The sequence below is a fragment of the Chelmon rostratus genome, chromosome 23, assembly GCF_017976325.1.
Source record: "Chelmon rostratus isolate fCheRos1 chromosome 23, fCheRos1.pri, whole genome shotgun sequence".
NCBI lineage: Eukaryota > Metazoa > Chordata > Actinopteri > Chaetodontiformes > Chaetodontidae > Chelmon > Chelmon rostratus.
Window position 1 is genome coordinate 17,392,206 of NC_055680.1, and position 139,556 is coordinate 17,531,761.

A 139,556-nucleotide genomic window follows, 5' to 3' on the forward strand; every position below is an offset into this window, starting at 1 on the left:
ACGTGTTAGGAATCACTGCTCTTTGGCAGGTATAGAGGCAGATTAGAGCTCCAAGGTTCTTCACTGAGAATGAATCCTCTTTTTGAGCACAAGTATCTTGTGTTTAAATTAACTAGATATCTCAACCCTTCTTATATGAAAATGTGTTCCACAACACAATTGCATTGGTTGTGTCATTATTTGGGTCATGTATTTGTGTAAAAGTAGATCTTGCGGGTGTGTCAGGTTAGTCACTCTTTGGTTCTGATAATAAAACAGTTAGTTTTCTGCACAGGCCGCATCGCATGGACATGTTGGACAAACCAGCCCGACAGCATTTGATGGGAGTGTCTCGTGTGTTGTGACCTGCCACTGCACATCCACGGCTGAACCATTCATTTACATAGAGGGGGGAGGAGTGGGTGGGGTAAGAGGAGTGGGTGGGGTGGGAGGAGCAGGGGTCATTGAAGGGCAGACACACTGGTGCATTGTGGAGACATAGCAGCAAACTGAAGGCTGGGTGGCGGCTCATTTCAGCTTACTGACAAACATGGAAATCTGGGTTTACACTGCAGGGAGTGACTGAAGGGAACTGACTGCAGGTAAGAGAAAAACATTTCAGGTGTGAATTATCATTTTCCATCTGACAGCAACGGGACAGCGAAGTGTAAGAAAGCAGGGCAAACAGGAGGAAGCTGCTGTCGGGGGGGGGCAGGTCAGTGCTGCCGGCTGTGTAAACAAATGACTCAGAAACGTTGGCTAATCGCAAGGAAGAAAGAGAAAGAGTGCAGAGGGAGAGAGGAACTAGATGACAGGCAGTGAATGTGCAGGTCCAGGAACTGACCTGACCGCCTGTTAGCTGCTGTTCATGGGATATTTTCTTTAACAGGAAGAAGATGATCTGCAGGATCCTGCTGCTCATCATCCTCGCCAGCTGCGTCTCTGGTTAGTTCGCACCTTCACGTTATTTTGCACACAGAGAATTGTTCACATTAGCCCCTCCAGCCCCGCAGCTCGGGCAGAACACATTGATGTCTTGTTTTCTGGTATTTGGGGGGTTTAGCAACGTTGGAAAATTTACATCCCACCATGAAACTAAGACATGGTGGGTGTGACACAGGCTGCTCTCAGGATTTGAACCATGCTAGCTGCATGTCTTCATGGAAGGGTTGGAGTTAGGGTCAGTTGGTCCACCACTTTGGTCCAGACTGAAACGTCTTAGCAATTATAGGATGGATCAACATGACATCTTGCACAGACATTCGTGGTCCCCAGTGGATGCATCCTCTGAATCTGACATTTCTATTTTTCAATAAAATGTCTCAACAACTATACAACAACTACATTTTTGACCCCCTCAGGATAAACTGTGATGACTTTGGTGATCCCAGCTGCTTGCTGACTAAATACCTGCAGAACTCATGACATTCCCATCACCATCAGTTGTACTTTATGACTCACTTACGTCTTAAAAAACATTCCTCTGAGCACAAATAACTGTTAAGTCTTTTGTCTGGCTTATTCGTAATCCAGTTTATCTCTACACTTGCTGCTGGCTGAAGGGTGTGGCATGTGCAGCCTCCTGTTCATGCAGAATTTGAACAGAAAAGCATTGTATGGTTACGCCCCAGTAAGAAAAAAAAACACTAAAATGCAATGATAGTCTTGTAAAGTAACACTTTGGCGTAATGCATCAGTGTATTTGTGCAGCCTGTGACACAGCGTTCTCTCCATGTCTCCCTCTCAGGGATGTTTGAGCCTCAGGACTCGGCTCTGAACTACCAGGCAGAGGAGAACAGCAGCATCACAGCTGAATGGCGCTTCTCCTCCAAAGCCAACGTTTCCATCCCCTCGCTGAAGATCCACTGCGTGTTTGTGACACCTGAGCTGAGGGTGTTTTACCATCTGGACCACAGCATCGAGGAGCCTCAGCACGAGCAGTTCGCAGGACGGGTGCGGTGCGACAAACACGCTCTGAGAACGGGACGCGTCAGACTTCGTCTGTCCGGAGTCCGGACCGAGGACTCGGGCCGGTACCTCTGCAGGATGGTCACCCAATCTGGGAAGAAGGTCAAAGAGTTCTCGCTCCACGTCGCTGCTAAGCCGACTCAAGGTAGTCACACGCGTCTGCTCGTATGTGGAGCAGTTTGGCTGCTGTTTGCTGCCACCAGAAACCTTTCAGCACATCTGCTCACATCTGTAGGAAAAACAGCCAAATTATACAACTTGTGTTCATTTCTGGAGTTGTGTAGGTTTTCAAAATACTAAAATAGTCATTTATGGTTTGATCATCAGAACTGGATTTGTAGTCTGAGAAGAAACAGGTACTTCCTGTCTGTGTTGGACTGATGTTTTTATCTTCTCTGCCCTCCACAGCTGTCAGTCAGTCTTTGTTGTGGACAGTTTGTTTCCTCACATTAATCACTCTTCATGTTCTTCACAGTTGCCGTTGAGATGTCCAAACCTGCCAAACCAGAAGCAAAGCCAGCGAGCCGAGGAAGACCCGGCCTCTATGCTGGACTGGGACTGGCGGTGGCAGCAGCTGGACTGGCGGCCTGTCGCTGGACTTCACACTGCCTGAAGGGAAAGAGGAGAACCCAGGAGCGGTGTGCAGTGCCTCCTATATGAGATGTGGCGTCTGCTGCCCCCTGCTGCTGTGGAGAGAAATCCACCACATGTACACCTGAAGACAGAACTGCTTCTTCTGTTGGAGAACGCCGCCGGGCTGTGACGATGCAATGATGGACAGAAATCAGCCGAGACTGGTGCTGGTTTTCTGCCTCACGGTGACCTGATTCAGTGCTGTTAGATCCTGTCTGAACAGAAGTCAGCAGCTGTGATCACTGTTGAGTTTTGGGGTTGGGTCAGAGCATCTTCTCAGTGACGGCTTGGACCAAACCTTCTCCTCACTCATGTTAAACTGGAGGTCTTGGACCAGGACCTGCTGCTCGGGCTTGAGCTCACCTCTTGTTTTCTGTCCGCTGTGGTGCTGCCTCAGACATCAGATGTACTGTAATACCAGAAAGAGGACTGTAGTGACGGTTACTGTTGGTGTTCAGAGCACAAACTGCTCGTCTATCATGAGTCCCGCTTCAGTGAAGATGCTGTTAAAGTATCGGCCATCTTCATTTTACAGAGAACTTCATGTACATTCAGAGGTAACTGTACTCAATGCTGGAAGAAGTACTCACATCTTTATTAAAAGCAGCAGCGTGTAGAAATACTCTGTTACAGGTGAAAGTCAAGCGTTCACAGCGTGTCAGATGTTTTTAAAGCTACACAATAAGTTGACTGTAACATGCAGCTCAGTACATTTCTATACTTTTTCACGGCGCGGTGCTTCTGTGGCATCGGTTTTACTCATCAGCGGATCTCTGGTCGACACTGTCCGAGCTGCTGAACTCAGCGCTGAACGAGCTGAAGCTGAAGCTGCTCTAATGGCCACGAGATTCTTTGTTTCATTTAGCCTCCTTTATTTATCTCATCCTATGAAACTTATTTGCGTTGACGAGATTAATTTAATTACTATCAATAAATTATCAATAAAGTTTTATCTGTTCTGCTTTGAAGTTAAAGAAGTGGCTGAGTTGATGCTTTAAAACGTGTTTGTGGGATTAAAGTAAAAATGCTGTTGTTTCCACTTTTGTCAGAAGTTTCCTTTGATTATTATTTTTTTGCTGTTCTGTATTTCGCTTCAGAAAGTGATGGAAGAAAAACATAAGCCAGTTTGTAACTGTTGTGAGTGTTAATAAAGTTTATTAAAGCATAGCATTATCTCTTCTGAGCATCTGATATTAAAGGACTTCACGCTGAAGAGTCGTCGCTGCTCCTCTCATATAAACACGGACGTGTTCACAGCAGAAACGTGACAAACAGTCCATCAGAAGGCTGAAGACGAGGCTGTGATGATTAATGCTGCAGTTTTCTCTCAGTGCTGCTGTGCTGTTGACTCCACCCACAGTGTGGATGGAGGTTTAAAACTACGTTCGGGAACAAAGACCGCGCCCGAACACATCCCATTCCCACACAAAGTATTAAAGCTCACAGGTTTCGATCGTCTCTCCTTCGACTCGATCTTCACACCCGTCCACCCTGAAACACTTCCTCTTGTCCTCTCTCCTCGTCTCTCGTTAGAACACAGGAACCGAAGAGGCGGTTCCATCCCGTCTCCGCGCCGGCAGCTCACACTGGTCCGTCGTCGCACTGCTTCCCTTCATCCCTTCACCCCTCGACCCTCCTCCTGACGTATTATCCTCCATCGTCTGTGCTCTCCTGCATCTTACCGGCGTGGTCTGATGATACTGATATTCTGATACTGATTGTGGGTAACAGCAGTCTGATGTGAAGGTCGCTCTGGGGTGGTGATGATGATGATGATGATGATGATGATGGCAGCGCTGTAAACGGGGTTATTTCTGCTGCAGTAACTTGGATTCACACTAACAGGAACACGAACACCGTGGACGCACTGATGCCATCGGTGTGTCAAAGATTAAAAGCTTGTAATGAGCAGATGGCAAAGCCGCATATGAATGTGTGATTAAAGTCCCGCTGGTCCCCCTGGTCCCGCTGGTCCCGCTGGTCCCGCCGGGTCGTTTCTCAGACAAACTCAACCTCTACAGAAAAAAGGACGAAGGAAGATTTCGGCACAGACGGCCAGCAGAGCTGTTGCTGTCAGTCCCAGTCCGGCATAGAGGCCGGGCCTCCGCCGACTCTCTGGTTCCGGTCTCTCTGTTGGTCTCTGAGGTTTGGGCTCATCAGCGGCCGCTGGAAAGGACATGAAAGAAAATGTGAGTGAACAGCCTGTCCTGCACTTCCTGTCCACCAGACCTGCACTCCACTGAGCGCGCTCTGCTACGGGGGTTCTGGACTGTCGGTGGGTAATTGCGATGGACAGTTTTAGCCACGCTAGCAGGACGAATCCTGCTGACGTCTCCTCTGACGCCACCATGAGGTCAACATTTGTGGTTGTCACTGAAGCGTCTCAACAACTATGAGATGGACTTCCATCATATTTAGGACAAACATTCACGTCCCCCTCAGGATGAATTTGAACTTTGGTGATTCTTTTTGTGCCACCATCAGTTACAGGTGTTAACGTGTCCAACGACTAAAGTAACTCAGTTATCGTTTGCTTGGTGCTAGTTATTAAACTTTAGCACGCTAAACTAAGATCCTTTGACTCTTTGTCTCCTTTCACCAAACGAGTCACCTGGATCAACTCACCTGTGATGTTGAGGTGACACGTGCCAGTGTTCATCCCCTGATCTGTCCTGACTTTACACAGGTACGTGCCGGAGTCATCAGTCCTGAGTGTGGACACATGAAGTCTGATCCGTCCTTCTCTGAGGACGTCTCTGTCACACTGGACTCGTCCTGCAAACTGTTCATCCTGAGACTCTGGGACCTCGACGCCTTCATGTAGGTGATACAGATCTGAGGGCTCGTGCTCAGTTAACAGTGCACAGGAGACATAAAGGGAGTCGAGGGAACTGCCAGGTTTGGGGGTGAACCTCCATTCCAGTGTGATGTTCTGGTTCTCCTCGGCCTGATAGGAGCTCTGTGCCACATCCACTACAAGTGTTGCTCCTGAGGAGACAGAGAGGAGAAGTGAGGAGCAGACCAGCTGACAGCTTTGCTCTTATTTCAGGCCAGTCGACACATAAAATGTTGGCATGCTGCAATTCTGCAAACGTAACGTAACCACGGCGCTGTCACAACAGGGAAAAAAGGTCATTATGAATAGATACAATCCAAACAGGAACTGAAGATCGAGGATCTTCCTGCTTTTAGGAAAGAACGTCTCCTGGCAGATGTTTCTTCCAGGTTTAAAGATGGATGTCTGAAGGCTGAAAGTGGATTTTAACATTTGTCTTCAGGTGAAATGAACTGAAGGTGTAGACTCACCGCAGCAGGTGGCGCTGATGAGCAGCAGGACGCCGCAGATCATCTTCCCCCTGTGTGAGGAGACAGAGGGGAGGAGGCAGAGGGGACGAGGCAGGGGTGAGGAGACAGGGTGAGGAGACAGAGGGGAGGAGGCAGGGGGGACGAGGCAGGGGTGAGGAGACAGAGGTGAGGAGGCAGGGGGGACGAGGCAGGGGTGAGGAGACAGAGGTGAGGAGGCAGGGTGAGGAGACATGAGGTCACAGTTGAGTCCTCACATGGACCAGAACAAACGGCGTCATGCATGCAAACAGACGGCGAAGGCAACGCAAGGACGCGGCCTGCCTTCACCATCCTACGAAAAAAAAATAACAGGTTGGCGCACACAGCTGCGCATCAGAGGCTTTAAAACTCCGTGAAACTGACGCACGTGTCCGAGCAGGTTGACAACTTTAATACGACGCTGAACAGCCAAAGTGTTGACTATAAAGCAGGACTCATGGACTGATACATCCAGCTCCAATCATTACGCATGACCCTGAACGTCCTTGGCACCACGCGGAACAGGAGCGAGGACATGACCCAGGACCGCTACACTGTCCCACCGCCTTGTCCTCAAGAACGAGCCAATCAAACCTGAGCTGGACGAGGATGGAGGTCCTCGCGGCGTCTCGTCGTCCCGCAGCGGGTTTTGCTTGGTTGTAGAATAAAAGCCGGGACTAGACGTTAACAGCGAGTTTTAAAACACCAACAGTAAACAGAGCACAGCTGGTCGACCTCATCGTGTCATTTTCAAAATAAAACAACCGGCGCAGACTCCCGAGCTGGTGTCTGCAATAACCACAATTAAACCGGACCAAAATAAGAAAGAGGTTAACCACGAGGTATACGCACACATGGCAGAAGCACAAACATCAAGGACAAAAGACCAAATCAGCAGAAGTGGAGCAAAGCCAGCTAAACCAGACCTCTGAAACGCTGCCAGCAGCTGTCAGACGCTGACTTTCAGTTGACTTGCTCATATTTAGTTCATTTGCTTGATGTTGTGTTGTGCTCCAGTCAAAGGGAAGTGTGCTGCTTGGTTAAATGTTAACCAAAATGCTTTAATGTCACATACGATCACGAGTTTATTCAGCGTGTTTTATTTAGAAAATAAACCGGATCCTGTATCTGACTTGTGATGGCAGCTTCACAGATTTCCTGTTGAAATGCTGCAGAGCGACCTCTGAGTCACTCCTCCCTCCATTGGGGCAGAGCATGATTGGGAAGGCATCTGAATGAAGTTTATAGAAACTTTTCTTATATTTAATTATAAATACGTAATGTATGGGACTTCCTAAAGCTTCCATCCCGGGGGCGGGGCCCCATGTGGTTCATGTGGTGTTGCTGCAGGCTCATCTAGCATTACCCTGATCCTGATGGAGCTGCAATCAGCAGACTACAAGTTTTGCACTCAGTCCAGAATGAGTCTGCCTCGTAGAGCCTGCACCCGGGCATAGTTATTTACTCGACCTGCCTCGAGATGAAATTGTCCAATCTTCGTCGCGTCACGTCGTGACCGTAATTCGACAGATTTTCAACATGATAAAGTAATATCTGAGCAAATATGACATAGCAGTTAACTGATTCCCAGTAAACATTTTGACGTCTATTTCACGTCGAATCAACGTCGGTCAGGCGTCGATATGAGGTGCTGAAATGAAAGTTTTTCTGACACCGACGTCTTTTCGACAGATATTAGACGGCATCATTTTACATTGTTTCAATTTAGACGACGTATCAACTTTTGTCGTTTCCAAGTGCAAGAGACATTTCAACTTTTTTGTCTATATACACATGTAATGTATTGCATTTCAAAAGGTGTCTAGTCTATAACTAGCATTACCCCATCTATAACTGAACTGGGAAATTAGTCTCTGCATTTCACCCATCGCTGATTCACTGAAACACACACATGCACATGCAACATGCAGTGAGACACACAGGAGCAGTGGGCTGCCGCATCAGGCGCCCGGGGAGCATATTGGGGGGTTAAGTGCCTTGCTCAAGGGCACATCAGCTGGCTAATGGAGGGGGGGAGTGAATACTCCACCACACCCAATGTTGGAGCTATTTATTTATTGATATTTAGTGTTGTTTAGTTTAGTATTTAGTTTTGTTAGTATTTAGACTTGATTATTCTGAATCAATTTATTTGATTTCATTATGATTAGATTTTTGTTAGTATTCTGTTTATTTGTTTAGTATAGGTGTTTTCTTGTTTGTCATTTGTGGTTTTCTTTCATTTGGGCACGTTAGGGGTGCACCCGATGACATAAATAGGGCTACGGTAAGGGACCAGCATGCACCTGGGTGGGCAAATGGTTTTTTACCGGAGCGGGAGAAGCACTGTGGAATGTCTTTGTTCTTTGTTTGCTCGCTGTTTGGTTAAATAAACCACGTTTTTTGTTGAAATTGAACATTTGTTTGGACATTACGTTTTTCCCACCCGCGTACACCACAAACCCATGGTGCAGCAGTGGCCCTTTGATTTTTTATGATTTTTGAAGTTTAGTTTGAAATTTTTTGTTGCTTGGACAAACGGCTACTACATCAAGTAAAAAACCTGCCCTTGGACCCTGAGGAAATACACTTCATTGCTGGACTTGTTGCATCGTTTGGATTATTGGACAAATGGACAAAGAGGTTGTTTGATCACCCTTTGGATTCGTCGTCGGCGCGCAAGCGGCTTCTGGCCCAGATCGACAAGACGTTCAACCTTCTCAAAAGAAACTGGTATGTGATATCACTGTAAAGAGCTGTAATGGAAAACGGCCAACCGAGTGGAGTTTGAAAGACAGTATTTCACAATGCAAGTTTCATGAAGTTTGATGAGTGGATGGTTTGAATCGCTGCACGTCTACTTTTACGCACCACTTCTACTTTTACGCACCACTACTGCGGCTTCATTCATTCATAAAAGGCCTACCGCAGTGTGTGTTTGTTTGATGAAGAGGATCTGTTCGGTCAATAATCATCGTGTGTTTGCTACCTGCTCTTTTCTGTGATTGTGGACCGTGACTGGGATGCAAAAACCAATTTAAAAGAAACGAAAAATGTCTGATGTTGCTTCAAGGGACGCTGAAAAGCTGCCGTCAAAAAGAGCTGTTAAAATGTCTTTTAAAGCTTTGGAGTACAATGTGATAAGGTACCAGGAAAAAAGGAGTGCAAAATGCAAACAAGCCAAAAGGTGCATGGAGCACATGAATGCGTTGATGGCATCAAAAGAAAATGTTGATTCAATAAAGAGTGAGCTCACTGTGTTCATCACGTGTTACCGAGACGCAAATGACATCCATAAATCTTTTATGAGCCTACCTTTGCCTAAAGATGAAGTTGTGAGGCAAAGTACGTACTTCACGGACAAAATGACAATGTACTGTGATTTCACTGAGAAGGTAAAAAGCTGGCTCTCTGACGCGGGTCATCCATATGTTGAGCCAAATAAAGATGATTGCGGTGATGAATGTGTTGCTGATGAAATAAATCCTGAGGATAGTGCTTCCAACGTTTCAAGTGTAAAAGCAAGCTCTGTAAGATCACGCTCACAGCTGTCGCGGATTTCCTCGACATCATCTGCACGCCTTAAAGCTGAGGCTGAGAAGGCAGCGCTTTTGGAGCGCATCGCTGCGCAAAAAAGGAAACATGAAATAGAAGCGCAACAGGAAAAACTGAGGAGAGAAAAGGAGCAACTTGAGCTTGAAACGGAACTGGCAGCAACAAAGGCAAAGCTTCAAGTTTTGGAAAGCAGCGCATCACAGTGTGGCTCAAAACATTCAGACGGCATGAACTCTTATTTTGAAAGGAACGAGTCTCATGGTGCGAGTGAATTAAATCCCCATGCCAACATCTTTGTTCCAAACAAAATGGATAAAAAAGATCATGCTCTTGGTTTGTCTGATTCTGTACCCCAACCACCAGTTGTTAGACCTAAACAAAGACAGATGGGACAAATGGATGAAGTTACATTAAAGGTTGATGCTCCAGTTCATGTGATGCAAACTGTAAATGGAACTCAAATGGGACATGTTCATCATCAGACCCAAGCTCTGACTGACAATTATCAAAATGACATTGTAAACATTATGCAAAGACAAAATGACATCGCTGCTTTGCTTGTACAACAAAATCTGTGCTCTGTCCTCCCATCTAGGAATATCCCTGTGTTTGATGGAGACCCTCTTCAATACAGGTCGTTCATCAGAGCTTTTGAAAATGGGGTGGAGGCGAAAACAAACAATTGGAGTGATTGTTTACATTTTCTCGAACAGTACACCAGGGGGCAGCCAAAAGACCTGGTGCACAGTTGTCAACATTTACCTTCAGAGCAGGGATACCATCGGGCCAAAACCCTTCTTGCAGAGCACTTTGGAAATGAACACAAAATTGCTGCTGCATACATGGAAAAGATACTTAACTGGACACCTGTTAAAAGTGAGGACATTAAAGGTTTGCAATCATTCTCCTTGTTTCTTCGTGGATGTTCAAATTTAACAGAGCAACTGATGCACATGAAAGAACTGGACTTACCATCGAACATGAGGAGCATCATTTTGAAACTTCCTTATAAATTAAGGGAAAAATGGAGAAATGTTGCTTGTGATCTGCAAGAACGAAGGGGTGAGAGAGCAATGTTCACTGATCTTGTTGGTTTTATTGAAAGACAAGTCAAAATTGCTTCAGATCCAGTTTTTGGCAACATTCAAGACCCACTGTTCACTAACCTCAAAGCTTCCACTGCTAGTCACTTCAAACAAAGGAAAAGGGGGAGCAGCTTTGCCACCAATGTCACTGCAGTAAAGGAAGGAGTCATACCTCAACATACAGGAAACAAGACCACGTCCTCCACTCTCAACTGCCTGTTCTGTTCACAAGGTAATCATTCACTGGATCAATGCTCACAGTTCAAAATGAATGTACACAGGGACAAAATTAATTTCATTAAAGAAAAAGGAATCTGTTTTGGTTGCCTGAAAGTAGGCCACACAAGCAAAGACTGCAGGAGTCGTTTGAATTGCAACGTGTGTCACCAAAAGCACCCAAGTGTCCTTCATATAGAGCGGCAGGATAAAGGAACACCCTCTGATCAACAGTCTGTGGGCTCTTCAACTGTTTCACCTGCAATGTCTCAGACCTGTGGCCATATTGGGGCCGGTCATGAAGATGCCTCCATTTTTTCTATTGTTGCAGTCAAAGTCAAGAGTCAGAGGAGTAACAAAACTGTGCAGACATATGCCTTTTTGGATCCTGGGAGTTCAGGAACATTTTGTACAGAGAACTTGGCAAGAAAATTGAACTTGAGGGGTAAAAGGACAAGCATTCTGTTGAGAACAATGGGTCAAAAGAAGATTGTAAATGCTCACGTGCTGTCAGGTCTTGAGGTGTCTGGTATAGATATGAATGACTTTATTGAGTTACCTGATGTTTTGACTCAGAAGGACATGCCTGTCTCCACACTCAATATACCACGACAAGACGACGTTGATCAGTGGTCTTATCTCAAGGATGTTCAACTTCATGACATTGACAAAGGTGTTGATCTGCTCATTGGAACTGATGCACCAAAGGTGATGGAGCCTTGGGAACTGATAAACAGCCAGGATGAGGGACCTTATGCTGTTCGAACCAGGGTTGGCTGGGTCATTAACGGTCCACTTCGTGGTGAGAGCAAGAATAAGAGTGACTGCTCTGCTGTAACATCCAACCGGATCTCTGTTGAATATCTTCAGGAAATGCTGGTTAAACAGTTCAACCATGACTTTAATGAGAGGTCATCAGATGAAGAGTTAGAAATGTCCAGAGAGGATGTCAAGTTTATGGAAGTTATGAACAACACCACACAGTTAATTGAAGGTCATTACTGCATTGACTTACCTTTCAGACAGGAAAACCCTCTCTTGCCAAATAATCGCCATGTTGCAGAACAGCGCCTCCAGAGCCTGAGAAGAAAATTTGTCAAGAATGGTCAATTTAAGGAAGAATACATCGCATTTTTAAACAACATGGTGGCTCAAGGATATGCTGAACTGGTGCCTTCTGATCAACTAAAGCAGAGTGATGGAAAAGTGTGGTATATCCCTCATCATGGGGTTTATCATCCCAGAAAAGGCAAGCTGCGAGTTGTTTTTGACTGTGGAGCAGCATATAAAGGGACATCACTGAACTGTCAGCTTTTGCAGGGCCCTGATTTGACCAGCACTCTAATTGGAGTCCTTGTTCGTTTTAGACAAGAGCCTGTTGCAGTAATGGCTGACATCCAAGCAATGTATCACCAAGTTCATGTTTCTGAAAGGCACATCAACTTTCTTCGCTTTCTCTGGTGGCCTGGTGGAGACACTTCACAGTCTCCCCTGGACCATCGCATGAAAGTGCATTTGTTTGGAGCTGTGTCATCACCAAGCTGCGCAAATTATGCATTGAGGAGAACTGCAGATGACAATGCCCAACATTTCCCTCATGAAGTGGTTAATACAGTCAAGTGTAATTTTTATGTTGATGACTGCTTGAAATCAGTGGCCACAGAGGAGGAGGCAGTGCAAATGGTCAAGGATGTGACTGCACTTTGTCACAAAGGAGGATTTAATCTGTCCAAGTGGATCAGCAACAGTCGATCAGTACTGCTGTCAATTGCTGAAGACTGCAGAGCAAAAGAAGTGATGGATCTGGATCTGGATGTGGACCAACTTCCAATGGAGCGGGCACTGGGGTTACAGTGGTGCATTGAAACTGACAAATTCAAGTTTAGGACCTCAGCACAGGAACAGCCACAGACTAGAAGGGGCATTTTGTCAGTGGTCAGCTCACTTTATGACCCTTTAGGATTTTTGGCCCCATTCACCATGCCAGCCAAGTTGTTGCTGCAGGAACTTTGTAGGAGAAGCTTGGGGTGGGATCAAGCTATCCCTCTTTCCCTCTCTGAGAAGTGGTTTGAGTGGTTGGAAGATCTCCAGAAGGTGGCTGATTTCAAGGTGGATCGCTGTATTAAACCCAGAGACTTTGGAGACCCTGCCACAGCACAGCTTCACCACTTCTCTGATGCCAGCCAAGTTGGCTATGGAACAGTGTCTTATTTGAGGCTGGAAAAGGATGACAGAGTTCAGGTTGCATTTCTGTTGGGAAAGGCCAGAGTTGCTCCACTTAAGCAGACAACAATTCCTCGACTGGAACTTACAGCAGCGGTTCTTGCAGTTCGAGTTGATAAAATGCTTCAAAAGGAGTTGCAACTTAAGCTGGAGAAGTCAGTTTTCTGGACTGACAGCACAACTGTTCTTAAATACATCTATAATGAAACCAGACGATTCCACACCTTTGTGGCAAACAGAGTTTCCATCATCAGAGAAGCAGCAGATGCTGACCAGTGGAGATACGTCGGGTCTAAGGAGAATCCAGCAGATGATGCATCAAGAGGAATGAGGGCAGAGAATTTCCTGAAAGGCAGGAGATGGATAAATGGGCCAATATTTCTCTGTGAGCCAAAAGAGGTTTGGCCTAAAGTGGATGCTGATCTTGATGTGATTCCTGCAGATGACCCAGAGGTTAAAAGGGATTTGATGGTGAATTCTGTTGTTGTGGATTTTGAAAGTGCCACAGATCGCCTGCTCAGTTACTTTTCATCTTGGATGAGACTAAAAACATCTGTTGCTTGGTTTCTGAAGATTAAGAGAACTCTTGTGTTATTGGGACAGAAGAGAAAGGAGTTGTGTGCTTCTGCAGACCTCAATAAGGAAAAGCTGGAGACTCAAGAACATACAGTGGAAAGGAAAATTGAGAGCTTCAAAACCACACTCAAAGGACAGAGCTTAACTCTTGAAGATCTTGAGAAAGCAGAACAGTCAATCATTCAGTATGTACAAGAACACAAGTTTAAAGCTGAAATTGCCTCACTGAAGAATGGCTGTACAAATGTTTCTAAGGGGAGTCTGCTGTACAGACTAGATCCAGTGATGGATAATGGAATCCTCAGAGTAGGTGGTCGGCTGAATAAAGCGGCACTGCCAGCAGAGTCCAAACATCCAGTCATTTTGTCGAAAGATCTGCATGTATCCGTACTGATTCTGCGCTATATTCATCATCAACTGGGACATGCAGGAAGAAATCACATGCTGTCCAGGCTGCGGCAGAGGTACTGGATCATCAATGCAAACTCTGCTGCAAGGAAAGTCATATCCGACTGTGTTGTTTGCAGACGCAACAGAGGAAAACTTATTGAACAGAAGATGGCAGACTTGCCTGAGGAAAGAGTGTTGCCCGATAGAGCCCCTTTTACAGATGTTGGAGTAGACTATTTTGGGCCCATCGATGTCAAAAGAGGGAGAAGTCTTCTTAAAAGGTATGGCGTGCTTTTCACCTGTCTGACCAGTCGTGCTGTGCATTTGGAGGTGGCATATACACTGGATACAGATTCCTGTATAAACGCTGTCCGGAGGTTCATTTGTAGACGAGGCCCAGTTTCTACCATCAGGTCTGATAATGGCACAAACTTTGTTGGAGCCAACCGGGAGCTGAAAGAAAGTCTGGCTGGTTTAAATCATGGCAAAATTCAGAGATCTTTTTTCCAGGATGGCATAAAGTGGAGCTTTAACACACCAGCAGCTTCCCATCATGGTGGTGTTTGGGAGCGCCTGATTCGTTCAGTGAAAAGTGTTCTCACTTCAGTTGTCAAACAGCAAGTTCTGGACGATGAAGGGCTCCAAACAGTTTTCTGTGAGGCTGAGGCCATACTGAATGGCAGACCTCTCACAAAAGTCTCTGATGACCCTGATGACCTAGAGGCGCTCACACCTAATCACATTCTGATGTTAAAGGGCAAGCCAATCATGCCACCAGGATTGTTTGATCACAGTGATCTCTACATCAGGAAAAGGTGGAAGCAAATACAATACATGGCAGAACTCTTTTGGAAGAGATGGATTTCTGAATATTTACCCATGATGCAAGAGAGACAGAAATGGACAAGGCCAAGAATGAATCTCATTCCTGGAGACATCGTCCTCGTAGCAGATGCTACAGCTCCAAGAGGATCTTGGCTGATGGGGAAAATCTTGGATGTGAGAGCAGATGCAAAGGGCCTGGTGCGCTCTGTGCGCCTTCGAACTAAGACCAGCATTCTGGAGAGGCCTGTGACGAAGCTCTGTCTGCTGTTGGAAGCGGGAGTGTGACACCATGGACTCTCTGGTCTCTCTCTCGCTCTCTCTGGTCTCTCTCTTGCTCTCTCTCCCCCCCCCTTCTTTTGTTGTTGCAGGTTCACCACAAAGAAGAAAGTGAACTGAAGCTAACGCATGACATACTATGTTCAGTCATAGGTTTGGTTGAGGGTATAGCTCCTTTGAGAAATTAAAGTAATTGTGATTAAATGCACAATTAGGGGCCGGAGTGTTGGAGCTATTTATTTATTGATATTTAGTGTTGTTTAGTTTAGTATTTAGTTTTGTTAGTATTTAGACTTGATTATTCTGAATCAATTTATTTGATTTCATTATGATTAGATTTTTGTTAGTATTCTGTTTATTTGTTTAGTATAGGTGTTTTCTTGTTTGTCATTTGTGGTTTTCTTTCATTTGGGCACGTTAGGGGTGCACCCGATGACATAAATAGGGCTACGGTAAGGGACCAGCATGCACCTGGGTGGGCAAATGGTTTTTTACCGGAGCGGGAGAAGCACTGTGGAATGTCTTTGTTCTTTGTTTGCTCGCTGTTTGGTTAAATAAACCACGTTTTTTGTTGAAATTGAACATTTGTTTGGACATTACGTTTTTCCCACCCGCGTACACCACAAACCCATGGTGCAGCAGTGGCCCTTTGATTTTTTATGATTTTTGAAGTTTAGTTTGAAATTTTTTGTTGCTTGGACAAACGGCTACTACACCCAAGTTTCTCACCCAAGTTTCTCTGCCAGTCCGGTGGGGGGAATCGAACTGGCGACCCTCCGGTCACAAGGCGACCCCCCTAGGCCACGGCTGCCCCCCTGCACAGCATTGAGAATTACACTTGAACAAAATTCTCAATTTCACCTAGGACTAAGAACCTAGGTGAACATCAGGAGGATATTTTAAACCTGCAGGTTTATTTGCTATCAAAGTTTCCGTCAGGTTCACTATCAACCAGAGAAAAAAATAAACTGCTGATGTGATTTGATGTCTTTGACTTTTTGAAGTCAATGCAGTTTGAGGATTTTTTTTTTTTTCTGAAATTGAGAAGTTTGTTCAAGTGTAATTCTCAATTCTCACTGAGAGATGAGAGTTGAGATGAGAACAGTTGAACTCTTGCTTACAGTGCTGTCACACCTCTGTGCACCTGACCAGTCGCTGCAGGAGGAGGACGTGATTGTCGGACTCAACGATGGAGTCTGACAGCTTCCCTGAAAACTGCAAGGACTCAAAATTATACCTTGGCCACAGAGGATTCTCATTGGTTGGCAGGTGTTAAAACTGTGCAACACCTAAACATGGTAGAGAGTAACCATAGCAACAGTGAAAGTTGTGTTGTTATTGTTTAGCTGCAAGTAGTTTTGGTGCATCCACTTTTCTAACTCCAGTCAAACAGTTGTGGAGAGGAAAAAGACTTTTAGAGTCATTGGTGATGATGATATAAGAGGGTGTCATCTGCATAACAGTTACCAGGAGTTACCAAGCAGTTCAGAGACTGTTCTGTTGGACAGACAAGACTTAAAGCAGGACCTGAGATTCCAACCCAGTCCTTTAAAGTGCTTAAAAGACTTTCATTTTCTGTTCCATTGTGGGCTGCGCCGATGTCAAGAAGAACTAAAATGGAGACGAGCCCTGCATCGTCACAGGTGTTCGTTTCCTGTCAATCAACACCTTCCAGCCAATCAGAATCCAGAATTCTCAGAGGCCCGGGAATCAAACTTAATAAACAAGCTGAGTTAAACTACTAAAAATCAGCAGGTGGTCTTTTTAGTGGGATTCTGCTGTAATCTCCTCTAATGTAGAGATCCTGCTTGGTTAGACCAGCACAGGTCTGGTTACACTTCACTGTTGATCTACTACCTCAGGAGCATTTCTGTGCAACGATCAGAACTAAATACTAATGTACTTCCTAATAATGTGTTTTTCTCTGGATAATTTAAGTCATTTAAGTGTGTTTGTGTTCGTGAATTCTTGAAATGCTGCAAAAACAAAACATTAGTCAGTGAATCTTGGCTGTGTTACACTGGGCTTTAAAATGTTTTGGTCATACTTGAAGGTTTGTTTTCATGAGCAACATATTGTACAATATATATGAAGTATAATTTTAAAATTAGATGATGCAAGAAACAGAAAAATAAAGGTCTACAGTGTCATTGTTCTTGACTTTCTTGACTCAACTTCGTTAGATTTCATTGTTTGGCAGTTTGTCCAAGATGTTTTTCAGTCACCTGGACGCGTCTCTACTTGATGATTTGATGCTTGAGACTAAAAAAAGTAATCATAACTTTGTCTTCTGTCATTATTTGAAGATTTTATTCCAATCAGAAACTCCTGTTTGCTGTGAGAAGAAGCGAGTTTGTCTGTGTGATCCTCACATGAAGGATCTCTGAACAGCTGCTGCCTGATTGGCCGCAGACCCACTACTGGATTCTGCTAATTCAGCAAGTCAGTTATGACAAATGAACATTTAGATGTTAATTGTTGCAAATAAGTTGAAAAGAGTCCCTAAAAACTTCTGCACACACAGAAAATAACTTTCATGAAGTCTTAAAAACAGGGATTTTATTAACACGCTGATTTTTACAGAGTACAATAAAACATTTTATTTCCACAAACTAGAAACCAAAGTTAGAAAGTGCTTCAGAGTCCAAAGTGCTTTGCAGAAAGATAAAAGTTTTTGTGTACATTTTTTTATCGTAGAAAAAATAAATACGTCAGTTCTGGGGTTGAGTTCTACATATTAGTGCATAATTCAGTGTTGAACTCTTCACGTTGAATGTGTGTGTGAGGCTTCGGTTTGTGATGAATGATCCTGTTATTGCTGAGTCATCATACGCTTCAGAACAACCTGCACTTTGACCTGCGTCACCACACGACTCTGACTCTGAGACACGACGTCTCATCACGAGAGACGCAGAGCAGAGCTCTTACTGTGGAGATGAAGCCAGCCAGACCTGGACAGGTGACTGACAGGAGCGTCACATTCACCAAACTGCTTCCTTTAAACAGTTTGGATCTGCCGTCTCTCACCGCAACAAACAAATACTGCTGGACATCTAACTGCTGCAGCCACTAGCAATATTAGACCAACAGCTACTAAAAATCCTACATTTACAGCTCCGAAGACGGTTTTAACGATGTTCCAGTAACCTGATGTGTCTTCCTCCTTCCTCGGACCTCCTGGTGTGTGTTTTCCACCTGCATGAAGACAGAAAAACAGTGTTTCTATGAGACATCCTGTGAAATTTTGTCAAAATTAGTGCATGAACTCTAAAGTGATGGTGGAAACTCAAGTATGTGTGAGGTCACAGTGACCTTTGACCACCAAAATCCAATCAGTTCATCCTTGAGTCAAAGTGAACGTTTGAGCCAATCTGAAGACATTCAAAGTGTTCCTGAGATGATGTGTTCATGAGACTGAGACAAACGAGCTGAAAACATGACGCCTCTGTCCTCAGCTGTGGGAACAATGATGCCACTCGGCCAGAAGGGGGCGCTGTAGCAAACTTATTTACATCTGTGCCAACAGCTGCTGTTTCCACCATGTTGTACTGGATGAAACCTGAAATCTGTTTGTTTCCTCAGTTTGTCACAAACTGTGAAACTCTATTTTCCTGTAAATAAACCAGTGAACTGATCAGCCTGATAAATGTGATGGTTTCATTCACAGTTTGAGCTTCAGCTCATGTTGATGCACCTTTAAACTTAGTTTGCAGAGATGTGAAAATGTCTTGAACAGTGAGCTCATGGTGCTGCAGTGGTTCATGTGGTGCACTTTAACGCTCGAGCAGCGACTCAAAGTGCAGCCTTCGTCACAGCCGATGCATTATTTCTCTATGAGTAACCGTGGTAACAGCTCAGCACGTCGACCCACCTTCAGCGAGCTTCGGCGTGTCGGGGAAGTCGTCGGCGCTCTCTCCGCCAGAGGTCACATTCAAGACAAAATGTTCTGTGGGTGTAAATCAGGAGGCGGTTAGATTCTCTGCACCTGTGTGGCAGCAACGTGTCCCGCCTGCAGGACAGCAGGACACACACTCTGAGAGCTCTGCTGCTTACCAGTGGCCCGGAGCGTCCATCCCATGGTCGGGTCATAATTAGCAGCCAGTTCACACCGGTAACTTCCCGAGTCATCAGCGGTGACTGTGGACACGTGAAGTCTGATTCGTCCTTCTCTGAGGGCGTCCTGGTCACACTGCACCCGTCCTGCAAACTGCTGATGCTGAGACTCTGGGACCTCAACGCCGTAAGACATCTCATACAAAACCTTCAGAGGCTTTGATAAGAAGAAACAAAGCAGTCTGACGAGAGACAATTCAGTTTTGGTGGTGATGTCCCATCTGATGGTGATGTTATCGTTCTCCTTCGCCTGATACACGGTCGGAGTCGTGTTCACAACAGACCCTGTAGACGAGAGAGAGGGCAAAGAGAGGCCCACAGAGACATTATGTGGAGTTAGAGTTAGCTCATTTCAGCCTGAAACACTTCTGTGGAGGAACCGGCTTTTTATAGCCAATGATCTGCTGATCAGACGAGGCTCTGTTGTTCTATCTAGAAGCCATGCAGTGCTTCCTGTTTACATTTCACTGTGCGTCTTCATCCAGTTCACCAGGAGTCAAACGGACTGAAACATGAGGCTAACCGCCAGAGCCGCAACGATGAAACCGCTAATCGATTAGTCGATCGGAAGATCAATAACTGTCAGCTATTCTGATGATCAGTTTAATGCAACGATGTTAAATATTTGCTCTCGTCTTTGTAACATTAGAATAAAGATGAATCGATAATGAAAATCACTGGAAGCTGCAGCTCTACTGACCACAGACAGCGAAGGCGAGGCCGACGAGCACGAGGATGAAGATCATCTCCTCCACGTCAGACAGGAAGCAGACTGAGCTTCAGGAGCAGGACGGATCCTCCAGGTGTTTCAGTGAGTCCTCAGCATGGAGGACATCTTCCATCAAGCTTTATTCACAAATCAAAGAGTCATTTCAGAAAACGAGCGGCCACAGAGGAGAAGCTTGTTCAAAATAAAAGCACTTAAAGTTCATGTGGTCGAATATTTTCTCAGCAGGTAAGCAGACAGGAAGTTATTTTTTCTTTAAATTTACAATTAACAATCCAGCACAGCACTGTTTCCACCAGGAGATTTGAAAACAGCTCAGAATCAAAACACAGTTTAAAGAGAAGAGAAAGTAGAAGATACCCAGGGTACTCGATAATGATAATAATCATCAGTCTTTGTAGTTCTTGTCCAAAACAGAGTCAGTTTTCAGAGATTTCTTGCTCTTATGGCCGTTGATAGTTGTGCGATAATGCTTCAGCTCCTGTAGAAAATGATCAAAGCTGCGTTTTGAGTTTACCTAGAAGGAGAAGTGTTTGTACAAGTGAGCCAAGTGAGGGTTCATGGTATTCATCCCTGAGTGACGGTGGCTTGTCATTGGTTACAACTAAAACTTCACACACCTCCTTGTGAGTGAAGGTTCACCTGAGAGCAACTGTTCAATTTAGGAGACATTTCCAGGAAAAAATGATAAAGAAAGGCAAAAACTTTTCTTGACAGAATTTGATAACTAGTTCAACAATTTTGTATGTCATGACTCAAGCAATAAAATGAAGACTATTAGTTTTATTGTGAATGACTGTTCAGCATCCATGAGTATAGTTCATTTTGACTGATGTCACGTCAGGAAATGATCATGTTTCAAACAGCAGAGAATTGTATGAAATCAACTGAAACATGTCCAAAAACATTTGTAACTGCTTCAGAGGAAGGAGAAATTGCTTCTATGATGAGCACAAATGACTAAATGTTGTGGAGGTTGAACTAAGAGTTATGAGACTTTTCATTCTGATCTGAGAAAAGCACTAAAGCGACTGACAAAAACTGTCAACTATCAAAGAAGGAAGTCGGGGCGCTGTGCTCACAACGCCAAAGCACATAAATGTGCATGGGGTCACACTGAGTGTGTGTTGTGGGTTTCCTGTGCTGTCTGTGTCTGACAGCATGAAGCCAAATAAATTCAGGCGTCGCTTCAAGACATCACACAGCATTAGAAAATGATCAAAGCTGCGTTTTGAGTCAGTCCATTTGTACAAAAAAGATAAAGTCTTTTTCCTTCTCATTTTCTTAAAAAAAAAAAGATTTAAAAATGTATTTTTATGCGTATTACTTGTTCAGTATTCCTGCTGAACAGTGACACGAAGTCCCAACAGAACAGAAAATATAAAACAGAGAAAAGCAGAAAATCCTCACATTTCTCAGCCTGAACCACAGAGTCGCTGCCACTTGTGCTAAAAACACTGATTTTCATGTTCAGTCTTTTTGTTTTACTGGAGGAGTGAGACAATAAACCATCGAGAAGCAGTCAGACTGCACATCAGATGGAGGCTGATTAACGCGATTTGGCTCCAGAAATAATCCAGGAACTATTTCAGCAGTTTGCCACAGGTTTCAGGATCCATCGCTTTATGAACTTTTATTTTCATCTATTGATCCAAAGTCTGGATACAAAGACAAAAAGTGATTCCTGAACACGAGACATTCAATTCTACATGAGATGATTCTGACTCTCACATTTAAAGTGGCCGTGACAAACAGCCTGAACACAAGTCAGCCTGCAAACAGCAGCTAAATAAAGAGTTTGTTACTTACTGAACCGCTGGACTGGAGGACTTGTTGGTGGAATCAGCGCTTCCAGTACGGAGTACCAGCACCTCTCAAGTTAAACCTTTAGAATTCCTGGAGTTCACATGGGGCGTATGTTTTGGCAGAAACCTCACCCTCGCTCGCGATCTGATTGCCAGTAAGTACGCCCCCGCACCAGTTACAGCGAATCAGCTGAAGCGAATCAGCTGAAGCGAATCAGCTGAAGCAGCACCGCTCAGCTGCGAACCAGACTCCTCCCCCTTATGGGCCAGCTGGTACAAAAGAGGAAGAAGAACACGAAGTAAAAACGCAAACATTAGCGCGTGTTGAAACTAGTTTAACTACAAATGAAAAGCGTACGCTGACTGCTGGTGGACCCGCCCCGGTGATGATGACACAGGACGACAGACAGACGTTAAAGTTAATGTTTCACGTGACGAGCAGCAGGTTAGCAGTGACGTTAGCGCTTTAGCTAACACAGTCGTGGCTTCTGATTCGTCTGTTGTCAACAATAACTCGATAGAACAAGAACAGACAGACTGCTGGTCAAACGACCAAATAAGATATTTATGCTCACAGAGTGAGTGGCTTATAAGTCTGGACAAAAGGCGGGGGGGCAAGGTTTGTAGTCAAGTTAACTCCTTGCTACCCAAACACATCAGGGACTGAAGTTGTCAGCTAAGTTACACTGCAATCAAATATTTAGGTCTGAAATATTAACAGTCATTGTGTGCTGTTTTGTTCTGATAGAAACAAACACAGGAGTATGTCCTTTAGACAAACTGATTTACTCGTCAACTGCACAGCTTACTTCTCCAGTTTTCTCCATTCTGTCTGTCTCCTCCTTCTCTCTGTATTCTCTCGTGTGTGTCTACAGGACATTGTAGGAACCAGTTCACTTGTGCATCAGCCTGGATGCTGCTTGAGGGTCGCCCCCCCTGAAGACCTTGAGCCACTATCCAACTGAACAAACAATTTATCTGCAAAGTTGAATACTCAATAAAAAGACATTTCTTTTTAAAAATCAGTATCATATCCTAGTATTTAAATACATCACTTCACGATCAGCTGTTACTCACCCTAATTTACCCGGCAACAGTCGAATAAGGGGAGTGCTGGCACTTATTTTTTTCCACTTGAATCACTGCTGGTCTTGCTCAGTGATGATGATCAGTTTTAAACTACCAGTTTAGGGCGGAAATGCTTCGTTCATGTGGAGAATTTATGTCTGAAACTGTTTGCACAGACAGCAGGAGGTCAAATAAATTCAGTGTCTTACAGTCAGACGTCACACTGTCATCATTTATTGATTTATGAGCAGCGCAGTGACTTTCACTGTCTGGAGTTGAACTATATGAAATGTGAATCGAATCAGCTGAATTACCTGTAAATGATTCATGTGGGAGTTTAGTGATGCCATGTTTGAGGGGTTATTGTTCAATCATCACATGTCTTAGTTTGCTTTGCATCACACTGTGGCTCACATTGATGTTCCTCACAGTCTTTCTTCTTGTTTGTAGAGCACAAACACAGCTGAAGACGACCTGTGTGACCTGAAGGTGCTGCAGCTCAGAATAAAGCAGCTGTCAGCCAAACATCTGTCCTCTGCAGCCTCAACCTGCCTCACTGTGGACGTCCTTGCTCTCCGATTTAATTTGCATTTCCTGCATGAAAGCTGCTCTACAAATAAAGTTTATTATTATTCTGTCCAGTCTGTTTCTATCTGGAATATTCGTGATGACAAAAGTTGTCATCAACCACAGGACGTTTATTCACACGAGGTTGATGAGGAGGAGCTGTGGCACTTTCGTTATAATGCCCATATTTAGTGTTTGGGTTAAAGGCCTGAAGGAGGCCTAATGGAAGTGCTGAAGTGAATCTGCTGCAAGATGAACAACGAGAAGGTGAACTGTACTTGACTCCTGCTTTTACTGATATGTTTAGTAGCAATTAGTCAAAAGTACTGCTGTCAACACACACACAAAGAAATGAAAGAAAAAAGTATACAACATATGGGATGATAGTTAAATAATCACAGCAATGAGCTGATAGAAGAAGCAGGCTGTGGGGCGTGGCTGTACAGGTGGGCGGGGGACAGGAGCAGCAGGAATAGAGGCAGCAGGCAGGTTGACTCCTCGCAGCAGAATACTACATTTCTGCCTCGTCAGTCGCTTGTTGATTCACATCAAACAACTGCAGAGTAGTGTTGTCATGACCGACCATTACCCAGGACCAGCTGCCTGATCTGGCTGCAGTCTCTGAGAACCTGAGTCCATCTTGTCAGAGGTGAACTGCTGGTTTTCAGGGCTCTTATTAATCAGGAATCAGGAATCATTTATTGTCATTACACAAGTTTCCAAGTGCAACGAAATTATGTTCGGTTACAACCGTCCCAGAGGACACAATGGCACAAAAGACAGTACAAATAATTGACATGGGAAGACAGGGACAGGAGAACCATGATGCAGCCAGCAGGGCAGCACTTTGCTTACTTAGATGAAAAACAAATGAAAACAGGAGGGGAGGGAGAGGGGAGGAAAAAAAAGCTAATCTCAGACTGTGCCCATTGGGGGGGGGGGCACAGTGTGGGCTTGGTAAAAAAAAAACCTCAGCACAAGCAACATTTAAGACATCATAACAAGACTGTAACACCTGCACATGTGGGTGGGGGAAGGAAGTTCGGGGGGGCGGGGGGGTCACAGCACAGTCGCCCGGGGGAGGGCTGCAGCTCCTACAGGATGCCGTCCTCAACCCTTGGCCTACTATGCCACGCGGGGGAAGAAGGGGGGTGAGGAGCCAAAGAAGGCGTTGAGTTAAGGGTAAGGGTGAATGTCCCAGAAGGAGGTGGGGGTCGGAGCATCTCGTCTGCAGAAACATCCAGGAGAGTGGAGAGATAAGCGTCCTTGAGAAGGCCGTTTAAGTCTGGGAGCCAATGGAGATCTGACAAAGATGGACTCTACGAGACGACTGGCCACTTGGCAGAGGATCCCGTTGATGCTCAGACACAACACGTCATGCTCTCCACACCTGGTTTGAATCAGGTTTCTTTTTTACAACACCTGAAGCGTCCTGTTGTCAGCCGCACATGGTGCCATGCAGCGTATGCCGCCTGCTACTTCAGATGCACTGAACATGTTGAAAAGGGTTGTGGAAGCATCTTTCTGAGTCCACCTGCTAAAAGGCAGACTTTTTTTTTTTTTCTAAAACCCTGCTATGATATTATTTCACCAATAAAAAAGAACTGCTGGATTCAGGCCACAGCATGGGTTTGAGTGGAATCCCTGTCTGCATTTTATAAATACTGCGCTCAGTCCGACCTCTTCACGTTCACGAGCACTCAATGAAGAGTGGACTGAAAACTACAGTTCATGAGATGAGATGAGATGAGATGAGGAGAAGATTTGGTCCAAGCCGTCAATGAGAAGATGCTCTGATCCAACCCAAAACTCCACAGTGATCACAGCTGCTGACTTCTGTTCAGACAGGATCTAACAGCACTGAATCAGGTCACCGTGAGGCAGAAAACCAGCACCAGTCTCGGCTGATTTCTGTCCATCATTGCAAGTGAAGAAGCAGTTCTGTCTTCAGGTGTACATCTGGTGGATTTCTCTCCACAGCAGCAGGGGGCAGCAGACGCTGAAGAACATCTCATATAGGAGGCACTGCACACCGCTCCTGGGTCCTCCTCTTTCCCTTCAGGCGGTGTGAAGTCCAGCGACAGGCCGCCAGTCCAGCTGCTGCCGCCAGTCCCAGTCCAGCATAGAGGCCGGGTCTTCCTCGGCTGGTTCCTGTGAAGAACATGAAGAGTGATTAATGTGAGGAATGTCTTGAACAGTGAGCTCATGGTGCTGCAGTGGTTCATGTGGTGCAGTTTAACGCTCGAGCAGCGACTCAAAGTGCAGCCTTCGTCACAGCCGATGCATTATTTCTCTATGAGTAACCGTGGTAACAGCTCAGCACGTCGACCCACCTTCAGCGGGCTTCGGCGTGTCGGGGAAGTCGTCGGCGCTCTCTCCGCCAGAGGTCACATTCAAGACGGTTAGATTCTCTGCGCCTGTGTGGCAGCAACGTGTCCCGCCTGCAGGACAGCAGGACACACACTCTGAGAGCTCTGCTGCTTGCCAGTGGCCTGGAGCGTCCATCCCATGGTCGGGTCATAATTAGCAGCCAGTTCACACCAGTAACTTCCCGAGTCATCAGCGGTGACTGTGGACACGTGAAGTCTGATTCGTCCTTCTCTGAGGGCGTCCTGGTCACACTGCACCCGTCCTGCAAACTGCTGATGCTGAGACTCCAGGACCTCAACGCCGTTAGACATTTCATACAAAACCTTCAGAGGCTTTGATAAGAAGAAACAAAGCAGGTTGATGAGAGACATTTCAGTTTTGGTGGTGATGTCCCATCTGATGGTGATGTTATCGTTCTCCTTCGCCTGATAGACGTTCACAACAGATCCTGTAGACGAGAGAGAGGGCAAAGAGAGGCCCACAGAGACATTATGTGGAGTTAGAGTTAGCTCATTTCAGCCTGAAACACTTCTGTGGAGGAACCTTTTTATAGCCAATGATCTGCTGATCAGACGAGGCTCTGTTGTTCTATCTAGGAGCCGTGCTTCCTGTTTACATTTCACTGTGTGTCTTCATCCAGTTCACCAGGAGTCAAAGGGACTGAAACATGAGGCTAACCGCCAGAGCCGCAACGATGAAACCGCTAATCGATTAGTCGATCGGAAGATCAATAACTGTCGGCTATTCTGATGATCAGTTTAATGCAACGATGTTAAATATTTGCTCTCGTCTTTGTAACATTAGAATAAAGATGAATCGATAATGAAAATCACTGGAAGCTGCAGCTCTACTGACCACAGACAGCGAAGGCGAGGCCGACGAGCACGACGATGAAGATCATCTCCTCCACGTCAGACAGGAAGCAGACTGAGCTTCAGGAGCAGGACGGATCCTCCAGGTGTTTCAGTGAGTCCTCAGCATGGAGGACATCTTCCATCAAGCTTTATTCACAAATCAAAGAGTCATTTCAGAAAACGAGCGGCCACAGAGGAGAAGCTTGTTCAAAATAAAAGCACTTAAAGTTCATGTGGTTGAATATTTTCTCAGCAGGTAAGCAGACAGGAAGTTTCAAAGTAAAGTCCGACCTGTTGATGAGTTTGTGCTGGTTTGTCGTCTGTCAGGTGCTCCCTGGAAACATGACCGAGGCCGGACGACAGAGGGCGCAGTTTACCTGCTGAACAGTGACAGAAGGTCCCGACAGAACAGAAGCGTCACATTCATTTCATTTTTCACTTCGGGAGAACTTCCCTGTTTTATGCTGCTTGTAAAAATGCTCCAACCTGTTGATCTTTATTTTAAACATTATTGTCAACTTTCCAGATAGATACATATGATGCTGCTGCTGATTGTTTTCACAGTTATTCGGGTTTTTTAGGCTCATTCAAATGTCAGGAAGCACAAATGTATTCAATTTACAAAGATATAAAACAGAGAAAAGCAGAAAATCCTCACATTTCTCAGCCTGAACCACAGAGTCGCTGCCACTTGTGCTAAAAACACTGATTTTCATGTTCAGTCTTTTTGTTTTACTGGAGGAGTGAGACAATAAACCATCGAGAAGCAGTCAGACTGCACATCAGATGGAGGCTGATTAACGCGATTTGGCTCCAGAAATAATCCAGGAACTATTTCAGCAGTTTGCCACAGGTTTCAGGATCCATCGCTTTATGAACTTTTATTTTCATCTATTGATCTAAAGTCTGAATACAAAGACAAAAAGTGATTCCCGAACACGAGACATTCAATTCTACATGAGATGATTCTGACTCTCACATTTAAAGTGGACGTGACAAACAGCCTGAACACGAGTCAGCCTGCAAACAGCAGCTAAATAAAGAGTTTCAGTTACTTACTGAACCGCTGGACTGGAGGACTTGTTGGTGGAATCAGTGTTTCCAGTAGGGAGAACCAGCACCTCTCAGGTTCAGCCTTTAATATGCCGGGAGTCTTCTGCATGCTCACCCTGGTTCGCCGCTCTCTCGGAGGAGGACTCCCGTATCAGACTCCTCCTTCTCCTTCCGGGCCGACACAAACACAGGAGTATGTCCTTTAGACAAACTGATTTACTCGTCAACTGCACAGCTTACTTCTCCAGTTTTCTCCATTCTGTCTGTCTCCTCCTTCTATCTGTATTCTCTCGTGTGTGTCGACAGGAAATTGTAGGAACCAGTTCACTTGTGCATCAGCCTGGATGCTGCTTGAGGGTCGCCCCCCCCCGAAGACCTTGAGCCACTATCCAACTGAACAAACAATTTATCTGCAAGGTTTAATACTCAATAAAAACACATTTCTTTTTAAAAATCAGTATCATATCCTAGTATTTAAATACATCACTTCACGATCAGCTGTTACTCACCCTAATTTACCCGGCAACAGTCGAATAAGGGGAGTGCTGGCACTTATTTTTTTCCACTTGAGTCACTGCTGGTCTTGCTCAGTGATGATGATCAGTTTTAAACTACCAGTTTAGGGCGGAAATGCTTCGTTCATGTGGAGAATTTATGTCTGAAAATGTTTGCACAGACAGCAGGAAGTCAAATAAATTCAGTGTCTTACAGTCAGACATCACACTGTAACCACGCTGTCATCAACCACAGGACGTTGTCATCAACCACAGGACGTTTATTCACACGAGGTTGATGAGGAGGAGCTGTGGCACCTCCTTCTTCCCCTGAAGCGCAGCAGCTGCGGATCTCCTGCAGGAGGAGCGGCGAGAAGGAGACATGCCGAACATCTGGAAAATGTCTGGAGCTGCCGTCTGTCCTGGAGGTCCACGGCTGAACGAAGACCAACAGTCCGTCAGGTGTGTGATCGACCGATTGTTCATCAGTACATGAATCCTGATGTAAAGATCGTGAAGTTGAGGATCGACAGAGAAGTGATCGTCCGCCAAAAAACGGATCTTCCGCTTGTTTTCTTTATATTTAAACGGGTACAAATGATTGGATTGGTTACAGTCTAGCAGCAGAAGAGGTCATTTCTGTATTTTATATAAAGCGAATAAAGACCGAAACAAGGACATTAAACACAGAAACATCAAGTTTAGTTTAAACTTTTATTCGAGTGAAACTGAAAGTGCAAACACTTCCGGTCAGATTGTGCTGATTCTGTTACAATTAACGTTAAAGTTTCACAAAAACAGAGCTCTGCTGTTATCACGGACAGTAAGTTCTGTATAATCACACGTTTGCAAAAAAAAAAAACACCTTTATTATTTAGACGTCAGTTACTTTCGGGATCAGTCCGAGGCCACAGTCATCACACCCAAAGTTTTCCAGCTTCTGGCGCCACCTTGTGACTGAAATACATTGCTGCAGCTTAGAGAGTGTTCGCTGCCTGTCGCTGCTAAACGTCTTCAGGAGAGAAAACCTTCACTTTGTTTCTGTCATCAGCATCGAGGCTTGGTGTCCGGCCACGAACCTTCACAGGAAGAAGAGGATCTGCAGCATCCTGCTGCTCATCAGCGCCTCCTGCTGTGTCTCTGGTTTGTCTACACTCGTTTGTTTGTTAGACGTAAGAGCAAACTGAAGCAGCTGATCTTACTGAGACCACCACTGAAGGGTCCACAGAAGCAGCTCCAGGTGCAGTTTAGAGGCTCAGGTGTTCAAGCTGTCAGCTGGTCTGCTCCTCACTTCTCCTCTCTGTCTCCTCAGGAGCAACACTTGTAGTGGATGTGGCACAGAGCTCCTATCAGGCCGAGGAGAACCAGAACATCACACTGGAATGGAGGTTCACCCCCAAACCTGGCAGTTCCCTCGACTCCCTCTCCGTCTTATGTGTAATGTTAACTGAGCGTAAAGCCTCAGGTCTGTTTCACCTGCATGAAGGCGTCGAGGCCCCAGAGTCTCGGGATGAAGGATTTGCAGGACGAGTCCAGTGTGACAGAGACGTCCTCAGAGAAGGACGAATCAGACTTCATGTGTCCACACTCAGGACTGATGACTCCGGCATGTACCTGTGCAGAGTCAGCACAGATTATGGGATGAACACTGGCACGTGTCGTCTCAACGTCACAGGTGAGTTGATTCGGGTGAACTCAGCAGGTAAAAAACAGCGTCAGATTCTTCATGTCCGAGTAATAATTTAAACCTTTAATTCAGTCCCTCAGTAGAAGCGTCAGAGTCCTGAATGTCTGCACTCGGTTTGCAGTCAGACGTCTCATGTTTAATCTGCACATCGTAGCTCCAGTGAAGCACATAGTGATGCTGACCTGTTACCATGGCTACCACTGATGCATTAGAGGGTTGTATTCAGCCTTTCTTCTCTCCGGTTTTCTTCTAAAATGTTTCCACTTCAGTCTCTCACATTTTATTTCTTGTCCTGTCCAGCAGCTGCTGTTGAGCCTGAACCTCAGAGACAAAGAATGAGACATGAACCAGGGAGTCAGAGTCAACCCCTCCTCTGTGGTGGACTGACGCTGGCAGCAGTAACTCTGCTGGCCATCAGTGTCAAAAGCTGCTCTCGACGTTTTCAGACAAACAACCCATCAGGACTAACGGGAGTCTGGACGACCTCTCGGAATAACTGGACCTGAAGGCTGAGCGACGAGGCCAGAGTGTTATGGAGGTTTATTGGGTCTAAAGTTTTCATTGTCCTGATGGTCAGTCTCTTTTCACCTGGTTCCTTATGCTGCATGCCAAACCTGCTCCAGAGGAGGTTCTGTTCAGAGGTTTGCATTTCAGATTCTCAGCTCAGTCAGTGACACAAACTGCAGCTTCACTGCTATTTCAAATATATCAGAGGGGGAAAGCTCAGGAAAAACCACGTTCTCATCACATCCCACTGAATCTGACTGAAAAGACGAGGAGGAGTCCCTCAGGTGTAAATGCAAAGACACGCTGCTTCTGCACTCACCTAAATGTTTTACTGTCGTTTCAGTATCGTCCAGTTTCTGACATTCCTGGAGGAAGCTGTAGACCAATCATACGTTACGACTGTCACATTACGCTTCCATCCTCTTTGAGTCCTCAAAAACAGCCATACCTCCAGCAGGAGGCTGCAAAGAAAAGAAAACAACGCACTTTCAAACATTAGGTCGCAGTGAGAGTTTGGTCCACCAAGCCCTGCGAGGCCCAAAACTACAACATCAGTTTTAGCTAAAAATAAATAATAAAATCTGCATTTTTTGTTTTAAAGACCATTTAACATAGTCAGCGGGTCCTATTGTTTGACCCTGCAATGCTATTTGATGGTAAATGTGTTTAAAGGTCCAGCCATCAGCCCATTATCTCACACAACCTGCAAACTTTGTGGCTATGTTGGTGTCACAGGACTGGACTGGCCAATCAGATCTGAGGGGAAGCCTGTGCCTCCAGTGTCATGTTGTTGCTGCTCTGACATACAGCACGTCAGCTGTCCGATGGAGCATTAAGCCTTTTCCAGTTGTGCTCACTGATTGTTATACTGTTTATAATGTGTTTAAACACTGTAAATTTCTCCACCCACTGCTAAAAATAATACAACACAGACGGAAACGCCACAGAAACTGTTTCACTGTGTTTAACGGACAGAAAAAGTTCTCTGAAGGCTGTGATGTGGAAGTACGCAGGACCAAAAGGCCACTTAGTGAGCCTGTTCAGAGGTGGTGGCCTTTAAAGACCCCCCCTCACGCTGCCACTGAATTAAAACAGCTGCAGTTGTTTCCAGCTGCAGTTTTTGTACGATGGTTTTAAGATGGGCTGCAGAAAGATACACACAACTGAGTAACTGAGTACAGAAACAATTTAAAAAACTGTAGTAAAGATTGTTTATTATACTGCAACAGGGACTGGTGCCTCGGAAAAATACAATATTTATCTTTACATCGTTTTATGTGGTTAGAAGAAACAGGTTTTCCCAATGAAATACTTTTCAAAATCAAAACTTTCTCCACCTGGAACATGAAATAATCTTTACATCTTTATCTTTAAATGTAAACAATTTAGTGCGAATAATGTCTGTATGCAGAAAGGACACTAGGTGGCGCCATTCACTCAGAGACATGAGGGTGTTGAGACATTCAGCTGAAATAAATGCACATGAACCCTAAATGACAACATTGATCAATTTAAAACAAAATTGAAGGATTTAACATTTGGAAAATCTAAATACCAAATAAGTTACCACAGCAGAAGCCGCCCGTCATACTGCTGAGAGGGAAAAACACCACCCAATCCAAAAATGAGCAAAGAGACGTAGCAGCCCATAATGATGCAGAAGCTTAGCATGATTTAAATGAGTGATTTATAAAAATCCACACCACGCTCAGTTGTCAAGAACGGGGAAATTAACCGTCGAGGCCAAAACTCTTCTGTTACTCGTTTCAGTCAGACCACATATAACAAATAATCGCTTGTTCCAGATCCTCAAGTGATGATGTGATTTTATGGCAATAATTCTTACAGTTCTTTGCAGCAATATATTTTTTATATTTTTTATATATATTTTTTACATGCTTTTTTCTGACATAAGCCGTTTGTATAATTGTACATTTATATTGTCTGCTTTTATTTTGTATTTTGTATTTCTCTATTTCTATTGCTATAAATGATTCCTGATTCCTGATTCCTATTTTTTTCCAACTGCCATTAGCTGCTGCTGTAACAACTGAATTTATCTTATCTTGTCTTATCTTATTTGTGATAATTAAATAAAAATTGTCTGGAAGAGTTTGCAGTGACTCTCCAGGCTGCACAGTAAAGTCTGTATATTCATACGGTATATTTCAGTAGTGGTGTTTGCAGTAATTGTAGCACCAGCTGTAAGTGGTAGCTGTGACTTTAACCAGCAGGTGGCGATGTTGCACTGAAAGTACACATTTCTGTTTCTACTGGACTCCAGTTGCATTCGGCTGCATTTTACTAAAACCAGCAGGCAGCCTAACCAGGACAAAGAGCTTCCATCTGAAGGAGGTTTTTCCTCTCTGCTGGTGAACCAAAGTGTGTGTGTGTGTGTGTGTGTGTGTGTGTGTGTGTGTGTGTGTGTTCCAGGTCGTCCTGAAGGTGCTGGACGTGGCTCAGGTGTTGAGATGTTGTCTAAAATATCTCGTGCCGTCGCTCAGCTTTTTCCAGAGCATTTGTCAGTGAGAGTAAAGCTTCAGTGTTGTTCTCTCAGATTTACAAGCAGACTCAGGCTGTGTGCGGAGCCATGTGGACCGGCAGGGTTTAAAATGTGTCCACATCAGTTGTATCTGACAGTCATGCATTGCAACAATCCAAAAGAAGTCTACCAGGCCAAGTGTGCTCACGACCCCAAACAAGCAATCACACATCAGAACCTTTTCAAATAAAACATGAGAAATGAAAAAATGAAACGGTCCATCAAACATGTGGGTGGTGTGTCGATACAAGCTGCTTTCTCTGGGATCTAATCAGTCGCTGATATCACTTCTACTTAACAGCAGATCAGATTGTTTTCATTTTCTCTCTCAGCCTCAAATCATGTGTGACCGTCCTGAAATGACCTTCCGTGTTTTTACGTTCCACCGGTCTTCTTTGCATGTGAGTGCTTGCCAGCAAGAGTACTTCAGCACACACACACACACCTTAAGAGACCCGAACCAACAGTGAATATTTCTACTAACAAGTACTGTGTGTGTGTATCACAGGTTAATATATTCGTTCCTCTGTGTCATTGAGCTCCATTGCTGCCCGAAAACAATTAGAGACACATCAGTGAGCCTCGCTGTTGCTCTGGTTGACACGTTCCTTCATCACCATGAACACACACTCACACACACACACACACACTAATACTCACTGCAGCACCAAATGTGGATCAAACCGTCACTGAAAATAGTCCCAGACAAATCCATCATTTCCTCCTGTTTGACTAATGTTTGATTCAAACTTACTTGTAAACTTTGAAAAATCTATTAAACTGCATATATGTGAGCTTTTTAAAGATTTTGTCTTCTTTTTGCTTGATTTTTTACTAAAAATATGAAGGCAATTTGCTGTTAAACATAAATCCTTTATTTAGGAGGTTCTGAGAAGAAAAATGACGAGTATGAGGAAGTACTTGGTTGAAAACACGCATTTATTAAATCTTTGTAAAATCCGCCACCAAACAAATGTGTACATATTCTCAGGTTGAATATTTCTGCAGTTTACAGTTTTTAAAAGGTAAATATGAACTGGTGATCTCACATCATGTATTTCTTAGCAGCCTTGTATGGCCGCATTTTGGTTTTGTAAGTTAGAACAAAAATTAATGTGACCCAAAACTGCTAAAAATATAAAGAAACAGTCTGTTAGGAAGTAGTACTCGTAGTTTTCAAATGTGTAATCAAAAGCAAAAATCATCAGAATCATTACATTCAAAAGGAAAAGTAAAGCCAAACAAAAAATAAACCTTTAGAAGTTTCATATAGATAAAAAGTTAAAGGTGTAACTTGTCCCGGTTTGTTTGTAACCCCTGCTGCCGTGAAACTGTCAGAAAACAGTAAAAATATTCATCGCAATATTCCCAGAAGCCCAAAGTGACGTCCGGCCACCAACTGAACTTACAAACACAGAAATTCTATTGGACAACAGAATATTTGACATATTTGATTGATTTATGATATAAACGATCCATTGATTGATTTATGATATAAACGATCCATTCATTGAGGTGAGACCAATCGGTCGTTCACCTGGAACACCACAGCGTGAAGTCGTGTAAGTCATATAATGAACATCCTGTTTATTTTAGCCTTAATCAGACACACAAGGCGAACAGGAAGCGCGAGGACATCTTCAGGGTTTGACGTCGACTGTGCAGCTGCACTTTATGTCCCTGAAGGCGCTGCAGTCGAAGTCGGCCACCACGGTCTTCAGTCCGGCCCTGTAGGGGATGGTGCTGATCTGAAGCTTCAGTGTGGTATTTGGCTGCAACTCCTTAACATTGCTGATGACACACACAGACACATGAGAACATTTTCAGAACTGCACTCCTGTCATCCATCAGTTTGGGGTGATTGTTTGATGCCTTTGAGAATGAACAGATCAGTCATGTATGGCAGATTTCAGCCTGGTGACCATATACGAACCTTTCTACGTAGTCTGATTTGAAGAGGCCACATCCGATGACGGTCAGAGAGCAGTTTCTCAGCGTCTCATTGAGTGGGTTTGTAAATTCCACCACCATAGTCATTGCACGGAGCCGACGGGCCTCACCCAAAACCTGAAACGCACACATACGTGGCGTGTCATTGATTTACTGCACAAGGCGCACACAGGTGCATACGCATACCTTTGCACAGCCACAGCCTGTTAACAGAAGTCACCTTCTCACCTCATGACTCTGCACTTTGTTTGCAGCAGCAGAGAACGAAAGGAACGACAGAACCTGTGTGACCTCTGTCGCAGTAAAGATGTCGTTTTTGATTATTATCAGTCGATCAGCTATTATCATTGTCCGCTTATCAGCTCGAGTAATGAACTGGATTCACTTGCTTTCAGCGCATTTCTTCGCTGTAGTTTTGCGTATTAAACACCAGAGGATTCTACCGATATCGAGATGGGAGGGTCCTCCAGAGCGATGTCAGTCTCAGTCTCATAGATGTCATCCTCCTGCTGTTTGTCAAAGGCCACAGCTGAAACCTTGATACTGTCGCTGCCCACCATGTGTTGGCTGTAGGCTGAGAACGGGATCTTAATAGGCAGAATCGTTTCTGTGGGACACAAAGAGGCAGGGAAGTAAAACGTACTGCACATCACCAGGCACTCGGTGTGGCAAAGAAACAGGAAGAATTTTATTTTTGGTTACTTTTTGAGACTTGAGGTGGAACTTAACAAGTTTTTTTGGAACACAACATTGAGTCAAAGTATAAGAGAATAACCGCAGACCTTGTCCAGGCAGTAGCATCTTCTCTTGGACGATGCTCTGGATGTTGTGTGTCGGTATGCCGTTGTACTTCATGGCCTGGGCATTGACACGGATGGACATCATCCTGCTGGCACCATCTTTGCTTCTGAGCGTCAGCTTCAGATTAATGTCCTGACCGCTCAGCATCTTGGTCTCCTGGTGTACAAAATAGGTCAGTGTCGGATGGACTGTCGTGATATTTCGATCGGACGTTAATGAGTCCCAGATGATCTGTGTTAATCATTCTGGTGATCCCCTGAATTTTCATGTCATTTCATCATTGGATCATTTGTGTTCAGTGCTAATTCTCAAATGTTAGCATGCTAACACCCTTAACTAAAGTGGTGAACACAGTGAACGAACCTGTTGAACATCAGTATCATTATGAACATGTGAGCATGCTAATATTAGCATTCAGTGCTGCAGACACATTTTGGTCCAGACCAAAAAAACCTTGGAGTGTGATGTCAGGCCCTACTTCTTGCTGACGTGAAATGGCTGTATCTTAAGGAATACCTTCAAGTTACTGAAGGTCATCATACGCAGAATTAGCGTGTTCCCACCTTGCATTAAAAAGTTGCTCATTACCCCAAAGCTTCTTGGTTTTTACCTCTTCCATTTTCATTTCCACCCTCGGCGGCTCCTCTTTGCTATCGGCCTCTTTATCGTCCTCTGAGCTCGCTCTGTTGAGCGCACGCCTGAAGACCGCCCTCTCCCTCGCACTGCCTGTTGGGAAAATACCCATCATTCACTTGAACCAGCGCGAATCACAGGATGTTAAACAAAACAAAAAGACAGCAAAAAATACATTTTAAAACACTCTTAAAGGCACAATGAACACCATGAAAAATACTAATACAACATAGAGTTTAATCTAACCGAACCGCTTTGAGATGAATTAATTTGTGCCGCTCTGGAAACCTGTCGTGTGCTGGGTAGCTGCCATGCTTATCAAGGTATTCTGTGCACCTGAAGGGTGAAACTGTCTTTGTCTGAGAAACTATCTTACTGAACTATTTATGTGTTGTCCTCGTTTGGGTGATCCATCGTAGCTGCGGTGAATCTAAGAAGACGTTAGCTGCCGTTCTTCAAGAGGGCGCTAGCAACAAGCGAGACTATTTGACATCCAAAAGATGGATATTGAGTGAAGTGTTCCGTTAAGGACTCGGTCTTTACCTTCTCTGTGTTTGTAGCTGTTTGTGATATCGTTTCTCATGTTGTAGCCAACAGTCTTGGTCGAGATGTTCTGACCTACTGTTGTGGTGTCAGAGTGCATTTTCTTCTTTGGGCCGTAAGCGCTGGTCTGAGAACAAGAACAAAATCAGAAAAGAAATGTGGCATTGAGGACAGTAAATAAAAGTGTTCGTTAGTGTTTGCATACGCAATAATTATTCGTTCTTACCCCGGCTACAGGAATAACTGTTGGACTCCAGAATATTGTCGCTAAGTGGGAGCTTGTGGAAATGTAATCTGTGTTTGCACTGAAGATGCTGAATGAGTTTTGATTGGTAACAGAGTCGCTCTCCATTTTACTGTGTCCCATAATACACGACTACAGGAAGACGGATGTAGAAGGAAGCGTGCCTTCAGTTGGGACTTTGGCTCTTTGAAAGTCTCCACTTCACTTATGTTGATACAAAGGTCAGTGGAAGGAAACCGTGAAAGAGGGTTTATTTCAAGTCCTGTAGATTGTGTGATACATCTGAACGAGATGGTAGCTGGGAAAGACCGGTGTGTTATGCAGCTAGTTATACAATCCTCATCACTGTAGCACCGCGTACATATTAACTGACCTTCCACTTGACGATGTCAGCGTTGACCTCAGCAAAGACAAATGCCACGTCGTACTTCAGGTTAGCCTCGCCCTGGAGGATGGCGTTGACTGGGGCTGGACCACAGCAGAACACCCCTGGGCCAAGAAAAACCGAGTTTAACATTTTTAGAAACACTAAACCAACCCGATCGATCCGGTCGATCCAATCCAGTGAAACACTCTTTGTGATTGAGAAGGTGTTAGCCTGATTGTGTGTGGTCGGTCCTGTACTCATTCATTTGTGAGTCAGTCACAGCGTTCACCTTCGCTCTTTTCCTGTGGGGTGGGATCCAAGACTTGCCAGCCGTCATAGCGGTCCCCTTTCTCGAGATCTGGTCGTTTCATCCATCCCTCCACCCACACATGGAAGTTCCTGCATGACACAGAAAAGTTTCCCATTCTCCCAGTCCTCTGCGTTCTCAAAGGTGGGAGAACCTGTTTGGTTGCAAGGACCATCTGATTGCATCGGTGCTACTAGGTGGTTTTTATGAATAATTTCCAAGGCGTTTTCTCAGGTAGTGTAGCCAAGGAGTTGCAGAAACGAGGAATGCAAAAGTAAGCTGTGTGTACTGTTTGGCTGTTATTGCTAAACTTAGCTGGAAACATACCAGTGTAGAACTGCTGGGAGTGGTCCTCTACGAGAGAATGAATGGTTAAACTTCGTGTTAGGAACCATTATTTACATCATTTGTTCAATCTGGTTTTTGTTAGTTTGCTTTTGTTTTTGGGTTTCTTCTTCGCCTCAAGTTCATTCAAAAATGAATTTTGGTGGATGGTTAGGAGACAGTTGACAGTGTTTCCAGTTCCAGACAAATGACAGCTCAGCAAGCGGTGACTCACACAAACTGATATCGAAAGTGATCATGTTGGTGCTGTTTGATTGAGGAACAAAACACAGTAACAAATCTGCCTGAATGCTGGTCTTACCAGACACTGTCTGGGCTCTCCGTGGCTCGCAGTCCGTAGTCGTCGTAATACTCATCAATAGTGAGGCTGTTGTTTGTGTCATGAGCTGACTGGAAGTTTGACACAACGCGACATGGGATACCCAGAAACCGCATCACTGGAACCATGAACACATACAAGGTGACGATGAAGTCAAATAGGATTTGATACCAACAGAATGATGCACATGGACGACACAATACAGTACCTGAACACATCACGCCAGCAAACACCCAGCACTGTCCGTACTTGACTGGGTGGCAGTTTTTTTGATACCAGTGCTGCAGGATGCTAACGCTGCCGGCCCAGTGGGTGGGCTTCACTCCATCACCATAGTCATCATGCCAGCGTCCCACTAACACACCTCGATCACCGTTAGAGTTGATCTGGACATTAGATAAGCTCTAATTGTAACTCTGTCATTTGAACTACCATCAGTGCCGATATATTGGTTCAATGTGAATGATTCTTTGTGGTGGATATTAGTTTAGTTTAGTCAAATTTTTCACTTTCTGTAAGTAAAAATATCAAATGCCACAACTGAAAAGTACTCCGTTAGCAGGAAGTGGGCAAATAAGCACTGCATTGAAAACACACATTTTTTTCTGTGTCAAAAGAGCTCTGGTCCTACCATGGCGCTGACCACGCGGCTAACATAGATGGGGTTACAGCGGGCGGAGACGTCCTGAGCCGGGTCTCTCATGTGTTTTGGGTTGACGTCCAACAATTTCAGACAAATGTCCACCATTTCCTCCTCGAACTGGGTAGGGAGACACAAGTTAGAACTACCAATTAACCAACATGCCAACCTCCCCCTGGCTGCCCCTGCAGCGAGCCTGTAAGGGTCACAATGCAGATGATTTTTACTGATGCGTAAACTTGCAACATCAGTATTTCATTTATTTAGAGGATTAATAGGTCTGATAAGTGTTTTCTGCCACTGATGCTGATGATAAGGTCGTTTGTTCAGGCACAAAACTACTTGATTAGGAAATGATCACGCTCATGGTCTAAATAAGACAAAGTTGACTGTTGGTAGGTAAACAGAAGACGAACAGAAGTCTCAGGTGTCCGATTGTTCCTCACGGACAAGAGTCATCATTTACGCATCAGCTGAAGATCATCATCAGGTAAATATTTTTTTTAATTTCTGAGAACAAGCTCAACCAGTGCTCTGAAGCGATGCAGCACACACAGCTCAGCCATAACGTGAAGTCCGAAGCAGCCTATCAGCACTCTGACGCTCACCTGCCCAAACACCCAGTCCATTGGGCGGGGGTAGCTTGACGTTCCCCAGTAGATGACTCCCTCCTCGTTCATCACATATTCTTGTCTTTCCGTCTCATCAGGAAGATACACCCAGTCCTCTACAAACACACACACATGAGTTTTCAAGATAAAACTTTGGACCCAGTCCAACTTGGGTCTGGTCTCAGTGACTCATCATGGCTGCAGTAACACTACCTGAACACCAGGGGTTAAAGAGCACCACCAGAGTTCCCAGAGTGGCGCTTTCACTCATGGTCCTTGCAGACAGCGAGTACTTCCCCACAGGAGCGTCAGCTGGCGGGGTCACGGACAGGGTCACGGCGCCCTGCCGCAGGTTGGCGCTCCGGTCAGTACTGTACTTCCATATCGCCTTGGTGTCACTGGTGTACATGGGGGATGGGTTACCAAACTCAGATCGGGTCCCATGCTTTTCTGACGGAGCAGAACCTGGTAAGGGAGGTGGGGGGGGGGTTAGAATGGAGGTGGGAAAATGTTGTTCTTTACAGTCTTACCCTTTAAACATGTTGCTGCATCAGAACAAGCAGATATTTCCAAAAATCAATGAAGCTGATGAGCTCAAACACTCAATATGTTTTCAGTTCAGTATACGTCAGTAAGGATTCGCAAGTTATCACATTCTGGTTCTCTGATGTTTAACACAGCGTCCCACCTTGTTTTGAGACAAAGTTCAGAGTAAAACAACAAATATATGTACCCGTCTCCACGGTGAGGACCAGCGGCTCATTGGCCTGGAAAGGTTGCATCATTTCCAGGGTCAGGAGAAAGGACTGGCCCCGCCTCACAATCAGCTGCTTTGCTGTGATTTCGATGGTGCGATGGGCGGTGTTGTTAGCCTCGCAGTGGAAATCCACGTTCTTAATCACTGCAAGAGAGACACGAAGGTCGTAGTCGCACCGTTTGCAGCCCTGATTTCTCTTTAGCGCCATAAAGAGGCGAAACCTGATGCAAAAAAAAGTCTGCAGAACACTTCACACAGGAAGTAGAGCTGCAACAAATGAATCCGTCAATCTATCAAAAGAAAACTAATAACAGCTATTTTGATCATTGATTGTCTTTTTTTATGTGAAATTATTTACCAAACATTGTTCCAGCTTCTCAAATGTGAGAGTGTTTTTTTTTAATATGCACAAAGATATTAAGTTCACAGTGATATATGGCAAAGAAAAGCAGCTCATCTTCTTGTTTTGCTTTAAAAAATGATAAAACGATCAATAGATAAATAGTTTTTTACTGACAGTTCAGCTGGTTGAGTTCCTTGGAATCCATTTTCACGATGCTAATCACCGACTTCCCTAAATTCCTGTCTGTCTCCACACTGTAACTATCAGGAATAATCTCTGATAAGATGGATGAGTAATTTCATCTGATCCTTGCCCGATCATATTTGTAGAACTTTTAAGTGACAGTAACATCACTGTGAAGTGTTGTAGTGAGTTAAAGTTATGCAGCGGATTGAAAATCATAATTTCTTAATTTCTGGAGTATTTTCAGTGCAAACTGACTTTATGACTCCAAAGTTTGGGCATCGTTTAATTAAAGTGTGGACGCTGCAGCTGGTTCAGCAGGAGAGAAAATGAACTGTGAGACGGCTTTTATGAGGAAGACACATCAGAAAATTAAATAATGTAAAATTTAAAAGCAATATTAAGAATAATTCTTGGAATTATTTAAAGAAAGTTGTGATTTTATAGACAGAATAATGCCTTTTATCTCTTCACTTCGAGATCTTGAATTTAATCATTTAAATGTAAACTTTTTTTAATGTTTTTTAATGTAAATACATACGTTTTTAATTGCAATGTCATTATTCTGCTGGCACACTTAAGCTTCCATACTTTCACCTCCAAAACATGAGTAAGTAAGTAAATAACACTGTCGTATTTAAATTCAATTCAATTGTGATAAATACAAATAAACCTCACAAACGAATGATGTCAAATGCATTTCATCCTCTTTAGATAAAACCTCAGTGTCTAAATGATGACATCATGGACTCACATCTCATTTTTACTCCACACGGAGTTGATACTCACTCTTTGGCGTCCTGTCGGTGTTCGCCGTGAGTCGTTCTTTCTGCAGCAGGTTCGGTTCAGCGCTGTGACAGCTGGGCAGCCTCCTGCCCTTTAAAGACTCAGTGACAGGGCATCTTTACTTCCTTCATGTGATAAGATCCCTGGTAAGATCCCCTGGTAAGATAAGATAACGAAGGATCGTTTCAGACTGTAACAGCCGATGGCGTATCAGGCCAGAACAGACGGGCTGTTTGATTTGACAGGAGGACAAACTCGGGAGGAGCTCACCATTAAAGGAGATTTTTTAGAAAGTGATAGTTTCACAACAAGATCCAACACGTCCTCATGCCTGAATGACTGAATGTGTCGGTTGCCAATGACTCTCAAGTACCTGTAACAGGTGCACCTGGCCTTCGTCATCACACGGTTCATCGTGTGAAATGAACACAGTTTGTTAAGGTTTGAGATAAAACTGTTGCTGTTACGTACGATATGAAACTTCAGTGGGTTACTGAAGTTAAAACAAGTCAACACTGACTCTCAGTTCCACACGGGACACAATCGCCCAGCGGTGTTCTGGGTAAAAATCCAGTGTTTGACCCCATCCACCCCTCCTTCCTCCCGTTAGGATGCCGTGTAGAACATAACAAAACAGACTGTGATAACGTGTTGATCTTTTTAGACACACAATCAACTGAAAACAGCACAAAGTCAATATTTTTAACATGATTTTTGTTTTGTTCCTTTGCTCTCGTCCTAATAACTGCAGCCAACACAGCTAAACAGTAAATGTAAATATGTGTCATCATTACCTGCTTGCAGAGACAGCCTGTAAAGCCATTTTTGTGGTGAGGACGGCTGATTTTATCAATGACCTGTTTATGCTGCAGACGCCATCAGACTCATGGATCACTAACAAGCATGAACAGTATTCACCGATGTTACGGCCAAGTTGTCGTGAAGTCAGTCGTGGAGAGTTAAAGGATAATGAGGATAGTTGACCTCACATTCAACTGTCTGCCAAAGCCTACATGCAACCTGCAGTTACAGGACACAAATGCCTCACAGGATAAAATGATGAAGTTTCTGTCCAAAAGGCCAAAGGTCAGCTTCACTGTGACGTCTTAATGTTGTGCAGAAACTCTTGTCGGTCCATTTTTCAGCAGCATCACTCGGGAACAGGAGGCAGATTGTGACCATATTTCACGTTTGGTCAGATGCTGAGTTGATGACTCTGAGGTTGAAGCTGTGCTGATTGTAAAGATCCCCTGAGCTGCAGCTTCAACACGAGTGAAGCATCAACGTTTTACAGTTTGCAGCTTCTTTGCAGCAGCGTCCATATTTGAAGCATCGCAGTCGACCGCAAGCTGATGCCCCCCCCCCCCTGAAGGCGGTATGAAGAGGTGGCATCAGACGAGATCAGGAAGAAAGTCACGAAAACGTTAATGTGATGATTTGTTTGACGCGTTTAACGCTTCATGCATGAAAGTGGCAGCAAGTTTGTCAGAGAAACTGCTGCGATGTGCTTCATCGCTAAATGAAAGCGTAGAAAACATGGTGTGAAATGATGAAACTGGTCAAACTCAGTGTCGGTCACTGAGTGAACTGAGTGACTCTTTCCAGCACTTGTCTTAGTGAAAGTGTTTTTTATCAGAGAAACCTGCAGACTGGTGGGTATGTTTTGTCTAAAAATAATAATTTGTGTCTGATTTGGTTTCTGATTCTGAATATATTTCAGTACAATTCTTAAACAAGCCCTTATATGCTCTTAGGTGAGTGTGTAGTTTCCAACCACGTGGTCGCTGCTGCCACCTGGTGGTCTGACTACAGAACAACAATGTCTAAAAATGAGACTGTGGCACCTTTGACTCACACAGAGCTGCACATTTTAATACTAAAAATAGAGGAACACATTTCAGACACAGCTGTCCATGTGAGGACACAACTGATATCATGATCAGACAGGCGGAGCTTTAATTAATTAATTAATGCTTGGAGTCGTGTTTATGATGACATGTTTGATATTGAAAAATTCCGGGAAGCCAACAGCTGGAATTAGTTTTTTTTAATTATTTGTTAAAACATTACGTAGTTAAGCTGTGAAGACCAGATCAGGGCTGGAGCGATTCTTTGTTGACAGGAACTCATATGTACTCATACAGTGCTTTTCATATCAATGTGCAGGCTGTGATGAAAACGACATGAAAACAGATTTGCACTGCAGCGACATCTGTCAGACGACGGACTGAAACAAACAGAAACAGACGTCGTGACCTGCTGAGAGTCCTTGAACGTTACAGGAACAGTTCACACAGTGTCTGCAGGTCCACTGGAAGAAAACTCAAGCTTCATACTGTGTGTTGATGATTGTGTGTTGTTCTTGAACACTGAAGGATTTCATGGCTCACCGAGGCAAACCCACAGACAGGTCAGCAGGTCAGCTGGTGTCCGATTCCTACGACAAAAACAGCATGAGCAGCAGTTTGTGCTGTGAACGCACAACTCAGCACCCCCAGTCCTCTGGACCCTAAAGTTGATGGTGACCATCACAACCTTAACCTAAACCTAATGCTAGCTTAGCCTTAGCACCAAGTCTAAACCCTTAAACCAACATTGTCCTCACTTTCAAGTTTTACATGATGTCAAAGGAATCTGAGGATAGAGAGTCATGAGAATCCAACACGTTCTCAGTCGCAGCTCGTCACAGACAGACATTCGGTCAGTGGTCCAACATCCATCATAAATAAGAAACTTCCAGCTGGAAACGTCCCCGTAGACTTTCAAAATAAAGCCTCAGTTTAGGCACCTTTCTAGGAGGTTTACACAGTAAAACCTGGTCGGCTTTATGAGAAGAAGATCATGTTTTGGGTTCAAAGAAGTGCATTAGTTATGTACATTAGGTTACTTCATTTACAGTATGTACATCAGTTACAAAGAAGTCAACGTTCACTTTTGGGACACGAGCCCCAGCCTCCTGGGTAAAAGTCCTGTGCTTGACCCATCCAACCAGTCCAAACCTCCTTCATAGCAGGACTGTTCTGGCTATTTATATGTTATTTGACGTGGTGGGAGTGAGACCAGACGACCCTGCAGACTGAAGTATGACACCAAAGAGGTTCCTGCCTGGACGACTTCAGCGGCGGTCACTTCATAGAGGGCCGTGGCGGAGGGGCAGACAACTGCCATGGCAACTCCTACAGCTTGTGGCAGAACACTGAGAAGTCCTGGTGCAGATACAGGTGCCAGCGGGGTGGTTTGTTGATTAGAGAAGTTACTGTGTGATTCAACAGGTCAGTTTCCTGTAACTGCAAGATGCTGTTTGGGAACGAGCTCAAGCTGATTAGTCATGATGATGTGATGTTAGTCAGAGGAGAAAGACAGATGACAGGGGACTGACAGGAAGTGACACTCGGACAGAGAAGGTTTACATGAAATAATATCTTTCATTTCATTCTACAAAGAAACTGAACCTGGTGAATGTGGGAAATGTATCCCCTGTACAGGAGACCCAAACCAAAACTCCACAGTGATCACAGCTGCTGACTCCTGTTCAGACAGGATCTAACAGCACTGAATCAGGTCACCATGAGGCAGAAAACCAGCACCAGTCTCAGCTGATTTCTGTCCATCATTGCATCGTCACAGCGGCGTTCTCCAACAGAAGAAGCAGTTCTGTCTTCAGGTGTACATGTGGTGGATTTCTCTCCACAGCAGCAGGGGGCAGCAGACGCCACATCTCATATAGGAGGCACTGCACACCGCTCCTGGGTTCTCCTCTTTCCCTTCAGGCGGTGTGAAGTCCAGCGACAGGCGGCCAGTCCAGCTGCTGCCGCCGCCAGTCCCAGTCCAGCATAGAGGCCGGGTCTTCCTCGGCTCGCTGGCTTTGCTTCTGGTTTGGCAGGTTTGGACATCTCAACGGCAACTGTGAAGAAAATGAAGAGTGATTAATGTGAGGAAACAAACTGTCCACAACAAAGACTGACTGACAGCTGTGGAGGGCAGAGAAGATAAAAACATCAGTCCAACACAGACAGGAAGTACCTGTTTCTTCTCAGACTACAAATCCAGTTCTGATGATCAAACCATAAATGACTTGGTATTTTGAAAACCTACACAACTCCAGAAATGAACACAAGTTGTATAATTTGGCTGTTTTTCCTACAGATGTGAGCAGATGTGCTGAAAGGTTTCTGGTGGCAGCAAACAGCAGCCAAACTGCTCCACATACGAGCAGACGCGTGTGACTACCTTGAGTCGGCTTAGCAGCGACGCGGAGCGAGAACTCTTTGACCTTCTTCCCAGATTGGGTGACCATCCTGCAGAGGTACCGGCCCGAGTCCTCGGTCCGGACTCCGGACAGACGAAGTCTGACGCGTCCCGTTCTCAGAGCGTGTTTGTCGCACCGCACCCGTCCTGCGAACTGCTCGTGCTGAGGCTCCTCGACGCTGTGGTCCAGATGGTAAAACACCCTCAGGTCAGGTGTCACAAACACGCAGTGGATCTTCAGCGAGGGGATGGAAACGTTGGCTTTGGAGGAGAAGCGCCATTCAGCTGTGATGCTGCTGTTCTCCTCTGCCTGGTAGTTCAGAGCCAAGTCCTGAGGCTCAAACATCCCTGAGAGGAGAAAAAAGGTGAGAAACAGAACAAAAGGCAACTTTAAAACGGACACCAGTCAGTTTATTCGACCTCTGCCCTGCTGGAGTGATGGCGAGATGGTTTAAACGCAGTGTAGTTGAACAGAGTTTGGCCTCCTCCGTGCACACTGCTGCTGATCAATGTACTTTGTTCCTGTGAAAAGTATAAATATTGGTGCAGTATTCACTCATCGCTGTGTCAGACATGGTTTATTCCAGAAGAAGACCTCTGATAGCAACGTGTGGCTTCTCACCTGATGCACAACATGGGTGTGTCACAGTTACCACCAGCAGGAGGAGCGAAGCCGTCCAGCCTTCCATCCTTCAGCGGACGTCCTGAAGAGTGTGAGAGATTTAAAACGAGGCAGTTAAAACCAGCCAAACACGTCATGTGTTCAAACGACTCAGTGTTCATCCTGGTGAGAGGCTCCACCGCTAAAACCCATCAGGGCCCGGTGCTTTGCCACCTGGTAGGGATTGAACTGTGTCAGAGACCTCCTCCGGCCTACCCGGACACTATCAGCGCATTGTGGAGAAGCCAGATTTTGCTCCCTGGTGGCTTCAGCCATTTGACAGTTGAGTGGATTTGAGCGGGGTTGTTCCACTTCCGGTCCCACACAGGAATTGAGGTAATATTACAAGTCTGCTAGCAATCTGGAATAGAAAGATGCCTCATATGTGTTGGGGGCGTAAATACATCCAAGAGTGAGCCTTTCCCCCTATAAGAAGCTGACTGAACAGCATCAAGAACCGGAACCCAACCCAAAAGAAAAGACAAGAACGTCTCATGTCTCAGAAAACAACAGAGAAACACCCAGTGGGTGTTCCAGTGGAGGGGGGCCGTCACTGTGGAGAGGGCTCAAGAGGACAAAAGTGTGATTCCACCTAGACTGAGTCTGACATCTGTCAAAATGACACAAACAGGACAAAACGTGGTAACCCAAGCTGTCTGTCACACAGTGAGCCTGAAACTGTATTAACTCAACACGCTTTGGTAAACTGTGAGCTGAGCATCAGTGCTGCAGGAGAGCGCAGCTCAGATTATTAACAGGTTAGAAAAGATCCACAATAACATACGAGTGAGCTTTCTGCTGGGAAAAAACACACTTTTGATATATATATATATATATATATATATATATATATATATATATATATATATATATATATATGTATATTTCTTAAACTTACTGTACATAGGATACCTTATTTTCTTTCTTTCTTTCTTTCTTTCTTTCTTTCTTTTTTACATCTTTGAAATTCTTTTGTGGTTTGCACAGTTGTATATATATATATATTTTTTTCTCCGTTTGTTCTTATTTTGCACCCTTTTCTTCCTGTTGTGCTTATTTGCTGTTCTCCATTGTGAGATTAATACAGTCTTATCTAATCTTAAAACTCCCAGGACCAAAAGTCTGTGTGGGACAAAACTGGCAGGTCCATTTGTTGCTGAAGTGGCTCACCGGTTATTATGGGCTGTTCAGCCTGTTCAGGAAGTGCTGAGCTTCTGCTGCGCTCGCTGGAAACCGCGTCAGGAGCGGCGCGTCCCCGTGCGCCATGTTTTTCGCCTCTCTCGCGGCCGATAACATCCTGGAGCTTGTGATCGCCGGGCGGGGGGCGGTCCGATGAGCCCGGTCCAACTTTATGCGCCATTTGGCAGCGAGCGTCGCTCGAACCCAGGACCCAAAGAGAACTGGAGAGGATGCTCGCGATCCGGATCCTTCCTCGGCTTCAGTTTGGTTTTGATGGAGCTGCAGGAAGATCTGAGTCATCCACGAGCTGATGGCTGTCTGAGACACATGCAGTGTGACTGCTGATAGAGGTCTGTGTTATTAGAGGAGTGATCATCCATGGTCACTCAGAACTGTGGACCAGAACCATCTAAGACCTGAGTCAGAGATCGACACAGTGCTCAGTCCGTCCAGCAGAATATTCTGATCTACAGCACTGAGCTCATTCTGAACTCACTCACAACTTTGTTTGTGGACTTTGCTGGACCCTAAAACCAGACTGGAGCCATTCAATCACTGTGCGGTTCACTGTCCGTCCTTCTGATCACCATCAACAAGGCTTCAGATGAGTTACTGTCATTGAAAGTAAAACATAAAACAGCTGATTAACATCCAAAAACAAAAACAAAACCTACCTTTCAGATCCAGGTCTTCTGTCCTGATAAAGAACCTCTGCAGCAGTGAAACGACTCTGACGAGTTGCCTGCGGAAACGCCTTATAAGGGTCGCTGACGTTGTCGTGACGTATTTGCTCATATATGGCGCCTCAATAGGAGGACATGGAGATATTCAGGGAATCCCTGTCAGTGCCTCCACCTCCTTCCTTGTTGTTGAATCACAGGGAGTTTCTCATCCACCGCTGCTGAAACGAACAGCTGCAAGAGAGAACAGAGACGAGATCAAACTTTATTAATGCCACGACAGGGAAATTAAACTGTTGCGCAGCAAAGAATAAAAGACAGACATATGAAGATGAGAAGAGCGCACAGCGGAAAAAAAACGACAACACAGTAAAATATGGAGCATTAAACAAGATGGACAGCTTTCACTTTCACTTTGAGCACACAAATATATGTAACACAAGACAAAACATCAGCAGATTTCCTGTGAAAATGTCTTTATTCCAAGACATTTTCTCTGCAAACTGAGTTTAAAGGTGCATCAACATGAGCTGAAGCTCAAACAGTGAATGAAACCATCACATTTATCAGGCTGATCAGTTCACTGGTTTATTTACAGGAAAATAGAGTTTCACAGTTTGTGACAAACTGAGGAAGCAGAAACAGATTTAAAGTTTCATCCAGTACAACAAGGTGGAAAATTCAACACGAACACACACGAAAACATTTCATTTGATCCAAGTAAACTGTGGAAGAAGAAAGTTTGTTTCTTGTTTTTGTTGCTTGTTCATCCTGGATAGCTTCGTTCTTTATTTTTATTTCACTATTTTTTCTTATTTTGTATTTTGTATTGTATTTTTACCTCTTACTTGAAAATGGTTCTTTACAAGAAAGTTGATCTCTACTTGAAAGTAGTTCCTTGTGTGTCCACCTTTTGAGCTGCTGGAACTGCAAATTCCTCTTTGGAGATGAATAAAGTATCTATCTTTCTATCTCTTGCTCAGACTGTTCTGCAGCTGTTGGTACAGATGTTAATGAGTTTGCTACAGCGCCCTCGTCTGGCCGAAGGGTGTCATTGTTCCCACAGCTGAGGGCAGAGGCGTCATGTTTTCAGCTCGTTTGTCTCAGTCTCATGAACACATCATCTCAGGAACACTTTGAATTTCTTCAGAATGGCTCAAACGTTCACTTTGACTCGAGGATGAACTGATTGGATTTTGGTGGTCAAAGGTCAAAGGTCACTGTGACCTCACACATACTTGAGTTTCCACCATAACTTTAGAATTCATGCACTAATTTGCTCTTCTGTCCCTATAAAGGAACTGATTTGTGTGTTGCAACAGTGTGAGATGTTCACGGTCTGATAATTGTCTCAGAAAATATTGTTATTTCACTGTATTTTTAATTAGTGAATGATTGAATTTTAAACTGATACGATTCACATTTCATATAGTTCAACTCCAGACAGTGAAAGTCACTGCGCTGCTCATAAATCAGAGGAGTTAAGCTGTGAGGAAATCATTCAAAGGAAAAGGCTCCATCATCTAAACTATCTGAACTCTGACTTTAAGCTGTAACATGACAAAACATTATAACAAAGAACAACTTCATTAACATTGTTTTTACTGAAGCAGCATTCACAAAGCGGGATGATTGCTGCTGATATTCACTGAAAAAACCCATCAGCGTGGTTACAGTGTGACGTCTGGAAGAGACTGAATTTATTTGACCTCCTGCTGTCTGTGCAGACATTTTCAGACATAAATTCTCCACATGAACGAAGCATTTCCGCCCTAAACTGGTAGTTTAAAACTGATCATCGTCACTGAGCAAGACCAGCAGTGATTCAAGTGGAAAAAAATAAGTGCCAGCACTCCCCTTATTCGACTGTTGCCGGGTAAATTAGGGTGAGTAACAGCTGATCGTGAAGTGATGTATTTAAATACTAGGATATGATACTGATTTTTAAAAAGAAATGTCTTTTTATTGAGTATTCAACTTTGCAGATAAATTGTTTGTTCAGTTGGATAGTGGCTCAAGGTCTTCGGGGGGGGGGCGGCCCTCAAGCAGCATCCAGGCTGATGCACAAGTGAACTGGTTCCTACAATTTCCTGTCGACACACATGAGAGAATACAGATAGAAGAAGGAGACAGACAGAATGGAGAAAACTGGAGAAGTAAGCTGTGCAGGGAGAACATACAAACTCCACACAGAAAGATCCCAGGCAGGATCGAACCGGGGGATTCTAGCTGTGAGGCAACACTGCTAACCACCGTGCAGCCCTACTTCTGTTCTTCTTCCTTTTTGCGAGGTACAACGAGTGAGGGGAGGAGTCTGGTAGCTGAGAGCGGCGCTGCTTCAGCTGATTCGCTGTAACTGGCGCGGGGCGCACTTACTAGCGAATCAGATCGCGAGGGTGAAGTGTCCCGCCCCATGTGAACTCCCTGAACATATAAAGGCTGCTGGTACTCCGTACTGGAAACGCTGACCAACTCCACCAACAAGTCCTCCAGTCCAGCGGTTCAGTAAGTAACTGAAACTCTTTATTTAGCTGCTGTTTGCAGGCTGACTTGTGTTCAAACTCTTTATTTAGCTGCTGTTTGCAGGCTGACTCGTGTTCAGGCTGTTTGTCACGTCCACTTTAAATGTGAGAGTCAGAATCATCTCATGTAGAATTGAATGTCTCGTGTTCAGGAATCACTTTGTCTTCATAAAGTTCATAAAGCGATGGATCCTGAAACCTGTGGCAAACTGCTGAAATAGTTCCTGGATTATTTCTGGAGCCAAAACGCGTTAATCAGCCTCCATCTGATGTGCAGTCTGACTGCTTCTCGATGGTTTATTGTCTCACTCCTCCAGTAAAACAAAAAGACTGAACATGAAAATCAGTGTTTTTAGCACAAGTGGCAGCGACTCTGTGGTTCAGGCTGAGAAATGTGAGGATTTTCTGCTTTTCTCTGTTTTCTATCTGCTGCTGACTTCCTCTCGGAAGTCCCGACAGAACAAATGGACTGACTCAAAACGCAGCTTTGGTCGTTAGAGACACGCTCCGCAGAGCTGCAGGAGCCAGTGCCGCGGAGCATATGTCATCCTCCTCCAAGTTTTCGTCCCTTCACTCGCCCCGCAGCTTTGAGAAAACCCTCGCAAATTATATATCAAAACGTGCGGTTTGATCGCGAAAAACTGCGATAAATTTCCCATAAGAATGAATGGGACGGGCGAAAAAAGATTTTTTTTAAATCCCATGTTAAAATTCAGAGCTGTTTTGTGAGAAAAGCAGAAATGCCTCCTGTCTTTACATCGCCATAAAAAGAAAAGTTGTTGTCTCAGGAATAAAACGAGATGATATCCGGACTCAGGAAGGTCTCGGGAGTCCGGTGATCTATAGACACTCTGATAGGAGGTACGGTTCTCTCCCGAGGGGGGGTTGTTTAGGAGGTGCGCAGAACCCAAATCTCACTGCATACTGCCTGCTTCTAACCGCCACCAAGTTGTCATTGCAACCTCTGAGCTGAACCCACAGGCACAGCTGAGAGCAATTCATTAATCAGGGACTGACTGCCTGTGATATCTGCTGTTTTCTCACATTGCAGCCTTTTTCAATTGTCCGCTGCTTCGCCATAGTTTCTCCTAGAGACTTCATTCAAACTTTAAAACGTAGATAATTTTGTCGGCTCGAACACACCCCGTGTCCCTTTCAAAATTTCCCAGAGGGAATTTTCTAGTTTCCTAATGCTGTGTGATGTCTTGAAGCGATGCCTGAATTTATTTGGCTTCCTGCTGTCAGACACAGAGAGCACAGAAAACACACAACACACACTCAGTGTGACTACATGCAGTTACAGAGCCCCCACTCGACTTCTTTCTTTGATAGTTGACAGTTTTGTCAGTCGCTTTAGTGCTTTTCTCAGATCAGAATGAAAAGTCTCATAACTCTTAGTTCAACCTCCACAACATTTAGTCATTTGTGCTCATCATAGAAGCAATTTCTCCTTCCTCTGAAGCAGTTACAAATGTTTTTGGACATGTTTCAGTTGATTTCATACAATTCTCTGCTGTTTGAAACATGATCATTTCCTGACGTGACATCAGTCAAAATGAACTATACTCATGGATGCTGAACAGTCATTCACAATAAAACTAATAGTCTTCATTTTATTGCTTGAGTCATGACATACAAAATTGTTGAACTAGTTATCAAATTCTGTCAAGAAAAGTTTTTGCCTTTCTTTATCATTTTTTCCTGGAAATGTCTCCTAAATTGAACAGTTGCTCTCAGGTGAACCTTCACTCACAAGGAGGTGTGTGAAGTTTTAGTTGTAACTAATGACAAGCCACCGTCACTCAGGGATGAATACCATGAACCCTCACTTGGCTCACTTGTACAAACACTTCTCCTTCTAGGTAAACTCAAAACGCAGCTTTGATCATTTTCTACAGGAGCTGAAGCATTATTGCACAACGATCAACGGCCTTAAGAGCAAGAAATCTCTGAAAACTGACTGTTTTGGACAAGAACTACAAAGACTGAAGATTATTATCATTATCGAGTACCCTGGGTATCTTCTACTTTCTCTTCTCTTTAAACTGTGTTTTGATTCTGAGCTGTTTTCAAATCTCCTGGTGGAAACAGTGCTGTGCTGGATTGTTAATTGTAAATTTAAAGAAAAAATAACTTCCTGTCTGCTTACCTGCTGAGAAAATATTCGACCACATGAACTTTAAATGCTTTTATTTTGAACAAGCTTCTCCTCTGTGGCCGCTCGTTTTCTGAAATGACTCTTTGATTTGTGAATAAAGCTTGATGGAAGATGTCCTCCATGCTGAGGACTCACTGAAACACCTGGAGGATCCGTCCTGCTCCTGAAGCTCAGTCTGCTTCCTGTCTGACGTGGAGGAGATGATCTTCATCCTCGTGCTCGTCGGCCTCGCCTTCGCTGTCTGTGGTCAGTAGAGCTGCAGCTTCCAGTGATTTTCATTATCGATTCATCTTTATTCTAATGTTACGAAGACGAGAGCAAATATTTAACATCGTTGCATTAAACTGATCATCAGAATAGCCGACAGTTATTGATCTTCCGATCGACTAATCGATTAGCGGTTTCATCGTTGCGGCTCTGGCGGTTAGCCTCATGTTTCAGTCCCTTTGACTCCTGAGGTCCGTTTCACAAAGCAGGTTTACTGAAAACTCCGAGTATGTTAACCCTGAAATGAGGGAAACTCTGAGTTTTCTGTTTCACATAGGAAGGTAAGTCAAACCAGAGAAAGAGGGGTAACTCAGACAGAGGTAAGTTAAACTCTGAGTCAGTTACCGCAGTAACTGACTCTATGAACCTAACCTGGTCGGGACCAGGTTTTACTCAAGGAACCTCGAGTTTCTCTGTGTCTCCGCCCTCTTTCAACCACACACCGTATTTCACTTCCTCATTCATTCATTCAGACGAGTTTTGGCATAGTTCTGCCGTCTGTTATTAAAAATATCAGTCAGTGGAAGTCCATTAGTCACAGTAGGTGGTGACTTTTTTTCGCTAACATGGCTTGTCCTTTTGATCATGACCCCGTGGATGAAGGTGCAGCGATACTGCGCAGAGAATTAAATATTCGTCGGGAGATATTTATCAGACCACGATGTTCTTGCTTCTCCAGACAGTTATCGGTGTTAAGCCACCACCATCTGCCTTCTTTCTGTTAGCTGAGTAAAAGTCTGTGTTAGTTTAAATATAGGCTTAATTATTTAACATAGCATGATATAGATGAGAACACTTTTTTCATTTTTAAATTTTATTTCATTCGTTAACAAAAAACATATGAACACGATATAACCAATTTTACAATGAAAGGGAGCCACTTAATATTTACTTTACAATGTAAAACATGATCAAAATGAGGTAGCTACCTCCATGAGATCATCCAGAGGTCTTACCTGTTTGAACAATGTTTTTATATTTCATTTTAAGCTGCTGTCAAGTGCGCTTCTCCCCCACGGGATTGCACCTAAATGAAATAAATTAATAGGCAACCATTCAAGCAGTTTTAACCTGTAATATTATCGTCTCCCTCTCCTTCGCAGCTGCAGCGGTGTTGGACTTCCGTCTAAAAACGTGTTCATATTCGCTGTATGAGCGCATTTAACTGTCTAATTCCAGTGGCGTTGCCATGGTGACTCCTCAAATCGGGGTTCCAATGATGCTGTCTTTTTATTGTTGTGCTGCACGCGCTTAACTCGAGGTGAACCTACTCCGAGTTAATCAAACTAACTCAAATCTGCTGTTGTGGAATCGAAAACTCAGAGTTTCCTATCTCAGAGTAGATCAACTCAGAGTTCAGGGTTACACTCAGAGTTTGTTGAACCTGCTTTGTGAAACGGACTCCTGGTGAACTGGATGAAGACACACAGTGAAATGTAAACAGGAAGCACTGCTCCTAGATAGAACAACAGAGCCTCGTCTGATCAGCAGATCATTGGCTATAAAAAGGTTCCTCCACAGAAGTGTTTCAGGCTGAAATGAGCTAACTCTAACTCCACATAATGTCTCTGTGGGCCTCTCTTTGCCCTCTCTCTCGTCTACAGGGTCTGTTGTGAACACGACTCCGACCGTGTATCAGGCGAAGGAGAACGATAACATCACCATCAGATGGGACATCACCACCAAAACTGAAATGTCTCACGTCACCCTGCTTTGTTTCTTCTCATCAAAGCCTCTGAAGGTTTTGTATAAAATGTCTAACGCCGTTGAGGTCCCAGAGTCTCAGCATCAGCAGTTTGCAGGACGGGTGCAGTGTGACCAAGACGCCCTCAGAGAAGGACGAGTCAGACTTCATGTGTCCACAGTCACCGCTGATGACTCGGGAAGTTACTGGTGTGAACTGGCTGCTAATTATGACCCGACCATGGTATGGACGCTCCGGGCCACTGGTAAGCAGCAGAGCTCTCAGAGTGTGTGTCCTGCTGTCCTGCAGGCGGGACACGTTGCTGCCACACAGGTGCAGAGAATCTAACCGCCTCCTGATTTACACCCACAGAACATTTTGTCTTGAATGTGACCTCTGGCGGAGAGAGCGCCGACGACTTCCCCGACACACCGAAGCCTGCTGAAGGTGGGTCGACGTGCTGAGCTGTTACCACGGTTACTCATTGTAGTGGCACTCTGTGTCTTCAAAGTTCGTGTGTCACCTTTGCAGCTTGTCTACAACCAGTATTTGAATCACTCGACTGAAACCAAGTCTTCCTTTTATGCTTTTTACTTAACGAACTTATATATACATTTTACAGAAAATGAAAGGGTTACAAATCGTTTCAGTACGGTCAAAAAACTGTGTTGCTTCCTTCGCGTCCAGCTGCAATCTGCCTTGACATTAATGCAAGCAAAATTAAAAAGACGTATGATGCATTACGTAATGAAAGCCAAAATTACATTTCAAAGTAAAAGTTTCTCTTCAAATCAACTAAGTTATGTATTCCTATGAAACATATAATACACATCATGAATTTCCCAAAACCAAACCAAGCATATTTATACATTTTCAACCAAATTATCAAACTCTACAAATTCCCCATCAATTGGCTCTTACACTCATAGAGAAATAATGCATCGGCTGTGACGAAGGCTGCACTTTGAGTCGCTGCTTGAGCGTTAAACTGCACCACATGAACCACTGCAGCACCATGAGCTCACTGTTCAAGACATTTTCACATGAGTTTCAAAGTTCATCAACATGAGCTGAAGACTGACTTCATTTCAGATGTTTTTATCTTCTCTGCCCTCCACAGCTGTCAGTCAGTCTTTGTTGTGGACAGTTTGTTTCCTCACATTAATCACTCTTCATGTTCTTCATGTTCACCCACAGAACATTTTGTCTTGAATGTGACCTCTGGCGGACAGAGCGCAGACGACTTCCCCGACACACCGAAGCCCGCTGAAGGTGGGTCGACGTGCTGAGCTGTTACCACGGTTACTCATAGAGAAATAATGCATCTGACAGTTTGTTTCCTCACATTAATCACTCTTCATTTTCTTCACAGTTGCCGTTGAGATGTCCAAACCTGCCAAACCAGAAGCAAAGCCAGCGAGCCGAGGAAGACCCGGCCTCTATGCTGGACTGGCGGCGGCAGCAGCTGGACTGGCCGCCTGTTGCTGGACTTCACACCGCCTGAAGGGAAAGAGGAGGACCCAGGAGCGGTGTGCAGTGCCTCCTATATGAGATGTTCTTCAGCGTCTGCTGCCCCCCTGCTGCTGTACACCTGAAAACAGAACTGCGTCTTCACTTGCAATGATGGACAGAAATCAGCCGAGACTCGTGCTGGTTTTCTGCCTCACGGTGACCTGATTCAGTGCTGTTAGATCCTGTCTGAACAGACGTCAGCAGCTGTGATCACTGTGGAGTTTTGGGTTGGATCAGAGCATCTTCTCAGTGACGGCTTGGACCAAACCTTCTCCTCACTCATGTTAAACTGGAGGTCTTGGACCAGGACCTGCTGCTCGTGTTTGAGCTCACCTCTTGTTTTCTGTCCACTGTGGTGCTGCCTCAGACATCAGATGTACTGTAATCCCAGAAAGAGGACTGTAGTGACGGTTACTGTCGGCGTTCAGAGCACAGACTGCTCGTCTATCATGAGTCCCGCTTCAGTGAAGATGCTGTTAAAGTATCGGCCATCTTCATTTTACAGAGAACTTCATGTACATTCAGAGGTAACTGTACTCAATGCTGGAAGAAGTACTAGTTCTTGTTCTTATTTTGCATGCCCTTGTGTGTCCACCTTTTGAGCTGCTGGAACTGCAAATTTCTCTTTGGAGATGAATAAAGTATCTATCCATCTATCTATCTATCACATCTTTATTAAAAGCAGCACTGTGTAGAAATACTCTGTTACAGGTAAAAGTCAAGTGTTCACAGCAGTGGCGTCGTTAGGCCTATTTTAGGGGGGCTTCATTTTGTGTTGTTTAATTAAAAATAGAAATAATAATAATTTTAGTCAAAGTCAGCTTTATTGTCAATTCTGCAGTATGTACAAGACAAACAGAGAATTGAAATTACGTTACTCTCTGGGTTCAGCTCAGAGGTTGCCATGAAATAGCTGCAGGTGCCAGTGACTCGGTGCGTTGCCCCGTGTCCCGAATAATAATAATAATAAGAAGAAACGCGCAGGATAACAATAGTGACGCGGGGCAGAGTCACTATTGTTATGGCCACTACAGCTATGAAATAGCTGTAGTGGCTGCAGCAGTTAGACGTCCAGCAGTATTTGTTTGTTGCGGTAAGAGACGGCACGGCAGCGTCACTTCTTCACAACAGATCAAAATAGTTTGAAGGAAGCAGTTTGGTGAATGTGACGCTCCTGTCAGTCACCTGTCCAGGTCTGGCTGGCTTCATCTCCACAGTAAGAGCTCTTATCAGAGAAGTGACTGTTTGTCACGTCAGCTTAGCTCTTCTTCTTTGAGAGAAATGGGTTTTCATACCTCTCACAGATACTTGAAACTGACTTAAGATGGGTAATCCATCACATCATCCTCTTCCATACACAGTGAAATTAAAGTCTGACATCCACAACACGTATTTGACAAATGTCTGTGGACTGTCAAGTCCAGAAAAACAAAGAGAAAGTCCCCATTGACAAGGAAGTGTTGTCAAGACGATCTCAGCTCCAAAGTGCATCACTGACAGTGATGCACTGTGCAACGGTCAATGAAACAGGAGTCTCAATGTGTGTTTTAGAGGTCAAGTGTGGAGGATTTAGTGCCATCTAGTGGTGAGGTCTCACCCTGCCTCACCCTCCTTTTCCAAGCGAGCAGGAGAACCCACGGTGGCCAAAACATTAATGAGAAGGCGCCCTCTATAGTCAGCGTTTGGTTTGTCCACTCTGGGCTACTGTAGAAACATGGCGGTGCAACATGGTCCCACTGTACGTAGAAAGGGCTCATTCTAAGATAATGAAAACACAAGGATTCTTCTTTACAGCTGATTTTAAACTAATGAAAGCAAGATTCTGAATATTTGATTCCATTTCTGACAGTAGATCCCCTGAATCCTGCACACTGGAGCTTTAAATCACGTGATGATGAACAAACCTCAAACCAGTCCCAAGTTTCTACAAGCTGCTTCTCGTCTGCGCTGCTCATGATGAATATAGATACAGAGTAGTGGTGTGTATTTTTACTTTTTATTGTGTGTTTTAAGACTTCATGAAAGTTATTTTCTGTGTGTGCAGAAGTTTTTAGGGACTCTTTTCAACTTATTTGCAACAATTAACATCTAAATGTTCATTTGTCATAAGTGACTTGCTGAATTAGCAGAATCCAGTAGTGGGTCTGCGGCCAATCAGGCAGCAGCTGTTCAGAGATCCTTCATGTGAGGATCACGCAGACAAACTCGCTTCTTCTCACAGCAAACAGGAGTTTCTGATTGGAATAAAATCTTCAAATAATGACAGAAGACAAAGTTATAATTCCTTTTTTTAGTCTCAAGCATCAAATCATCAAGTAGAGACGCGTCCAGGTGACTGAAAAACATCTTGGACAAACTGCCAAACAATGAAATCTAACGAAGTTGAGTCAAGAAAGTCAAGAACAATGACACTGTAGACCTTTATTTTTCTGTTTCTTGCATCATCTAATTTTAAAATTATACTTCATATATATTGTACAATATGTTGCTCATGAAAACAAAACTTCAAGTATGACCAAAACATTTTAAAGCCCAGTGTAACACAGCCAAGATTCACTGACTAATGTTTTGTTTTTGCAGCATTTCAAGAATTCACGAACACAAACGCACTTAAATGACTTAAATTATCCAGAGAAAAACACATTATTAGGAAGTACATTAGTATTTAGTTCTGATCGTTGCACAGAAATGCTCCTGAGGTAGTAGATCAACAGTGAAGTGTAACCAGACCTGTGCTGGTCTAACCAAGCAGGATCTCTACATTAGAGGAGATTACAGCAGAATCCCACTAAAAAGACCACCTGCTGATTTTTAGTAGTTCAACTCAGCTTGTTTATTAAGTTTGATTCCCGGGCCTCTGAGAATTCTGGATTCTGATTGGCTGGAAGGGGTTGATTGACAGTATAACGAACACCTGTGACGATGCAGGGCTCGTCTCCATTTTAGTTCTTCTTGATATCAGCGCAGCCCACAATGGAACAGAAAATGAAAATCTTTTAAGCCCTTTGAAGGACTGGGTTGGAATCTCAGGTCCTGCTTTAAGTCTTGTCTGTCCAACAGAACAGTCTCTGAACTGCTTGGTAACTCCTGGTAACTGTTATGCAGATGACACCCTCTTATATCATCATCCCCAATAACCCGAAAAGTCTTTTTCCTCTCCACAACTGTTTGACTGGAGTATAAAAGGAAATGCACCAAAACTACTTGCAGCTAAACAATAACAAAACAGAGGTTTTATGAATTGGTCATCGGGCTTCTTTGACTCCAGATGTGAGGGCGCCCAAATTAACGGTCACAGGAGGAAAGAGACGACTTTTAAACAACCACTTCTCATAGAAATGACATTAATATACAAGTAATTTGCATTCATAATTACGATGTGCTGGCAAACGAATCACTGCCTGAATCACGTTCAGTGTCCAGGTTTGTTTGTTGGATGTTGGGCGTACAAAGTCCAGGACTGTGACACCAGAATCCCGGGTTCATTTAGAGTTTAGGCAACTAAAGCATTTTGCTGAAGGTCTGTGCTGACTCCTTATTAAAACAGGCCATGATCTGTCCCTGACATTAACCTAACAAGTCTAACAAGTCCTGTCAGTGCCTAAACAGAACCAGAACCAGAACCACAGAACCAACAATACCACCAGAGCGGATGCTGCATTGCAAGATCAACTATTTCAGCAGAAGACAAAAATACGTTGCCGGCAAACATCCGTTCAGTCTCAACGCTTCTGCGAGTAGGAAGGTACGTTAATTTTCAACATTTCTTTATTATGTTGATACGAAACATTATTGAGTCATTCTGGTTTGTAAGAGAGGGTCTGACTGGACCGCTATGGACCTGGAAACAATGCCACAGGTTGCAGTTTTTGGAGTCAAACCAGAGCCACTTTTGGCCAAGAACACAACGTCACACTCCAACCAATGTTTGCTGGGCACTGTTGCTATGGTTACTCTCTACCATGTTTAGGTGTAATGTTGCACAGTTTTAACACCTGCCAACCAATGAGAATCTTCTGTGGCCAAGGTATAATATTGAGTTCTTGCAGTTTTCAGGGAGTCCGACAATCACGTCCTCCTCAGGTGCACGGAGTTGTGACTACTGTAAGCAAGAGTTCAACTGTTCTCATCTCAACTACTTCTGTCACTTTTCACGTGTGCAACTAAGTTTAAAACAACAAACGTCTTCAAAGTGAGAGTTTGTGTCTGAAACTGTTCCCTCCATTTGTACAATTACATCAAGACTACAAACACACAAATGGCACAAAGTCCTTGTAGACAAGACTCACAACAACACTCACTCTGAGGACGTGGTGGTGACTTGTCCTCTCGCGCCGCCATGAAGTTGAAGTTCACAGTTTGAGTGAAATGTCTTGACAACTGTTGAACGGATTGTCACAGAGCTCCCGGCTTTCTCAGGATGAATTGCAGAGCACCGCCGTCCATAAGTCCAGCCCCACAGAGGAGAATAGAGCACCAGCACCAGCAACTAGAGCATGGCTGTAGTCATGTTCATGCTTGACTACAGTTGTCCAGTAGGGTTAGAAGAAGCAAATCCAGCACAGTGCCATTATAACCAAAGTCATTATAGAGCAGCAGGTGGTTGTTCCCTTGTTGGTTGGATTTTGTCTCTCATCTTTGTGGCGATCACTGGCTTCTGTTAAGAGATCAAACACATGTGTGTCTGTTATTCATGCGATGAGAAACCATTTTTACAGAAGAAGAAAGCAAAACTATTGTATTTTCTTTTGTCTTTTGGACAATTCTCACAGCAGGTTGCGTCACTGGGTCAAACGTGTTAACAAGGAATGGACGATAAATGTGTGTTGACGACCAATGAGCTTCCTTCTTCTTCTTCTGTTGGGTTTTATGGTGGTTGCCATCCATAAGTGTTGCACGACCGTCATCTTCCGGATCAAAACAGCTTCACAGTGCAAACTACTGACAGTGTCCACCCAAAGTGGACACTCTACAACCCAGACCAAGTCAGCTGCTGCCTGGTACACAAAGATGTTAATTTGCTGGCCTGGGGGGTTATGTGTCGGACTCTTTCCTGGGCAGGCAGGAACAATAACTTCCGAGACTGTCCTCTTCCTGATTTCTGGGCAACTGCTTCCAACCAAGAAATAGTCCAGCACAAGGCTGCTTTTAAATCTCATAAAAACAGTGAACTTGCGTGAACTGGCAGTTTCAGCTGAAATGAACCTGATGAAAGTTCTACTAAGATCTACTGAATCAACTCACCTGTGACGTTGAGTCTGCATTCACCAATGTTGCCACCATAATTCGTGAACACTTCACACAGGTACGTGCCAGAGTCATCAGTCCTGAGTCTGGACAAATGAAGTCTGATCCGTCCTTCTCCGAGGACGTCTCTGTCACACTCGACTCGTCCTGCAAACTGTTCATCCTGAGACTCTGGGACCTCGACACCTTCATGTAGGTGAAACAGACCAGAGGCCTTTAGGTCAGTTAACATTTCACAGTATATGTAAAGGGGGACGGGGGGACGGTCAGGTTTGGTGGTGAACCTCCATTCCAGTGTGATGTTCTGGTTCTCCTCGGCCTGATAGGAGCTCTGTGCCACGTCCACTACAAATGTTGCTCCTGAGGAGACAGTGAGGAGAAGTGAGGAGCAGACCAGCTGACAGCTTGAACAAAAAGAGTTCTGCAGGTTTTCACTGACAGATTCGACGTGTGCTTCAATAATGAACTGAAGGTGTAAACTAACCACAGACACAGGAGGTCAGGATGAGGAGTAGCAGGATGCTCTGGGTCATCTTCACCCTGTGGGAGGCGAAGAGTCATGTGATCAAAGTTCAGTCGCTACAACACCTGATCCTGTTCATGGTCCTGCGACTGACCAGAGGACTTCCTGCCCTGAACAATGTGAACTAACGCTACAATCTGAGCAGTCACAACATCGACACGTCTCCGGCTCGTTGTCCTCTGAAATTACTCGACACTCCACAGTCCTCAGTGTTTGCAGAAATGTATTTCTGCCACAAGATGGCGCCACGTGATTCAACAGCTTTCTGGGACCTTCCTCAGTGAAAGTGGAAGACTTTGGTGCTGGACTGAATCTGCAGTGTTTTCTCGTGATAACGAATTATTATTTCGTTTATCAAGCTACATCGTGCTAAATTAGCACTGGCCTTCGTTAGGGATTTGTCTATGTAGAAACCCAGAAATCAAGAACCAGTCTATGCTGAGAACCAAATAATTTAATTTGTTATCACGGGAATATGGTCTTTGTTATAACAGTAAAAAAAAAAAAATGTATATGGACCTGGCCGTTCTCCGCTTCTGTAAGGGACAGCAGCAAAAATAGCAAGAATAAAGATTATTTTAAACAAACACTGATGGAGACTCAGTCTGAAACCTGTGACCTTTTCAGGTCTGACAGTGAACACACACCCGGTTTCTTTGCACCACCTCCTCCACCCACAGCCTGACTGGAATCAGGGTCCGGGTCTTTCTGACCCTCCTACATTCCGAGTAAAAGCTTTTCTGGTCTTTCACAGAAGCACAAACACAGCAGAGACGAACTGACGACACAACGAAGCGATTTCATGAAGAAATAAAGTGACTTTCTCTGTGAAGAGAGAGGAAACAGTGTAGACTAACATCATAGTCAGATATCTACAGTTCAATCAGTGATATCTGTAAAATGAGCTCAGGACAAGAAGAGGCAGAAGCTCTTTTATGTCCTTCATGTCTTTTTATGCTTCTCTAAAACATAAAAAACAAACACGTGATCAAATATAATAACTATATAATCAACAACGTGAAGAATGACATGAAGCAGACTGAGCTTTCATCTGAAGGTTCAGTTAAAATCCTTCAACCTGCGCTGTGAACAGTGAATAAAGCAGCTTCCGTGCAGCTTACCTGCTGGCTCACCTGTCCCACAGTGAAGGACCGAACCAGGACTTTGTCCACAGCAGCAACTCATCTTTGTTTGAGGATGAAGTTTTCTCTGCGCGTCGTCTTCAGGCTCGAGTAAGCGTCAGTTTCCAGTCAGCCAGTTTCTCGTAAAGCGCTCAGAGGTTCAGGGAGGGGTTTGAGGGGTTGAAACTGATGGTGTCACAGTGACTTCCTGATGTGCAGAGTCACTGCAGCTCTCCACCTCCAGTAAACAGGGTTTCATCTACAGTCCATCAGGTATCTCCCCTCCTCTGCCCACCCTTTAGCCTGACTGTCACGGCATGTGTAAATAATAATAATAATAATAATAATGACAATGCTGTGTGTCATTCTAGAAGTTTAACACAACTTTCAAGAATAAACCTTTTCATCATTTAAACAGAAATGAAACATATTACAGCCTTGATCAGCTAGATTGGTAGTTATGGTTTCACTCATAACTTTGCACATTAAGATTAAAAATCCAAAATATAATCAAAAATACAGGATGATATTGATTATAATTGTATATTATTATGAAATATTATGGATAAAATGATCAACAGGTAGAACAGGAACAAGCTAACCAGCAGGATATGGTTCAAAAATAGCTCCACCTGAAGGAATGTATGTATTAATACATCAATAATTATAATTCATGACATTTTTTTTTGCGTGCATCGCTCTCCCCTCACTATCCCCACAGTCATTGTGCGACTGTGTGTTTTTTCGCATGCTGCGTGGGCAGCTCTTGGAAAAGCAACCACAGCTTTTGAATATGACATGAGGAGTTTGTGTATCACAAGACACTGAGCGCAACACCATCCTTCTCTGCTCGAGTTCAGGTTCTCAGCCCACTGGGAAGTTTAGAAAAGTTTACTATGAAGGTGCAGTTTTTCAAAATCATGATTCAAGGTACGAAAACACGACCATGAAAAACGAAACAGGAGCGTTTGTCCACCACATTTACCGGCATTTATGTGGTGACCATGTTAATAACAGGCAAAATCTCCTTTCTGTACTTATGAAATAATAACAATAATAAAAAATAATAATTAAGATTATTTGTTAACACTGAACCGCCATGTGAAGGTGAACCAGAAGCTATATCACCAAAAAAAAAAAGAAAAACATCCATTTGATTGACCCTTAACTGAATGTAAAGCAAACTGACAGCAGTGAAATGTGTTTTTATTTATTTCTCTAAAATCTAAAAAGAACTTAAAAATAAAAGCAAATGCTTGAAATGGCCATAAAGCACATTCATGACCTCACAGGCTCTGATGGTGAAGAAAACGTATTTACAGTAACGACGGCTTCTTTTGCGCAGTTAAAACTTTTATTTTGTCGCAGAAATACAAGAGACAGATACTTGATAGCTTAAAGCAACATATTTTGTAGTTTGAGAAAGCAATAATGACAGTAGCTTCAAACGCTCTTCATTCACTTTGAAGAGGCCACAACACGAAGGGTCGCTGCTGCTGAAGGCTTCAGCCAATCACACGGAGGCGTGGCTGGTTAGCGAGGTAGCGGTTAGCTCAGGGTTTTCTGTGAAAAGCCAGTGAAGCAATGAACGAGCTTTTATTTACATAGGCTTATGCTAGTGCTAGCAGCGCTGTGTGATCTGCAGCTGTGCTCCGGCTCCACATTTTAGCAACAAGTTTACACCATAAATTCACTAGAAGTCAGGAAAACATCTGTAAAATGAGCAGTTTTCTGATACCCCCGGTAGGTTTGGCCTCAGACGATAATGTGCGGAGGGTGGCAAGTATGCTGACCAACCAAAACGTACTGGTTATTGACCTGGCTTTTCATCATTAAATGCTTTAAAATTGCGAATTTGGCACCTTTAAACAAAATTCCTGGGGGTTGAGGAGTGATGACCCCGCCCCTCTGGTGGGTCACGTCACAGAAGGCCGACTCATGAAATGCACCTCTGGTTTAAACACGACACAACTAAATGTTTACAGTCAGTCAATTTGGACGCTGTTCACGGGCAAACGATCCCGGCTTGTTGCAGGCAGACTGGGAATAAAAGATAAAACTCTCTGCCGATCTTTTACAGGCACAGTCGTTGCCTCCATCTTGAGCTGGGGGTCACCAGCGAAGGCGCTAAGAGGAGGAGGAGGAGGAGGAGGAGGAGGAGAAGGAGAATGGCGAGAAGGGGAGGACGGAAGAAGGAGCTTCAGGAGAGGTGAGGAGCTGATCGCACCACGCCGGGTCATCAAGGTTGATTTCAACGAACGGATCACTGGAACAAACCACTAACGAGAGGAAACACAAGTATGAAGAGTTTAGATTTCCTAAAATATCTGTTCTTAAAGTCTTCTTTAGCCTAGCTTAACACCAAGACTGGAATCAGGTGGAAACAGGTAGTGTTGCTCCATCAAAGGTGCCTTTTAACAACTCGTAATTTCAGTAATGAACTACTGGGTTGCTTAAAATGAGTTTGAAAGGCGTCGTCTTTTAGCATCAGGGGTCTCAGGAAAGACTCTGTTGTCTCCTGTGAGTCCCAAAACTTCATAGAAGCACAATACTGAATCAGTTCAGTGCCCTTTTAAGACATATGCTGATTTCTGTGTTTGGTGTATCTTACACGGGTTGTTGTTGTTTTCGTTCGGCTGGTCCTCCCCAACAGCATCGAGCAACAGGTTATTGCTGTTCAATGAGCCGGGTGTCTTGTCGACTGGGTCGTCGCCCAGCGAGGGACTGGTGTTACTGGTGAGCGAGGCACCTGTACCGTTTGCAGCTGGCGGCTCATGTGGAGCTGGAACGGGGGATGGAGGTGGAATAGAATAGAAAGAAAAGTGCGTTAGCTGGACGACGTAGCGTTGAATGCGTCCCGAAGTAATCCGAGTTCTCTGAGGAAGTCGAGACATCATTTTTATGACACGATGTTGTACCGTTCTCTCCACTGGAGCCCTTTTCCTCTGACTGCAGAGTTGTGCCATTGGCTGCTGAAGGTGATGAAAGGTCATCCGTGGTCAGCTGGTCTTTCGGAGCTGGTTGATCTGAGATACAACACACAAACAAACCAAAGCACACACATCACGTTGTGCTCGTATGTAGTCACGTTACAGTAGTTTAAATGCGACAGCACGCACGCACCCAGGTCGTCCAGGTAGACTTGTTCGAAGGTGCCGATGGGTTCGTTGAGATTGTTTCCAGGAACCGGACGATGGAGGTCAAACGAGTACGTCTGAACAAACAAATAAACGAGGAAGTCAGTAACAACAAAAAATGCAACGCTAGAGCCGCCGGTGAGTGTAAAACGTGTTGTCTCTTACTCTGGAGACTCTCCGGAGCAAGTAGAGGATGGCACACAGGACAATGATCACCAGGACGATCAATACCAGGATCACGTAGCCTAGAGACGGAGGTGGAGAGCAGGTAGGTTTATCAATAGATCGATAAAAGAAACTGTCTCTTAGTTTAAAAAAGTGCATACAAACAAAAATCATCCACAATGCATCACATAACTAGAAAAAACAATAATCAGTCACACTGTGTGAGCTGGACTCCAAATGTGTTTTACACCTGAAAAACTATCACCAAAATTATAATACGACAGTCTGATGGTAGATGCAGCATGGCAGAACAGAACAGAACAGAAAAGAAGATGCTGGTTTGACCTCATAAATAACGAGAGAAATAATAGTAGTAAAGCGTCTTTACCCCAGGATGAAGGAGCCGGTTCTTCACTTTTTGCTAAAAGAGACAAAACAGCTGGTTACTGTTCAGAACTTTGAGCTTCAGTATTTCAGAACGTTCATTCATGGTGGCTCCACACACACACACACACAAACACTTTTTACCCTACACATCAGTATTTATTTTTCCAAGTAAACATTGCAGTGTTTTTATGCTGATGACACTGTCTTGTATGCCAATCATTACAGTAAACACCAGGAGAGTGTACGACATGCGATGGAGCCCTGCTGTCTTTCATCACCAGGCCGGCAGGAGACCACCAAGACCTCTTTAATGGAATTAAAGCATATTTTAAACTCCAAAAAGACACAATGAATGCATTTCACATCAACATGAATCTTTGACAGTCCTCATCCTGTCCATGCTCTCAGTGATCAATGCAGTGCAGTGTTTCCCAACAAAACTCCCACTGAGCACCTCGATCAAAAACTAAAAATTCAAATTAGATTAATTCGCCGAACAAAGTTATTATTATTAGTTATTATTTCAAAACTGAAGAGATGTTACAGAATCCCCTCAACTATCGACTTTATGAATATATCTGCATATGTGTGGGTGTGCATGGCAGCATTTGGTATGAGCTAAAGCGAGATGCCTTCCGTTGCGTGTGTGTCTGAACATTTCTGTGTTAGAGTGTGTGTGAGTGTCTCTGAGTGTGTGTGAGTGTGTGTGTGTTTGTGAGGCAGCTGGCTGGCAGTTACAGAGAATTTGTGATGGCTGTGGTTTCACATACAGGAAGACGAACCGAGGCGCTTGCAAACATGCCTTTGGCTTAGTGAGGTACCTGGCTTTGTCGGAGTACTTTCTGTTGCCGTAGAGACCTCAGTCACCACGCTGACATCGCCACCCTCCTTCCCGCTCCCTGGCACGCCGACCACGGTTGTCGGCTGAGCTGCTGTGCCGCCATCGTCTTCCTTTGCTTTGCTGAAAGCGTCCGTAATCGGTGTGACTTTTGTATGCTGTGGAGAACATCAGAGGGAGGTCGCAGTTTGCATTTGAAAGCTTGACTTCATTTTGATCCCAGCATTAACTTTTCTGATCTGCTCGGTCTCATCTAGACTGACTGGATTTAAAGGCGTCAGACTGGCTGACAGCAGTGGTGAAGGAAGTGCTCAAACCCTTTACTGAAATCAAAGAACCACACTGTGAAATACTCTGTTACAAGTTAAAGTCCTGCACGGAAACTCTAATTTGTTATGGTACTTGAGTAATTGTACTCTGCTACATTCTACTACTGGATGACAGCAGCTGTTTCTGATTTAACTTTCTGGTTCAAACGTTGTAAATTAGCCTGGACCAGGTCCAGCTGTATTCCTTTAGCGATCATTTAGTTTCATTCATGTGCTGTGTAATAGACCATTTACATCCTGAATTAATGTAAATTCAGTTGTTTATATGTATCTACACCGTGAAGATGTCTCATTATTTCTCCATTCACCTCAAAGTTGGCATAACATTTAATGTTATGTTTCTGTTTTCCCCCTGCCTCTAGTCTTTATGCTAAGCTAAGCTAATCGCCTCAAGAGGATGAACATATTCATCAGAACTATCTCTGCAAGAGGAAATAAAAGAGCCTCATTTCATTCCTAGTCCTTCATTTCCAGGCTGGACGTTGTTTTGTTTGACATGGAGACCTCCGTGCTGACACTTTATGTAGCTGGCTTGATTGTTGGATGTTAACGAGCCACAGGTAGAGGGCTACAACTCTGAGATACCTGGCTGAGCTCGGCGGCAGGTGTTGCCCTGAAGGCACTTGTAAGCAGATCTGCATTGGTCGGTGTTTGACTCTGAGGAGAAGGTGAGGGTGACGTGGGGCGAACTGCTTCATCTTTTGATTCATTCGGCGTCAGCGGGCCTGGGGTGGGCACTGAGAGGTGAGGGGGGACACAGGGCAGGACACACAGGACAGTTCAGTATAGTATAGGACAGGACAGGACAGTTTGTTCAGGATACAGGACCAGACAGTGCAGGACTAGATAATACAAGTGAGTATAGGAGTACAGGACAAGATACAGGACAGGACTGGACATTTAGAGTACAGGACAGGACAGTTCAGGACAGGACAATACAGATGAATACAGGACACCAGAGGACACGGTACAGGGTAGGACAGGGGAGTTTATTGCAGTAGAGTACAGGACAGGACAGCTGAGGACATAAAGTACAGTTCAGTACCCCGTAGTATGTTCCATGACAGGGAGGACAGGATGGTATAAGACAAGATACGGGACAGGACTGGACAATTTAGACTACAGGACAGGACAATACAGGAGGGCACAGGACACCAGAGGGAAATACAGTGCAGGGTAAGACAGGGCAGTTCAGGACTCTAGAGGACAGTTCAGGATAGTATAGAGGACTACAGTTTGAGACAGTACAGTTCAGGACGAGACAGTCAGTACAGCACAGGACAGGACAGGACAGGACACAGTGTGGTTCAGTACAGGACAGCAGTGGTTCCCAAAGTGGCTCAAGAACAATTTATTTCTAGTTTTCATGGAAGTTTCTAGAGTTCAGGAACCACACAGATCCACAGCAGATCCTCATCAGTCCAGTCCGCTGTCACTGTACCTGTCTTCTCTGTATGATCCTCGTCATGAGACACAGCAGCAGTTTCATTTTGTCCTCTGGAGACAGACGACATCGCTAGAACTGAGACAGAAAGAGAGCAAAGTTATTACGTGTGGTCCAAACCTCGTAATTTACAGATTGTCAACATGGTGACCAGTCAGGGTGCTTCATGGGCCAATGCTCTGGGCTCCTTGTTATATCGTGGTTTTGGTGTGGCGATAGAGAAGGCCAGAGGAGCTGAAGATGACGGAGGTTTAATCACTGAAAACACCTGAGGTGGACGTGATGTTGAACATTTGAATGTTAATCACGCAGATTGTGGCTAAAGGAACACGATGCATCATGATGAAAACAGAACATGAATCCACACTTGGTGGACAAAGCGCTCAGATCTTTGCTTTAACGAAAGAAGCCAAACCACTAAAGTGTGTCCGCTGACGTCTCGGTTTAGCTTCAGCTGCTGCGACAGCTTTTCACACGTGTGAAACGGACAAACTCTGCTGCGAAAACACGAGCAAAGAAAAGCAGCGATCGCGTCAGAGTACAACAATCACATATTTACACACTTATTCTATCTGCTGCGGCCTCCGACCTTTGACCTCTGCAGGGTTGGTGATCTGCAGGGTGAAGCTTCATCTTCTTTTAACTTCATCTGATTTGTTAATATTCTAATGCTCCATATTTTATATAAAAACTTCAATATCTACCCACAGCTCTTATTTTCTGTGGTTTAACAAGATTTGTAGAGAAATTAATGGCTCAAATGATCACTTGATGCACTCAAAGGTTTGCAATATAAAGCAATATATATTAAGATGTGTTTGTCAGCTCATATTGAACAGAGAAATCAATGAATTTGGCAAAACATGGCATTATTTTGCACATTTAAATTAGAATAAATAAGGCTGTGCTAATGAGAAGAGTCCCACACATGGGACATAAACCTTGAGGTGACAGAAAAATAAATAATGTGGAAAGAATTTAAAATTAATAACACAGAGTTAGTTTATTAAACATTTATAAATTTCTTTCCTGGTAATTTAAGTTTGTCCTCAATGATTATTCACCTGTATTGCTGTTATGTGCTCCATTTCACTTCCTGCATATGGCAGGAGTGCCTGAGTCCTTGAATGAATCATAACCTCATTCAAGGACATTCAAGTATAAGTTTAACACTAAATCGAGGCCTTGAAAGTTTTGGTAAATAAACGTACGGCTGTGGAAGCAGCTGAATCAGAGTTCTTGAATGGTTTTGATCGGGAGAGAAACCACGAGGCTTCTGCAGCCGATCCAGCTGCTGTCAGAACGACCCGAAGTCCAGCCTTGAAAGTTTTGAATCTCGTCTTGAGAGGGAGCGCGGTGTCGTGTTTCTGCTCTTTTACTCATCAGTGACTGAAGCGTTTATGATCACGCTGGAAAACAACGTGAGTGAGAAAAAGCAAGCTTTGAACGTGAGGTGAAAGCAGTTGAGGCGAACTCACCGAGGAAGCAGAGGTGACGCCACGACTTCATCATGCTGATGAATTTACTTCTCTCTCTCTCTCTCTCAAAGTCTCTTTTTAAAGATGGTGGACGTTCATCGGCGAGGCTGTCGAGTTTCCTTTTACTTTCTTAATTTTGTTCCGTTTTCCACGACCCTCTTCCTCTACCTCTACTCTCACTTCTTCTCTACGAGCTCTCCACTTTGTGCTCTCTCTCTTCCTCTGTCAGTTTTTCTCTCTACCTCTCCTCCCCCTCTTTCTCTTCCTACCTCTGCAGCTTTCTCTCTCCCTCTCTGTGTCTCTCTACCACTCTCTACCTCCTGCTCCTCCATCTTTGTTTCATTCTCTTTTATTCCTCCCTTTCCCTTCGTCTGTCCTGTCTGAGAACATATGGCCAAAAGTATGCAGACAAAGAACTGTACATCCTTTACTTCCCATGAGGGCAAATCTTAATGCTCCATCCATCCTTCCATCCTTCCACCCTCCTTTCTCCTGCCTGCGAGGTCTAGTTGCAGTGGCATCAAGCTAAGCAGGATATTCCAAACATGCAACGTTTTCCAGCTCCTCATCTGCCCTGGAAACACCTTGGGATCCTCCAAGGATCCCAAGATATGTGCCTGGAAAGGAGGATCCTGATCAGAGGACTGAACCACCTCCTCTCAACAGGAAGGAGCAGCAGCTCTCCTTTGAGCTCGCTCTGGATGTCTGAGCTCCTCGTCCTATCTGTAAGGCTGAGCCCGGACTCCCTGCAGAGGAAGCTCATTTTGGGCGCTTCATTCTCAGTCCTTCAGCTCATAACTGGTGGAGGTTGGAACGTGGACAAATCAAAAGCTTTACCCTCCGGCTCAGCTCCCTCTTTACCACAACAATCACCAGTACCAATCCACCCCTCCATCTCGTGCTCCATCCAACAAGATCCACAGATACTGAAGCTACCTCGCCTCCAGCACTCATGCCCAGCCTGAAGGGAGCAGTCCACTGTTGTCTAGGCAGAGAACCGAGGCCTCGGACTTAGAGGATCTGACTGCTGTATGACGTAGCTTAATGCTAATGCTGCAGCCTGTTCTTCCAACTTTGTTGCATCAGTTTGGGGAATTCGAACGTTCCCTGTTGCACAAAGCAGCTCCTTAAAGAAATGATTTTACCAGTTTGGTGTGGAAGAGCTTTACTGGCTAGCACAGAGCCCTGACTTCAACCCTGTCCAACACCTTTGAGAGGACCTGGACTGCAGACTGTGAGCCTGATCTGATCTGCCAACATCAGCTGACCTGCACTGGCAGAATGGGAGCAAATCCCTGCTGCAGGTTCAACATCTGGACGAGAGACTGATACCAGAAGACTGGAAAGACTTTGGAAAGAGTCAAACGTGGCGCTAATATCTTGTGTCCACATACCTAAATATGTTGTCCATGTAAAAGTTATATGTTGGTCCTTCTCTTTATCTTCACCTCTTTCCTCTCGCTCTCGTTCCACCTACAATCTCTTCTCTTTCCTCTACCTCAACCTTTTCCTCTCCCCCCTCCATTTCTCAACATCTTGACCCACCCCCTTTCTTTCTCTCTCTCTCTCTCTCTCTGCTGCACTCTCTGTGTCTCTCTACCCTCTAAATCTCTCTCGGTATCCGTCAGTATTCAGGAACTGAGTCATCGACCGCAGCGACAGCTCCAGATCGACACAGGATGCTAGCTCAGTTTCTGGCCTCTTACCTCAGCAACACATTGGTACCATGAGACCTGTTAAGTGCTAATTCTCACACTTATTGTCATGTTTGAAGACACAACTTAAAGTACAGACAGTCTTTAATGGCAAAATGAAGCCCCAACAACTTAATGCTAAAACTAGAGAATGACGTACTCATTCTAAAAGCAATTAAAAACCAGCTTTTGGTGCTTAACTTTCTGTTTAGCTTTTTTCTTTACGAGTTGAAAGAATTATCTAAAACTTCTTGGTTTGGTGTATTTTTTTTTTTTTTTTTTTTTGTCTTTCTTTGCAGAACTGGCCAAACATAGAAGATTTGATTTTATTTTAAAATGTCTCAGCAATATAAAAGTAAATGTCAGGAGTCAGCAGAGGCAGAAGAAGTTGCCAAATCCTGCACTGAAGCAGCAATACCCTAAAATATTGAGTCAAGTCTGGTTTATTTAGCACGTTAGCATAAAATGGAGCTCTTGGAAGTGCTCTACAAATGACAGTGATGACACAGCAAAGCAAGTGAAACGACATCAGTTGCAAAAAAAAGGCACAATAACAACAATAAAATGCAAGGCGGGATCAAAACATGCTCACAGAAGTAAAATAGAGACAGAAAAAGACTTGTAAGATCGATTTAGAAAATAATACAACATTGTGAAATATTAAATTACTCTGTCAGCAACCAAAGGCCACTGAAAATGTGTCTGTCCAGTGATTGATGGAGCAACGTTTGGGTGAAGTAGACGGCTGCTCCAAAGCTCTGGAGTCATGTTGTGGACATTAAGGGTTGGCTTCAATGGCCCCAAATGACTTTCTATACTCCCTGTGGATGTGATGGAGTTTGAATCCCCCACATTCAGTGGAAGGTATATTTGCACATGAGCCTAACAATAAAAGGAGACATTGTACTAGCTGAAGATGAGCATTAACAGAGCAAAAAAGGGCCCTAAAATGGAACCTTGAGGTACTCCACACCTGATAGGAGCAGCAGAAAGGAGAGGCTGCCAGTCTTGACAGCGAAAGTCCTACCACTAGAGGGCAGTGCCCTGGATGCCAGCCTGGTCCTTAAGAGGGTTTAATAAAATACCATGATCAACTGTATCAAATCCAACACTGACATCTAAAAGAATTACAATGGGAGATTTACTAAGGACACTTTCCAGATACGACAGTCAGTGCATAATTACAGATAACAGTGAAAATAAAATTAAAACAATAATGACAAAGAACAGCAATGAAATACATATCAACATAAAATAATAGTATATGCATCACAAAGCGTTAGGAAAGGCTAGACGGGTGAGTTTTCAGTTGAGACTCGATGAAGCAGCTGATGTGCACTGAGGAAGAGCGTTCCAGAGGTTAGGATCAGCCACACCGAAGGCCCCGTCACCCATAGTGTGGAGCCTGGAGAGGGGAGTGGAGAGTAGGTGGGCATCAGAGGAACATATAGGTGTGTGGGAATACACAAGACTGACTTTAAAGAACCTGTTCTGAAGTTCTGTGAAATGGCATCAACAATGAAAATCTCACAAAACGTTTGTACAATAATGTTACAAATTTTTTGTACCATCAAGGTTAAAAACATTGATACAAAAGTGACAATTCAAATTCTGTATTGCAGTACAGTCTGATGAGGAAAAATGTAAGATTGTGTTGTTGCTCATGCTCACATAAAGAAAACAGGAGTGGTTACCTGAGGAGGAAAGAGGGGACAGGTCTTCTTTATCTGGCGAGAATGCAAAAGTCTCATTTTCAGGTATGAATAGGGAGATGTTTGATTCACCACTGCCATAGATGTAATCGTCATACGTGTCAAACATTTCAGTGTCATCATCGTCGACCTGTGAATCAAAGACTGCTGCACCTACAGGTAAATAAGGACAGAAAGAGCAATTAGTTTGTGGTCTGTAACCTGTTTTGATGGTGAATCGGTGCCTACTTGTACCTGATCTTTCGCCCACCATTAATTGCTGTAATGCATCTTGGGAGTCGTAGTTAACTGCTACCCTAAAGTACACAGACTTCGTCATTTTACATGCCAATCTGCTTTGTACTGATAATCTACCCGCAGATTTTCATGGTGATCCACGTCACGTAACAAGGTTTATGGGAAAACTGGAAAAAAAAAGTTTTAGAACCAGTAAGATGAAAATGCTGACATCACCTAGAGTTCACCGTGAAGTTGCCAGGCAACTAGCAGAGACTGCAGGAAGTCAGTGTGCCCTGCCAAGAACCAGTCCCTCACACAATCCTCCGTAAAACCATAATGTGTCATTTCTACACTTCAGTTTTTATGAAGATGAACAAAAATGGCATAATGTGTCAATAAGAAGCTCTAGAGGTGCTGGCAGGTAACTTTTGTTGCCTTTGCACAGTCAGGCTGACTGTTTCATCCTGTTTAGTTCAGCTTTTATGCTAATCTTAGCTAACAGGCTAATATCTTAAAACACAGCTTAATGTATCTTACCGACATCAGAGTGGTATCAGTCTTTTTTACATCATGTGTGTTGCTCTGGCGACACATTGCAGTCTCATGTAGGCTAAATGTAGCATCGCGTTTCAGGAAGGCACACATGTCTGTCCAGACTCATAGAAATAACACTAATAAAAGGTATTAAGTGTATTTTTCAGTGAAATGGAAGTCATCGCTGTGTTGACATGTATGATTTCAGTGAATAATTTGCAAAAAAAAAAAACATGCCGATAGGACATCATAGAGAGCTTGGACAATCATTTAAGGCTTGTTCTGATTTGCCACACTGATTGATTGTATAATGAAAATTCACATCTTGTGTGGTAGAGGCACATCCTGTTGCCATTTCAAAGCCATTTTAAACCACAGTTAGTTTCTCTTTTGCTTTTTCACAGACTCACCGACAGACCCTATCAGCAGATAAACCATAATCATCGCCATCATTAACTCCCGTCCTCCTCTTGTTCTTCTCCTCCAAACGTCAGGTGAAAACCCCACCAAGGCTTCTGAAACAAGCAGTTGTTCCTGCTGTCTGTGTTTTATACTGCAGAGACAGGAAGCAGCTAACCACGGTGTGCTGCCGCTGTCTCATCAGCTGTCCAAGGGTTGATGATTTCATTTCTGCATTCGCATTTTGGGAAATGGAACATATTTTCTTTCTTGCGAGAGTTTAAGCTAAAATTAAAAGTTGTTAAATGAATATGAACTACGGCTAGCAGCCAGTTAGCTTAGCTTAGCACCATGACAAGAGACACAGGCAAAGAGATGACTAAAGGTGATTAAAGCACCTCACTAATTAACATTTTATATCTCAGGCCTTTTATCCATACAAAAACAGAAGTGTAACAGTGACAATTCCCATTTTATTTCGGGTTCTGTGACTATTTCACGTCAGAGAGACACCAGACTGTGTCATTTTCACATTTCGATTTTTGTGCACATTAAACAAACAATATGTAAAATGCTAATTAGTGAGCTTTAACACTGCTGGAAGGTGGAATTTATCACCTTTAGACAGAGCCATGCTAGCTGTTTCGGGTCTTCGTGCTAACTTAAGCTAACTGGCTGCTGGTTCCAGCAGAATACTACCTGTGCAGGCAGAAGAGTGGTTTCATTTTTTTCATCAAACTCAAAGTAAAAATACAAAAAAATCCCCCATTTTTTATATTTTCATATATAATAACACATTTAAGATTTTCTGGTGTTGTACAAGACAAGAAAGGATGGTCAGTATGATTGTTTGTCTTCCATTGCTGTTGTTTATATTATCACTTATTTATAAGAAACCTCCAAACACGTTTAGGACCATTCAAATGATCAATCATCATTTCAATAATTAACAAATACAAAAAGAAAGAAATCTGAAAATCAGTTTAATCATTTTGGCAATAATTTAATGCAAAAGGAGTCGAGACAAGAAGAAAGGTGCAGTGTTTCACCAGCAGGGGGCAGTGTCAACATCCAGCAACTGAAGACAGCAGGCTGAGCTGAGAGCTGTGCACCTCAGACCTCAGTCAGGTTGGTCCATCCCATAATGTCTCCATGGTAACACACAGTTTGTATTATGAAGTGAGGCTGGCTGTGCGTACGCTGCATTCAGAGCAAAAGGGCAAAAGCTTCGCTGCTTCCTGGACGTCTTTCTGAGTTTGGTTCAGATGGATTTTATGTGAGCAGGAACTCAAATCTACCTCCTTTCCCCCTTGACATGAACGCAGCACAGGTGAACATAACAGAATATCATTTCACTTTTCAGGTGAAAAGGGAAAAACATGAATTAACTCAATAACAATCAGACACTTCACATTAAGAACAAGGAAATGCACAATGATAGAAGTGCAAATGAGATTAATCCAGATGTGATATTTGCATAAGACATAAGATGCATCTCTGCTTATTTTTACATCTTGTTTTTTTTGCACTAAAATCTCTGCGTAGGTTAAAGTAAGGCTTTGTCATCGCTGTGTGTGCATGTAAAGACACATCAGGAAAACATTAGAAAACAGGAAGACACGACTGATCACAGAGGCTCGTCCCCTTTCGATTCAGATTCAAAGTTTGCTACTCATCCTATAATACAAGTCTACTCAAACAAGTTCACACAGGTGCTGGACATTTGGACGCATGTGCTTTGATTTTTAAAGATGGACAATAACACAACGGGAGGGACGAATACAAGATGCATCACGGAAGAGCTTCCAGTTTAGTTTGGTTTGTTTAAAACCATTAAATCAATGACTGCCTGTGGTTTGTTTAAAGAAAAACATCATGGAAATGTGTGTTCAAGCTCAGTCAATAATAGTCCGTTGCCTCCGTTCACCTTTTTACAGCATCAACAAACTAAAATCTATTTCCAGATAGAAATGATTTGGTTGTAGTATCGCTGTTTCGGCTTCAAGCTTCAAAGTCATCTTATGTTTTTCTGTGAAATAAGAATATTTTGAATGGCATCTGGTCCGTTTTTAAATGCTTACTGATGACTTTCAAGCTGAACTTACAAACCTTTAGCCCAAGCAGCTAGCTAGTAGCTTACTAGCTAGTAGGCTAGCTAACCTGCCTAACACCCAGTTGTTGTGGTTGTTGTTTGTGTTCATTACTGCTCTGTTCACTTTAATGTCTTTGAGTGAAGTTAGTTTCAAGTTTACATTAGTTTACATATCGAGGTGTCCGTCCTGAGTGGGAGGGCGTCGATTTAAAATAAACTAATTTTTTTCCACGTTAACTAGTTGTGCAAAGATTTCAGAGTGTATAAAACTATTTGCACCAATGCCACAAATATTTAGAAAACACTGATTTATCCTCAAAATAATCTCCTTCAAGTCGTTTTCGACTGCATATAAATATCATCCATATTCACACGGAGAAACATCAAAATATTCAAGTGCTGCCAGGAATATAAACAGAGTGTGCATACAAATCTACATACAGAAACAATATTTTGTGCCAATATCCACATGAATTCCTCACGTATGCTGCAGTACAGCTGAATGTGTGATGTTTGTGCATGTTCTGTGCTTGTATATTTAGGTCTTTTGGAGGCCGTCAGTCTTCTGCTGGAAGCAGCTCACAGGTGCATAAACAGCTGTTACTGAGGCACAGCTGGACTGCTGGTTTACACCATGATGCTCCCGTTACTCCTCTGCAGAACAGTCCAGTGCGATGCTGTGCTCCTGGGCGATGGCGGCCAGCTCCTTCAGGAACTCGGCGTACAGGACGATGGCAAACACTCGGCTCTTGGCTTGAGGTGGAATAGGAGGGCAAGGCGGCAGGAGGCCAAGAGGAGGCAAAGCCAGAGCGTTCCTCACAGAGCCATTAGGAAGAGACGGGTCCAGGATGATGTCGCTGCCCTGAGACTGGAGGCACTCTGAGGAACATGAGGAAATGTTACTGTGACGTGACCATGAAGGCATCACATGCTTCAAAGTGCTTGTTAGATCATCACAAAATGGCTTTAATCTCTCCATGGACACCTTTGCAAAAATGGATCTGAAAAGGCTGCTTTCATTTTAACTTACACTCCCCTCATGCAGCAATTCCTGATGTTAAGTACAACATCTTGAATGCCGTTGAGTAGAGGCTGTCCAAAACTGTGAGCTGATGTCATAGTATCATTACTGCAGCTGGTTAGCTAAAGACAAACTGGTGCAGAGTTTGCTTTCCTGCAGCAAACTGCAGCTTCAGGCACTAAAACCTTCTGTTGGGGGGGGTTTCATATCCTGATTGCGTGTGTTGATGTGCATGTTCACTCACCTCTAAACTTGCTGTCTTGGTCTTTAGCTAACAGAAATCTCCAGGCCTGAGTGACCAGACCAGGATAGTCTGGTCTGGTCGCCATGTAGCGCTCTATCTGAGCATGCACCGACACCAACACCTACGGACATACACAGCAATGAACGTATACACAGTATTATCATTTATATGCCTGAAACAGTGGAATAAGAAATAAAGTCAGACATACAGTATATGGTGTGTGTGTGTGTGTGTGTGTGTGTGTGCTACCTGGTACAGTGTGCGTATGTTGGGCTGGTTGTGGGTCTCTGTGCTGAGCAGGAAGGACCTCAGCAGAGGTTGTGGGTGTGACACCAGCTGGGACAGGATGCCCGTCACCAGCAGGTTCACAGCGATGGAGTTTTCCAGAAGGTTCTCCAGCCGGGACAACAGGACGCTGATGAACGGACCTGGGGCATCATGGGAAACTAAAGGTTAGTGTGAGTGACAGAGAGAGAATGCAGTACTCTTTAACAACCTGGGAACATTGCCGCATGTTACGATGTTAATTCTGAATTTAAGTTAATTGAATTCAGCTTTTGTTGCTTGTTTGTTTTAGTTCTCATCCAAAATGTCGATGACTCTAGATGTCACTGAGCAACTGCTGAGACTTTTAATAACATCACACCGGTCATATAGCGGCTAAGGAGGCATTAAAATTGCATGTGTGCGAATTCTGTATAAAGGTTAAGTCAAACTTTAAAATATGTGACAAACCTATCAGACAATTCAGTTGCATTTTCACCATCTTACATGCTTAAATAATGGATCACCTGAAAAAAGCTGGAAACCACAAGTTTAACCTGGTGCAATATGAACTGGTTCTATTTGGACTTGGATCAAGAACTGGACTAGACAAGAACTTCCTTTATAGACCTCTTGTTTTCCAACCATGTTTTTAGGCATTGCTGTATTATCTAATGTTCTTCCATGACTATGGATTCATTGTCTCTTGGTAGGAGACTGCTTACGCAGCCATAATTTAATAATTTAATGGATGTATTTTGCTTCTTCACTCACTTCAGCATCTAATTCACTCGTGCTTGAAAACACAGACCTGTGAATGGAACTCCGTGCCTCCTGCTGCCTTCCTTACTGCTGCTCCTCCTCTCCTCTCCTTCCTCCTCCTCCTCTTCCTCTTCCATCGCTTCCTCCTCTGCTTCCACCTCTCTGTCATCCCACGAGGCGCGAAAAGCAAGTTCTTGGTTCAGTCCTTCCTCCTCCTCCTCCTCCTCCAGTTTTTGCCTTAGTGCTCGGACTCGTTTCCTGAATGAGTTGACGTCATCGCTGATGTCATCATAGTCGGGTTCCACACCCAAAGAGAGCATGAGCTCGTGGTATCGGGACAGGAAGTCATCATTATTAGGGACTTTGCTGCCAGGCAGACTTGGTAACTTATCATCGGTTGCACACACCAAAGGGTCACGTGACTCAAAATTAGAATGTCCATTGGGTAAAGTGTTTGTCACTAAATGTGGTGTGTGGTGTTGTGTGTTGTGGATGTGATTGATAGTAGTTGTGAGGTCATTCAGTTTGAAGTTTTGCTTGAATGTCTTGCCATCTTCATCAGTATCATCACATTCGTCGATGATGTGATTCTTAGCATTAAAACCATTGGTGACAAACTGACGTCCCTTTGGCTCTTCTTGTACATCTATCCTCTTTATCTCATCTTCTCCTTCCTCACTCCTCCTCCTCACCTCCTTCCCATAATCCTCGCTCCACCTTCTTTCTTCTTTCCCTCCCTCCTCGCTCCTCCTCCTTGTCAACATTATACTGTTAACTGTTTCCATTACTGTCTTCCCTGTTGTGGTCAGCTTTGTTGATAATGTTGTTGTTGTCGATGCTGTTGACGCTCGTTGGCCGTTTGAGATGCTTCCTCGCGCCCGTCGATTTGCTGCCATGATTCGCTCCAAAATGGCCGCCTTTGAGTCTTTCTGGGCGACAAGATCGTAGACCAGGACGTCGTCTTCAAATTCAGATTCCTCTACATATGAGCCATGGACCAGCTTAGTCGCAGTGCGTCGCATCTCCTGGATGTGTCGAGGAGGCAGAGGCAGAGGTGCAGGTGTAGAAGCGACCTCCATGGTCATGCTGCCATTTGCTAGTGCCGTGTTCAGCACCCCTGATAATGAGGGATCATCATCTGCAAAGATGTCATCCCACTCCAGCTCCAGGGCAGAGCTGGCTCTTCCTGCCTGGTTGCCTGTGGAGACGGTGTCTGAGGAGGATGGGGTAGGAGAGAGGGCCAAGGGGGGAGGAGTGATGACCAAAGAGCACATGGAGTCTCTCTTAACCTGTGGCACGAGCTCTTCCTCATCCTCTATGTCATCCCCTGGTGTGTCGGATCGGTATTCTTGAGGCGGTGGGTCGATCCCGTCATACAGAGCCGACCAGAGCCGACATGCCCTGCAGGAAAACAAAATCCATCAGAACAGAAATATAATAAAACGATCTGTTACCGACTTATTCTTAAAAACAGGAAGTCAGAATCGTGCTTTTTGGCAATGTCGGTCTGTCTGTCCACCATGTTGGTCCAGACTGAAATATCACAACAACTACTGGATGGAAAGCCAATGCTCAATTGGTCCGACACTAAATGACCGCTACACCTGCAAAACATTCACATCAGCTTCAGCTACACTTGCAACGCAATACCAAATGTTACCCAGCAGATGTCCCTCAACACCATTTTGAGCATAATGGCTTCACAAAGTTTCAGTGCTACTCGTGGGTGATCACTGTGTCTCTAGTATGAAACTGATGTGTAATTGGTTATGAGACTGACCTGTAGGAAGTGGAGATGGCCTGCCGGGCGTCCCAGAGGTAATGAAGATAGTTTACATCCATCAGAAAGTCTGAACCACGACAGTAACCGACGCTGTCTGATACTGATAGATCTGACACACACAGAGAGAATTTAAATCAGCATGAACATAGAGAGTATTTACATGTGTTGTGCGTATGTGTTGGTAGTACTGACCTGCTCCTTTGGGCCAGTGGATGTGCTCTGAGTGTGTGTTAGTGCTGTGGAGGTTCCCGGGGCACCAGGAGGGCATGAGGAGCAGGAAGGAGGCAGCGCTGGAGGAGTAGCAGTCCCTGTGCCTTAGGAAGTAACGCTGCTTCCTGCTTAGATGACTGCAGGAAATCAAATACCTGAGAAAACATGAACACATCCGGCTCAGTCCCAGCATGCATCACTATCAAATCTGGTGCGCACTGCCAGAACACACTCATTGGTCAGGCACGACCACAAATATGACCCGGCCTTTGCAGCGCATTAGTGATTCCCATCTAGCTTTATTATCTTCTTCTGTTCCTCTTAGCAGGTAGCGGTTAGCATTTAGCATTAGCATTAGCTAAATGGTAGCATCGGAACGGTATTGTCTTCTTCTGTTCTTCTTAGCGGTTAGCATTAGCATTAGCTAAATGGTAGCATCGGTACTGGCCACTACCTGGAGCATCTCCTAAACAGGCCTGTGTCAGTTGAACGTGGCAGTGCTGTTTGGATTGTGTAGGAGCAGTGTGAACTGGCACTAGGGGGGGTGACTCTGGGACGCCGGAGTTCACCGCCTAGCCTCCTGGAGGTGTAGTGGGACTAAGTAGGCGAAACACTGTTGAAGGGAGGTTTCCACCTGATGACCCCCAGAGACGTGTTAGGAGTCACTGCTCTTTGGCAGGTATAGAGGCAGATTAGAGCTCCAAGGTTCTTCACTGAGAATGAATCCTCTTTTTGACCACAAGTATCTTGTGTTTAAATTAACCCACGCAGTGGAGGAGATGCCCCCCCTGGGCTGACCATCACTGACTTGTTCTCATCATGTTTGACTACCTTCTAGCTCATCTAACTTACTTACTGAATGAAAAGACTGAAATACAAACACTTAAATATTCCTGTCGGACCGACCTGAACACCAGCTGCAGCATGACATCTTCACAGAAGAGACCAATCAGAGTCCTGAACAGAGCCAGCGACACCGTCCCCAGCTGACGGACACACAAGCGGTCAAAGGTCAATGTAAAGCTCACTTGCGTGGTTTAGGAGTGAAAGAGTGGATTGCAGTTCAGTGTGTTACCTGGAAAGGTGTGTTGACCCTGCTGACCAGTGTGTCCAGGATGTGCACGTTGTCATGTGTGTGCAGCAAGATGAAGGACAGGAAGGTCTGGAGGAGGGCGGGCTCAGGGATGGAGCGCAGGAACAGATCCAGGTACGCTGTGGTGGTCATCACCTCCTCTACTGTTAGCTTCACACACATTAATGTGGTTAAAATTTAAAAGAAAAATTACATTTACAGGCGCATTTACATTTCATGTGCGACACGGGACAACTGGACATTCAGAAGCCAGTCCTGATGAGGTTTGATACCTTGTGCAGAGCAGGAGCCAGTACAGGCACCAGGAAGCCATTGTAGATGTAACCCAGCAACTGAGACCGGATGGAAGGATGAGCGACCTGAGAGAGACAGACTGATTACTACTATCCATGTTTGTGTGTGTGTGTGTGTGTCTGCGCGTGCATTACCTTGGTAACAGCACTACAGAAGTCCAGTGAGTGCAGGAATTGGACGAGAGCTGGCACCTGTTGACCCAAACACCAGGTAAGAGTGGCACCATTGATTCATTAACAGTCATTCAGTCTTTCGTGGATTTATTAAGGCATTCTTTTATTTTTTAGAAACGTATTTATTCACAGTTCACCAATGTTTATCTTCAATTGCCAATTAATGTTGGTCTGACGGTCTGATGGTCGGTCCACCACTTAGTTGTACAAATAAAAATCTCAAAAGTCATCAGATGGATCGTTGTGATACAACGGTTACAGCGGTTCATGGTCCCCTGAGGGATAAAACTACTGACTTCCTGTAGCGTTGGCATGAGGTTTATGTTGATTTTGAGTGAAATGTGGATGTGCTGGATGGATTGAATGAAAGCTTGAATCTTAAGAACTTTGACGATCCCACTTTTCATCCAACGCCATCATAAAGCCAACATTTTAATTTGGTTAATGGCCAAATACCTGCAAAACTAATTTGTGATTAGTGCTAATTAGCAAATGTTAGCATTCTAACACTAAAAAAACATGGTGAATATTATACCTGCTAAACATCACCATGTTAGCGTTGTTAGCCGGTGTTAGCATTTAGCTCAAAGCACTGTGCATGGATGTAGACAATCAGTTGATTCATTAATTAATGCACTCACCCTTTTGGCTTCAGTCTTTTATTCATTAACTCACTCAAATATTGTCATTTATTAATCACTTTATTCACACACAAAACCTTCTATCCTTAATTTATTCACTCAGTCTCATCCCATCATTGCTGCCATGGACCCGTGCAATCGTTTACAAACATGACAGTGACATGACACGAGTCACCTGATTCATTCGCTCACTCAGGTGAATTCATTCATCATTTCATTCTGCCTGCGGTCGTCAGTGTTACCTGCTGCCAGTCCGCCTGGTCCAGACAGTGCCAGTCTTCGCTGTAAACCTGCAGCCGGGCCGGAAGAGACGAGTACAGACCAGACAGACCTGTGGCCAGCACCTGGAAACACACACACACACAGGCAAGTGGTCTCAAGCAAGGTACCAGAGCAGGTTAGTATGCTCTTTATATAAACAGCGGAGAATTAACTCCAATCCAAAATCCAAGACAGGAATAGTTTAACATTTGGGAAATATGCTTATTTGAAGTCAATGCCTCTCTCATATCTGTACAGCGTTCATGCTAAGCTTACTTTAGCATAAAGACTGAAAGCAGGGGGAAACAACCAGCCTGGCTCTGCCCACAGGTAACAAAATCCACCTGCCAGCACTCACCAGCTAGCCTGTTATATCCTGTTTGTTCGATCAGGACAAACACTGTAAAACCAACTACTTGAGGCTTAACTGGGGGTTATGTTATGTTAAGAGTTCCTGGAGTCACGTTGTCACTGTGAGGTTTGTGGAAACCAGCAGAGACTTCAGGGAAACAAGATAAAATCTGTTCATCAGTGAGCTTTAGAGGGATGTTTTTACCTCTGGACAGAGCCCGGCTTTAGCCACAGCTACTGGCTTTAGCTTCATATTGAACATACAGATGTGACTAAGGTATCACTCTTCTTTTGTCAAGAAAGCAAACTCTAGTGTTTCCCAAAGAGCCGAACTACTCCTTTAATAAGAGAGGAGGGAGAAAGAGAGAGAGAGAGAGAAAAGGAGAATAAGAGGGAGGAAAAGAAAAAAGAAGAGGAGAGGAAGGAGTAGAGAAAGAGAGGAGGAAGAACATCATCCACATCATCAACAACATCAACAGCTGCAGTCTTCAGTCTCATTAACAATCAGGCAACTGTCCAATCACATGCAGCCTTACTAATCCCCCTCTCTGTGCACCAGCCAATCTCACGCTGGTTTACTAATCTGCTCTCTACATAAAGATTGAGGTCAGAGTGTGGTTACATGGGCTTAAATCTGACACACACACACACACACATGCACACGCACACATGCACGCGCACACACACATACACACAGTCCTGTTTCCATCACTTCTGGGGACACTACATAGACTTACAGTAACTTCCTGGAGACTTACCCTAACCATAACCACTCTTGTGGTATGAATCAGTTCACGAGTTGTGACGTATTAACTGACATTTTCAGAAATGGCGGAGGCCGTTAAGTTCATCTTTCAGTGGACGGTAAGTTAATTCATTGGAATTTTAGTCACAAAAAGTTTTTCTTTGTAATTTTTGTCTGGAAAATGCTGACATCCTTCTCCTGTGTCATCATACCCTAAAGTCCATGTTGCCGTTGCCTAGCAGCGGCGTTCTCGCAACTTAACCGCTTGAGCGGCGAGCACATTGTGTACGTGAATTCCCATGTGTCTACTGCTAATTAGCAAATGTTAGCATGCTAACATGCTAAAAGCCTGTTAGAGTTGTCATTGTGAGCATGTTAGAATGTCGATATTAGCATTTAGCTGAGAGCACCGATGTAATTAAGTACATCCTCATAGAGAAACAAGCATGGCTGATTACTTGATTCATTTTTTTCTTTATTTATTTGTTTTCAGTATTTTTCTTGACTTTTCTTTTCTATGAGCGTTTCAGTTTTTTGTTGAATCTTTATTGTTTGAACCTCCCCCTTGTTTCCTGCAACACTTTCCTTCTGTACATTTCCCATTTGCTCTTCCTTCTTCCCTCGCTCCTCCTCTTCCTCACCTTGTTTTTAAACCAACTGCCACTGTACATGTCTCTCTCTCTCTCTCTCATACACACACACACACACACACACACTCCCTGAGGAGGCAGTGTGAGCTCATTATTTTATTACATAACTTGTGATAATGAGATTACAATGCAGAGAGGAGATGAATGGAGCGCTGCACCACAAACTCTTCACTCATTTAAACACCTAATTCATAAAAAAGGAGTGTGTCCTCAAAAGGCCTTTTTATTCCATCAATCCTTTTATCCCCAAACCTCACATGTTTACTTTTTAGGAGAAGAATTTTACAGCTTTTGCAACCTGTCCACACTCAGAAAAGCACATGAATGCCTTTCTTATTTCTTTGCACACATTTGGAAGGTACGTACAGATTAGCCCGGTGTAGCTCAGCTAAAGGGGGTCTCTGTGTGGGATCAGCTCTGCTTAGGAAATATACCTTTAACTTCTCCACAGATGCATGGCTGGTCTAACTAATCTGTGAGATAAAGCTCACTTTTATTTAAAGTGTTTTTTATGGGCTGACAACATGCATCTACTGCCACATGATCTGAAGAATATTAGGAAGTTGTAAAAAATATTACACTGTTCTCATTACTATGAAGGTTTTACATCGATAGCACCATGTTAACCTCGTGCACAAGAGGGAAGTGGGGGCAAAAGAATGCAGCATTCAGCCAGTGGGCTTATCCCTGTGATCCACATCTACTGAGCGACGCTGATCCTGAACAAATCCTTGACATTTCCAAGACTAGTCGACACTCTGGCAGACAGAGGATGACCATGAAACATGTGCCAACAGACAACGGGCATCGTCCTGGAATGAACCATCAAGGTTTAGTGATGAAGGATCCAGACTATCTGTCCTCGTTGGGATGTTTGGCAGGTTGTAATTTCGCTTGTGTGTGTGTGTGCGTGTGTGTGTGTGTGTGCGTGCGCACTCACAGGACAGAAGTACGTGTTCTCGGCGATGTGTTGGGCGACTCGGGGATCAGAGGCCGACAGAGACATGATGAGCAGCAGGGCGTCTCTGGCCTGCTGACCCACAGAACCCTGTCTGAGTGAGAGAGATGAAGAAGTTTGTGTTTTTGTACTCTCATATTCACACGTGTGAGTGTTTCTGTGTGCAGATTACCCGTATGTGAATGCATTCACGTACCCTGTAGATGAGTACATTGTGAGCTAAAATGTGACTGTACCCTAAATGTGTGTATACCATAAAACCTGGATGTGTATAACTACCTCTACACGTGCACCTTTGTTTTGTATACTACTGCATATAGTGTATATCTATATGTGTGTGTGTGTGTACCCTGTGTGTCTTACAGGTACTGTATATGTCTATATGTATCTGTGTATACAGTATATACCTGTACAGGTGCCTTAGCTGTGTTTTTGTGTGTATACCCTCCTTGCGTGTGAACAAATGGACAACATATGTGTGTATGCACCTGTGTGTGTATATCTACCTGTGTGTTTACCTCTGCATGTGTATCCTATTGATGCATGTAAGTACTTGTTGGTGGTTTACCCGTGGGTGTACACCTTCCTGTGTGTGTGTGTGTGTGTGTAGCCTCGGTATGTACTGCATGCACCTGTGTGTGTGTGTGTGTGTATACCTGTTGTGTATACCTACCTGTGTGTGTATGGTATGAGCAGGGAGAAGAGCAGGAAGTTGGCGGCTCCCTGGTCCTCACTGGTGTGGAAGAACAGTTCCAGCACTGAGGGATCTTTGACCAGAGCCACACAAAGCTGGTTCAACAAGAGGACCAGCTCCGCCTCCACCACGCCACCGCTGTCTGGAGGGCGAACACAGGTGATTAACTACTCAGGTAACTTACCAGCTACACCTGCGGAATGTGAAACCTCTTTCAAATCTTAATACCAATTAGACGTCATTAGACAACTCAACCAACTCCTGCAGCGTCGTGCAAAGTTTGTATTTAAAGTGATTCATCACTTTCAGCAAAGAGAGGAAAATCCACAACAACGATGTCTGTCAGAGCTGGAGTACAGCCACGATTACAAAGATTTCAGCATCACAACAAAGCACCAGCCATCATGGGGATCTGATGAAGGATACTGTCCAAACCCTGGTCTGTAACTTCCTCTAGTCTCTTAACGAAAGGTGTAAAGAGGCCTTTATTCTGGACTTGGTTTATGACTGCTCTGAGCAACAGTCAGCACAGACAAGGCACCTTTAAAGGAATTTTCTCTGAGTCTGCATTGGTTATCTGGTAATCTCATGGAAAGCATCCAGGAAGTCAGTGCTCCAGACACATGGCACCACATAAAACCACCAGGATTAAATAAACAAGATACAACATGTTAATTAGTGGAGTCAAGGTGGGTGTTTCCTGCTTCCAGTCTTTGTGCTAAGCTAAGCTAACCTCATATTTAAGTGTGTTATCTGCTTTCTCATCTCACACTGCAAAACAGTAAATACCCTCATTTCTCCAATGAATCTCTTGAACAATCACTCCACCAGCTCACCAGTTCCAGCTCCAGCGCAGGAGGCCAGCAGCATCATGAGCGGTCGTAGAACTGGTTTATGGTGCAGTAGAGGCTGTCGGGCCTGAGATAGAAGCATCTGGTACATCCTGAGCTGCTCCAGCTTCATGTCTTCAGTAAACTGTCTCCTCAGGCTCCACAGAAACAGCCTCTCCATCACACCCTCCAGAACCACAAACTCCAGGATGGGTCCCATCGCTCCGCCTGGGAACAGAACGTACCAGGCATGAGACCAAATACAGTTCAACACAGCGGCACCACAACACGTTTTCTTTGTTCTCTCACCTTGTCCCGCCTCCTCCTCCATCAGCAGGAAGAGCATGTGTTCCACGTAGTTCTGGACGGCGCTGGCCTCGTCAGCTGGGATGGCGCCAAGGCGTAACGCCCCGGAGCTGCCGCTACTAGCATGACCGGAAAGGAAACTCAGTGCACCAGAGCCGCTACGACCCGGCTCGTGTTTCTCCAGGATCTTCACCACCTGCACAGAGAGGGACATTGGAGACATCTTCAACATGTGTGTCCATCCACCTGTTTCATAGCAGGGATCGTTTGAGATTTGACCGACATTCTTTTAGGGACGGCTTTAATTGTTCCCAACTGTTTATCTTGAAGAGCCAAACTCTGAATAGTTGCATTGATAGCATTAGTGGTTGGAAACATGCATTAATTAGCATTCTGTGCTAACTTTGAGCTGCTGTTTCTATAGTGGCCAGTAGGTGCTAAGTACCACAAGACCTCTTGACACATTGAAGAGAATAGGAAAACCTTGGACATTTCTTCGAGAAATATAAAATCAATGCATTGTTTCCTGCAAGAACTTTAAAATGTGAAATGCTATATTTGCAATAGTAGTCACACTATTTATTGTTATTTTTAATCTGAAGGCAGCTTACATTGTTTTTTTCCCACAGCTACTGGGGCAATACACACTTTTTACACATTTCTTATATATATATTTTTCTACATATTTTATTTTTCTTTTATAGTCAATTCCATTTTGCTTCTATAATATGTACATATATAGTCTACTTTTTATTTTTTTATTCTATTTTTTTTTTTCAAATGTTCTCTACCTCTGCTGCTGTTTTTCTTTCTGCTGCTATCACATGCTGCTGTAATGCCCAAATTTCCCCGACTGGATAAATAAGGTTTTATCTCATCTTATCTCATCTTATCTTATCTTATCTTATCTTATCTTATCTCATCTCATCTCATCTTATCTTATCTTATCTAATGTCAGTCCTTCTAATGTGTGCCTTAGTGGCAAGTTTGAAAAATGTGTTTCCATCAAGAAGATACTGATCTTAAAAAGAAGTTTGTTCTAGGCAGGATGTTGATTGATTGGCATCACACTTAGACATGGTGGTCATTGCCTGCATGCATGCCACATCTGCTCTTCCTTTCAGAAAGCTTTAGGAGACATCACATCACCCACGTTATCTACGATCTGCATTAAATCGACTGAAATGAACAAAATCTTTACGTTTGCTTCATTCGGTTTATGTGAGTGGAATTTAATTTTAATTTAATATTCATAGTTGATTTCTTCTTTCTAAGACATTTAATTCACAGTAGGTAACAGATAGCTGTGGGAGACGTGAACAGGGGATGATACATGAATGAAAAGAGAGAGTGAGAGAGAAGAATGTGATTCACTGTCTGGACTTGTGTTAACCTTTAACCTCGGCTGCTTCAGAGTAGGACCACACACACACACACACACACGTTCACACACACACGCACAAAGAAACATATACACAATACACTTGTACACACACAGACGTGGAGTGTGTGTGGGTCTTCTTGGCAGGCGTGGAGGGAGGTTTGTTCTAAATGGATCCTGTGTTTAAGGGCCAAAGTCTGGGTCAGTAACACACACACACACACACACACACACACACACACACACACACGCACACACACACACACTGTGTCTGCCAACCATTATGAGGAAAATAGGACAGACTGAAGAGACAAAAGAGATAAAAAGCAGCGATAAACAACAGGAAAGTGAGTTTTTTGTTTGAGAAGTGATTGATCGATTAGTTGATTGATGGATAGATTGATAGAGATGAATATTGGGGAAGCTTGGAGGATGGTGAGTAGCTGAGTTGATTACCTGAGCCCAGTGGTTCTTAAACACTATCATGCAGGTCTCGGGGTCCACCCCTCTCAGCGTGAGAGACTTTTTCCGGTTGCCCCCGACAACCACCGAGGCCATCATTTTGATTGGCAGTCAGGTGGCTATAGCATGTTCCAGCTCAGGGCGAGGCTGTCTGATGTAAGGACCAGGGGGCATCAGCTGGCTCTCTCAACCCAGGATCAGGCGTTTTCTCTGGGCTTGTGGGGCAGCTGCTGGCCTGCAGGAGGTGGAGGTGGGTGGACACTTTATATTATTCCTCTAATGAGAATCTGAGTAGTTCTGTGTGTTTTAACCCTAAAGACACCTCTTTCTACTCGAGAACCTGCCTGAGAATCATCACATTTTTAAGTTTTCTCCGGCATCAAAGCAACGCAGTGAAAGTTGTCGGTGCATCCATGGTTACATGGCAAACAGGAACTGCTAAGAGCTAATTCAGCATACTTAAGGTACCAAATTACCAAAGTTTAAGGTTAAACAAATACAGGCTAAAAAAACAGGGCTTAAATAGCCTACAGTTACTTAGCTGACTCCATGGCAACAGTATACTTTCTCCCCAAAAGCCAAAAAACTTAGAGAATGATTGTCTATCAAAAGGAGTCAACTATTAATATAGACAAAGAAGGTTTTATATGTGTTTCAATATGAGAATCAATAATACAACCAACAATATATGGATCTCACCTAATACTACTGCCATACTTAAACTCTACTTACTGGTACTGTACATACATAGTCTACTGACCTGATTCCACTGTCTTACTCATCTGATTACTTCAACCTGTACACACCACAGTGTATATATTTATTTTACTACCTGTCTATAAGCTGTTTATCCACCACAGTACATATATTTATATGCACACCTGTCTACAACTCATTACATATATACACTTACGACAATACTGCACAACCGGTTTACATGACTGTTTTTATATTTTATATGTTGTTACTATATTTTGTGCTATTTTATGTCTAGATTTCAATTAGTTTTTACTTAAATGGGTTGTTGGAGCTCTGTTGGAGGAAGCCTTAGTACTAAGAATTTCAATGATGACAGTAAAGAATGTCTTTATTTACAGCACAGAGCTATTTTCTCTTTCTGTGTCGTCATATCTTTGTGTTTCTCTGTCAGGAAGTAATGGTCGTCAGCGGCAACAAGCAAACAGGAAACTTGGGAATAAAGAGTCGCACCCTGGGCGTTCCCACGACATTCCATGAATTCCCATCAGCGTTCTCCAAGAAAGTCCTCTACAGGACACCCACCTCTCTGCTGCTGCTGCTGCTGCTGCTGCTGCTGCGACCACATGGACGAGCAAGCCTGCTGTCTGTTGTCCTGAGAGAGAGAGAGAGAGATGGGGGGAAAGGTTGCAAACTGTCTGGCTCACACACCCCCGTGCGCACACACACACACAGTTTACAAATCCATCCTTCACCATCTGGGCCTCTAATCTGTGTGTGTGTGAGTGTGTGTGTGTGTGTAGGGCAGCCATGTCCAAACTATTCCATAAAGGGCCGTGTGGCTGCAGGTTTTCGTTCCAACCAAGGAGGAGCGCACCAGGCTGGACTCATTTAATCAGCTGATCTCACTTTTCAGCCGATAACTAAGGGATCCCTTGATGTTGATTGGTTGGCCTGGTGTGCTCCTCCTTGGTTGGAATGAAAACCTGCAGCCACACGGCCCTTTATGGAATAGTTTGGACATGCCTGGTGTAGGGCAAACAGTAGGATTTTGGTCCAATTTCCTGTTTGGACCATCAAGTTGTCATTATAGGGTGTGTGTGTGAATGTGTGTGTGTGTGCGTGTGCGTGTGTGTGTGTGTGTGTGAAACAGCGACAGAGAGAGAGAAGTAATCTGAGATGAGACAGTGAGGTTTAATCCCAAACCACCGCTGTGTGTGTTTGTATGTGTGCGTGTGTGTATCAGACAGTCACATGCCATCACACAAACCAGGGATTAAACACACACACACACACACACACACACACACACACCCACTGATCCGAGGTGTTCAGATAGATTTTCTGACCTGTTTTTTTTAATACTTCATGTTTTCTGGCTGTTTAGCTGATTGAGTTTTAAATTAATGACGATAATGAAACGTCTCTTGTTCTTGGTTCAAGGGCACTGCAGCAGGACACACACACACACACACACACACACACACACACACACACACAGCCTGATGTGGGGATTGAACCTGCAGCCTTTCAGTGTGCTGCTGATGAAGGTTGTTGCTCTGCAGTGACTGACCACAGCTGTTTGTTTCTCACAGAAAACTGCAGTTTCTGTGAGAAACAAACAGCTGAGGTCTCATCAACATGTCCTCATAGTAGTGTGTGTGTGCCCTTTCCAAAACATTTTTATCAATTAATCTGTAATTCCAACTTTCAATATTACTGATCTTGTGTATTTTTGACTTCTCTGACCTTTTACGAGCTTTTGTTACACTCTGGACTCCTTACTGGTGCAGTTGCCTCTTTACTACAGTAAACTATGAGGATCAGTTTGCAGAGATGTTGTGTGATACACAGCAGATAACTGTAATGCAGTTGTGTTCAAGGACACTCTGACATCTGTGAATTGAGATATGTATAAAAATACTCCACTACAAGTAAAAGTTACACATTTGAAACCTTTCACGGTGCAATAAAATGTTTTTCTATCATCTCTGATGTTTGTGGATTAATATTCCTGCTGCATTAATGCTGCATTTTACTGCTGTAGGTGTTTCAGGTTGAGCTCATTTGAACTACTTTATATCCTGTTGGCTGGTTTAATCTACAGCGATGCATCATATTGCGATGCATCAGCCTGTTTTCAGCTTTGTGTCGATGCATTTTCAGCTGATCCAAGAGGCTTTTTAAACAGTTTATTTAGCTGAAGAAGGAGAATTTTCTCAAGACATGACGAAAACTACATCCTTCAGTTTATCACAAACATTCAACACATCTGGAGATACGTGCAGGAAGAGTGTTAAAAACAGTGACCAAAAAAAGTACAATATTTGACTCTGAGATCTAGTAGAGTCCAAGTGAAAAGTTACATAAAATGGAAATACTCGAATGAAGTACCTAAAAAGTGCCTCGAATGTGTACTCACAGTGAGTACAGTACTTCAGTGCTTGTACTTAGTTACAGTCCACCACTGTAAGTCTTCTTCACAAGAATCCTATTGTTGTGTTTGAGTGTTCAACAACAGTTGTCCCTGAATGCACCACCACAGAGAGAGTGTGTATGTGTTTGTGTATGTGTGTGTGTGCGTGCAGGTCATTGAGGGTCACTGAGCTGTGGTTGCCAGCACGTGCATGCTGTACCTTCTTAATACTTCTTACATCACACACACACACACACACACACACACACACACCTCACTGATCTACCAGCATTACTCAGCAAAACACACACACACACACCTGATGAGACCAAGTCGATAGAATAAAGTAGAAGAGAATAAAACATCTTCTCATGTAAAGAGACAATTACTGTTCCCTCTGTTCTATTTGAAAAACTTTCTTTTTGATTTTTATTCCAGTCTGAACGTTTCTGGTGTTAAAGATAGATACTTTATTAATCCAAAGAGAATTTAAATTTCTCTTTTTATTCTTTTCATATAACTTTTTCTTTCGATTGATTTAATTCAATAAATTCAGCTTTGACCTGCTGTCTTACTTCTCTGTCCATACTGTCTTTAACACTCATTCATACTGTGTATTCTCTTCTCGTCTGTACTGACATATTTTCTCTTTTATTTTCTGATTTTCTTCTTATAACTGAGTGTTAAACAAAGGTGAGAACCTCCAGTCTGTAACCTTGTGTGGGACTTAACCCTCTGGTCAGCACAGACTGTGACAGGACAGCCTGATGTCCTACATTCATCACAATACGTTCCCCACAGCAGCACCTGTAGTGAGCAGACTGCCGTCTCTTACCTCTCAGCTGTGGCTTCTTGATCAAAAAACAAACGTGAAGTAAGTTGAAACTCTGTCTCAGTCCAGAAACGTGTATAAATCCGCAGGTTTCTTGTTTTTAACCGGGTGGTTGTGGAGTTTCTGAGCGGTGCGCCGCTCCTGAGGCTTTAAGCCGCTCAGCCGTCAATCACAGCGCTGCTGGCTGCTAGGTAACCGTCTGACCCCGCCCCCAGAGACAGGAAGCCACGCCCCCTAGTAGATTAGCGTTTACAGTGTATTTTTATGTACCAATGGATATAAATATATAATGGACAGGTATTAATAGACTGAACTATAGTATATTTAGACCCTGTTTGTACATGGTCACAGTTTACTGCACTGGTTTGTACAGATAGACAGATTCATTATTCCCAAAGGAAATGACCAAAAACACAATACAATAAAAACCCAAATAATATGAAATAACAATTTAATACCAGTACAATGAAACTGAGGCTAAATCCTTCAAGTAGGATTTTTAACTCTAATACATATAATGAACATCCGTGGTGGAAAGTAACTACATTCATTCAAATACTGTATTTCAGTGTACTTGTAGTTTGCTTTTTCTGTTAAAAAGATCATACAGATTTAATTATACATATATTTCTATATATATGAGTTGAGAGGTGAGTCCCCTTCATGCATAACTTGAACATTTCGTCCCCACAAAGCAATACATACAAATACACGAACACACATTCACTCTGTGTCCCCCCTGCTGAGTGATTCTGTTAACGAGGCTCCGTTAATCACCGTGGAGACGCAGGTTAACGGCTGGTGTTGTGGGACAGCAGGAGCTGTTAATCTGCTGTTAGAACAATACGCACAGGTCATCTGGATCCCAGCCAACCCACCAAGCATGAATCTGGTTTCAAACAGGACCTCAGCTGAAGCAGATCATGTTGATTCTGGTGGTTTACTAATAATAGTGGTGGAATAAATACATTTAGGCACTTGACTCACATTATTCCACATCTGCGGGAAAATACATGTGTATTTAAAAATGTGTAACTGCATTTTGAGGCCATTTTCTCTGTAGGTACATGAAAGTTTCTGATGGTCTGTTTAGAGTCTTTTGATTATGTGTCAGTATAAGTACACAGTCAGACCTGTTCCACTTCAGGTCAGTGCTGGTGTTTTGTTTCATTTCCTCCACAGCAACCTGGTCATGGCTGCACAGAAGTGTCAGTGCTGCACTCCAGTGGCAAGATATTGAAACTACAAGTGATTTAACTATTGAATTTTCGGTTATAAATGCAGTAAAAATTAGGAAATAAAGTTTGAAAAGACACAAAATCGACATACAAGTACTTCAAACTTGTAGCCTCTGAAGTCCAGGTTCACTTTGGTCAATTTTTCATCAATTTGTCCTTACCTGACACGGATGGTTTTTGTTTTATTCAGCACAAACTCATTTTTTGTGCATTTTTCATTGAGAGTCAATGTATGCCGTACAGGAAACATTCATAATTCAAAGCTTGACAACTTTCTTTAAAAAGATGTGATGGTCTACAGACGTCAATGAGATGGTGTGTGAACGCCCACGTCAACACTCCTCATCTTGTTTCTACATGTTATATAAATGTAGTTATATTACTGGAAATAAAGCAGGCTCAGTGTATCTGATTTTGGCACATTTTGACTCTGGACTTGAAACTGAGAACACGTTTCCTGACTGATGTCACAGCAGAAAACACATTAGCTTCAATGTCAACAACTGCAGCCAGTCTAGACCTGTTGATACCTGTTTACATTCCTACCTGCTACCCACCTGCTGTGTATGCAACACCTTTCTTCTTATTTTTAACCATGCTAGTGAAATATGATAAACACAAAAGTATTATATATCTTTACGGATTAAACTAGCCAGCTGTAAATAGTTGAAAATATACCAGGTGCAGCATTAAAGTAATATGTTCATACATGTTATCCAACAGTCTAATGTACATTACTCTGAAATGAGACATTCTGCATGAACTTTTGGCACTTTAAGTATATTTTCAACACTTTTGTGTTTTCCTTCAAGCACAATTTTGAATGCATGACCTTTACTTGAAACAGAATATTTATACATTATGTACTGTTTTTACTGAAGTTAAAGGTCTTCCAGCACTGCGTTTTCACAATATTTCTTCTTGAGCACATAAAATGTAAAAAAACAACTCATCTTTCAGCACCTCGGGTCTTCCATAATTTAACTCTGAAAGAAACCATTCTGCATTCTGAGTATTTTCACTTTGGATACTTCAATTCTGTTATGCAGACTTAAAGTACTTAAACTCAAGCACTCAAGTTATTGTAATAGAGTATTTTTACACTGTGGCATTGCTGCTTTTACTAAACCGAATGATCTGATTAATTCTTCCACCGCTGTTTAATGCAATAGCTCATGTAGGTTTTGTTAGCCACCTGTAAGCTAACTGTTTTGTCCTCCATTTTTTTTCTCGTCTCCATGCATTTTTTTTCAGTTAGTGACGTCACGCAGCCGGAGAGCGTGCGGCTGTGTATGTAGAGCTCGCGACCCGGGGAGGGAGACAGGGGAGCCCGGAGTAAGTCTTCAACCGAAACCCAACACAGCGACAGTTATTGTCCTGAAATAACAGCAGGATTTAGACAGTTTGACGCGGCAGAAGCTGCTGAACACCGAGCCGAACTGTTTAGCTAACCCGGGAAGGCGTTTCGGGCTAGAAAGTTGACGGTGTTTAGGTGAACTTGTCCCGAGTTGTTGTGGTGGATGTTAGCGACGACAAAACAGGACGAGGAATAATGCTGGTGCCGCCGGCGTCTGTGTTTTGACCCAGCTCCAGTTTCCCCAGACGCACGGGAGAAGGAAAAGAAAGGGTAAAGAAGGAGAGAAAGCGGGACGGACGGAGGAGAAATGGCCGAAGCACGGTCCGAAGAAGAGGAGGAAAACATAATGAGGGACACCCGGGAACAAGTGGTCCGACGACAGCCGAACAGCTCCGGAGGTAAAACAGCGAGCGTCTCCTCTTATCTCGTCTGTTTCACAGTGATTCCACCTGATATCGATTCAATGTATTGATCCCTGAGGGGAAAATAAACTGTCACAGGTCATAAGGCTATCTTAAACTGGAGATACAAACCCTCAGCTGAGGCGATAGATGGCCAGATATCAGCGAGGTGGTCTACACATTTCTAACGAGAAGCTGAAAACACCTGACAGCAGGTCAGACCGCGGTGTTTATCCTGTATCTCCTTGTGCTTTTAGCTTCTATGTGATCCTCGATACTCTTCACAGTCTTCCACTTGACTAGACTATTTGTAGTCTCCCTGTAAAATCTCTCATAGGACTGATATAACTATTTGCTCGGATGTATATGTCGTACTGGGCTTGGCTTAAAAACACCAGTAACCTGCTGGTTTGACACGCAAATCAAGCTGTTCCAAAGTGTGCAACATGTGCAGTCTGGACTGAGTTAAATGTGCAAGAAAAAAGTTTGCATCTTGCTTCTAAAGTTTTGCGAAGCTGCCATTAAGTCACTGGTTCCAGCTTCTCAAATGTTATTTTACCTTTGTGATATTAAACTAAATATCTCCAGGGTTTGGACCCAAAACAAGCAGTTTGAATATGTCTGTTTGGGGTTTGACAAATTGTGAATTTCATTAGTTGTGGCTCCAATCATTGATCGACGATTGACGATTTTGAATAGAGAAGGGGAAGTTTATCTTGTTAACTGCTTTACACACAGAGACACATGGATGTGTCCTGAAACAACCAATAAAAGACTCAGATCATTGGCAAAGTGTGCTGTATCAGTGTGGGTGTAACCTGCCTGAGCCGAAAGCCATAAATTCCTGTATCAACATGTGAGCATGTCATCATTTGGGTCAAAGTTTACTCATGCAGCCATAAATACCCACAATCCCAGTTGACTGTAATGGTGCAGGCCTGTGCCAAGACTTCAGCCATTAGTTTAATCCACAAGTATCCCCCTTTGTCTCTCGCTCTTCCTCTCTGTCCCTTTCTCTTCGTCTTTCTCTGTGCGTCTTATTCACAGAAACACTTATAATTTAACACCTCAGGGCAAACACGAGTGCATAATCCCACAGAAGCCTTTCAGGTGATGCCCTCACCTCAGCGCTGTGGCGAGGCCCGGGCACATCTTTGGGAAAATTACAGCTTGAGTCTGAGCAGCTTTTGAAGTGATACCGCGACGCGATACCACCCGAGCGCTCAGGCGAGTCTTGAAAGTGAAAGAGGAGGATAACCTGAAGTGTTGCTTTTGACATTATTTGTTTTAAATCCTCATATAAGTGGGCTGCAGTAGGATTTACATGGCAGCAAAACAGGATAGAGGTTCGGCCTTCAGGACAGGAAGTCATGTACGGTGTCGACAGACTTTGCAGTGTGTTCAGTAAATAGCAGCTCTGAAACGAGAGACAGGCACATGACATACACAAACCTGTTTTATCTTGATTACATTTAGTTTCAGTTGATGTTGGGCAATGTGATAATATACAGTATTAGGGTTTGATAACATTTTATTGAATCCAAATCCTCTACTGAATCAACTTAAGAAGTCTGAAATCTCAAATCCTCCATCATTTGCAAGTAACTTCAAGTATAAATAACTAAGATTTAGTTTAGATCTGCCTATCTGTTGTTGGCTGAGAAGCTACAAACACTACATTCTTTAGTGGTAGCTACTAAAGCTGCCCGATATATAACAAAGTGCCAGTTAGTGCCGGCAAGGGCTGAGCAAGAGGCCCAGAGGTTAAATGTGCCCAAACATAGCATTAAAAATGAAGCTTTGTGTTGCCACAGACATGCCGCGACCTAAAAGTCATATTCTCCAGATGTAAAGGAACACGCTTGTTAGCTGCAGACCTCAGCAAATCACATTTTCACTGAAAATTAAATGCAAAAATCACCATTCATCTAAATTCATGACATGATATTGCAATCAGAATATTTGTCAAAAGAATCACAATCTGATTTGTTTTGCATGTTGTTCAGCTCTAGTGTTCTATGCTGTGAATCAGTGAGGAGGACTTTATGATAATGATGAGAATAATAATTCATTATGAAAAGTTTAAGTTAAAAAAATACTAAAAACACTCTACAAACACAAGGTAGCAGAGGACATTAAACCAAACATGAACAGACTTCTTGACGGGTTTGTGCAGTCATCGATAAGTTTGAGTTAAAGGATAACTTTGGTTTTTTACAACCTGGACCTTATTTGTAGCATTAAATACGACCATTTACTCACCCAGACAACTTTGGTGGCATTTGGAGTCTTTTTGAAGAAATTAGCCCCAGAGGAGCGGCGCGTATATCCGTATAATGCGAGTACTCGGGGCATCCATGCGCAGCCTCTATATAACGCATAATCTGCAGAAACTCGTTCATATTCCAATATTTAGTTCTGATATGCTGGTGCTATTCCCCTCTGAGCCGGCGGTCGGCTAGTTTAGCTGTAGTTTGGCACAGCTATGGTTCGTTATTGCGTATTCGTAGCTGACCGCCGCAGAGTCAGCCGTGTTGTGGCTGGCTGCTCGCAGCGCCCGGCGTTCGGTAATGACATCATCCACGTCAGAGGTAGTTGTCTAGAGACGCCGGATGTTGATAACATGCCACCACAGGCTCAGAGGGGAATAGCACCAGCATATCATAACTAAATATTGGAATATGAACGAGTTTCGCTGCAGATTATGCGTTATATAGAGGCTGCGCATGGATGCCCCGAGTACTCGCATTATACGGATATACGCGCCGCTCCTCTGGGGCTAATTTCTTCAAAACGACTCCAAATGCCACCAAAGTTGTCTGGGTGAGTACATGGTCGTATTTAATGCTACAAAGTTATCCTTTAATGGCTCCCTGTCTGGATTGAAAAACCATCTGAGACGAATCTCTGATGGGTTTACAGTGATAAACAACAACAAGAGCAAATTCTCACATGTGAGGAAATGACATTTTTGCTTGATAGTGATTGCCAAAACGGTTTGCTTTTCTTCTACGAATCATTTCAACACAGCTTGACGGGCCTTTTTAATTAATTGCTTTAGCTAAAAACAGGATGTCCCATCCAGTTATTTTATCTGTAGAAAGTTTCAAGTTGTTCTGTTCACCCAGTGATCAACAGTCATAGAGAAATGTTCCTGATTCAATTCCCCAAAAAAAGTTCCTTGATTGAATTTCCATAAAATTTGCTGTTATGCTTGATGTTGCTTTGACTGATATAAAATTCCATATATCATGACAGAGGATTTTGTCCTTACCACCCGCTCTTAGCTGACTTCACCTCCACTGTATGAAAGGAAAGTGATGACATTTTTCATTTCAAGTTGTTTTTAATAAACAGCAGAAGAAGAAATAGGAAGTTAGAATTTGATGACAGGTATTCTGATAGAGAAGTGCACTAAAGAAACACCACAGCAAGACAAGCATAATAATTATAAAAATGGAAACTTCCTCATTGTATTTTTAAACACTTGAAGTTGTAAAATGTCACATTAAATAGGAAATAAAATTGGCCTCCTCAGTGTCCAAACACCTGAAATGTCAGCCATATTTACTGCGGTCCAACGACAAAGACATCCACCCGTCAGTGCTGTTAAATCATCAACTAATGCTCATACAAGTGGGAAAGAGGCTTAAACATGGTAAAAACACACAGATCTGGGAGCGTGTGTTGCTCAGAGTCTCAGATTCATGGCTCAGTGTGATGAAACTGAGCCATGTGACGAGCTGTGGTTGCTGAGTTTTCATCGAATGTCTTTCAGATACGGTTTTTCAGCTGATAGTTATATTTTTTTCCTTGAGGAAAGATTTTTGTGTCACAAGAGCTGCACAAACAGTTGCAGGAACTTTTCCTGAAATCACGTAAACATTTGGAAACCAAGCTGGTGAGACGACGTCACAGCGTTAGCTCACACACTGGAAAGCAGTTGTGTTTGTGTGCAGCATTCCAGCGCTGTGGTTTGGGTCTCTCTGTGGATTTAAATGCAATCTGTGATTAATTTTTGTGGCATCTGAAGTTTGTTGTTTCCACAGGGTTTGTTTTCAGCCTCCCCTGAGCTCTGAGACACGCAGCTTAATCACAATGGCCTGTATTAGACAATAATCAACCAAAGTGAATATATCAGTACTCTCAGCTTGACAAACAAGAGGAAAGATGTTGGAACTAGTTGACTTTTTGACATAGCTGGAGGTGAACGTCATCCACTGATAGATTTTATTAGGCAATCCAGACTGCTTCAAAAGGTTTTGAGACATTCCCACCACAGTGACCCACTTTGTCTCCACACAGATTTGGATGATAAATATCAAGTGAGTGTTCCATCTTTCATCAATGAATGTTTCCCTGCAGCGGCCATACTGGCAGCAGAATTTGTGTCCAGCGGTGTGCAGCTTGAAATGTAAAATGTACAGCAGTGACATTATGATCATGACTGAGAGTCACTGGGATTGATTGATTAATTAAAAGTATCTATGTAGTATATGTGTGTCTGTATTCAAAGCAAGGGTAGGGAATGTATTTTATAATAATGTTTTGTTATAATTGTTGAAATTGAAATTCATACCTTCCTGTCTACCTACGTACCGAAATCTAGCGTGCTCTTGATGGTTTCTCCAATGTTACCAACAACAGCTTTTAGCTTGTTGTGGCTAACTTGCTGGCAAACTGTTTCTCATTTACACATCCAGGAGAAGCAGCATTAGCGTTTATTTGAAGTGGTGTTTAGAACTAAAGCTTGAGTAAGTCGGTTGAATGATAAGTCCATCGACTTTTGATAATCTGTCATGTAAAGGATAACTTTCGTTTTTTACAACCTGGACCTTATTTGTAGCATTAAATACGACCATTTACTCCCCCAGACAACTTTGGTGGCATTTGGAGTCATTTTGAAGAAATTAGCCCCAGAGGAGCGGCGCGTATATCCGTATAATGCGAGTACTCGGGGCATCCATGCGCAGCCTCTATATAACGCATAATCTGCAGAAACTCGTTCATATTCCAATATTTTGTTCTGATATGCTGGTGCTATTCCCCCCGATCCGGCGGTCGGCTAGTTTAGCTGTAGTTTGGCACAGCTATGGTTCGTTATTGCGTATTCGTAGCCGACCGCCGCAGAGTCAGCCGTGTTGTGGCTGGCTGCTCGCAGCGCGCGGCGTTCGGTAATGACATCATCCACGTCAGAGGTAGTTGTCTAGAGACACCGGATGTTGATAACATGCCACCACGGGCTCAGAGGGGAATAGCACCAGCATATCATAACTAAATATTGGAATATAAACGAGTTTCGCCGCAGATTATGCGTTATATAGAGGCTCAAATAGTATAGTGGCATTTGGAGTTCAAAACGACTCCAAATGCCACCAAAGTTGTCTGGGGGAGTAAATGGTCGTATTTAATGCTACAAATAAGGTCCAGGTTGGAAAAAACAAAAGTTATCCTTTAAGTCATTAGATAACAAACGTCTCTGGTTCAAATATTCTCTGGTTTCAGCTTTTTGATTATGAGGATTTGCCACTTTCCTTTGTGTATGTGACAGTAAACTCAATATCTTTAGGTGATGAAGTGATGTCAATTAGATGATATGACCTTGGGTTTAAGTCCAATATTTGCTCTTGTTTTAGCTCTGGTTTGTTCTTCACCAACTCCTGAGAAAAATATCTGGCTTTTAAAAGCTGCCTGTCTGCAGTTTGGTGCTTAGCAAGCGTTTCATTGAAAACAGCTGGCTGAGTCTGGAGATGAGTTTGATGAGTGAACCAAAACAGTGAAGTTGTGGGCCGTAAAACCAGAACAATGAGCTGAATGATGCGTTTCGTTGAGTTGATGGCAACTGCTGGTGATAATTCTCAGTGGGTTCATGAATGCAAGCAGCACCTTTCACATACATGTACTCATTTGAGCCATTGTTAAAGGAAAGTATTTTATTAGCAGCTTTAAGGGAATGAAGCCTCTTGTCTTCACGATGGTGACTTTCCTCGAGCTAAACATGAATTCCCTCCTAGCTCCAATCTTCAATCTCTGATTCGTTACCTGTGACCTCTCGGTCCCAGACTAGAAACCCGACCGATGATGAGTGCTGAGGAACAGTTGCTGTGGTGTGCATCTGCGTGTTTGAACGCAGCTCCAGCACAAAGCTCCTGCCGGCCTGCTGCAGGACAAACATCTGGAAGTGTTAAAACTCCTGATGACTGCAGCAGAATCCCACAGCAACCAGTCACAGCCCCACTTCCTGGATGCTCTCTGCCAATCAGGAAGCTAGCCAGAACGGACGGGCGGTCCAGTTAAGAGTTTTAGAGGCAGAGAGAGAGTTGGGGGAAGAGGAGAAGAAGAAGACAGAACAGAGAAAAGAGACATTTTTAGTTTGTAATAGCAGGACAGGAAGGAAAAATAAGTTTGGTCTTTGCAGATTATTGTACAAACACGTCAACGTTAAGTTTCCGTGGACACAGCAGGGGGCCAGGCTGACCTGATTATCAGAGGAAAGGAGGTAGGAAATAAGGAAAATGCACACACATGCAGAAAAGCAGTCCAGATGTATGTCAGAGAGAGAAGCTACCTTTTCTTTCTTTTACCTTTCTGTTGCTTTCTCTTGTATTTGTTCTGCTTAAAAAGTGATGACAGAAGGTTCATCCACAAGGTCTTCTTCATTTTCTACTTTTGTCTTCATTACTGTTGCCCAGTGCTCATCACTGTGGTGTCTCTGAGCTGCACCGTCCAAAGATCACCTCATTGTGGACGGGAACGTTGACGTCCTCTTCCTTGGATTTCCTTTTGATGTAGTCTCTGTAGGTGGCGCTGTTTTCTGTTCTTCTCCTTCTGTGTGCGTTAGAAGGTGGAAATATAAAATGCATCACTTCCTGTGCAGTAGAGGATCATTTTTCAGTGCTTTGTCAATGACTGCATGCATTTTGACAGTGTGTCAGTTTTACAACATGTAAGGAACGGATTTGCTCTTTGGGATAAAACAACAAAGATTTTATCTCTCTTGATGCTGGATCACCAGGGTTGGGTGTCATTAGGACATTTTTGCTTATTGGTGCTGCAGCCAATACAGCACTTGAGATATGGCACCAAAAATGACTTCCAGTAACATAGTTTGGGGAATATTAACATGTTTTAACCTTAATGTTTTTATTTAACCAAATATGCCAAATTGCTCTCTGTGTCAGTGTTAGATAATGTCCCCATTTCATGGAAAAAGGACAAAAAATGTGCAATGTGCAAAGGGTGGCATAAGCGAAAAAAACATGAGAAAAATCTGAACATTTGTCGGCACAACTGACACGCCATATAATTCTCAAGGGATAAAGACAGTCAGACAAACGGCGATGGCCAATCAGGAGAGAGAGGGGAGTTCAGAGGCTCACATGAACTCGTCAGCTGGGTGTGCTCACATGACCTGCAAGGAGGCCTGAATGAATAGACAATACCTGAAGTGTCTGCAAACACCCACACGAACTCTATAAGCACAAGTGTACATATACACAAAAACTAAATCCACAGTATTAATCAGCGGAGAGACCACAGGAAGCAGGTTAGAGACTTCAGATGGTCTGGACTCATCTGCATTCTGATCTGATCCTGAAAAGCAGTTTTTAATCAGTGTCACCACCTCTGTGTGTTTTCTTTTAATCTGTTTGATGGCAGGGGGTGGACCTGCTAAGATGAAATATAGTCCTAAATTACAAAATTAGAGATGTGATTGAAGAATAAGTTAGAAATCTGAGCATTTAACTCTCAGTTTCCATTCTTGACACTGTGTGATGCTCGATGGTACGGACACATTTCAGTCAGTCGTCAAAGAAATGAGTTTGGATGTCCCGGCCTGTCAGTGACAGTCTCTCTCTCTCTCTCTCTCTCTCTTCACAGGTCGTCCTGACAGGCGTAAGCCAGAGCATCGTCACAGGTAAGAGACTTCGCTGCTCTTCGTCTCACCTGGCGGTTTTCTACCAGGAAGTGTGCATTTAAAGCAGCGATAGAGATAGTTTTGTCCAAGGAGGTGCGTTTGATGTTGAGTCCCGGTGATTCAGAAAGCCCTGATCTGTTTGAAGTAGTTTTGCTCAGTAAATCTGTGGTTCTGATGGCGCTCAAACCTGCTGTTAAAGCTTCAGAAAACAAAAACTACTGGAAACATTTCCAGCTGTTTAACTCCAGTGTGGGACTGTTTTCTGCAGGACTACGTGTCTCCCCTTTGGTTTCTGGGTCTGACACACTCCTGAAAGTATTTTGACTGTTGGTTGGTTGGCATGGCAACTAGCCGGAGAAGTCACAGAGTTTAATGACTGTGTGTGTGTGTGTGTGTGTGTTTACGGGGGAAACAGAGCCTCAGTTTGAGTTTATTTCACTTAAAAGATGCAACAAGAGATGTAACAAGAGAAACTAAAGTGACTGTAAGAAGGTTGTGAAACATTTGAAAGCCCCTCATGCATGAACAGCAGATTGAGCTCATTAGTATGCATAAAAGCAAGCAGAAAATCACCGTGAAATCATTTTGGAGGCCTTCATGTGTGGTGTTTAGATAAGTATTCAATTCAATCAGCCTTTGTGTGTCTTGCAGTCCTCCTCACAAGGCTTTCCACATCATCACATCAGGCTTTTCATCACGTCAAGCCTGTGTGTTGCAGGTTTGAGGATTTTTTCAGCTTCGGCAGAACACATGTTCAAAACTGATCTGCTGACAAAGGCAGCTGTGAAAAATGGCGAAGTGTGAACGTCTGCCACATTTGAACTTCAGTGAAATTCTAGTGAAGCTGAGCTTTTTCCAATAACCGTAACTTAGTACTTCCTGCAGCTGGTTCACATTAAAAGCCATAACCAGCTGACAGAAGCTGAAGCAGCCACAGGAAGGGTTGAATTTGCTTTGACAGCCCAGCAACTGTGCAGTAGGTATGTTTATGTACGTCCTCCGATAGCGCTTTATATGTGTGATGCATGTGCAAAATGTATTGATTTTCTGAAACCAACAAACCAATGAGCACGACCACTTCTCTCTGTTCTCCTGGTAACAACAACAGACGTCTTTACGTTGATGAAGTGCGATCCTTGAGGTCTAACAAAAGTGTTGAGTCTGTTTCCCTCCTCATGAAACAATAAAAAATTAATTATTTGTGCATTTTTAACTTAATTAATCACTTTGCTTGCATTCAAAAGTAGAAAAAAGTGTCACACAGTCAAAGATCTCTGCGATGGCGGGCTTTTTGACTCACCTTGAGCCTAGCTGTTCATTGTAAACACTTGTTTGCTTTGAGTGTACTGACGCTGAAGCCCTCACTAGTTGTGATTTACAGTTTGTGCCTGAACTGCTGGACACACACACCCCAAAATGATGTAATGGGGTAAAAAGGAAAAGGCTTAAACGTTTGCCAAACTCAGAAAAACCACCTCAGCAAAGGGACAGTGTTCACCAAGCAGACACTCACCAAGTCCGACTTCACAAAAACACAAACTGCAGCCCTAAATATGAGCATCGCGTTGAATTTACACCTCTGACGGTCCAAACAACAACTGTGTCTTTTTCTGTTCAACTGTTTTCAGAAAACAGGGCGAAACTGAAAGAAGAGGATAAGAGGGTTTTTTTTCCATCACTGTTTAAAATTGTGTGTGTTTGGGCAATGTCAGGGGTGACTCATGTTTGTCTGTTCATGGTTAGCAGCTCTGTGGCAGACAGAGAGAAAGAAAGAGCAAGAGAGACGGTCAGAGACAAAGACAAAGAGACAGAACAGACTGAAAGACCATTAAAAAGACAGAGCGAGAGAACGACATGCAGAAAGTCTAAAACGTCTGACCTCCTTCTGTCGTCTGGGTGAGTCTGGTTCTGTTGATTCTGCCTGGCAACAACTCGTTCAATAAGACAAACTTTGGCTCAATTTTAGGCTCCTCATGACAGTTTGGGCTGCAGATAGGTGAAGTCTGGGAATTTGATAAACACTCCCAGTGAGGGGAAATTTCCAAAATCTCTATGTCTTGGAATTTAACTGAATGTACTCTCAGCAGATGCTTTGCTTTTAAGAGCGAAAAACAACATTTAATATCTCACAAAGGGAGAAACTGATTAAAGAAAGTACTCTGGTGACTCTGTGACAACATACCTTTTTCTTTTAGGACACGTAGCATTGACATGGTCAGCTTATTAAAGGCCTCTACGATGTGGCGTTCAGGACACGTCAACAGAGTCAGAAATCCTCTCTGTTTTTGCCCGACCAGCCACCAGGCATCAACTCGGTTTTCTGAACTGGAGTCCTTTATGTCTGTCACGATAATATCCCTCAGTGGCTCTAGACTTCTGTCGGGCAGATGTCTATAACCATCACAGTGTCTCTACTGGGAGGTTAAACACTGTGTCACTCTTTTACCAGCCTTTTTAAACATGCAGTGGCCTTTTTCAGGAGCTTTTGCTTAGTGTTTTAGAGCAGATTCACTCAAAAACAAAGTGGAGGGTTTTGCTGAGGCTGCCTCGAGAGTTCAGCTAGATTTGGTGAAGTGGATGTTTTCTCGGGGTGTGGTCCAGTACAGCTTCCAGCACTGGTCTGGGGCACACCTGTCTGCAGCAGATGTGGCGGAAGGCGTCCGCTCTGTACATACTGAGGGTGGAGGAATCACTGCAGCTGCAGAAGTGATGCTCTGACCTGCATCATATGCACTCTGATGAATGTGAAATATCAAAAAAGTTAAAGTAGCAGGATCAAAACAATGTTTGCCAAACATCCCTGTGGACGAGGTGTCAGTAGGCGTGTTTCCATCCACTTGTTTTATGTGCATTTTCAATTTGCGCATAAAAAAAACTCTCAAAGCATCTAAAAAAGCTTGTCCCTTGGCTGACGTGGAAATCGATGAAAGCAAAATGAGACAAAGTGCAGTGGAAACAGACTTGAGAATGAATGATGACGCACATGAAGCGTGTGACTGAAACGTCCTGTGAAAAGATGAAAAATGACTGCAGGCAAAAACATCACATTTGTGCAGAGCGACGGCGAGACGGTTTAGTTCCTCTCATTAACGCAGAACACATAACACACTTCACACGTAAATGCCTGGAGAATCGCTACCACTAACTGTTTATCTTGAGGAAATGGTGCCAATGGAAACCTGGCTAGTGATTGATAGGTACACTGTATTGTCCCGGGGGAGAACATTGTTGTCACAGGGTTTGTATCTTCCAGGCTTTAAAAACACTGATGCGTCCATACATTTCATACAGACCTCAGCTTATATGCACTCATATGAATAGATGACATGTGAAAAACAAACCCGTAGTGATAACTGAAGAATCGATCTGGGGTCTGTAACCTTTAACCTCCTTCCTGCACTGAAGACAAAAGATTTTATGTTTTTAAACTGAGAGCCGAGCTGTTGTCCTCCCCTGACTTATCACCAGGTGCTTAGGTACCCTGGAGCAAGGCATTGAACCGTCAGCTGTCTGAATACGAAGCGAAGCGGCGCTCCAGAGAAAGGAAACGTTAAAAATAGAACTTAACCAGAGAAAGAGTTCTGAGGGCTGGGTGGGACGACCGAGCTATGTTTGTCACTGGAAGAGAGAGAGATTTACAGAGGGGGAGGGGGAGGGGGAGACAACAGAGGTGAAATAATGTGACTCATGCTTTCCGTCCCCCCCCTTCTCTCTGCAGCCAGGGTCCTCTCTCATCCATCAGAGCAGCCATCAAGAGAAGTGAGTATTCATCCTCGACCTCCTCATCCTCTGCTTCTTCTTTGTGTGTTTTGTGTCTGAAGTGATTTTAGTGCAGTGTGTGTATAAAGTACACAGAAGTCTGAACAAGCAGCCCTGCAGCCTAAAATCACTTTGATCACTGGAAACTTATTGGAAAATCAGAAAGAAATAATGTGAGTGACACCCTGTCAAGATGATTTTCAACGTGTAACCCTTCAGAATGTGTAGCAGAATGGAGCTAAGTGAGGGTTAGACTATAGTGGTGCCCTACAGACATGCAAGTAAACTGATTGATAGTAGATCGATTGATTGATCAGTAAACTGACAGTTTGATTTAGTTAGTGGTGCTAGGATTGTTTTATCTGTATGTCTGTACGAGCAGGAGAAAGATGCTAATCCGTCTAACAGAGCTTTGCAGAAATCTGAAGTCCGTTTGAATTGTGGCCTGGAAAAGTGTGGATTTTAAAAATGGAAAATATGCATTTTGACCTTTTGTGGGGTAATAAAATCCAGTATGGCAAGGAAGGCAGCAACTCCCTGGACTGGACTGTCACCACAGTCTGCTGTTTAACCGCTTGCACCCTGCTTAGTCCTTTAGATTCCCTTAAATAACTTTAAAACAGTGAAGTGTTGTTATTTTGGCTCCGGTTTTAAATAAAGCTCTGTTGGTTTGAATAAAGTTTGGCTACACAGCATGCTTTTATACTGATGGACCCATCGGAAGTTAAATATATGCATTTTCTAGTTTATATTTATTGTGCAGCCACCTGCCCCTGCACAGACCGTCAGTTCAGTGAATGTTTGATAAAGTTCATGCTAACAGCAGCTGAACAGTCATTCACAGTCTGACGGCATGAGTTTTTGAGTCTTTGCTGTTTTCTGTCTGTCAGCCTCCACCAGGTCGACATCTCTCTCTGAGTCGTCCCGAGACAGAGAGCGGGACAGAGAGCGAGACAGGGACAGGGACAGAGACAGAGACAGAGACAGGGACAGGAGGTAAGACACTGCTTATAAATATAACTGTTTTATGAGGCCAAACCAGTGAGCAGCAATACAGGTTCCTGATTGATCAAATTGAATTCTGCTGTCCATATGGGTTCATGTAAAGCTCATTAAATATTACAGCATTTTCTTGTCTCTTCCCTTTTGTATATAACCTCACAGATAGTCTTTAAACAACATCTTCAGTCGTTCAGAAGTGTAAAATTGCTGAGATGGCCACGAGCAGTTAGAGACTTTGGGAGAAACCGTTTGCTCCGTCCAACATTTTTATGTTGATGCTCTTTAATCAATTTGTCAAGTCAGGAAAATAGAATATTTTTAGTCAACAAGCGAGCATGTGACCATTTGTGTTTACAGTAAATAAGCTTTATGTAAGGAATTTACTGGATTCACTGTGAGGAGCGGTTAAAACCCACTTCCTCCCCGCTTCACACACACACCCTTGGCCTGTGCTTGGATCTGAACCAGCATAAACACTTAGAAACCATTCTTTAATCATTAAGCCACCTGTGGGTTACTTCCACAGTGTTTTCTAGTGCACAACGAGTGGACATTTGCATAGGAAAATTGAAATCCAAAGTTGGATTCCTGCACGCCGTCAGCAAATCGAGTATGCAAATACTCTGCCCGGGTTCCAGTGCAGGAAGTCAACTTTTTCTGTTCTGAAGATTCCACTTCATATTGTTATAAACTGGACTTCTTTGTGTTTTTGTCTGTTGGTCAGACAAAACAGTCAGTGTAAAGACATCCCGTTGGCCTCAGGTAATTTGCCAGCTGGAAAAAAACTCTTTTAACTGAAAAAACAGACTTTCTCGCTGGAAATCTGTTTGTCCGTCTCGAGCTATCGCATTCATTTTTGTCATGTGTATGAATACATGGATTTCTCTGTTAATGATTTCCTGTTTTGGGACCTGTTGCTAGGCGGCCAGAGATCACCATCCTGTCAGCAGAACCGCTGGCCTCCACATCCTGGTTTCCTGGAGCTTCTGGAGGATTCCCACCTCCGCCTCCTCCTGCTGCACAGATCTGGGGCCCCACAATCCCTCCGTCCATACAGGTATGTCTGTCTCTTCATGTTGAGGTTTCACTGTGAACACAGACGTGATGTTTTTCAAGTCTGTTTGTTTCTTTGCCTGATGTCCAAAAAACCATCAAACAGACTTGAATTGAATTTGGTGAAAACACGGACCACAGACCGAGTTTTTGGTGTGGATGAAAATGTTACCAGAGCAAAAGACTGTCGTTATTAAACTCACTGCCTGCAGGTGGCGACATCAACATCGACAGCCTTAAACATACATGTGTAGTCAGTCAATGACTGAAAAGCTCCCCCTTGTGGAGGATATGGGTAATGTGACTATGAGTTTGTGAGTGAGTTAAAGGGCAAAGATAAATCCAAAGATATTCAGTTTACCAACAGATCTGACAAATAAAAGCAGTCAATCCTCCCATTTCAGAAGCTGGATTAGAGAATAGACTGTTTGACATTTTTTCTGTGCTTCCCCCCCTCAGCCTCCTCCTTCCTATGAGGAGGTGATCAGGGAGAAGACACAGGAGCAGGGTCTTCTACCCTCTTCCTCCTCCTCTTCCTCATCACGTCCAGCTTCTACAATAACAATCGCCACGCAGACTGACCCAGGATCTGCCCCCGATCCCCCAGACTCACAGGGTGAGAGGAAGCTCAGTTGTTTATTTTTCAGGGTATTCTTTTATGTTTTACATATGTGACTAAAATTCATTCGTGTGTTTGTGTGCAGTGAGAGGACCGGTGAGACCGCCACGGCCGCCTCTCCCTTACCCTCCCAAACCGTCTCATGTTGATGATGTCACCATCATTGCCAGCCAATCAACACTAACCTCTCTTGACAGTGAGAGAGCAGTAGCAAACACACACCCTGAGACGGTCACACACACCGCTGCCCACGCACCGTGCTGTGACCTGCTCACTGAACTTTGCTCACCTTTGGCCTCAACCTGCGGTGCTCAAACTGACCAATGGGATCGGTCTTCTGCAGCTGTTGACGTGGCAGCTCCTGCTACCACTTCCTCTCACGTCCTGTTGGAGCGGCCCAGGCCACGTCCCCGTTCCAGGCTCAGTGTACAGCCAATCAGCAGCGAGGTCAAAGTTCAGACTTTGGTGAAACTGCGCGAGGACGGTTTGGCTACGCTAGCTTCCCGTGCAGGAGCTGACAGCGCAAACCAGGGAGCGAATCAGGGGAAGTACCTTCAAGAGCTGCTCGAGGCCTTCAGCGCAGACGACTGGGGCTTCCCTGATCGCCGCAGCGACAGCAGTGGCCACAGCCAATCAGAAAGTGAGGAGGGAGACGGGGAAGAGGACGAGGAGGACATGGCAACTCTGAAAGCGAGGATACAAGCCTTTGAACAGCAGCAGCAGGTGGCCGATGGGAGCTGTGGAGACAGTAACAACAGAGATTTTGTTGCTACAAAGAGACCTGAACCCCGGCCACGCCCTCGTCTCCAGGGGCAACCGGCCAAATCTGCCCCCCCCACTGTTGCTCCAAAACCCAAAAACCTTTCACATGCCCCCAAACCATCTACCAAGGTATTCTGGGAAGATGCTGGTTTGACAGCCGAGGCAGCAGACTCAGGTAGCACTGAGGCTTTGAGAACAACTGAGAGTCCGTCCCCAGAAAACCCTAAACCTCAAACCGCTACCGAAACAACACCTTCTTGTCCTGCGAAATCTGCTCCAGCTTTGGCACCCCATCCCTGCAAAAGCACTGAAAAACCCTCAGTAACACCCAAACCGCAGTTTGCCCCAGAAACCCTCCAGTCTAGTACCCCTTCCCCTGCTTCTGCCCCTGTCCCGGCCCCTAGGCCCCCTCCACCCAAACTCACCCCCTCTGTCAGTGAGACTCCCTCCTTGGCAAACCCCAAACCTCCACCCAGACCTGCAGTCGCCCCCAGGGCCAGTGTAGGAGCTCCACACCAGGATAAGAGCACCGCAGCCGGGCGCACCACCCCAACTATGCCCCCAAGACCCTCTGTGGAGGTCAGCAGCGGGGGCCAACAGACAGAGACTCCGGCTGGAAGTGATGAGACGCACGACCCTGCGAACCCAACTGGTGAGTGCTGTTCTGCGTAAAGGCATTTTCTATAATGTAGTCTGTCGTCTCTGATCCTTACTGACCCCTGCAGGCAGTGACTGTGAACTGCAAAAACAAACCGTGTATATTTTGTTCCAAAGCAGAGAGATGTCTGGAAAGTGGATTTTAATCTCCGTGATGGAGTCAGTAATTTTGTTTTTTCTTGGACTGCAATATTCTGACATTGCAGCAAAGCCCCAAAGTGATGGAGCTGAATCCACACTGCAGTAGATGTTATGTAGCTGTTTGTTCAGTCTGTACATCGGAGGACAAAAGGAAGTTTCACGTTTTCTATCTTCCTTCCTTATTTTCCATTCTTCTTTCACCGCCCACAGAGGTGCGTTTGTGTGTTTGTGTGATGTCATAAACAGAGTGACTCACAGTCAATAGCAGGTTTTAAGCTGACTGTTACTGATAATAGAGAGAGACTTTTAGTTTACAGGACTGTGAGTCCAGATGGAACAAGCTACCATCATAGGTACAACTGAGTCAATTTGTCATTTTTTAAGCGAAAGTGAACCAAAACATCTCTGATTCCCCTTTTATTTGTGTCTATTTGCTTGGTTTCTCAGTCTTCCATGATAGTAAACTAAATATCTTTGAGTTTTCGTTGATGTTTAATTACAGATGATGACGAATGAATCAATTAACCGAGGAATATAAAGTGCTGCTTTTAATTTTAGCATTTTACGTTTCTGTGAATATGTGAACATTTATGTTAAATGTGAAATTAATTTTAGTTAGTTGCATGATGTGTTAAAGGTCATTACATTTAGGGCCCTATGAAATTCATTTTGCATGTTATTTTTTCCCAAATTCCATGTGTTTCATTCCAAGCACATTTTGTCATCAGACTGATCATGTGGGAGAGAAAGATGAACGAGATACACCTCTAATTACTAATTCTACATCTATTCTGTGCCATGAAACTGCCGACAGGTTGACTGCAGCTAACTCAATGTAGCCAAATAAGTTGTTTGCTGTAGACAGCCTTTCACAAAGTTTCCACTAACTCACCACTCACAAAACTCGCAATTTTTCAAGGGAGTCTGGTGTTGAGCTGCTGCCACCTCAGATTACTCACTGCAGGTTTTGCCCTGGAAGGCAGAGATCTGATCTCAATGAGGGAAACAAGAACAAATTAAAAACGCCGGGTGTGGATGCAAAGGCAGCAGATCGTTTATCATCCAGATCACGTATTTGGACACAGATTGTATTTTAAGGTGTGAACGGGGTGTGGATGTGATGCGGCACCGGTAATATTCCTTCTGATTTTTGTTGATGTTTCAGTGAAAGCAGGAAGTTGTCGTCCAGGCGTCCCGACCAAGCCAGCGGCACTGACCTCACCACGCAGAGCCAGCGGTAAGAGTGTGTGTGTGTGTGTGTGTGTGTGAGTGTATAAGCTGGATGTAGCTTTAGTACAATGGACTATTTGAGATCTTAGAGACACAAATCCTGTTTGCTCATTATGTTGCAGAAATATGCAAACATGTGGAGAGACTTTACATTGTGTGTGTGTGTGTGTGTGTGTGTGTGTGTGTGTGTGTGTGTGTGTGTGTGTGTGTGTGTGTGTCTGACAGAAAGAGGGGGGGTTGCATTATTCAACCCAAACCATGTGAAAGAAAAAAGCTGTGATTGTGTGAGAAGAGAAGAGCTCTCACTGTTGTTAGCGCTGTGTGTGCTTGATGTGTCAGAGTTGTGTGTGTGTGTGCTGCCAGCTGTATGTTTCTGGCTGAGTGCATGTGTGCATGTGTGTTCTCAGCCAAGCCATATGATTGGTCAAGAATCCCCAAGAGAATTCCCATTATGCAGCTAGCCACGCTTTACTGGCTGCTAAATTAACCTGTAAACTGATGTAAACCAGGAACGTGGTTCACCGTGTTTTCTCCTGGTTTATATGCTTCACAGCCTCTAATCCAGTCTGTACACTCAGTTGTGTAACAGCTGTAATATCAGCCAGAGAACATTTGCAACCAGGCTGCTAGTAAACAATGTGATCCTGCAAAAACTTGTATGCCGTCTGTGTCATAGCTACCTTTGGATTATACCCAAAAGGAAAACAGGATGGAGTCTTTGAACAAAAGTAGGTCATCAGTTTGTCAGTACTCCATCTTAGTTATTAGATCTGTGTGTGCTGTTTCCCCTTGTGGTGTTAAAAAGCTAAACTGAGGAAAAAGACAAAAGCATTTTAGAGTGTTAGCCGAGATAAAGGCCCTGGAGTGTGTTTCCTCATCTCCAAACGTTTGATTTAGTCCAACCATTTTTTCAGTCGGGATGACCCCGTTACCCTCTGAACGCGTCTTTGTTCGCTGTGTGCCTGCAGCTGAATGCACTCTCACTGTACACAAACACAGAGGTGCTTCTGTTAGCCTAAATGCTAACTGGTTGCTGATTCTTGAGTGAATTTTCAGCATTTTATCACCTCTGCTTTTTCATAATTCCTACATTAAAATGCTCCTAACTGTGTGAATAATGAGTAGTTTGAATGTGTGAATGTCTTCTATGAATAATGTAGTTATCTGCTCTCCCCCTCCAGCTCCAAATCTGGCCCCCAAACCCACTGGAGGCTCACCAAAGCCTCCTGATCCAAACCCAGTCCCACCCAAACCTACAACTGCTGCCCCGGCCACAGCCCCCAAACCTTCAGGGCCAACCCCAGTTCTAAAACCCTCAGCTCCAGCCCCAGCTCCAGCCCCAGCTCCAGCTCCAGCCCTGAGGAAAGCCCCTGTGATCCAGACCAAACCAGAAACTACCTGCCCTGCAAACCCGAGCTCCTCAGAGCCTCCACTCCCTCCACGGTAAGACAGAGAATTAGTGAGTCTGAATTCTCTGAATGATCCACAGTGATAATCCAGGAGGGGCATGAACCGTGAAATATGACTCCACTGTCCCCTACAAGTGAGACTGCCTTAATGCCTTAATTAAATTGGAATTATGCTGCTCAGTATCAGATTTAATCTCAGTTTTTGACGACGAGAATGAGCTCTGTCTGTATTTTGGGTTACACTGCTGTGATAGTTCCTGTTTCTGAGTGTGATTATTCCAAAAGTTTGTTGATGGTAATTAAGAAGAACAAGCAGGGATACATAGAGACCTCAGATACAAGTGAAATCTACAATAAGTTTTTTTTTTTTATTGAGACATTATAGTGTTCCTTGTTACAAAACACGCCTTGGTTGACTGCCATTATTTTCATTGTTGAGTGCAGCTGTGGTCTCACATCCACAAACCATATCTGTGTGCGCAGCCCTCTTTTATTCAGCAGGTTTTGCAGCCCAAGTTCAGTTAAATTTGTTCTTTGACTCCCAAACACTCACATCCAGGAAGTGTAAGTTATGATCTGCCAATTTCTGTTTAGAGAAGAATAAAGGAGAACTTAATTTTGTGTTTCTGAATTTGTGGAGTCGTATAACTCTCAAGTCAGGGACATGAGTTACACAGGCAGAAAATATCAGTTTTAAATTTTTAATAATTTTGGAAATCAACTTTCATTCCAGGCCATCAAGTGTGAAACTCCTCCCCCTTCGTCCTCCACCAATGAAATCCACCCCTGGACGGCCGCCTCCTCCAGCCATCACCTCTGCTTCCTCGGCCAACCAGATGACTCTTCCTTCCAAACCGAGCCCCGCCCCCTCAGTTTCCCCAGCCAGTCAGTCTTCACCCTCACAAACCACTTCTTCTGTATCAGCCAATCAGATGCAGGCGCAAAGGGCACCAAAGAGAGGACCACCTCTGCCCCCCCGCCCTAAACCTGGACACCCTCTCTATAACAGCTATGTGGTATGGACACACACACACACACACAGAATACTGTTACAGATTTGAACTGTAAGTTGTGTCATTTCTTAATTGGTCATCAGAAACAGGAAGTGCTGATCGTCCTGGACGACCCGAGTCCCTCAGAGCATCTATCAGATGAAGGGCAGAGTCAGCCCACTGTCACTCCACTCATCAACCCGTCACAGTGTCTCCTGGACCTGTACACCCAACCTGAGCCTGGTCCAGATCAGGACAGCCAATCAAAACCTGCCTTGGAGGGCCTCAGCCTATCAGACTCCCAGGTACTGGAGCAGCAAGCTAAAGCTAAAAAAACAAGTTGTATCAGTATTGAAACTCATCCCTGGTCTCATAGCCCGCTAAATAGACTTACGTTAACTCGTCTACCTTTGACTGAATGTGTTTCCCACAAAACGTTTCATCTTTCAGGACATATGTTGACATGAGTTTTTCTTTGCTGTCTAGTCCATTCTGCCTGTGCAGCCTCCTGAGCTGAAAGAACAGCCGGACCCTCCCCCTGTCAGGTCAGACACTCAAACTACACACTAAACTACACACCAGACTTATAACTAAACAGTGGCTGTTTTTAGAGCCACGTTTGTTCATCACGCATTTCATTATGTGTGTGTTCCTTGATGTGTGTGTGAGCAGCGGCCCTCGGTGCGTCGCCTTGTTTGATTACGAGGGAGAGGAGGATGACGAGCTCACCTTCTCCCAGGGTGATGTCATCGCCCTCCTCGAGCTCATCGGGCAAGAGTGGGGGCGGGGCCAGATCCACGGGCGAATCGGGATATTCCCCCTGAACTTCACCGAGGTGGTGGAGCCGCCCCCACGGCCGGCGTCGTCGCCAGGGGAAACGCCAAAGCCAACAGATGCCACAGTGACAGAAAGTAGCGGTGAGCCGAGAGGTCCTTCTTACCTGGATTACATTTGATTTTTAAACATGGCGCTGCAGAAGTTACAGTGAACAAAGATATAAGAGGTCTAAAGGATCATTTCCTTTCCTTCTTTAACTCTGCCGTACGTACACAAAGCTTTCACCCATTCTTCTTCACGTCACTTCCCTGATGATGATGGTCTGATACAGTAAAACCGTGCATACATCCACTGAAAGCAGTTGAAGTAGATTTATTATTGTTTTACATTGTTTTTCTCATCTTTAGATTTAAATCTAATAGTATTTTTTTTGTCCTCAACAGCACCAAAGACCTCGCAGGACCCGGACTCAGAGGTGAGAGTGTGTGTCTAAGTGTGTGTGTGTGTGTGTGTTTGGTCTTACTGTTGCACTCAGACATCAGACAGTAGTGTTGCAGTTAGACGCTCCCTCAGTTTCAGGTCGTATGTCCGTCTGTGCGTGTGCAGGCGAAGGAGTGGGCTGTGGCTCTGTTTGACTTCCCTGGTCAGACTGCAGAGGACCTGTCCTTCCACAAGGGGGCGCTGATCCACGTGATTGAGCACATCGATGCTGAGTGGAGGAGAGGAAGACTGGAGGGGAAGGAGGGGCTCTACCCTGCTGCCTTCACACAGTCCTGCCAGGGTACGACACACAGCAGAGACACACAACAGAGACACACACAACAGAGAGAGAGACACAGCAGAGACACAGACACAGCAGAGACACACACACAGCAGAGACACACAACAGAGACACACAACAGAGACACACACAGCAGAGACACAGCAGAGACACACACAACAGAGAGAGACACACACAGCAGAGAGAGAGACACAGCAGAGACACACACACAGCAGAGACACACAACAGAGACACACAGCAGAGACGCACAACAGAGACACACACAACAGAGAGAGAGACACAGCAGAGACACACACACAGCAGAGACACACACACAGCAGAGACACACAACAGAGACACACAACAGAGACACAGCAGAGACACACGCAGCAGAGACACACGCAGCAGAGACACACACAGCAGAGACACACACAACAGAGAGAGACACACACAGCAGAGAGAAACACACAGCAGAGACACACAGCAGAGACACACAACAGAGACACACACAGCAGAGACACAGCAGAGACACACACAACAGAGACACACACAGCAGAGACACAGCAGAGACACACGCAGCAGAGACACACACAGCAGAGACACACACAGCAGAGACACACACAGCAGAGACACACGCAGCAGAGACACACAGCAGAGACACACACAACAGAGAGAGACACACACAACAGAGAGAGACACACAGCAGAGACACACACAACAGGCAGAGACACACAACAGAGACAGCAGAAACACACACAGCAGAGACACACACTGCAGAGACACACAACAAAGACAGAGACACACAGCAGAGACACACACACAGCAGAGACACACTGCAGAGACACACAACAAAGACAGACACACAACAGAGACACAGCAGCAATAAGAGAAGCTTATGGGATCTGAAAAAGTAAACAAACCTAATTGACCTTTCTCTGATTTTGTGTGTGTGTGTGTGTGTGTGGCTGCTGAGGTCTCTAACCACAACTTCCTCTTCCTGTTTCCAGCTCAGCCAATGGCAGACCAGCAGTCAGCGGTTAAAGGCATGGCCAAGTTTGACTTCACAGCAGAGAGCGAGGATGAACTCACGCTAAAGGTGTGTGTGTGTGTGTGCGTGTGTGTGTGTGTGTGCGTGTGTGTGTGTGTGTGTGTGTGTGTGTGTGAAGACAAACATCAATTTCAGGCTTCTAATTTATCCCTGAAATGAAGCTAAAGCAGATTGTTGTCTTTCTGTCCTTCTGTCCTCCTCCTGCAGGTTGGTGACATCATCACGCAGGTGGAGTCTGTGGATGAGCAGTGGATTCTGGGAGTTGTGGGCGGGAAGCGTGGGATTGTGCCTAAAAACTACATTTCTCTTCTCTGATGAGGAAATCTTGAAACAGCCAATAGGAAAAGCTAGAAAATAACTCTGTTAGCGGGTTGGTTGGTTTTGAACTGGTCACGCCCCCCATCTGAAACCGCTACAGAGAGTTTCCTGTTCGCTGCGTTCGCGTGGACACAAACGTGAATTCTGGTCCAGTGTTTCAGTGTTTTTCCAAAAACGTTTCCGTTTTTAATGAAGCAGAAGCAGCTCCGTTTTTATTGGACGCTAACTGGGAGAAACTCTGAGCTGTGATTGGATCGTCTCTTTGCTCGACAACCCTGTCCTAACGTCACCCCGGCAACTGAGGACTCGCTGTGCTCACCGTGACCACCCAGAAGGGGAGGGGCCTGTGCTGCCTCAATGACGCCTCAAAACTGATATTACGCCGCTGATTTTCGCCTCAGTGTCGTCCTGTCGGCTCGATTCCTTCCTCTGGTCTCCGATAGACTCGACGTCCCACCTGGACTGGACTTGACTTTCCTCTCTCACTGATCCTGTTTGGTCTTCAGTCCTGACCGGCCAGAGGACTCCAAAAGTCGACCCTGAAGCTCCTAAAGCTCAACTGTTTTAGCCCTGCATTAGTGTCAAATGATGATGGGAGATGAAATCATTTGGGTTTTATTTATTTTAAAATGTGTCAGAGGACAGATTCTCAAAACCAGAGGCTGAACTTTAGAGAGGAGGACTGATTCACTTTAACTAACGAATAGAAACTGAATAATGTGGAGCTTTAAGCTGGTCGGCCGCTGGGCCGGGTTTTTAGGAGCGAGGCAGGAAGTGGAGTGAGAGCGGTCGGTCGTCAGCTGACAGGAAGCGTCAGCTGTGGCGTGTTGTTGTTGTGCGACTCGTGCGAGGCCTGACCCTCCTAAATGCTTTTAACTCGTAGGACTCAGTGATCTGAGGGCCAAAAATTGTCACTTTTAAGAACGTAAACTCTACGACTTTGTCAGTTGAATTAAAATTAACTGTCAGAATGTTTCCTTTATGACACTGTAGGTACCTGTAGCTATTTATAAAAGCAAAGCATACTCACCATTAACTAGCTGCTAATTAGCATGCATATTAGTAGCACATTGACTCTTTCTTTAGTCATTATAAAGCTCTTATGAATACTTACAATGCTCATAATTCATGTACAACAGCTTTCTTACTCTTACTTAACGGCCTAGTAGTTGTAGAACTAGAAAATTCCCCCTGGGAAATTTTGAAAGGGACACGGGGTGCGTTCGAGCCGACAAAATTATCTACGTTTTAAAGTTTGAATGAAGTCTCTAGGACAAAGTATGGCCGAGCAGTGGACAATTGAAAAAGGCTGAAATTTGAGGAAATTTCCCCACTCATTTCTTATGGGAAATTTATCGCAGTTGTTTGCGTCTTCCGTCGGCCTTCGATGGTCATAGCTCGAAAACCGTAAGAGATATCAAAATGTGCCGAGGGTCATTTTGAGCCGACAAAATTATCTACGTTTTAAAGTTTGAATGAAGTCTCTAGGAGAAACTATGGCGAAGCAGCGGACAATTGAAAAAGGCTGCAATGTGAGAAAACGGCAGATATCAGAGGCAGTCAGTCCCTGATTAATGAATTGCTCTCAGCTGTGTTTCTGTGGCTTTCTCCTTGTCTGTCTCTGTTGATCACCTCAGCTGTCTGTGTCTGCTTCTCTCCTCTGCTTCATGTCTCTGTTAACATGAATTAATGAACTGAATCAATAAACATGAATGGAGCTAATGCTAACGGAGCTAACAGAGCTAACACTAACGGAGCTAACAGCTAACGGTGCGAATAGAGCTAACGGCGCTAACGCTAACAGAGCTAACTGTGCTAACAGAGCTAATAGAGCTAACGGCGTTAACAAGGGGGCGGGGGGATGGGGTTTTCATTATGCATTTGTCTGTGTGTGTGTGTTTATGTATCTGTCATTGTGTGTGACTGCGTATGTGTGTGTCTTCGTCTGTTTGTGTGTGTGTGTCTGCTTGAACTACACAAGCAGCCCAATCTGCTCCTACATGGAGATGTGTATGGTATATGTGTGTCTGAATGTGTGTGTGTGTGTGTGTGTGTGCGTGCCTGTGTGCCTGTGTAACTTCTGCCCCACCTGCTGATAATTACCTCTGCACCTCTCCCACTGTTTACCTGTTCCTGTTCAGTTTTGACGTGCTGTTTTTAATCACTTTTTAGCTGTTGGTTAGCCCTTTTTGTGTGTGTGTTTGTGTGACTACTGTCTCAACCTTTTTGCGAAACTGCTTTCTGAAGCTGAGTTTAACTGTTTGTTGGACGGAGATTGTTTTCAAACAATGCCCTTGTTTTGACTGAGCTCGTTAAGATAATCACTCTCAGGCTGGTTGTCCTGCAGATGTGTGTGCGTGGGTTATTGACCGGTGTGTGTGTAAATGACAGTTGCACCTGTTAAACTCTTCCCTTGAAAAGCGGCTTTTTCGCTGTCGGTTTCTTCCGAACAACTTGCGATTGTGTCAAAACCGTAGCTGCTATCAAAAAACCGATTACACTGTGAGATGCGGACAAGTCTGGGCCAGATGTACGTGTGTTTTATGTCCAGATATTCTTTAGAAAAATGACAAAATGGTCGACTTAAAAAGACTCTGCCACTCAGAGAACAGGAGTTTGTATTGTATGCAGTGAGATTTGGGTTCGGCGAACCTCCTGAACTAAATCCTCTGGTGAGAGAACCGTACCTCGTATCAGAGTGTACTATAGATCATCGGACTCCCGAGAACTTCCTGAGTCCGACCATCATCTCGTTTTATTCCTGACACAACAACTTTTCGTTTTATGGCGATCTAAAGACAGGAGGCATTTCTGCTTTGCTCACAAAACAGCTCTGAATTTTAACATGGGACTTAATGGGAGAACAGGAGGGCGCTGGCTGCACAAAACGTCTCACTATTTAAATTCAGTAAGTCTCTCGGCTTTTTCGAGGACATCACACGAAAGAGGACAAGTTTGTCTACAAACTGATCCCAAAATTATGCGTGTAGAGTGTAATTTGTGGCCGTAGCGACGAGAAAAAGAGAAGATTTTCAGATCGTTTTTAGACTCTGTGCCACTCTAGCACGCACTCTAGCACGAACATTCCGCGCAATACACACCCATTATAATCTCAAAATTTCCCGCCAAACGATCACTGTCATTGAACAGTGACTGATCAAAAACTATAGGACCAATCAAAATGTGGATGAACACACCAATAGACCAGACTTGGGTCTACATTTTAAAGTTGAAATGAAGTCTCTCGGTGAATGTATGCCTGAGCTACAGATGTTTGAAAAACTCCAATTTCAATCTTGTTTTTTTCGGCCGTCCCATTCATTTCTTATGGGAAATTTATCGCAGTTTTTCGCGTCTTACGACGCGAAAAACTGCGATAAATTTGAGAAAAGTAATAGCACACCGATCCCGAACAATACACACGTTTTGATACATAATTTGCGAGGGTTTTCTCAAAGCTGCGGGGCGAGTTTGAGGACGAAAACTTGGAGGAAGATGAAAAATAATAATAAGAAGAAGAAGAAGAAACGCGCGGGATAGTAATAAGTGACTCGGGGCTACGCCCCGAGTCACTGGCTCCTGCAGCTATTTCATAGCTGTAGGAGCCAGTGACTCGGGACGTTGCCCCGTGTCCCTAATTATGGTCATTAATAAGCGCTTTAGAGCCGCTGTGCTACTCATTAGCATGCTGATTAGCAGCTAGTTGATGGTGAATATGTGCACCTTAATATAAAGTGCGACCAGTTTCTTTGTTGCACGTATTCACTGAGGAATTCTTACAAAAAAGCTTTTTAAAAAAAAAAGTTTTACATTCCTGCAGATCTGACGCTTAAACCGGATCATTTTACATGAAGAGCAGCGAAGCCGGTTTCTGTCTGTTGTCTGGAAATGGGTTGTACGTCACTGCAGAACGTTTTCTAAAGCCTCCTCTGACTGTGAACACAGCAAGGTGCAGAGCGGCGTGAGCTGAACGCTCAGGAGAGGCTCACCTGGAGAAGACCGTGTGAATATGGATGCGTTTTGGAAAACGTTTTGCAGTCACGCGAACTGTGCAGAATTTGTCTTTAACAGATGTAAACATGCAACTTAAACTTGACACTAAGAGCGAATGAAAACAAACGGAAACACAGCAGTAATAACAGACATGGAGCTCAGTCGAACACTACAAACATGGACTTTGGATTGTGAATGTATTTTGAAGACGTTATAAGCTTTGTGCTGTGATGATGTTTGCTGGAGGCTGACAGATGTGACATTGAGGAAGTGAAAGCTGCTCTCGGCTCATTGTGAGGCAGTTTGGCAGCATGTTGCTCTGCACCAACAACAGGACGTGTGTTTGTTACGTTATTAAACTGAACTTTTCTCTGAGCTGCAGTTTAAACACGAACTGTACTTCCATCCGTCTTCTCGCAGTGTGTTTCCTCTGCTGAAACACTTCATCTCATTTCCAGACTGAACATCGGCCGCACTCGTCAACTGAACCTCTGTGTTTCTGTCTTTGTCAAAGATAAAACCTGGAGGATTATCTCTAAATGAGCTGTCAGCAAATTAGCAGTGACGATGGTGAATTTCTCTCGTTAAATTTACGTCTCTGGTTCTTTAACTGCTCGCTGTTAGAGGGACGCTCCTGCCACTTCCTGTTCCTTCGTCTCAAGTTGATTGAAAGCGAGTTACTTTTTACAAAGAGCACATTTTCAGTTGTTGTTCATTTTCTTGTCCAGGCAGTTGTTTTAGTCTGAGAAGGCTAATTTAAACTCTTCTTTTATTAGAAAAAAGCTGAATTTGCTCACTAGAACGCAGCCGGTGCGTCAGCCCTCATTGTTTCAATACTGTGACATCAAAGAGTGGGACAGGAACAAAAGTTTATTTATTGCCAGTGAAGGAAAGATCTGCGTTTATTTGTCTGATGCAATACGAAAGAAACTGACAGTCGTGAAAGAACTGTGGGGAAATGTTCACACTTTGTTTCTTAATAACACTTCAAAACAGGAAATTTCACCATCAGTCAGAACGAGTCTCAACAAACAGTCAGTGTTTGTAGCTTTCTGTTGATCCGTTTCAGGCGTCATCACGGCTAATTTGGTGGCAGCTCATCCAAGAGGAAGTTTTACCTGCGGTGTCTTTAACCTGTTAGACTGTCAGTGTGCAAATGTATTGAGTGTAACGCTTATTTGTGTGCGTGAGGGAGAAAAACACACGATGTCGCGATTATAAGAGATGTTTTATGTGTAACCGAACATTCCAAGTTTTTAATACGAATAAAACTTTGAGACATTTTAATAATTGTTTTTTTTTTTCCTTTCTTTTGACTTCTTCTATTGGTGGCTGCTCTGTTTCATCAGAGGTTGTACTGTGGACACACTGTCCAACCGAGTCAGTAACACATCCAGATATTAGTCTTATCCATTCATTCTTTAACATGAGCAGCAGTGAAAAGAGTTTTACCCTGAGTCTGAGCTCTCAGGCTGCTTTTCAGTTCCATCTCCACCTCTGTGATAGATACCCAACCTATCAATCTACCTAACCATCATAACCCTCAAGAGACCTGTTTGATCAGTGGAGTTTGTTGGGGGGGTCCATAGCTAGACAGGAAGCTCTGCCTGCCAGACAATATTCAGGGAAAAATAAGATATCATATCAGCTTGATGTACTTTATCATGCTGAAATATTTTGTGTATGTTCATTAAACTAAGTCAATTGTCTTAGAAGTTTGGTAGAATTTCTGCATTAATAATTCAGATTAATTGATAAATTAATGACTGGATGATTGGAACAATGAGACTTTTAACACTCAACATGAACACAGTCTGATTCTGTGAATTAACATCAGTGGCTCAAATGTATTACATTTTACAAATTCATCGTAGTTTATGAAGTAATTGGGAGAAATATTCTCAATAAAACTGCTGTAGGTATTCAATTCATCCAACAGAAAATGTTCTTATTACTTGTAAATTAAAGTAATCTCTACTCGTCTTGGCGGTCCTGTAGAAACTGACCGCACCAGATGATGAACATGTTCATCGTGGCTGCCTCTTCATTACGTCTGTGTGCTGTGTTTGGATCCTGTTCTTAAAGAGCTTGGCTCCGGTCGTGGGCTCCGCTGAAGGCCTTTTCTGTAGTTTTTCTCTGGTCACACCTGCCATCACATCCATGACAGCGAGGGGTGACGGCGAAGACACCGGGTCCTCTGTGTGTGAGAGCTGCTCCGGCTCGGTACGTTTATGATGGTCAAAAACAACAAGTGGTGAAGCAAAGTATGAAAAGAGGTATCAAACTTCACTGTTTCTGTTTGAAATAATCTGACTTTTAACTTTCAGAATTCAGAAACTTGCTGCTCCTTTACAGTTTAGATCTTTATTATATAAATGGGGGGTTTACTTCCATTCAGCCTCCTCGGCAGATTTGACGGCCTTCTTGAGGTTCTGTCTATCCTGTGTCCATGTGACCCCCCTGCCTGCCTGTTTGGTGAGTTTGTGGTTGATGAACCTAATGATGGTTTTGGCAGACGAGGCTCACAGAAGTTGACTCGTGAGGACGGTGTCAGCGAGTACGTGGTGTGTTCAGGGTCTCAGAGACTCTCAGTCCTGATGCATGTGCCATCCATCGCCTGACTGCCGTCCTGGACGGTTCAGTCCTCTTCAGCCGCCGTGTGTATGTCATCTGTGTTGTGCAGTGATCTGAGTGGGGTGTTCAGGGGGTGGAGCGGGTGCATGTTTGTGGTGGAGTAAAAGTGGTCCAGTGTGTTACACTTGCAGGTTTGCACTTCACCGGCTCTCTGCAGCTCATGTGAGAGACATGAGCTGGATTACTGAGTTTAGCCAAGAGTCCTCCTCAGAGGAAACATGCTCAGCCAGCCGGCGTTGTGCCTCTCGGCCGGGGGGCCGGGGGCGCCCGGGGGAGTGTAAACACCTGCAAGCACGACGGGTGATTTATTTGCTTTGCACTCGATAAAAACTGATCCCAGGATACCGGAGCAGTGTTGGTTTGTTTCTACTGCAGCTCTGCACCAGCTGTAACGAATGTAAAAACACGTATCTCCGCCCTCTGGTCCCACATTTCAACAACCAGCCGACACAGCAACAAGACAGCAAGAAGACGGCAGAACACGATGCCGCTGCATCAGTTTTTATTGTCACAGTTGAACGCATCGTTTCTCGATCCAAATCAGGGTTCGTCTTGGTCTGCACCCCGACCCCGGCAAACATACAAGTTTCATATCGACACACATCACATTACAGATCGCTGTTAGCATCAAAACATGTTCTCACATCTCCGTCCACTTCGAGCCAGGACTGGTTTTCCTAAAAGCGCCTCGCAGTCAGAAACAGCCGAGCGTTTAAAACACAGTTTCAGTTCACCTCAGTTTCGTCATTCTGGAAAAAGGATTGTCTTCAAAATGAAAACACGTGAGAATCTTTGTACCGAGAGGTATAAACCTGATTTAGCACAAATCCTCTTTTATTACGCTTTACTGATGGAACTGAACCTAAATCAGCCTCAGACTCAGAGATTCGTTTCAGGAAAACCAGCCCAGTTTGGTTCAAAACCCTAATCTGTCTACTGCACTTAATTAAAAAAATCAGTTCCTGTCTAACATGAGGCATGATGTGAAATGACCACACACACATACACACACTGCATTTGATAAAAACACACACAAAGGGCCTAATAACGAGCGCCGCCCTGAGTCAGATCACTCTGAAATCCACCCCCCGTGAGTTCAAGCTGCATTCAAGTCCCAGTGAGGTCACAGTTTGAAGGAACTTTGAGGGAACCGTGTTTTCACGATTCATCAGTCGACATTAAATTGAATCGTCAGAGTTTTATCTAAAAGTCGGTTGCTCTGATATGTCGTCTTTTTTTCCGGGAAGTGAACGCAGCACGACGCAGGGTGGGGGCTGAAGCAGAAACTGCAGCGTCGAACAGTGGGAACTGACTCAGGTGTGGCTGCAGCGCTAACAGCGTCGACAGAAGGCTCCTTCTGGTTTGGTATAAAGCAAAGAGAAAAGAATTAAGACTACTGGGCTCATAGCAGGCATAGAAGGTCAAAGGTCGAGCCACCGAAAAAAGAGTCTGACGGATGTGTCCACGATAATTACTGTTATCGTAATAATTAGCTTTAGCACAGAGACGACTTCACGATGGTTCATCTAGACGGAGGTTTTCCAGGACGTTAAACAAATGAACAAAAATGTAGATTTTTGTAGAGGTGTAACAAAACATTATAAATATTTAAGGTGCTAAAAATGTGTCACAATAATCAACAAAATTTAATCCATTCAGCCTCTTAAAATCTGTTTTCATTTTTAACGTTGTTTTTGTTGCCTGCTGCCTCTGAGTCCAGGATTGTAACACGTTTAAGTTCGGTTTTAATGATGATCTGAAAGAAAAGTGTCATCCAGACTAAGAAAGTGCAAAATTTAACACCTTTCCAGTGTAGTGCTGAGAGAAAACGGGGAATCCTCACTATCTGTTTTTGTTCTGAACTTTTTAAAAATATCAGTGAACACATTCTGAGTAAAATGTGTCGTTACACCTCTAGTGGAGACTCTGCGCTGGTGCAAGAAATAAGACGCAGTGGTTTTCTTGACGTGTTCATGAGACGAGGATGGCGTCAGTCGGCCGGCGAGGAACCAGACTCGACTTCTGCTGGACTGTAACTCGCTGTTGAGAAGTGATGGGATGAACCATCTGTCTGTCACAATTAATCAACTAACGTCAACCAATCAGATTAACGATGCTACAGCAGCATCTACGCTAACCTCTTTATAGCCGCCATTGTTTTCAGTGGTGGCTATAATGGCCCCTGCAGGTGCCAGTAGTTCCTCATCGGGCGCTGATTGGTCCACAACACGGTCGCGTGCACCACCAGCGCATAATTTGAACCCTGGCAAGATGGCTACTCGGATCGCGTGATCTCACCTGTAAATCTGAGCGACAGGTGTAATTTAGGAATGTCTGCGATGCCGAATCTTCGATCGGTTTATTTAACGTTTAGTCCCCGCAGTCGTCCGCTCAGCGTCTGCAGCGCGGCACATCCGCACCAAACTCTTCATCGGTGGCTCCGGCCAAAGGTCAAGGCCATGGAAAGGTCGTGCTAAGTTCAAAGGTCACGGTAAGGTCATAACACTGCATCAGGTCAACACATTTATCCAGATGACGACTGACGATTCTTCTCAAGCTGTAAAAAAGGTGACCCCTCCCCTTTCTGCAGACACACACTCACACAAAACACACACTGAACCTCACACTGTCCACATGATTTATACTGAAAACGTCACACTGTGGAGACCCCTCACACACCTATTTACACACACACACACACTCTCAGTGATTCTTATAACCAGTAACATCAACAGACATGATGGTGAGTGGATGGAGCGATATGATTGATGGATGTCACATCTCACAGACACATGACCATATAAGGAAAGAGATCCATCGCTGTCCAGTCCTTTTGTTGCCGGGCAACAGTTGCTACCAGATCGATCAGGAACTGGACTTTAAGGTAAGAACTCTTTCGTTACAGTCCGTCAGCAACCCTCCCAAACCTTGAATCTGTTTTTTTCATCCTGTTTTTTTAATTTCAATTAGGAACGAAAATACATTTTCAGTGGCGAGGAAGTACTCAGATCCTTTACTTAAGCAAAAGTACTAATACTATGCTGTAAAAATACTCCATTACAAGTAGAAGTCAAGTTAAAGTATGTAAGTATCATCAGGAAACTGCCCCTAGAGTTAATTTAAAGCCCTGATTCCAAAAGTCTGGACTCCTGAAGTGTTCCTAAGTCCAGGTGTTAATCTCCTTTATCCAATCAGGTGTTGACAAAGTGTTGACCCTCGCTCCATCCTCGCTGTGAACCACTGAGCCTTTCAATCATGATACTCTCACCTGTTACCAATCAGCCTGTTTACCTGTGGAATGATCCAAACAGGTGTTTTTGGAGCGTTCCACATCTTTCCCAGTCTTTAGCTGCTCCTGTCACAACGTGTTTGAAACGTGTTGCTGCATCAGATTCAGAATCAGCAGATATTTACAAAAATCAATGAAGCTGATGAGGTCAAACATTAAATATATTTACTTTGTGCTGTTTTCAGGTGAGTTTATGTCAGAGAGGATCAGCAGGTGATCTCAGTCTGTTTTATTTCTCAGCGACCTGATTTTTCTTTTTCAGAATCTGCTGTCATGGTTGTTAGAGGTGGAGCTAATTAGACCGCGGCTAACGATTATTAAATGTCTCGTTTTGTCAGACCAACATCTGTAAAGTAGCTCCAGCTGTTTAATGGAGTAAAAACAATAATTCTCTCTGAAGTGTCATTAAAGGGGATCACTCAAGTAAAAGACAGATACTTAAGTACAGTATCTGAGTACCTGTACTCAGTTACATCCCACCACTGTAGATTTCAAAATGTCAAAATGTTTTAATATCAATGTGGAAAATCATTTTCAGGAAGCGAGGTTTGTTTTCAGGGTGCTGACGTCACGTCATGTCTACGATGAGATTGTTTCTCTTCATTGTCGTATGTATTTTTTTTCAAACTGCTACTGTTTCCCTACGTCACAACCGACTCACACAGACAGACACCAACAGACGGGATGATATTTACAGTATCTACAACATTTTGTCCTCCGTTAACCGCAGGCGGGAGGAGAGGCAGGGGGCTCGGGGTTTGGACTCGAACGTGCCCTTGGCCTCCGTCAAACTGCAGGTACGAACTAAACTGTTCTGAAACGTGAGGTTTGGAAGTCGCTCAGTGAATCTGAGTTACAGTACGAAGCCCGGGAGCAGCTGAAGGACAGGAGCCGGGTGATAGGAAGTGTCCTTCAGGGGAGTGGGGGGGGGCACTGAGTCCATGTCCACAAGGCTCATAAACAAATCCCACAACTTGTTTTTATTCCGAATATTTTTTAAAGTTAAAAGGTTTGAAAAAAAAAAAAAAAAGCTACTGAAATCCAAACGGATGTTGGGTTTTAAAAAGAACATTTGGAGGAACGTACTCAAGTTAAAACGCTTGGTTCCACGTTTTGGGAAATACTTCTTCACTGTCTTAAGTTGAGGTAATTAGCCTAGCTTAGCATAAAGACTGGAAACAGGGGAAACAGCTAGCCAGGCTCTATTCAAAGCTCAAAAATGCGTCTACCGACACCTCCAAAGCTGATTTACTGCTCACACACTGCATCTCGTTTCTTCAATCCGTCTGAAAACTATTGTTCAAACAACACTTTGTGGTTTTGGAATAATTTCTCTGTGAACGAGAGCACAGTTTCCCTTTTTTTTAACTATGGATAAGACAAAGTAGCATTTTCCCCCCACCCCCTGGTTCTTTTAGCCTCCTTTGGTCTTTAGGCTAAGCTAGGCTAATCACCACCAGGCTCCAGCTCCAGGCTTTACGTACAGACATGAGAATAGTACAAATTTCCTCATCCAACACTCGGTAAGAAGGCGTATTTCCCCAAACGTCAAACTATTCCTTTAAGCCAATCCGCTCCTTTCAAAAACAAAGGTAAAAACAATGAGCCTTCTGTTTATACAGCCGATGACAAGTGCTGGGGTCTGAGGGGTCTGAGGGGTCGGACCTGGGGACATATCAGGAGGAATTCATCGGCAGCATAAACAGGGACAGCACTCAGACGTCTCCTTGGGTCGGCAGGCATCTTTCATCCTTCAGGTCAGCGGAAGGAGAGCTGGAGGGTAAAGGCAGAAGAAATGGGACGTTTCCCAGAATAAATGGAAGACATCCTGGTTGCCGAGCGGCAGGGACTACAGAGAAAATAGTCCCTCAACCAGAGGGAAGGTTTGTTCATCAATCAGTTGTTTATATCCTTATGAAAGTGGTGTTATGCCTTCTTCAGAGCCTTGGAGTTGAACGTCAGTCAGACGAGAGGTAACGGCCATTTTCAGGAACTGGGTCCAGCCCCGTGAGACACCGGGTGATGAAACAGGATGTGTCCAATAGCACCTTAATGTGTCCCAGTGTTTATATGGTGTTTGTCCTTCAAACAGCAGTGAGGTGACTTCATTAGTGTCCAACAAAATGAGTTTGACTCTTAATGATTTCATCAAAGAGAAGGTAATACTTTCCAGTACAGCAGCAGAGACGGACTTGTGAAAGTCTTCAGTAGAGTAAATGCTGGTCCGACCAGAGGTAAGGACCGTTTCTATGAGATTACCTGGAAATGACAATGGAGAACTGGATTTAGGTCCAGTGGAGCAAACAGCATGTGTCCTAGACTGAGAGCGAGGAATCCTGTTCGGTTCCAGTAGATCAATCTGAATGACTTTAACGACCAACAAGAGGGAAGCTTATCTGTTGTCGAGCAGAACCGAAGTGATTCTAGACTCGAAGTAAAGGAGGAGTTTGGGTTCATAAATCAAGAACGTGGAAAGAAAGGGTGAAGTTCTTGTAGAACTTGTGGGTTTGTTGTTGGACATGTTTTAGACCAGAGATTTGAGAACTGATTTGGTTTCCAGTTGGTTGGAGAGGAAACTCATTTGGTTTTCAGTTGAAGAACCGGTCGAGTTCTAGAGCAGATTTTAGGGAATTTGGTTTCCAGTTCATGAAAGCGAACATGTTCTCGACCAGATTTGATGGAACCTGTTTGGTTTCCAATAAATTAAATGGAACACATTCTAGACCAGAGGTGAGGGAACCTTCTGGACAAGAAGTAAAGGAACTGGTTCTGTGTCCAGTAGAAACACCAGGACACTTCCAGACCAGCAGTGAGGCAAGCTGCTCAGTTGGGGCATTTGTTTGGTTTTCAGTAGACAAAATGGGGCAGATTGTAGACCAGATCTGAGGGAACTTGCTCAGTTTTTCAGTAGATGACTGGGGGCATGTTCTGGACCAAAGGTGGCTGATCTTGATGGATTCTAGTAGATGAAACAGGAATGATTCTAGACCAGATCTAAGGGAACTTGCTCAGTTTTCAGTCAATGAATGGGAACGCGTTCTAGATCAAAAATGAGGGAACTGGTTTCCAGTAGATAAAAAGTCTGATGCATGGTGATGTATTCTGGTTCAGATTTGAGAAAACTCATCCAGTTTCCAGTCTGGGAAAAACAGGTCCCATCCTAGACCAGATGGTAGTGTACCTGTTTGACTTCCAGTAGATAAAACTAAGTGTTCTACAATGAAGGTGAAGGAACAGAGACGTTACGGGGTTCCAGTAGATCAAACAAGCAGTTTCGAGTTTCCAGTGGATGAAAGGGGGGCGAGTTCTAGACCAGCGGTGAAGGAACTTGTTTGGTTTCCAGTACTGGTGATTCATGCTCTGCTTCCAGTGCGTCTCCACTGGTCTGGTCCTCAGTGCTGCTCACAGTGTTGAAGTCTACGGGAGCATCATCCTAAACAAACACACACATCAGTGACAAGCTGTAGTTACCAGAGCGAGTACTCAGATTACTTTTGTACTCTAAGTAACAACATGATTTCCAAACCCGGAAAACCAAGGTGTGTGTGTGTGTGTGCGTGCGAGCTCTTACCGTCACCCAGGGGTGTGACAGGACCTCCTCGGCAGTGAAACGAGTGTCCACGTTCACCTGCAGCATCTGACTAATCAGCATCTGCGGAACGAGTCATGTGACCGTCAGCGGCCTGCAGTAAACATCTGGATTCATGTTGTGTTGAATCTCGTGAGGATCGTGTTTGCAGGTAAACGACTTAGTTATTGAAGAGAATCTGTCACAGAGGACAGATGTTGTGTTGTGGTCACCCAAACAGCCAGCGGTGGAAAGTAACTAAGTACATCTAATAAAGTACTGTACAGAGTATTTTCATTTTCTTCTAGTTCAATTCAGAGTGAAATATTAAACATTTTACTCAGATACATTCATTAATACATGTAGTGACTTTGCATGTTCAGATTAGTAATACAAACTATAATAAACAAATAAATTATAAAGTATTATGATGGATTTAAAAAAAGACTTTATTGATCCTTTAGTGAAATTCCATTAAAAAAATTAATGGACCATTCTGCAGTACTTTTACTAATTGTACTTTAAATATATTTTGATATTTCATACTTCTGTAATTTTAAGTCAAGAATTTAAATGCAGTACTTTTACTTGTAACAGAGTATTTGTACACTGTAGTATTGCTACTTTATCTTAGGTAAATATGTGAGTACTTCTCCAACACTACAAACAGGTGTTAAAAACGTAATTCATAAATAAAATGTTGATGTAAATAAGTGAAGTATCGTCCACACAGGTTGAGTTTCTCACTCAGGACGACAGAATTAACTTTTGTTTGTTTTTCCGCTGACTGGAGCCCTGATGTCTGACTCTCCTCCCCAGCATGTGAACGCTCCATCACACGACACGTTCGCTGTCAGCGTGAGCGACGTACCTTCGCTGGCAGGCTGATGGCGTCCCAGTCTGGAGATGGAAACTCCAGCTTCCCTCTGAGGATCTGATCGAACAGCTCCTCCTGCACATTGTTCTCACTGAGGAGGAGGAGGAGGAGGAGGAGGAAGAGGAGGGACAAACGATGAATCCGCTGCACCACAGTGACCTCATGTTTAATATCATACGAAATAAGACTCGACATTAGAGAAATAAATTAATTCATTAACAACAAATAAATCCAATCAACTGAATTAATCTAGTGGGCTTTATTGATTATTGGAAATCTTTCTATACACTGACCTTCTAAATGGCGGGAATCCACACAGCAGGATGTAGGTGATCACTCCCGCCGCCCAGATATCCACCTTCAGACCATACCTGCACACACACACACACACACACAGTTTAATACACCCATCAGTTCACTTCTTCTACCCAGAAACCGACTTTCAGCTCTTCCTCTCACCCCGTCTCAGCGATGATCTCCGGGGCGACGTAGGTCGGCGTGCCGCACACCGTGTACAGCGGCCCCTCCACCACTGTCGCCAAACCAAAGTCCCCCAGCTTCAGTGATTTAGTGCCGTCCGGATACTCGCACACCTGCAGTCCACACAAACAGTTCAAATACACACGAGGAGTACAGTTACACTCATTCAACACAGCTTCAATTTGTGCAAATTAAACAGCAACGTGCTCATGAGTGAGCTTTAGAGGCGCTGCTGGGTGGATTTTGTCACCTGTGGACAGAGACAGGCTAGCTGTTTCCCCGTTTCCAGTCTTTGTGCTAAGCTAAGCTAACTGGTTGTAGCTTACAGACTCGACAGTACAAATCTTAAGAAAAATGAAAGTATGCATTTCCAAAAATGTTGAACTATTTCTTTACTGTATTTTTAACAGCTATAGGTCGTGTGTGTGTGTGTGTGTGTGTGTACCAGCAGGTTCTCTGGCTTGATGTCTCGGTGGACGATGTTCATTCGGTGCAGGTACTTGATGGCTCCCGCCAGGTTGAACACCATGGCGCTGGCGTCACGCTCGCTGTACTTTGTGGAGGAGGTGATGGCGTCAAACAGGTCGCCACCCTGAAAGAGGCGGAGACACGGAAATAGCAACAGGAAGAAGAAACGGAAACCAGGAAGGAAAGAGGAAGAAGGTGAGGCACCTTGACGAGCTCCATGACCAGGAACAGCTGACTGGGCGTTTCGTCCACCTCGATTAGCTGGATGATGCTGGGATGTCGAACCCTCCGCAGCACCGCCACTTCATTTTCTATCAGATGCTCCTGTTCACACACACACACACACACAAACACACACACACACACACACACACAGAGTGACTATCACATCCTGATCGCCTAAAATAACTCTCAGAGCCTTGAAAAGCAAACGTTCAGAGCTTAAAGGTGCAGTCAGGAATATTTTAGCACATTTCTGGACAAAGTGACAATCTATCAGGGAGCTTCACGGGTGTTGATCAATGCCAGTCACTCGTCTTTTGCTTCAGTAGCTGCTGAGCTTCTGTGTATTTGTGGGTAATTCTCCCATTTCCCAGCCGCCCTGAACTACACATGTTGCGTTCCGCAGTGCCGCGTTTGAAAGACGGATGAAGCTTTAAACTCAACTTCAGGACTAATGTGGAGGAGGGATTTTACCTGTGGGATAGTGATGTAGCATTAGCCACATGAGCTAACGTTTGCAACCAATGCTGTAGCTTAGTTCACGATATGGATAAATGCTCATTTCTAATTGGCCGAAGGTTTTAAAATTCAGCTCTAGGTGTAAGTGAGATAATGATCTCTGCAGATGTGAGCAGCAGGTCTGGATCTGATTCCTCATTCAGTCTTAGAGCGATTCAGGAGCATGAATGCTATAAATGTGTGTTACCTTCCCGCAGCAGCGAGCTTTGTCGATGATCTTCAGAGCATACTCTTGTCCCGTCGACCTGTCAATCAAAACACAACAGAAACGTGAGCAGTAGTCCGTCAAACTAGAGCTGCAACTAACAGACTGCTATTAATTAATCTATCAATTATTTTCTAAATCAATGAGTGGGCAGAGAATGGTAAAAAAGTGAGTATGTCTCCCCCTGCTGGTTCTGACTCGTCTTCAAACGTGTTGCTTTGTTGGAACAACAGTCAGAAAACATTCAGCTTAAAGTGATACGAAACAGGACGAAGCAGGAAATCCTCATGTTTGAGAAGTTAATCAGCAACTGTTTCATTAAAATAACCTGAATAATAATAAAGTTAATTATCTTTGTTAGGAAACCACACAGACCAGATTCACTGTTTGATGATGAAATATCCTTTTTAATGATTTCCTAATAAACCGACAAACAGTATAAGCTTATTAATACTTGTTGAATAAACATTTTCATGTCTTCTATTATTGTCATTTTGATATTTTGATGATTTTTTTTGCTTGTTGATACTGATTTAGTTACATTTAGATTTGCAGTAATCTCTGTATCCATGATGTAAAGGGCCTCCTGCAGCTGTTAATGCTGTTCTGTTGAAATGCTCTAAATGAATCCATGAAGTGTTTAAAAAAAGGTTCTTTTCTAATGAGCATTTTCACTTCTCACCTCTCCACGCACTCTTTCACCACAGCAAAGTTTCCGTCTCCGATCACCTTGCCGACTTGGTACTTCTCGTTGATGATGGAGGAGGAAACGGACCGGTTGCCGTTGACTGTGAGGAGAAGGAGGGAGGGTGGTGACTTTAAGCTCTCACTGACTCTGCTACAGGTCGACCTTTACGCGGCCGAGCGGCTTTCATTTGGTTTGAAACTCAAAGGTTTTCCGTCACCTGTTCACACTCTGAGCCGCTGCGTCTCTTCTGCTTCAGAGGTTTCGCCGTGTTGACTTTCAAACACTCGTGAGGCTCGAGGCTTTCGAGCTGCAGAGGAGCTTTTTTTAGGACTCTTCAGTCTTTCCTTGAGATGCTGTTTTTAAAAATTCACTTAGATGCTAAAATCCCAAAGCCTCAGAACCTTCCAGCGGCTGTCTAACAGTCTGAACCACTGAGCCCTGAGTCGGACTCACCACCTCGGAGCGTTTCTCTAAAGATCTGCTGCTCAAAGCTTTGTCAGTCTTAGCTCGGGGCTAAAGTGGGCCAACACTTTAAATACATCTGGTTTAAAATAAGCCCCACACAAACACACACACACACCTTCGACGGCGGTGTCGTCCGGCTGCTCGGCCTCACCGTTCACGTCGGTGGAGGAATCACGACGAGGAGACATCTAGACAGAAGAAAAAGAAGAAATATGGCAGCTTACCAGTGATGCTAGCAGCTCTGTGAGGCTGTATGTAGCGATGCAATACATCTTAGTTTACTGTGTTAGCATGCTAACATTTGCTAATTAGCACTAAATGCTAACTGCAGCTGAGGCTGATGGGAATGTCATCAGTTTTTTGGGGTATTTAGGCATGAACCAAAGTATTGATTGATGGAAAGTCAAAGGATCATCAAAGTTATTCTACTTCATCCTGCAGGGAACATGAATGTGTCAGCCAAATTTAATGTTCACTGAAAACCACACATCAACCTGCAGGTGGCGCTACAGGGAAAGTCAGAGAATCACCAGAGTCAGTGGGATTCATCCTCCAGGGAGCATGAATATGTGTGTAAAATGTCATCTCAATCCATCCAGCAGATATTTCAGTCTGGATCAATGATGCTAACATGGCTAAACAGTAGCGGCTAGCAGATTTCAAAATAAGAGACCGTATTTATTGGCTAATCCAGCTGTTACTGCTAACGCTGATCACAACTCAATCAATCAATCTGACCTTCAGGCTGCGTCGTGTCCCGGGGCTGGTGGAGGAGGGGCTGGACCTGGACGACTTCCCAGCCGACTGCGATCCTGACGACTCATTGGCTACACACAAGAGACAGGAGCCATCTGATTGGTCAAAATAATGTGGTAGCCATAAGCACAGAGCATGTCAAGGTGATTTAGAGGGTCCCACCTGGGCCAGGTGATTTGGTCCTGGACGGGCCTTTTGGTGGAGTCTTAGAGGAGGAGAAGCCGGAGCCGCTAGGAGTCTTGGGAGTTTTTGGAGCCGTGGTGGAGCGAGACGCCTTAGCTCTGCACTCTGGAGAGAGAGAGAGAGGTGAATAGTGAAACCTCAGGACCTCATGTGTATGTTTACTACATCAATTACTGCACTGTACTCATCACTGGTTTCTTTCTGTGTGTGTGTGTGTGTCTCACCGTTAACAAAAGCCGGTGTTTTGCTGCTGTGTGTGAGCACAAAGTCGTCCTGAGCGTAGCGAAACTTCTCTGGCCCACAGGCCATGAACACATCGTCATCCCCGAAGAAGTCCTGCAGACACGTCAGCTACACACACACACACACACACACACACACACACACACACACACTGACTAGTCAATCTTTTGGAAACACTGCATTGCATACACGTGTGTGTGAGTGTGTGAGTGTGTGTGTGTGTGAGTGTGTGTGTGTGTGTGTTTGTGACAAAGCAGACGACAGCTGGGGATATTCAAATCACGTTTGCTGCTGGCAATGTTTCAGTGGACACACACACACACACACACACACACACTCTGTGCTGTCTAAGAACTGTCTTGAGGATTAAATACAAATCATTCACCAAAATGTTGCAGATTTAGGGAGAGAGAGAGACAGACAGAGAGAGAGACAGACAGAGAGAGAGACAGACAGAGACAGAGAGACAGAGAGAGAGAGAGAGAGAGAGAGAGAGAGACAGACAGAGAGAGAGACAGAGAGAGAGTGGGAGCTGAACAGGTGAGTGTGAGATTAAACAGAG

General features: G+C 44.1%; 10 protein-coding genes across 19 annotated transcripts in view; 4 read left to right on the forward strand and 6 right to left on the reverse strand.

The window, feature by feature from the left end:
* Positions 1-445: 445 nt before the first annotated feature.
* On the forward strand, positions 446-3,969 carry LOC121626726 (programmed cell death 1 ligand 1-like). The gene is made up of 4 exons (XM_041965393.1): positions 446-581; positions 869-924; positions 1,727-2,092; positions 2,423-3,969. Exons 2-4 carry the CDS (start codon positions 876-878, stop codon positions 2,605-2,607), a joined length of 600 nt encoding a protein of 199 aa, XP_041821327.1. The 5' UTR covers positions 446-581; positions 869-875; the 3' UTR covers positions 2,608-3,969.
* Positions 3,970-17,381: 13,412 nt separating this feature from the next.
* LOC121626627 lies at positions 17,382-21,797 on the reverse strand. Of its 2 annotated transcripts, none has more exons than XM_041965241.1 (5): positions 21,700-21,797; positions 19,864-20,009; positions 19,104-19,448; positions 18,922-18,996; positions 17,382-18,245 (listed from the first exon to the last, which is right to left on the reverse strand). In XM_041965241.1, exons 2-5 carry the CDS (start codon positions 19,907-19,909, stop codon positions 18,049-18,051), a joined length of 663 nt encoding a protein of 220 aa, XP_041821175.1. In that variant the 5' UTR covers positions 19,910-20,009; positions 21,700-21,797; the 3' UTR covers positions 17,382-18,048. The 2 variants fall into 2 exon arrangements, with proteins under 2 accessions (XP_041821175.1, XP_041821174.1); XM_041965240.1 differs by lacking the exon at positions 21,700-21,797 and adding an exon at positions 20,251-21,041.
* Positions 21,798-28,424: 6,627 nt separating this feature from the next.
* LOC121626565 (programmed cell death 1 ligand 1-like) lies at positions 28,425-30,867 on the forward strand. 3 transcript variants are annotated; one of them, XM_041965147.1, is made up of 4 exons: positions 28,425-28,563; positions 29,153-29,244; positions 29,414-29,776; positions 29,861-30,867. In XM_041965147.1, the coding sequence occupies exons 1-4, from the start codon at positions 28,484-28,486 to the stop codon at positions 29,869-29,871; spliced, it is 546 nt and encodes a 181-aa protein (XP_041821081.1). In that variant the 5' UTR covers positions 28,425-28,483; the 3' UTR covers positions 29,872-30,867. The 3 variants fall into 3 exon arrangements, with proteins under 3 accessions (XP_041821081.1, XP_041821079.1, XP_041821080.1); XM_041965145.1 differs by having other exon boundaries at positions 30,089-30,867; XM_041965146.1 differs by having other exon boundaries at positions 30,092-30,867.
* A 2,891-nt stretch (positions 30,868-33,758) lies between these two features.
* Positions 33,759-41,816, reverse strand: LOC121626488 (protein-glutamine gamma-glutamyltransferase 2-like). 2 transcript variants are annotated; one of them, XM_041965032.1, is made up of 15 exons: positions 41,670-41,816; positions 40,331-40,498; positions 39,811-40,062; positions 39,595-39,713; positions 38,978-39,106; positions 38,555-38,732; positions 38,329-38,464; positions 37,665-37,774; positions 37,382-37,497; positions 36,765-36,891; positions 36,199-36,314; positions 35,570-35,744; positions 35,231-35,394; positions 34,771-34,904; positions 33,759-34,628 (listed from the first exon to the last, which is right to left on the reverse strand). In XM_041965032.1, coding segments are annotated over exons 1-15 (2,076 nt in total). In that variant the 5' UTR covers positions 41,671-41,816; the 3' UTR covers positions 33,759-34,477. The 2 variants fall into 2 exon arrangements, with proteins under 2 accessions (XP_041820966.1, XP_041820965.1); XM_041965031.1 differs by having other exon boundaries at positions 41,635-41,741.
* A 3,522-nt stretch (positions 41,817-45,338) lies between these two features.
* On the reverse strand, positions 45,339-63,597 carry LOC121626881 (programmed cell death 1 ligand 1-like). 3 transcript variants are annotated; one of them, XM_041965610.1, is made up of 9 exons: positions 63,469-63,597; positions 62,309-62,364; positions 62,109-62,184; positions 61,822-62,010; positions 60,879-61,234; positions 48,429-48,668; positions 46,537-46,618; positions 45,897-46,262; positions 45,339-45,570 (listed from the first exon to the last, which is right to left on the reverse strand). In XM_041965610.1, the coding sequence occupies exons 7-9, from the start codon at positions 46,601-46,603 to the stop codon at positions 45,386-45,388; spliced, it is 618 nt and encodes a 205-aa protein (XP_041821544.1). In that variant the 5' UTR covers positions 46,604-46,618; positions 48,429-48,668; positions 60,879-61,234; positions 61,822-62,010; positions 62,109-62,184; positions 62,309-62,364; positions 63,469-63,597; the 3' UTR covers positions 45,339-45,385. The 3 variants fall into 3 exon arrangements, with proteins under 3 accessions (XP_041821544.1, XP_041821543.1, XP_041821545.1); XM_041965609.1 differs by having other exon boundaries at positions 61,822-62,184; XM_041965611.1 differs by having other exon boundaries at positions 61,822-62,184; positions 63,481-63,555.
* LOC121626880 lies at positions 50,907-57,223 on the forward strand. Of its 3 annotated transcripts, none has more exons than XM_041965608.1 (6): positions 50,907-50,939; positions 53,215-53,360; positions 54,986-55,330; positions 55,438-55,512; positions 56,263-56,337; positions 56,438-57,223. In XM_041965608.1, exons 2-6 carry the CDS (start codon positions 53,315-53,317, stop codon positions 56,614-56,616), a joined length of 720 nt encoding a protein of 239 aa, XP_041821542.1. In that variant the 5' UTR covers positions 50,907-50,939; positions 53,215-53,314; the 3' UTR covers positions 56,617-57,223. The 3 variants fall into 3 exon arrangements, with proteins under 3 accessions (XP_041821542.1, XP_041821539.1, XP_041821541.1); XM_041965605.1 differs by having other exon boundaries at positions 50,909-50,939; positions 52,819-53,360; XM_041965607.1 differs by lacking the exon at positions 50,907-50,939 and adding an exon at positions 52,262-52,973.
* Positions 63,598-64,800: 1,203 nt separating the features above from the next.
* LOC121626663 lies at positions 64,801-71,464 on the reverse strand. Its single transcript, XM_041965293.1, has 10 exons — positions 71,247-71,464; positions 69,766-69,846; positions 68,910-69,061; positions 67,979-68,153; positions 67,159-67,191; positions 66,771-66,850; positions 66,592-66,682; positions 66,387-66,494; positions 66,080-66,250; positions 64,801-65,747 (listed from the first exon to the last, which is right to left on the reverse strand). Exons 1-10 carry the CDS (start codon positions 71,278-71,280, stop codon positions 65,596-65,598), a joined length of 1,077 nt encoding a protein of 358 aa, XP_041821227.1. The 5' UTR covers positions 71,281-71,464; the 3' UTR covers positions 64,801-65,595.
* A 5,237-nt stretch (positions 71,465-76,701) lies between these two features.
* Positions 76,702-95,144, reverse strand: LOC121626615 (protein FAM160A1-like). Its single transcript, XM_041965224.1, has 18 exons — positions 94,967-95,144; positions 92,301-92,370; positions 91,014-91,254; positions 89,180-89,372; positions 88,877-89,098; positions 88,020-88,182; positions 87,329-87,440; positions 84,624-84,725; positions 83,702-83,758; positions 83,546-83,632; positions 83,256-83,423; positions 83,087-83,166; positions 82,163-82,335; positions 81,968-82,079; positions 80,237-81,588; positions 79,411-79,589; positions 79,162-79,282; positions 76,702-78,775 (listed from the first exon to the last, which is right to left on the reverse strand). Exons 3-18 carry the CDS (start codon positions 91,116-91,118, stop codon positions 78,543-78,545), a joined length of 3,459 nt encoding a protein of 1,152 aa, XP_041821158.1. The 5' UTR covers positions 91,119-91,254; positions 92,301-92,370; positions 94,967-95,144; the 3' UTR covers positions 76,702-78,542.
* Positions 95,145-97,516: 2,372 nt separating this feature from the next.
* LOC121626769 (SH3 domain-containing protein 19-like) lies at positions 97,517-121,393 on the forward strand. 2 transcript variants are annotated; one of them, XM_041965439.1, is made up of 17 exons: positions 97,517-97,956; positions 105,841-105,877; positions 109,596-109,636; positions 110,527-110,632; positions 111,560-111,695; positions 112,151-112,307; positions 112,396-113,724; positions 115,036-115,107; positions 116,282-116,543; positions 117,243-117,525; positions 117,606-117,806; positions 117,988-118,046; positions 118,174-118,418; positions 118,722-118,753; positions 118,852-119,059; positions 120,046-120,134; positions 120,294-121,393. In XM_041965439.1, exons 1-17 carry the CDS (start codon positions 97,866-97,868, stop codon positions 120,399-120,401), a joined length of 3,456 nt encoding a protein of 1,151 aa, XP_041821373.1. In that variant the 5' UTR covers positions 97,517-97,865; the 3' UTR covers positions 120,402-121,393. The 2 variants fall into 2 exon arrangements, with proteins under 2 accessions (XP_041821373.1, XP_041821374.1); XM_041965440.1 differs by having other exon boundaries at positions 118,885-119,059.
* A 9,967-nt stretch (positions 121,394-131,360) lies between these two features.
* Positions 131,361-139,556, reverse strand: part of LOC121626217 (serine/threonine-protein kinase DCLK2-like) — a 17,858-nt gene continuing 9,662 nt past the window's right edge. Inside the window, exons 4-16 of the mRNA XM_041964556.1 lie at positions 138,976-139,102; positions 138,731-138,856; positions 138,551-138,639; positions 137,928-138,000; positions 137,342-137,447; positions 136,642-136,699; positions 135,918-136,037; positions 135,691-135,837; positions 135,225-135,358; positions 135,059-135,136; positions 134,760-134,856; positions 133,892-133,972; positions 131,361-133,753 (exon numbers count right to left, since the gene is read on the reverse strand). Of these exons, the coding sequence (XP_041820490.1) occupies positions 133,628-133,753; positions 133,892-133,972; positions 134,760-134,856; positions 135,059-135,136; positions 135,225-135,358; positions 135,691-135,837; positions 135,918-136,037; positions 136,642-136,699; positions 137,342-137,447; positions 137,928-138,000; positions 138,551-138,639; positions 138,731-138,856; positions 138,976-139,102 (1,362 nt within the window). The 3' untranslated portion in view covers positions 131,361-133,627. The remainder of the gene's footprint in view (positions 133,754-133,891; positions 133,973-134,759; positions 134,857-135,058; positions 135,137-135,224; positions 135,359-135,690; positions 135,838-135,917; positions 136,038-136,641; positions 136,700-137,341; positions 137,448-137,927; positions 138,001-138,550; positions 138,640-138,730; positions 138,857-138,975; positions 139,103-139,556) is intronic.

Coding starts and splice junctions, on each gene's coding strand:
- LOC121626488 (XM_041965031.1), bottom strand. Junction 38,465..38,554: donor TGCTGGCGTGATGTGTTCAG/GTACTGTATTGT, acceptor TCATGGTTCCAG/TGATGCGGTTTCTGGGTATC. Junction 37,775..38,328: donor GAGAGCCCAGACAGTGTCTG/GTAAGACCAGCA, acceptor TGTGTCATGCAG/GAACTTCCATGTGTGGGTGG.
- LOC121626880 (XM_041965608.1), top strand. CDS start 53,315: ATGATCTTCATCCTCGTGCTCGTCGGCCTCGCCTTCGCTGTCTGTG. Junction 53,361..54,985: donor CCTCGCCTTCGCTGTCTGTG/GTCAGTAGAGCT, acceptor TCTCGTCTACAG/GGTCTGTTGTGAACACGACT. Junction 56,338..56,437: donor CACACCGAAGCCCGCTGAAG/GTGGGTCGACGT, acceptor TTTTCTTCACAG/TTGCCGTTGAGATGTCCAAA.
- LOC121626769 (XM_041965439.1), top strand. CDS start 97,866: ATGGCCGAAGCACGGTCCGAAGAAGAGGAGGAAAACATAATGAGGGAC. Junction 109,637..110,526: donor CAGAGCAGCCATCAAGAGAA/GTGAGTATTCAT, acceptor TCTGTCTGTCAG/CCTCCACCAGGTCGACATCT. Junction 119,060..120,045: donor CTTCACACAGTCCTGCCAGG/GTACGACACACA, acceptor TCCTGTTTCCAG/CTCAGCCAATGGCAGACCAG.
- LOC121626627 (XM_041965241.1), bottom strand. CDS start 19,909: ATGATCTTCATCCTCGTGCTCGTCGGCCTCGCCTTCGCTGTCTGTG. Junction 18,997..19,103: donor ATGGACGCTCCGGGCCACTG/GTAAGCAGCAGA, acceptor TTACACCCACAG/AACATTTTGTCTTGAATGTG. Junction 18,246..18,921: donor CACGCCGAAGCTCGCTGAAG/GTGGGTCGACGT, acceptor GTCTTCATGCAG/GTGGAAAACACACACCAGGA.
- LOC121626726 (XM_041965393.1), top strand. CDS start 876: ATGATCTGCAGGATCCTGCTGCTCATCATCCTCGCCAGCTGCGTCTCT. Junction 925..1,726: donor CCTCGCCAGCTGCGTCTCTG/GTTAGTTCGCAC, acceptor TCTCCCTCTCAG/GGATGTTTGAGCCTCAGGAC. Junction 2,093..2,422: donor CGCTGCTAAGCCGACTCAAG/GTAGTCACACGC, acceptor TGTTCTTCACAG/TTGCCGTTGAGATGTCCAAA.
- LOC121626615 (XM_041965224.1), bottom strand. CDS start 91,118: ATGATGGCCTCGGTGGTTGTCGGGGGCAACCGGAAAAAGTCTCTCACG. Junction 81,589..81,967: donor GCCATCTCCACTTCCTACAG/GTCAGTCTCATA, acceptor GTTTTCCTGCAG/GGCATGTCGGCTCTGGTCGG. Junction 78,776..79,161: donor CCAAGACAGCAAGTTTAGAG/GTGAGTGAACAT, acceptor CATGTTCCTCAG/AGTGCCTCCAGTCTCAGGGC.
- LOC121626565 (XM_041965145.1), top strand. CDS start 28,484: ATGCCGAACATCTGGAAAATGTCTGGAGCTGCCGTCTGTCCTGGAGGT. Junction 29,245..29,413: donor CGCCTCCTGCTGTGTCTCTG/GTTTGTCTACAC, acceptor CTGTCTCCTCAG/GAGCAACACTTGTAGTGGAT. Junction 29,777..30,088: donor GTGTCGTCTCAACGTCACAG/GTGAGTTGATTC, acceptor TGTCCTGTCCAG/CAGCTGCTGTTGAGCCTGAA.
- LOC121626663 (XM_041965293.1), bottom strand. CDS start 71,280: ATGATGAAGTCGTGGCGTCACCTCTGCTTCCTCG. Junction 69,062..69,765: donor GGATCATACAGAGAAGACAG/GTACAGTGACAG, acceptor CTCACCTCTCAG/TGCCCACCCCAGGCCCGCTG. Junction 66,683..66,770: donor TGCTCCGGAGAGTCTCCAGA/GTAAGAGACAAC, acceptor TTGTTTGTTCAG/ACGTACTCGTTTGACCTCCA.
- LOC121626881 (XM_041965610.1), bottom strand. CDS start 46,603: ATGGAAGGCTGGACGGCTTCGCTCCTCCTGCTGGTGGTAACTGTGACA. Junction 46,263..46,536: donor ACACCCATGTTGTGCATCAG/GTGAGAAGCCAC, acceptor TTCTCCTCTCAG/GGATGTTTGAGCCTCAGGAC. Junction 45,571..45,896: donor CGCTGCTAAGCCGACTCAAG/GTAGTCACACGC, acceptor TTTTCTTCACAG/TTGCCGTTGAGATGTCCAAA.